A 144,179-nucleotide genomic window follows, 5' to 3' on the forward strand; every position below is an offset into this window, starting at 1 on the left:
CTTATTGTTTTTGAGATTTTGGGCTCCCTTAAAATTTTTTCTCCACTGATTTTAGCCTCTTGGCCATAGTGGTCTGATATTGCTGTGTTAACCACCTCAACTGCGACACTTGGTAAGTTGGTGATCACATTGTCAATTGCTGACTGTGATGTTGCTGTCACGCGAGTGTGTGTTGTGACTGACAGCATGAGGCCAAAAGACCTCAACAAATCAGACAAACGTTTTGTGGATGGGTGGCATCTGTCCAAGGCGTCAATATTGAAGTCACCCATAATGACAAATTCCTGTTTGCGATTTGTTAGGTCAGTCAGCATGACCTCGAATTTGGAAAAAAAGTTCTCTACATTTCACACTGGGTGACCTATAAATTCCGATGACAAGCCAATTTGGATTTTGTCGTGTGAAGTTTGATTCCGACTGCTTCAAAATCTTTTTCAATCGTTTCTTTGATGCAAACAGTGTCAAAAGTGAAATCCGTTTTCGCAAAAATTGCGACACTCTCCTCCTCCTTTGGAGAGTTGTCGACAGTACGAATTTGCCAGCTTGAATTTTTGAGATTTGACAACGGTCAATGTTTTTGTGGTTTGAAACCATTTTCAGTAACTACAAGTACGTCAGTCTGTAAGTCCTCGCACATGAGCTGGATTTCATCCAATTTGTTTGTCGCTAATTGCGCGTTTTTGATGAAGCAGTCGTATTGAATCGTGATTTTGAAATTTTGAGCGCTTCTGTTGTTGATTTATTTCGTTTGTCAATTTTAGTCCAGCGCTGGATGTCCGGGGTCCCTAAAAAAACAGCATTATTTTATTTACAACCATAGACAGTTTTTGTTGTTGGAAGGGTGGACGCTCCCGCAGGTCTTTGAGTTACAGCCTCCGCGTAGGTGTTGTGGCCTTGGGCGCTAGTTGGCGGTGGCGGTGGCGTCGGCGGCGGCAGTAGGGCGGGTCTCGGGGGCTGATTCTGCCGCGTTCTGTTGAAGGTTTCTGGGCGGGCTGTTCAACCCCTTCACAATGAGGTCAGCCAGTATAGCCTTTCCTGCAGTGGTAAGGTGAAGGCCGTGAGCCGTGAAGTGATGACGACTCAGGTCACTAATGTCCAGGAAAAGCAGCACCCTTGTAGCGCTCGCATAGTTCGCTCATGTAGTTGTTGGCGAGCGCTAACCTTCTTGTGGACGGGACTGTCACGAGGCAGGTCATGTCTGGGTAGCAGCGGTGACACCAGTACCTTCGAGTTTGCTGGAATATTGCTGAATGATTTCCTCCATGTGTTGGTATATTATGTCTTGTCTCCCGGTAGCCAAGTCATTCGTCCCGGCAATTAGGACGAAGCAGTGGTCTTCTGGTGGTGGGGGTAGTGGTTTTGATTTGGAGAAGCCCCCGCGCCTGGCTTGCAGACTCCAACGATGTTTGAAGCAGAGGTCCTCCTCCTCAAAATAGCTGATAGGTTTACGAACGTGGCTGTCCCCAATCACAGTCACGTTGCGGAAGGGGAACCGATGTCTTTGTGTGCGCGGTTTTTTCTTTTGTTTTTATCGTACAGATATTTTTTTTTTAGAGAATTTAGGGTTTTTCATGCTGTATTTTTGTGCCTTTGTTTTTCTTTTTTGATGTTACTGTAGTAAACCCTGTGGTGTCCTGGTCGTTCAGGGTCTCCAGAGCCTCGTATCTATTTTTCAGGGTTAACGAGTGAGAAGGTAACCGGTAATGTATGTTTCTGCTTCAGCGATTCTACATCAATTTCAAGAGTTCTAATAGTTTCAATTAATTTTAAGATTTCTTCTTTGTATATATGGCAGTTTGTGCAATTCTGGCTTTGTGGAAGTTTATCGGGAAAATGCGTTTTCTGTCTGAGTATGTTGGTGGGAATGCACTGAACTTTTTTGACTATTGGCTAAAGATGGGTGTTTGGTGGTAAAAATTTCGGTCGTGTATTCGAGCAAACGTTGATCCGATTCTATGGAATGGTTTAGTACCGTTGCAGTTTTGTGTTGAGCTCATCAATTTTTTTTTTTTTTTCGATCAAACGATCAACCTGGGCCACCTTGTTCGCAACTTCCGGCCCACAGAGACCGTTTTAACAAGGTCAACAAATTTATTCTTCTTTTGTAATATATATTCTAAATATTTAAGTATTGATCACGTGAACCTTGTATATTAACACGGATGGCTTTAACTGGAGGTATATATTACGTAATTTACAACCACTGGAAATATCCAGTCTTTAAAATTTATGGTCTTTGGAAGCATTTAAATATCGGCCTCTTCGGCTCTTAAGCATTTGAAAACAATTGCTCGCTGTAAAAGATACGTCTCTTACCTGGAATGTTCGATATGTTTTAGTAAACACTATATGTATTAAAAACCACGGGCACACTCCTGATAATACATATAAAGCCATTTATTTTTTTAAAATCTGTTTGGCCTCTAAAATTTTCACTTCTAGCAGCCTAAAACCTTGATCTAGTAGCTAATTATAGTTTATACCAAACCATATGCTGTAATAAACGTTGTAATTTGGAATAAATAATATAAAATGTTCTTCAATTCTAATATCAGTTACGGATTAATAAGATCGTGAAACTTTTACATCTAGTAAAAAGCACACCATATTTAAAGAAATCGATTTAAAATCACAATATGTTTTTTTTTTTAAGTTTACTAACTTTTTACAAGTAAAAATAAAATCATTTTATACTTTTGATACAAAAACTCCTACCTAAAACAAATCAGTCTTATGACGAAGAATTATCCATATATTTTTCTACTTGACCTATTAACCCAGATATTTATTTCAGTAGTTTTCTTATTCTGAGTGTAATAATAGTGAAAGGGATGACAAATGTCGCAGCGCAACTTGACAAACAAGACTGGACAGCGGAGTTATGAATCAAGTCCGCTGAAAGCATTCCATTAGTGTCAGAGCCGGGCTTGTCCGGCTGTTGTTCGAGATTACTCAGAAAATTCCTGCTTCCAGGATTCAAGATTGTCAGCTATTCTGATTTAAGATAGTACTAAGCACTCACTTAAGTATAATCCTAAATTCAATTAGTCAAACAGTATTACTTTAACTGTTGTATTGTTTAAGAACTTCCTATTCCTTACAAGAGTATCAATGGATCCTATAAATAACACAAGACAGTTTTAAATATTTCTCAGAACTTTAATTATTTTACATACCAATATCAGCCAACATAAAAATGCATGAGTATATAAATAACAAGTTTAAATTTTTATACATGAATAAAACCAACTGAATAAAAATCTATTGTTTACTAGTACACTCTTTGCAAACTTTTTGTATATCGAGAAAATTAGGAAGGATAGCTCTTATGATGGGCTCTATATCTGTTATGTGACCGTGGAAGAATAGGAGGCAAACTTTGTTTGAACCCCTCCACACAAAGCGGGTAGGGCTATCACGCTCTAATGTCCAAGGTAACAATTAATTTAACACTTAGGGTGTCCCACCAACTCCAGCAGTCATCCTGAAAGTAATCTAGACCTACCAACCCTGCACCCCAAAATTCAACGTTTGCAGTTTCGTGACGTGCCGCTTCTGTACATTCTTAAGGTTGCCCAGATTTAAGTGACACATCGGTTTTGTTGTACTAAGGGTTCAATTAATTGGAAGGTGTAAACCAGCCAGAAGTCAACCCTGCTGGGGTTTAAAAGCTATTATAATTTATAAACTGCATAAGCTAATAATATGTACAATTGGTTTCCAAAAATCTTCTAAACAAAGCAAAGTATCCAATTAGGTGGCTGATAATGATCCTATTTGCAAACATTTTACGTACTAACCAAATTCACAAACACGTAAATACGTTAGACACCTACTAAACCATAGTGTTTTCTATTAACTACCGGCACAGTAAAGTTGGAAAGACCCCAATGCACCCTCTTCTCCAACGTATCAATGTAAAAAAAAAATAGATTATTAGCAAATTCCCCTCGGGGAAATGTGCTATTACCGTAGCCGTTGTACTAACATCAAAGGCCGAGAAATTGAATGGTGAGTAATCTATATACATGCCGCATTTTAAACGGTGTTCTTCATATATGGTTCAAGCTTTCCTTTATAAACTATTTGGAATCTTCTGAATGGGTCTAACATCTAAATCCGACTTGGAAAGTGGAAGTTATGTTGAGGGAGAAATTATTTCTAAAAACATTAATTGCAGTTTTGTTTTCTATTTCAATTATTTAAATTGTTTTCTTTTAACATCCTATGTTTTTATTCTACTTTTCTGTGATTCCGTAAGGCTATCACATCACATTATTAAAAGTGGCGAGCCTGCAATATATTATTGTATAGCTGACTTCTCTAACGACCTAACATGGTTAAAATTATTATTGATAAATTATTGAGGGCAGAAGAACTAAGTTTATACTGTTTTACATACTACGCCGTTGATCACTTTACAATAAATAAGTTATGCATTGGTAATTTAAACATAAATTAACTTTTTATTGCAAGTAAATCGTAATTTTTCAAGTAAGTCTGTATGAGAGAAAATTATACGTACAGACTAAAGCCTATGTCAGACCACTAGGTCACAGGTTTTCTTTTTTTTATTTAAGGTGTGAAATACATCTAAATTAATTTACCAAATTTGAAAAGATTATAGAAACTTGATGTAGATTAGTTTAACTTGTCTTTATAATTTGTTTTGCAATACGTTTTCTCTGTTATAATGAAAATCTTAATTAAATGCATTTCACTTAGGTTTAGTATTGTGAGATACCATTTATATCTAACCGCTTGCTCACCACTTTAAAAGAAAATTAATACATTTTTCTTATTGTAATAACCGTTTTAATACCGCAATAAATTGACGAGTTTGAGATTGTTAAATTAACCAGTCTTTTTAGTTCATTTTGTATATTTTCTCAAGATTATTACACCACCATGTAACTTTCAACGCTTTTCCGATCTTGAGTTCTACAAAACATCCCACCTCGTAAGCAAAGCGTTCTATTTCAGAATAACTAACTAACTTCTGTAATCGAGTTTAAATTATGGATAATTATTTAGAGAGTAAAAATTAGTCTTGAATTTTCAAAGAGTATAATAATAAAACTGTATATATCAGATATGATTTACGCAATGACTGACAAATAATTACGTTTACTTCATGTATTTACATGTAAACTGAAACATATGTGAAGCTAGTAAATAAATAAAAATTATGTTAATTATTGTTATTCCGATTGGGTAACACATATTTAGATTAGGTTTCGGATGGAATACGAGTTTAAAGAGATGAGAATGAAATGCATGCCAAACAAAACACAATGCAAGAATCTGATTAAGTACCATGACTGAAATTTTCCTCGGAGACAGTTACAAAAAGAGCCATTTATTACTCTCACGTATTCAAAGCGCATTCAGCCAAAATTTATGTTCCGTGTTATATTTATGCGACATTAAGTTCATTGAAAATTCTTCTTTCTGCTGTCCTCATCAATTGTTAGCTACTAAAAAATACTAGTGTTGTTGTCTATTAATATAAAGCAATTTTAATATTTCAAAAAATTGGAAAACTATTAGTATTTAATGTACGCTGTTATAAACATTTCTATGTCACGGGTATCATGTTATCACATAAGTAGTATCACATTGATACCATTTTAAATATTATCGAAGTAGACAATGGTACATTATTTACGAACATTATTCAACGTTTAAATGAGTACTAAACATGTTTTTCCATTCCCAAACCACCAGAGGTTTTAGAATGGTATAGAGATGTAGATGTTATTTTGATTTAGATGGTTTCTTTTGTGATATAAAAATAAACTGTTTTTAAACACTATATGTGGAATAATAAAAAGTCTTTATTCTTATAATTTAATGAATATTGATTGCTATACTGTTGTTGATACTTTTTCAAAATTTCATAAAAACTCTAACGATTATGACAAAGTTCGTAGAACGTGAAAATAAATAATACTTTTGTATTAACTAATATTACAGGCCAGAAATACACAGCTACTTTGTATATATCCAAAAGGAGAATTAATTGAAAAATCAACATCTGAACATTTTTATGTTTTTTAATGTTTATCTAATATATTTAAATGTTTTTGATTGAAAACAAAATTATGTTGTTTAGTAATTTATAAAAATAAACAGAGAAAAACTATTTATCTACCATTTATTGTACGTTAATTATTGATTTGAGATTTATTATGGAAAATACTACTGGTAGGTTTTTTCAATAAATATGCACTAGTACTAAAATTGATTAAATGTGTCATATACACTGTTGTACGCCATTTGAAGCGACCAGGTTACAAGATCTGCATGTTCCAGTTTATTTTTTTTTTTTTTTTTTTTTTTTTTTTTTTTTTTTTTTTTTTTTTTTTTTTTTATTTTTTTTTTTTTTTTTTTTTTTTTTTTTTTTTTTTTTTTTTTTTTGATTTTTTTTTTTTTTTTTTTTTTTTTTTTTTTTTTTTTTTTGTTTTTTTTTTTTTTTGTTTTTTTTTTTTTTTTTTTTTATTATTTATTTTTTTTTTATTTTTTTTTTATTTTTTTTTTTTTTTTTTTTTTTTTTTTTTTTTTTTATTTTTTTTTTTTTTTGTTTTTTTTTATTTTATTTTTTTATTTTTTTTTTTATTTTTTTTTTTTTTTTTTTTTTTTTTTTTTTTTTTTTTTAATTGTTTTTGATTTGAAAACAAAATTATGTTGTTTATTATTTATATAAATAAACAAGAAAAACTAATTTAGTCTACCATTTATTGTAAGTTAATAATTGATTTGAGATTTATTATGGAAAATACTACTGGTAGGTTTTTTCAATAAATATGGCACTAGTACTAAAATTGATTTAATGTTATATACAGATGTTGTAGCCATTTGAAGCGACAAGGTTTACAAGATCTGGCATGTTCCAGTTAGATAGGGTGTATGATTCATTCCTAAGCGAGAATGAGAATTAAGGAATGACCAGGTCAATCACGCTAAATAACCATTATAATAATTAGGTGGTTCGGAGCCCTCTTTAAACTGAAGATTTCTCGATAAATCAAACAATATATTACTGAACAATAAGTTATACGTATTTATTATTGGTTTTATTAAATTACAATTAAAATAAACTAAATTTGTTTAGTAATATATTATTTAATTAAAGTATTATATTGTGGTAGTATATTATATTATACAAGTCTACTAAGGTCCCTTAATAAACAGTTAGTATAAAGTGAACAGAATCAATCTTATATAAAAACAAGTCTATGAAATTTACTATAAAAGATCTAATTTCACTGTTGTGTACCATTAAAACAACACTTTCAAATGTACTTGAACAATATAGAACTGTAATATAGTATTTTTCACTAAAAAATGTTAAAAACTCACAAATTACTAAAGGAATAAACATAAAATAATTGTTTTCCTGTACTTTTATATGTCAGGAAATTGTCGCTGGTGGGCCTGTGGGGAAACGGATGGTGGTGTTTGTGGGTTGTGTGTGAGTTAAAATATTTATTATACGTATGATATGTCAATATTTTGCGTTCTATAATCTATTTTTCGTAAAATTCTTGCATATAACGTGAGACTGAGTGGTACAATGAACTTGAAAACACTAACTATGACTCTGTAATAATCGTATTCTTTATCACATTTAGTTTCTCTTATAGCACAAAATTTGACCGTAAATAATTCATTACATTACCGTAATATCATAAGTTTAATATTTCAGTATTAGGCGAACTATCCTGGAGTGAATGATAAAATATTCCTTTAATGTATAACAAGTATTATAGTTAAATTTTATTATTGTTAGATTTTGAAAGAATCGTCTTATAAGCATTACCAGAAAATTACCAAAAATACCACAGCTTTGAGAGCTAAAGAGACCTTCATTAAAACTTTACTTTCAACATTTTCAAAGGGCGAACACTAAACAGGAACAAACACGTCCGCGCAAGCTTTCAATGTATCGGCATAAGGCTACGGGGTCGGTGAAAAATGGACTCATTCCAAGCGCCCTTTCATCTTGGTTCAAGTATTCAAAACTGCCGACCGCGACAGATTACTAGGTCTCCTTGTTCCTACTGCACATTCCAATCTGGTGAATTAAAATTTATCCCCTTAAAATATTTTCATCTGGATGTATTGTTTTTTAAATCGTTTACAATCAAAGTGATTCATCAAAGGTCATACATGCATTCATTTTAAATAAAAGGGTTATTAAAGGAGGAAACACTTTGATGTTCTTATAATCTGCTGAAATGTTTCTACCACAGGTCATAAAGAGAGAAGGTATTTCGGCACGAACGTTTACCACTCTTTTGATGTAAAATGCTTAAAAATTCAACAGGTCTATAGATTATGTCAGATATTAAAATTTTATTCCGTGCCGAAGTCTTATCACCTTTTGCTGCATTTAATAGACCCATAACATATATTATTTAGTAAAATTTTAAAGCATAATTATTACTTTAACTCTTTGTGAACAAAAAATAAGTTACATATAGTTTTAATATATTACATAAAGTGGTTCAATTGTATTTATAATGACCTATACAACTGTCATTATACAGTTTTCTGCGGTTTCGCATGCAATTACGTAGTTTTGCACATGTATGAGTACTTCTGACTGAATTGAATTATATTTCCCATGCTAATGTTGAGCTTGCCTTCCTCCCACGATCAAGAAAATATGTTAAAAATTGTATATTTTATTTATGGTCTCTGCAGTTTACTTCCATGTTAGTATTTATGTTCCATTGCTGATTCTACCTTTTGATAAACAAGAAAATAAAATATATACACGCACACACAAAACTCAAAAGAACAGTCCAGCGAACTTTCAGCTAGCTTATTTCTGGTCGACTGTTATGGAGCCTTCGGTGTCAAATTCTGACCATAATTTATTTTGGGGCACTTTTTAAGATAGATAGTACGTACTTAAGCTGAAATCTAAAACGGTATTAAATATTTGTGCTAAGTATAAATTTAAACAAATTTAAAATAATAAACAATGTTGACACAGAACAGTTGATAACATCACAAATGCTACTGCAATTAATATTTCATAACATTAGATTCCAAGGTGGCATTTTGTTGCCAGGGGGGTATAAACCGAAGAAATTTTCAAAATAAGAATAGGCCTATATTTATCCCACGAAGCTTAAGATGCCTATGTCAAATTTCTGCAATCAGTTTAATAGCTTATGCGTGAAAGCAAACCAAACGAAGACATTTCGCGTTATATTATTAGGATAGGACAAATAAACAAAAATAAAGTCATCTGTTCCGACTTTATGTTGCTGACTAATTTGCCAGATATAATGTAAAATCAAGTTAATTTTACAATCACGCAAAATTAATGTAACGTTTAATAAATAATAAAAATTATTTCATAATGGTCATCGTAGCTCACATTTATAAATTAAATTTTGGACGATTAAAAACTTTTTTTAGGTTAAGGTGTCTTGCGCACCAAAACAAAATTATAATAAGACGCATTATACAAGTTCGTGTGATTTATTAAAAAGTGGTCTGAAGCGTTAAGTTTAACTAGAAATTTATTATTTTATTATTTTAAAGACTAATATACATAATAACTAAGCGCCTTCAAATAATGTTTGGCTATTAATATACGCAATTGTACCGAAATTGCAGTTTATAGAGTGCACGCGCTGTGAACATTTATTTACATCGGTCTAGCTGTTTAGGAGTAGTTCAGTGACATACACACTTACACAATTAATATATATATATATATATATATATATATATATATATATATATATATATATATATATATATATATATATATAATATAGATCAGTTATACAATGTTATATATAATTAAGATTCGTAATATATATATATATATATATATATATATATATATATATATATATAACTGCAATATATAACTCAATATATATTTTATTGAGTAGCCTATTTTTAAGATTTCTAATATTTATATTCTGATATTCATAATTATATTCAAATTTATATAAATATTATAAATCTTATGTGTCTATTTCTATTTTAACATTTTATAATATTTAATAAATTCCGATAATGATGTAAACTTTTGTAAAAGTTAGTAGGTTTACCATAAAACCTGTCCTTTTTTGTCAATTACGTAATGGTTGTCATTTATCACTGGTAATGTAATAGGTTACGTTACATCTACACTACGCGTCAACCAGCTAATCAATGAGAACGCTATACAGTATTAATTTATTAAACATTTAATGCATTAATGTCTCATCATTTAATGTCTCTACAACATAATTTAAGATATGTTTTAATTATGTTATAATTTAATTATGGAATTATAGTACTTAATTCCATAATTTCCTGCACTAATACGCTTGTTTTTTCTTTTGTTTTAATAACTAAAATGTGTTACGTGTTAACGGTTTAATCAAATTAGAAATATATTTTTAGTTTAAAACAATTTTATTCAATAAAAATAGTTAATTTTATTATCTCCTGTATCATCACGTTTGTATTTTTATTTTAATAAACCTAATGTGTTGCGTGTTCCCGTATTACTTAAGTTAGAGATATTTTTTTAGTTTTATACATATTTTAAAATAATAACAAAAAATAAGTTAAAAAATTGTGCTTTTCATTATCTGTTAAATCCCAACCCAAAGGATAAGAGGCACACAAACTAAGTACTATTGAACAATAAAGATGCACAGCTGCAGCACATTGGACGCACCTCAGTATCCGGTCAGTGCAATCAACCAAACTAGGTTATACATTGGTACTTCGTTTGTGTATCTTCCTTCCTTAATGTTGTATTTTTTTTCTATATTTGTATTTAAAGAATTTATTTACCAAATACAACGTGGTTATTTTATTTGTAACATTTCTTTGCTAGATTAGAAAGTTCTAGGATCAATTAAAGAGGAGACCAGATTCATTTACTTGACATTTCATATAGCTGATTTTGTTATATGTAACGGTAGACATATTAACATTTCTGGTATTGTGTTTCATTATCAATAATGAAAAAAACTCTAGAAATAGTAAGAATATTGTGGATTTTTCGTTGAAACAATTTATAATTACAATCAATGCTGAGATGAGTTTGTTAGAAGCCCTGAAAAACGAGTTTCAATAGATACTTCTCACAACTTTTGGCTTTTATCCCATCAATATATGTTTAAAATGCAGACATATTTAAAGGGATACTAAACGAAGAGCACACAGTATTTAATATAAAAATACCTGAAAGATGATGACCTTCGTCTCCTCAGCTCGATTTTTGATGGTACACGTCTTCTAAATCACCTGAAAAAAATAACTTAGTGTAAAACAATAATCATATAATGTACATAAATCCTTAGCATGTTGGTAATATAATATGTATTCAATTAAGGTAGGAATACACAACATCTATGTACGACTTTGCTGTTGTTGATTGCAAAATTTCAAATCTCTAGCCAGCTAATTTCATTACTGACAGATAATCCGGAGTTCAATTTTATCTACGTACCAATAAAGTTTCATGCAGAGTTTCAAGTCCACAGATGAAATCTTTCTAGAGATATCTTGAAACATGATATATTCACATTTTTCTCATCAAATCCAGTTAAATAATAGCCTTTAAATAAAAGCCTACACACCAAGTCACAATAAAATTACGTCGTATTGTGTTGGGATAGTTAGGCTACATGTTATAACTTGATACATATTAACTATTACTCATATTAAAATATATGTTATTAGTAAACTGAGTATTTTTGCAAATTTATTTTTCGTTGCTATCATGTGTGCCCGTAAGACTATTGTAAAACTATTTTCTAACGTTCTTCGAAATCCCATGGAGTGGATTATGTAATTCAGTTTTCCTCTTATGAATCTCCACGCATAATGTCAGTAAGTGCAAAAGTCACTTAATTTTGTATAAATCACTCAGACATACAGTCAGTTAGAAATGGATTTTTCCAGTACCTAGAGTCATACGCTTCACTAAAGCTCAACCAATAATGTTCACATTATAGTACTATATATACCCCTTTTCTGTCCATAGTAAAAAATAACTCAAAAAATGAAAACACTGTACACACAAGTAACTATTTTGAGCACATTACTAATTAATTAATTAATTTTTATTAATTGTATTATTACCTGGCATCAGATGCGTGAATTGGAATTATATTTACTTGTTTAGCATCCTAAACATGTTACCGCCTATTGTTATAAAAAGTATACGAAATAACCGAGGTATTTATGAAGTTCATGCATTGATATTGCATTGCTATTAAAATAAATTGGTGTCCAGGACCTTCTAGGTTAGATCGAGAATAAGGTGTTATATTCTTCAATATTTAAAAATCTAGTTAATCTAGCGAAAAGTTTCGGAAACATAGAAGAACTAAGAGAAGATTTTATGAGGATATATTTTGCATGTGTCAGCCATGGTGGTAAATCAGTTTTATCGCGTATTAGCATAGATATAGATTTTGTAAATCAATATGGAGTGGCTATCCAAAAACGCATCACATAGGGAGCGCAATTGGCAATTAATCGTTAATGGTGTGCTCACGCTAAGTGACAGTTGATATACGGTAGTGTCTAAATATTTTAATGATACTGTTTTATGTTTATATTAGCTTCCTATTTAGTCATTAAAAGCATCACACGAATTATCTTCTCGTCATCTTATTATGTTAAATTTTAAAATGTAACTCTAACATAAACTGTAAAAATTTTAAAATATTTGTTTTTGAGTGTTATTACAAAATATGGTTTTAATGTATTAATGCCTGAATATAAAAATTCATTATTGGGTTTTTTTTAATTGCAAAACATTTATTTGTGTATTTTATTATTGATTTCTTGCCCAATTCCTTAAGAAACATACCTAAGTAACATTGAGAAACTTTAATGTTAATTAGTATTGGTAAATTAGTAGAAAAAGGTGCTAAAGATACGTCAATTTAACACAGGTATAGAAACGTTGAACTCCTATGTATCAAGATGTAATATAAGTGAAATAAAAAAAATGATTCTCAAATAATTAAATGTTATATTCCAAATTACGTTCTCTTAAGACTAACAAAACCCATAATCTATAAAGGCATCTTCAAATCGTTTAATAAACATCATATATACAAATCCATTTTAACACATATACATTACAGTTTAGGTACATTATGTAATAATAATAGTTTTAATACTTATAATAATTCAAATTAATTATATCTTTGAATGTAATATAAAAGTAGAGAAATTTTAAAAATCTAAAATACGATATTCATTTAAGCATGACAATCTGTATTTTAGTGAATTATATATAATTTTCCACCACAAAGACGAAATTAATAAAGGCAGTAGCTAAGAATCTTATATTAAATTCAAACCAATGTAAACAGCATCTTGTTATGAAACCTAATATCTTTAATTATTTCAATCTGGACAAAATTACACCCTACTGTTACTACGTTACTGATATTATTGACCTTAAATTAGTGATATGCACTTTTACAATATTTTATTTTTATCTTCATTATTTTATTTCTCCCAACTATCTTGGAAATCTCAGGGTATACAGAGATTTTTAACCCCTAAAGTTTTAAAATTATTAAAAATTATGCACATTTTTACTGTTGTCACATTATTTAAATGTAATTTAAGAACATTAGCTGTCTCCTTAAATTACATTAAAAGGAACAGGTTTTGTAATCGATCCTGTAAACCAATTTTATTTTTACGTACATGATCTTTTAGCACATCTTAAGTATTTTAAATGATATTTTAAATTATCTTTTAGCACATATTAAGTATTTAATATTCCGGTATGGTCTACCACTTTTATTCTCTCATCAATCAAAAAAGACTTATTTTCCCCAACATCTGTTTGGCTCAGTCTCAAAACCACGTTCAAAATATTTTGATTTGTACAACGATTATAAATTTTAACACAATACATTAAAATAACAAAATTAAGTATGAATGAGTTGAAAGTAAATAGATTTGCTAATAAATTTTCAGTGCAATTGATAATACCAGTTCACATTCAGATTAATTTGACCTTGTGAGTCTTGGCTTACATATTAGACCTACAAATAGACAGGAAAGAGTTTTAGATGCAAAAAAAGTTTTTGGAATCTACTAGTAACGAAATAAAACAAAAAGTAAACATAAAATTACTATGGAAAGACAAGACACATGAAAGACGTGATGAGTATTAAATTCCTAGTTGGCCTCAGTGCGATTGGTATTATATTTTTAAATTGCTATAGACGTTACGAAAACTTATATTTCTTGAAAAAGGCACAAATTTTTAAGAAATTATTAATTTTTTCAGAATGACTTTTCAGCAATGGACTTCTGAATACCTTTATAATTTGAATTATTAATAACACATTAAAAATATAATATAATCTTGATTGAAATATGGTACACTTATGTGTGTTTGTAAATTAGACAATTTTGAAAATTATAAAAACCTCAATCAAACCTCACCCCTTACAATACAAATATTAAGACACGACTTATATTTATTCCAGTATAATATGTGGTACAAATTCCTAAGGCATGAACATAAAAAAATAAAAGATTTACATTGTCTGTCTATTTACTGTTGAACAGTTCTGCCCATTGAAACAATAGACACGCAGCAATGCATAAAAATAAACATAGAATCATTTTGTAAGTTTTATTTTAAAAAATTATGGATAATTCCGTTGTGTGGGTTATATATCAAAATAGTTTGCGAATATTTGATTGAAATATGGTATGAAGTAAATTTAAACTATTTATAGCGCGACGTCTGATGTATTGGAAACTCACCACGTCTGCTACAACTACAAGCATCCGATATATCGGAAGTTGTTTTACAAAGGGCTAACATTTTGGTATACCTACTAACATCTTAAGCATGGCCCAACCACATAACCAATAAATGAAATGTTGAAATTTGTATATTATTCAGTCTTCCACTAACATTTAAGTGATAAAAAATTTTTGTAAACTTAAAAACATCTAATTGTTATTTATTCAATATAGAATGATACAAGCAATACAATATGTTAGTCTATAAGAGAAGACTTTAAGCGTGATGACGCAATTAATTATCCGGATTGAAAAAGGTCTGCTATAAATTCCATATCGAATATTCATAAATATAAGCCAGAGACACATTTGTATGTATTTATTTCCATAAATAGTCAATATCGCTTGGCAAAGATGGAGATGGGGCTCTACAGATTTGAGTGTAAGAACTTACATCTATATTTGGTTACTTAATTTCGAATAATTCTATAAGTCTGTGAGGGATTTTAAAAATGCATCCTTCTAGAATGCGATATAAGACACTGGAAGATGGTTTTCTGTAACATAATTTCTAGGATGTATAATCGATATGTTGACCTCTCTTAATAATAAAATGTCTTTACTCTTAAGTAAACACTGGTACTTAAGGGGAGGCGGTACCCCTATCTTTGTAATGTTAACATAGGTACCATTATCTCAGAAAACTAATGGACCAATCAACCTAAATTTTTTTATACAACATATATATAGGTATTTAAGCAACTACTGAGTTTTTTTGGTGCTTGTATCTTAAAAAATAAATTTTTTATGATTTTTTTTTCAAACCCATATTGAAATATCAAACTTGGAATTTAGAATATTTTTTTTAGGTACCTAATTATAATAGGAGGCATCTCAAAAAAAACTCAGTAGGTGCCAAAATACCTATATAAATGTGTGTAAAAGTTTCAAGTTGATTGTCCAAGTAGTTTCTGAGAAACGTGTACCTTTGTGTGCAAAAACTGTAAAAAAGTAAATTTGCGGGAAATCGCAAAAAACGAATATAATGACCTATTTAGCTATGTTATATAATATTTTTACCTATATATGATATGTAATTGGTTTTTATAATTAAATGTGATCTTTATATTAATAGAATAGGCTATATATGCTTTTAATATTTAGAATTATCTATATTGGAAAATTTGTAATATCAAAAGTAACGCGATGCGGGTTAGGCCTATAGTCATAACGGAGTGAAAGATAATACAAAAAAAATTAATTAGGCTATATTATTTCAAACATTTTTGAGTTTAGAATACATTTATAAGAGAAATAACAGAGAAAATTATGAAATAGAACTTATACCCAGCCACAAAATAGAGTAAACAATAACAAAATTATAGAAAAAAACATGCAATTTATTTACCGTAGCATTAGTGCATTCCTGGATCATATGCAGGCTCCTCTTCAAAATCCTCCTCAATCCTTCTTTTTAAATTCCTGGTTTGTCTCCTTGCTTGTCTTTGAAAGTCACTTATCGCACAATTTGCTCGTCGCACTCGCTCGTAGTCAAAAACTTTTCATTGCGTCAATTGTCCTCTTGCAAGGTTCAATGCCTACTGCTCTAAGCATTTTGCATTTTGCTATGTTGCCATCATTAAAAGTAGAAATAGCATCATAAGCACCAAACTCAAGTGTGTTCAATGTCACAAAATCTTTTTTGGCACTCTAGACCAGATGACATTATTGATGCTTTCATTGACATTCTGGCGTCTTACCGTGTAAACATTTTCGAAGAAAGGTCAGGATTTGCTAAAGCCAGAAAGATTGGTTTCAAGGCTAACATTATAGCTGAAGGAATGCTGTTCTTATGAGAATATGGCTCTTTAGTGTGCTTTGCCTTGTTGTATTTACACCATGTATTTTCTCCTGACGGGCAAAGGCCATGCTGAGGATTGTCGTCCGTCGAAAGTTTATGAAAAATATATGGCCCAAACCGCTGCCTTCATGTTCTGTTAGTTATCAGTATTTTTCCTAATAGCATTTCCATAATAGGTTTGCAATTGATCAATTATGCCATCTGTTAGTCTATTCTTTCCACCTAGTTTGCCGCCATCAGAAAGTGTTACGCCTTTTGAGTCTCTTTTTAGTTTCCTTAGCCTAGACCCCATTCTCTTTTTGAATATGGCCTATACACTCCAGTTTCTGTATTTCCACTTCACTATAAGGTTTACTGTCTGCAATAGTTTTTGAAACTATTTGTATCTCCATCACCTAAATACTCTAAGTACCTAACTTATACTTATTTACTGATCGGTGAAAAATAGCTTAAGGCTCCAGCTGACTCCATACCTCCGCTCGAGCCTTGATAATTTGCCGAACAAAAATAGCCTCATGTTGTTGTTTGTCCAAAACAATTACAAAATTTAGATAACACTTCTATGTCCATAACTTTTCCTGTGTCAACACTTGTACAAGTAACAATTCCGTTTAGAGAGCTAAAAGCCACGCCCGTTGCCAAGTGCCATCAATACCTACTTTTAAGTCGCGTTCGTTCTTACCTAAGGTTTTATTTTCCTCAACAGCCTCATCCACAGCAGTTTCATGGATTCATCCATTACCTGTTTAGCCTTGTCTTTTAAAAATTTATTATATCGAAACGGTTTTGTTGGAGGTTGCGAAGATTCATTACGCCACATAACATTTTGCCTGCAGCCATACCTTTCCCGATAGACCTCAGTCCATACACTAGTCTAATATTTACATCAAATAGAGTCTTTTTTTCTAAATTAATATTCCTAGAACTATTAAATTTATGTACATATTTACAATGGCAACAATAAATCTCCATCTCAAAAGCCAGGCCAAAATGTTGAGCAGCACGCACTTGTAAACCACTTTTCTTGCAATTTTTACAAAGTGATGAACTAAAAAAGTTGATCTGATAAAATTTGCATGTTAATAATTTCATTGTCATAGTTTTCATCACAATTAAACAATCTCATACTTATCTATGTTTATTTTCTTTGAAGAGCTTGACTGAGATTGTGTTGACATTTCAGGCCTAGGGGTTAGACTCATCTTTGACATCTCATTAGGGTTAGGACTGGCTGGTTTTCTTTTCCTACCACCAACTCCTTTACGGGGTTTAGCATAACTACTTTTAACACGAGGCATAATTTTTACATAAACAATCTTGTTAGCAATAATAAATATAAATTACTAACTAACACTCACTATATCACTTCACAAAGCACCAAAACACTAAGCAAAACAATAAACAAACAGTTATAAAGTCAGAAGCAGAACTCAAAGCTGATGAAATAGAAGTTAGTTCAAGGCCTGCCAACACAACAAAAGCAAATTATAGCACACAAAAATAAAAGGTCATATGTATAATAGTACATGTGTGAATAAAACGCAAGCGCTGTCACAAATTTCTTCCTGAAACATGATGTAAGCATATTTTAAAACTTTTTTTCTGTAGGTTTACAATTTTCAAATATACATGTATTATATATCATTGTGTGCAGAAAAAGCCGCTTAACATTTAAAAAAAAATAAAAAAAAAATGTGAAAAAAATATTTTTCTGGGGTACCGCCTCCCCTTAATATTCCTGCGGTGTGAATTTAATATCTATTAACATATTAAATTTCGACAGGATGAGCTATGGAAGACACAGAGGTAACGTGGTGCAGTTACTGGAAAAAAAACAGTAATAGCTGAGAGGCCTAAGAAGTATTTCAGACGCAGAGAAAGCAACAGACGGCCAAGAGAAACCTATAGGATGGTTATGAAGAGCAATAAAACCCAAATAATCTTTAATATTTTATTGAGGTTAAAAAAACTCTTTGTATTGATACTAAAAAGTATCAGGCACCAAGAGATATTGAACATATAATATATACCATTCTTAAATATGGCCTTAGGCTTTACAAAATTAAAATTTTTTGTGTAATGGGAACGAAATTACTAACTTAATTCCGCCTATCCAATGTAGTTTCGGATATAATAAACAAAACAAAACATCCACGTACACAACGTAATAATAAAAATGATCAAAACCTGAAGACTAATATCGTTCCAAATTTAGCCTCCAATAAAAGAATGACTCCAATAACTCACTTTCCTTAAGAAATACGCTATTAAAGAATCTTTTGCAAACAGAATGTCACAGAAAACTTACCAATAGGCGCAATTTTAATATTGCGGACTTGATGATACGGACTAGTAAAATATAAATTGTGGGTCTTATCGTTTTATATTTAGAGTGCGATTAGTTTTCAAATTTTATTAGTTTTTTAGTTCACACTCTTTCTCTTAAGACCCCATTGAACACAATAGAAAAAGTAAAGAAACACAGAAAAGTTTTATTGTAATACTCCTGTTACGTATCCATACATTTTTAAATTCTAGGAGTATAACCAAGTTCGAAACCAAGGAACCACCTTTGTCAGCGATTAGATTCGCCAGGTTAGGAGGGCCAGATCCGATAATGAACCGTTCAATAAATGGCAACGACACGGCAGTTTTGTTACTATAACTGTCACATGTTACTAAGCGATAATACGATCCCAGTAGGGGATTCCCTCTTTAGCTTTGTTACTTTTAATGGAACTGAGCTTATGGAAGTAATCGTGAACGGCTTCCTCCACATTAAACATATACTTCTATTATAAGTATTTTAGTACTAGACACTAGTACTATGGCAATTTGGTGTTGTACTGAATACGAAAGGGGAAATGGTTCAGTAGGCAAAACTACTAAAAACATTTTAACCAATTAACATAACAACACGAATTATTGCGGTTACTGTATTACCTTCATCCATTACAACTAGACTCTAATTGTACAGTACTTTAACTACATATGTTATAGCTAGACAGGTAAGTAGATTAAGCTTGCTCTATAGCCAGTACTGTAGTTAAGCTTGTACTGTGGGCAGGTGAAATAAGCAGGCTGTGTCGTAAAAACTATTCAATATATTAAGGTATAATTCATTATATCAGAACTAAAGATTTCACACATAGCCACCGTTCTGTATATGTAAAAATAACTCTTATTTCAAGACAAACTAATTACCCACATCAATATATTTTCCAATCACAATACATTTACAACTTTAATGTTAAATTTCACACTCTGTTTGAAATTTTTTTAAATTTTACGTGAGAACTAACAATGTTTTATAAATTAAAATCCCGATAAAATAAAAATTTTTTAAGTGGGTTTATGAAAAAAATTTACATTATCCCAAAGGTTGTGGGTAGTTTAGCATAAAATATAGCAATAGCCCCTAAAGCATTTAAGATAGGTGATGAAAGCTTTCTCGATATAAACGTTATCTTGTATAATAACAAAAGGGGGAATAACAAAGCACTTTTGCAGCCTTGCACAATTGAATTTATTCTCATTCAGATTTGCTGAATATTATGGAACACCCACTATATCTGCGAAACTAGTTTTGAATAATTTATAAAAAACATACAATTAAATAGTATCATAAAAAACTAGGCAATGATATAACGACTTTAACATTACGATTATAAGTATGCCATCCTATGAAAGTAATTTATTGAACTCTAATATTATGTGTTATTAGTAACGTTACTCTATTCTATACAACACCGAGTAACCGCTACGTCAAGTGCCATCACCTCTCGCGCTAATTATATCACTTGCAATGTTTCTATCTCTGGTATACACGGAAGCAAGTTTCCTTACTCAAAAACATCTAGAATATTATTTGAAATATATATATATATATATATATATATATATATATATATAAAGTATTTATATACAAAAATGGATCCTATCCTGCAATCAGTACCTTATCGGTGTTGACTTTGTATGCAAAAGATTTATAAATTTAGCACCTAATTTCTTACATTTACGCTTATGATTGTCAGTATCTTCTAATTGTGTCTTGATAACATTGGAGAGTCACTGTATTACTATGTATATAAGAGTTATAATGTAATGTTATAACTCTTTAATTATCTGCAAAACAATTCACTTCGATTGATCCAGTTGAAATAATCGGGTTGAATTTAGATTGAATAATACATTCAAATAACCATCGTCAATAAAGACATTATTTATCAATAAAATCCCGTAATAAATGTAAAAACTATTGTTTGATCACTTTTTGATTGGACGATGTAGAGTTTCCAAGTCTACGTTGTTTCAAATACCAACTTTACTAAGGGTACGTAGAGGGTTTTCCATTTGAAAAATCACCACGAATTATTCACTACTGAAAGGTTACGAAATTAGTCTTCAGTAAAGTACTAAAATACAATATTACCATTTAATACTGCAATATGCACTTGGGAATGAATTTCAAGTACGAATCATACGTAATGGCAACTAATCTTGTATCTCAAGGAGTAAATTATGAAGTCAATCACCTTTTAGCTCTATTAAAGAGAATAGGATAATGTGTAGGAAATTCTCTAAGCTCACATCTAGTTTAATATAGTGAGTTTTGTTCCTTTGGCCACTATTTGTGTTATAGAAATATAACCAAGATTGAATTGAAGGGATATCCCGCAGGCAGACGTCTGGTAACCAACAGGTAAATAAAATCGAAGCCTGACCTAAACCACAGTCTGGTTCAGGTCCCAGAGCACGTTGCTCTCTTGATTAGGTCAGCCGCAAACCTTACATTATCCCCAGGGATGGTAGGTTACTTGGGGAAGTTGAATCGCTTGTGTACTCCAACTTGGGTTTACTTCTGTATATTAAAACTTTTGTCTTATTCATTAGTCAATTCAATACTCAAAAAGTAGAAAATACATCGAAATATTGCTAAATATAAAATATAAATATGCTAATCAATTTAATGCTAATAAGAATAATTCCTGTTACCAAATATTGGCAATTTGAAGTTTAAACATGGAATATCTTGAAAACATTTCACAGTACACAAAATGTCGGTGAGTAGTAATTTTTTTATACATAATTGCAAATTACAAAAGTTCTTGTTTCTATTACTTTATTGAAATATGAGAGATATGACTATTTTTGTTGTTAAGCGTTTGTAAAAGTTAATTTTATTATGATTTTTCCATAAGTGTACTGTTTAAGTTTAAAACAGCAGTTAATCAAGTAGCAATAATCCATAGCGTCGATAAAAATATGGCGTGTACTTAGTAATTTTAAAAAATTTCTTCATATCATGTTTGCGGACTCAAAAATATCATATTAGCTTTAAGGGGAGACCTAAATATGTTAAAGGGTCTACACAGTTACTTTTCTGAACAAAGTAACAAAATTTGATAATTGACCAATAGCAATAATTCGCTTGTCCAGTTGTTTTTATGTAAGCCTTACAAATGTATTTTCGATCACATTTTCTCTAGATTTCACAAAAATGTTCCCAAGGTAGAAAGACGAATTTAGTTTGTTCTGTACTGTTTGATCCAAGGAGAAAGAGTCCTACTATAATCATAATTCTATTCAACTATTATGATAGGATCCTGGTTATTGAAAGATCACATAAAGTTGACATTATAGTTTTATAAAATACTCCTGAGGTGCTGAGGAATAATACTGCCCAAGGACGGAAGTGTTGAAATAAACGAGTAATCCTGTTACTGTACAGTTCTTATCCAAATATGCATAAATATTGTGTCGTAACCAAACGTTATAAGGTAAGGGGCCTGAGTCCTAGAGTGAAAACGGTTTTCATCAACAACGTTAAATGGGTTTTATTAGTAAATGATCCTATACCAAACTTTCCATCCTGTACTGATTTTACGAGTTGATGACTTTAATCCGATTTCTGTTAAGCTTGGCCAAGGTGACGGACCCTTAATCAGCCTTTTACCCAATTCACCAAGCGTAACCTAGTGTAAATAAATGTAGTAATGTATTACATTATGTGGCTAAATAAACGAGTCAACATTATCATATATCTTTACGACATTTAATCAGTGTATAATGTATTTTAGAACTTGCTGTGTTTTACTAATAATTTGGAAACACATCAATACGCTTTCAATATAGATTTTTATTAGAAATAACATTTACTGTATAGTAGAAACTTAATAAATAACCACGAATTATACTTTTTTATACATGAATGCAGGGTAATTTATACATTTAAATATTTCTTTAAAGAACATATTGTAAACGAAACGTAATAGAATCAACTACACACTGAATAGCACCTGTATTATAAAACCGCACCAGTACTACCAACTCCGGTAAAAATATTGCCTACTCGTTTATGAAGGAGCATATCAATATGTCATAATAGAAGTTAGAATATTTGTGTCAGAATCATGAAACACTACTTAAATATTCTACAATTTTATCACTTCAGTACTAATACATTGTGATGGAACTAGGCTAAATTCAATATTAATTTATATTTTACAGACGAAAGGTGAATAGATATTATTTGGAGCTTTATGTATTAGATTTCATATCTAAATTTCATATATATTTGGACTGGAGATAAATATTTAGGACATTGTATTGATAAACGATTTCCTAGTATCGTTCCTAACAAGGTCTCTGTACAGATCAAATCAGTATTTGCATTCGTCATTCGTACTTTCACGCAGGTTCTGGGTATTGCAACGAGTTAATTGGCTGGGCGCTACTGAAGCCTTTTCACCGAGGCTTGAAAAATTCATTTCTGCCTATCTGTGTGTATATCTGTCTGTTTCTCTGTACGATATTTCTAAAATAATCTCATCTATATAATTGAAATTGTGCATTAAGCTTCATTTCCATAGAAAAAATGGGTTAGATGATAATGCGTGTCGCTCCATGGGATTTGGCTGAGAGCGTTCCCTAATATCTTTACATTGATATTATAGGTATTCATGATGGCAATAAGAAAATAAAAAGATAAATATATTAATAAAGAAGCTAAATACACAAACACACACACACAAGGTTCAAACATGTGACATATAAAACATGTGGCCTAACTGTCCTAAAACACAAAACATCATGATGACAAAACGTCATTATAGTGACTTGGTGGGTACTTTTACTATTTTAACACTGATGCGAATGCAATTTAATGAACAAAAACCAAAATGTATCGTGTGACAAGATATGTAAAGAAAGAATTGAATATGTTTGAAAATTAATTTCTACAATAATAAATTCGATTTGTGCAATTTTCCTGTCTATTTAGTTTTCGTATGATTGTATGTTTATATGTCTGTTCTGTTTATATGAAATAAGCTATAGATTTGAAGTTTTACATAAAACTTTAGCGAAACTTATTATGAGTATTTCTAACTTGTTCATCATTGTTCAATTAATAAATATTTTAAGGAATAAACCTAACAAGTCAGGATTATCCTATACTACTTCTCGCGTAACGGGCTATGCTGAGGTTGCGCCCACGAATTTCAAATTTATAGATCTATAGGTTCTCAGACTGATACTCATACAGAAAATAAATTCGCAAAAAATTCTTCATTAGCACTGAGCCAAATTCCATGCACCGTCGTAGAACACAACTTGTCTATGAAGAAATTAAGCGTCATGCAAAGTTTAAAGTCAGAGAATAAAATCTTTCTCGGAATATCTTGCTACTCTCACTTTCCTACTACTGGGCAAGATGCACTATTTACGAATCGAAAATTGATTTCACCACATTAGTAAGAGAACAATATTACAGGATAAGATGTACAACAATAATTACAGATATAGCGCTAGAGCCACAATCCTAATACTTTGTGTCAAACATGCGATTTGTGTTATTTAGCCTTAAGCAGTAACACGTATTACAAGGAATAGTTTGTTGATCTGGGGTAGTATTCATTGACATTAAAAACATTTTAGAATTTCCCTTATAATAAGATTATATTTGTATAACTAAACCTATAGATAAAACTAGTTATAACTATTCTTCCCTATTCTTCCTAAGATTCTCATCCTTCTCGCAATATGTAATCCCACTGAAATGTATAGAGAAGTCATTCTGTTTTTATGAATTACTAGCGTTATTTTAATATAGAAGTATTCTCGGGTCTTGGTTATTACTCTTACTCGTAGTAAGGCTCCCTCTTCCCAAATTAGGTAAATATTTTAAGCTTTCAGACTTGAGTAAGCATCCTTTTGATGTTTAACTTTTCCTGCTCAAAGTCCAACACAAACAATTAATTGACTTTACTTCTCCGGTCCCTGCAAACCGTATCTTAGATTTATTACCTAACCTGTATTTAACCCAACTTTACTCACAAAAGCTCAATTTCTCTGGCAATTCCATTTCCCCTTATAGTGGGAAAAAACTATTCTCGGAATGGTAATTCTTGAAAATTAATTTTTAACTGAAACTCTTTAGTGTTACTTTGTGTCTGTCATACAAATGCTATAAAATGTCGGTTACTGTTTCTCTTCACAAATAAACAGTTTAGCCATATCCATTGCCCTACTGATGACAATTACATAGCGAATTAGTGTCTAGTACAATAAAGTTGTTTGCGTCTTGGCTGTCAATAAAGTTTTGTTAATATGTGTTTAGATATGAAAATCGCAGGTAATGTACAATTTTTACAACCGTAAAACAGCAAATTACGACACATCAAACAGTTGAATAACAATTTTACGTGGACTATGTTATTTACTTATTCAGTCGTTTTTACGCGTTGGCAACTGGTACTGATACAATATTCGGTTTATTGAATAACACCAGTATTGTTTAGTGACGCTTTTAACTGTACAGCAGTTTCTGTTTGGTATTCCCTTTTAAAATGAAATAAAATGTTTATTAATGGGAGTGGATGTATCTATGATGTAACTATGTTATGCCAGAGGATTAATTTTTACATTTAAGATTTGATTACATTTTTACTAGCAGTTATAAACGGCTTTGCACGTTCTATTGATTAATAAGTACGTCGAAGGCATATCCTTTATAATGACATAATAAACATTCCTGAAAATGTATGATTGTTACTGAAAGATATTCCAATCTTCTGATCAATTTCAGCATAACTAAAATTTAAGTTTAAAGAGTAAAATTTTAAAGTCTGAAATACGAAATTGAAAAATTTTATGAATAGAAATAAAATACACAAATTTCTCTGCAACATTCCATAATATTTAAATGAATAGCTCCAATTAGTTCGCATTACGCTTGAGATATTTTAGGCTAGAGTGGAGGAATAATAGGTTCGTAGTAATATAAGAGAATATACATATGATATAATATTATGGAGGCCTATAATCATTTTGAATCGGAAGTATATATGTTTATGGTACGTATCTTGTCATTGTTCATTTTTGAAAGGTTTAAAAGGCAAAACAAGTTCTACTGTGCCTTATTTCAGGTTTAGCGTGTCAAAAGGTTTCTTTTTTTCCACGATCAAAAAATATATTTACCTTTTCGGTTAGATAATCCTAATTTAGTCAAATGTTGACAGTAGGAATGTTATTAACAACTTTCACTTGCTATCAAGTATGTAAAAGCTAATGACTTAAGAAGAATACACTCTCGGAAATCCCGCTGTGATCGTTGTTGCCAACAAACTTAGCAGTTATGTTAAGCTAATTAAAGGAAAATTAAAAAAAAACCTATTATCACTTAACATTTGAAAATGGCGGTATTTAAATTTTTTCCAGCTTTGATATCCGAAAAACTGTTAATCCAACTTACAAATTGTGAGAATAACTATTTATTTCAAATGTAATGACAAAACTAACAATAACAAGTTTGTTAAAATTGGTTAAAAAATATAATAATAAAATCAATTTAAGTTCTTGTTTGTTTATGCTTTCTTATATGTAGAAATTATTTTCTTAACTAAAACACCAAAGTGTTTGTTATTTCTCGGTACAATTCTTAATTGTTTGTTATTTATCGATCTTAGCATTACAACAGTTGTGTTTAAATCAAATGAAACATGTATATGGAAGATATATGTATATCTTCATGTATATAAGAAGTTAAATTTTTAAATATAATTTACATTAAAATTTAAAGTTACAAATGTTGCTAAATGTGATGCCCTATTTCAACAATGCATGCCTCAGTTCGGCGGTTTAGGGAATTTCTTGGTCTTTCGAAGATCCCAGTAGTCGCCTTGATGCTGTTACATCCTCTTTGCTCATGGAGCAATTTTTGTACATCAGGAATCTCTCTTTTCCCTATCTCTGTTTGTAATTGAGTGTACTTATTAACTAAGTTAGCATGAATGTTTTAAATAATATTTTAGAAATGACTTTTGAAATACAATTTTTGTAATTGTTTACAGCAATAAATAATTATTATTACAACTACTATAGACTTCCGGTGACCTCATTGCTGTACATATACAACTTTTAAATAGTTACTGTAATTAAATAAATAGTGCCAGTAAACGCCGATCAAAACCAAATTTAAAAGTATACTTACCGGTACAACAGTCGTAGCCTTGAAATGAAACCATATTTAATACTATCGTTAAGGAAGTAATATTTTGTTATTATTAGTTAGAAAACAGTTGTTAACAATGCGAAGACCTAGGATAAATAACAAACAATTAGGACTTGTACTTAAAAATGCACTTTCTACATGTAAGAAAGCACAAAGACTCACCAAGTAAAATTAATGTAACTATGTGATTTCTCAACCGATTTTAACAAATTTTACATCGCTAGTTTTTTCATGGAATTTTTAATGAATTGTTTCGCCACTTTTTACGTAGAACTAACAGTTTTTGCGATATCAAAGTTAGAACATTTTTAAATGCCGCCATTTTGAAATGGCAAATAATGTTATTTGCTACAACGGCTTCTGAGATACATTTTTTTAAATAAAAAAGACATAAGGACAGACACGAAGTGAGCTAGGATAAATGTTCACGTGCACTTTTTTGCTTATTGTTTTGTCTACTATCACATTCTGAAGTTGTGGGAACCCCTCGCAAAACACCCAGTATAGTCTATATATTTTTTAAGTTTTGTATACAACTTTAGTGAAGCCTGTTACGAAACACGTAGTGTGGCCAAAAGCTATATTTTTCTTATTGTTTTCATATTTAGAAGAACTTTTATTTTAAACAATTTGTTATTTTTTTTAATAAAACAAGTGAACATGCATAAGCTTCTGAAGCCATAGTGGGACTAACGTAGTCACAAAAAGTGTACAATATAATTTTGTTTGTTACAGACAAATTTTTATTTGGATCTTATGTGATTAAAACTTGAAAAATGTAACTTCAAAAACATATTGCATTGAGAATATTTTTTTATAAATAATATCGTGAATGATATCTTTAACACTATATTAATTTTAAATACCTTTAGGAACTCTTATTGTAGAAATATTGCGTTATTATTTTTTTATAATACGGTATACCTAAAGAGGTGAATATTTCCCTTTCCCATAGCTTAGAGGTAAGGCTTTGAATCTTTACCTGAGAGTTCACGGGTTCAAGTTCCGGGGAGAAAAACACAAATTTGACAGTTTTATATTCAAAACTAAGGGAATCAACCCATTCCACTGGAATAAACCCTTAATAGAAAACTGTCTTATAAAAACATAGAGTTCAAGTAAATGTAAAGATTTTACATCTGTAGTACTATAATAAAGGGAGGGTGAAGGGTGTGATGACAGCAAAGGGCCGCTAGAGTGCGGTCTACAAGTTACTGTGTTTGGAGAAACCCCCAGAGCATGTTTGGTATTTTATTACCCACAGCTCCTCCAAAGCCACCCTCTTTCAGTGACATCTAGTACAGCAGCCTCGCATGATTCAACTATTATATTGCTCTCAACTTCTTATTGAGTCTATTTCCTCTAAAGTGGAAGCGCAAATATCTCTAAAGTTGAATCTCTAGAAAGTGAAAGACACTCGGTGCAAATTACTTAAGAACTTGTTTATTTTAGTCCGATTTACTACGGACTTTTGCATAAAATATGACTATTTTTATTTATTGTGCATATCATAACGTACCTGGTCGTACAATCGTATTAAAAACCGCTTACGCGCTCCGGTATAAGATGCCTTTATCAGAGAGTACAACCACAATACGCTCATCGACGTTATCTCCGTTAAAGATATTACTCAGTTACATAGCACATAACAGATACCTTGATTGTATATAAATATAAATATATATATATATATATATGAGATAAAAAAAATATTTATATATGAGCTAAAAAAAAAATATATATATGAGATAAAAAAAAAATATATATGAGATAAAAAATATATATATATATATATATAATTTCAATAAACATTGAATCACAAAAAGTACTTGCTCCGCCGGGAGTCGAACCCGGATCTCTCACTTGCCGGGTGAATGTGCTACCATTACACCACAGAGCGCTTACTTTTTCCGATTCAATTATTTTGTATTTGGCCGTATCTGTCACATATGTGTTTAAATAAGCAAACTAACATATGATCGGAAGAGCAAATACCTGTCAAACGAATTTTATTTACATCAAATTGTATAAATGGCAATAGCCTTATTTAATTTCAATAAACATTGAATCACAAAAAGTACTTGCTCCGCCGGGAGTCGAACCCGGATCTCTCACTTGCCGGGTGAACGTGCTACCATTACACCACAGAGCGCTTACTTTTTTCCGATTCAATTATTTTGTATTTGGCCGTATCTGTCACATATGTGTTTAAATAAGCAAACTAACATATGATCGGAAGACCAAAATACCTGTCAAACGACTTTTATTTACATTGTATATATATATATATATATATATATATATATATATATATATATATATATATATATATATATATATATATATGATAACTATGTTTTCATCCTAATAGAAATGATTGAAAAGCTGTTTGTATTATTATTATGGTCAGTAATAAATTTACTTAGTTATTTATTTTAGTTTATTTACTAATATACATATACATATTTCTTTTCTATACATGTATGATAAAATACTAAGGTCTGTTTTTTATGAGCAATGATTAGAAATTAACAAAAAGTTATTAACATGCAATATATATTTATTGCATGTTATTTATTGTGCTGTATGAACATTCGATGAAGTATGATAAGCGCAAAATGTTTGAAGATTTCTTTGTTGGAAAACATTTTTTTCTCATGTGTGGCTCGAAATTTTCTTAGTTATAAATTCGCGTTTCTCAAATTGCTCCTTGACCCAGTTGAGTTTTCTGTGCTAAATGTTATTATTTTCTTCATAACTCAGTATACATTTAAAAAGTAATATTTGTACTGTGTATTAAATAGGTTCAATCGTATACAAATAATTGATGGAAATTTGTATGTATACAGTTCAATACAGATGTTATTTTGCATATTGAAGAATTTAATTATATCTAACTTTATTTATATATAAGTTATAATTCAAAACCTCGACCTATTTATATTTTGGATTTTAACATCGTTTGGAACACAAAAAATCACATAATTCATGTAGATACTAATAATCAAATATTGTAATAAAATTCCATTCTTATCTATCCATCACATTAATAATCAAAACATTTTTACTAGTTATGTAAATAATATACGTATTTATTTTTAAATGAACTATTACAATTTAATGATTAGTAAAGCATGGGTAATACTTTTTACGTAAAAATATGAAAAGTTACTTCAGTACCTAAAAGTTAAAATTTACTACTTTTATTTAAATATTTTATCAATATATAAATTTAAATGGTGTTTTAATGTTGCGTTTGAATAGAAGAAAATATTATATTTAAAAAAAATTCATACACGAAGTTTTAACTACATACGTACTAACGATGAACTACTTTTGTATTAAAATACTTTATGAACTACTTTGGCACATCACCTCGCCCTGAATTCCACTGTACCATTTCTCAGCATAATAAATAAGCTGAATATTTTTTGCTCAGAGCAAGTTTAAGGTGGCTCAATGAATAAATAATGTAATTCTTGGAAGGGCTCATCGTTCAAAAGTTCCCGACAAAACGTGCTGAGGCTGGAGTTGGTTAATTTACACAATCTCACGTTTCTGTAAATAGAAGTTCGACGTTACGACAAGCTATGACGACAGATATTACAATTCTGGAACATTATAATCTAACCAAATATTTTACAGTTTTATTCGACTCATTTTATAAAATGAACACATGTATACTCTTTCATAAACACAATGTTTTAAATATTGACATAAAGCATACTTAAATTTCTTAATTCTTCAAATAAACTCTGTAGTTTAAACTAAATCATTTGTTAATTTACGAGTAGTTGTATTTATGTCGTATGTTGTTGTTATCAACGAGTTAGCTTTAAATAATAGTTTGAGATCTTTCATGAACATCCGTTTGTGACAATCATCTTTATGACATAATGTTAGCAAATTCATGACCTTCATATCCCAAGACTACCCCTTGTTCCGGAATTTATGCAAGTACGCAACCGCGCCCGAATGTGTGTGAAGGATATGCAATATAAAACCAACATAACGACCATAACACTATAATTAATTTATAACATTCCAACAAAATATTTCCCAATTTGGGATTGGTTATTTAGTGTACCTCATTAAATACAAAACTATGGCAGTCGTTAGTGTTTATTTATTTATTTTGTTTCGGTTACTGCACAGTATTCTCCAACCATATACTTTTTTTTGACACGAGAGGAAGTTTAATAATTTGTTTCTAAGTTTAAGAAATGTATATTACTTGCTCCAACTAGGCAAATGAAGGTGATCACTACTTGCCTATAACCTGTCAAAAAATTTAGGAATAACATTTATATATAGGTATTTATATTTAGTTCTCAAAAAATTACTGTGATAAAAATACTTTAAGCCCTTGTAATCTATTTTCATTCTAAGATATTTCCAGTGCCCTATTTGAGTTTTCATTATTATCCAGGCAAATTTATTTATAGTTCGTCACTGGCGCAATATGGAATAAAATTTATAGTTAAACTTTGACTTTGGCTATTATCTGCATTACACTGCTGATCAAGCACTGTTTACTTAATTCTTTATAAAATTAAAGTGTACAATTCTCAATATGTTTCATATGAATTCTCTTCGAGGAACTTCAACTGAAACGTCAAATAAATTTGAAAAGTGTCAAAACCTGTTTAGTGTCAGTTAAACTTTTTAAATTGGTCCAGTAGTTCCAGAAATTAATGCTTAGCAATAAATTTTTATTTATAAGACTAGCAGTTACCCATTTCTGCACACTTTTAGTCTGCCTCCAATATAAGGCATTTCAGTGCCATCTTAAGACTTAAAGTTTCCATCTTTGTAACAATGAAGAAAATATATCGTAAGACTAAAATGTTACCGAAATCAAACAGTTCATTTATCTTATTTAAATATTTTGTGTTATCTAAATTAAATTAGTTACAAAAAGACTTGACGTTACTTGTATTTAGGAAAAAAGCGATCTCTTAACATTTAGAGTACTCTATTTAATATAACATAGCTATGGTGGGAATGTTTGATTCAATGTGAATATAAAGTTCAACTTCACTAAGATGAAAGTAAACTGAAGCTAAAGTCAACTTTTACGTTAAATCAACTCTTTCCACCATAGCTACGTTATGTGTAGAAAGCTCGGTTACTCCACCGTGTTTAAGGATCGTGTCTAAGATATTGCAATTGTACACCCAGCGAGATAATGAGAATACCTCTTCATCTAAATTACACTATATATTGTAGTCTAATTGTCTCTGATGTCTAAGCGATTCCAAATTCTCTGATTCGAAACAGACTTATGACGTTGTCAGATTCTAGACTCTGACTGCACTAAGAGGTACCCCTAATCTTGACATTAACAATTTATGGTACCTACAGTTTAAAAATAATATCATAATTAATAAAATAAAAATTCATGTCATTAGCTCAGTTGTGGTGTTGCTGTCTGAACAATATAATTGTTCTTCTAACAGTTACCAGCACCTTTTACAGAACCTCTACGCGGTTGCCTCCGTGTTAAGGAGGAACATAAATTGATAATCAAATCACAACTTACCTAAAGGTAAAGATATTGGTTACTCTTAAATATCCACATTTTCAGAAGAACAATCTAGTTTCAAAAGGTGAATGAATGATATGGTCCGTATTTTCAGAGACGGAATGGACTAATGAGTCCTCTCTATTATTCAAATTAAACACAACGACAGTTACAAAACAAATCCATAACACATTACTAAGTAAATTCTTACGAAACAAATTAAATACTGAAATCAATCTAATAAAATAAAATGCTAAACTTACTAGTATTAATTCTTATTTTACATATGTTACTAACTCATACTCAACACTACAAAGGACACCCATCACAAACCGGACCTTATACCTAGCTCTAAACACGCAGATTTTACAGCTGTGGATGGTATTAAGAAGTTAGTTCCACAGCCTGCAGGCAGAAATGTGTAAGAGTTTTTGAACATATCGTGTTCGATAGACAGAAAAACGAGTCGAGAAGATCCATGCCCAGTATTTTTCATAAAAACAGAGAAGCAGACATGAAAAGTTGTTTTCACGAAGCTCTTCGTTATGAAACTAACAAGAGTAAGCAAACATTTTCTTGTAATCCAGTTAGGTACCAAGTAAAGATCGCTATTTTTTACTGAAAAATAGGAGTTGAATTACTTGTTAGAGGATGTTTTTGCATTAAAAACTAAAACTAATTATTTATAAAACTCCTATAGCATTATAAAACTTAGCTTATTAGGTAACTGTAATTTTGATATAAAAGTATATATTCTCTTCTAGATGTTATAATTTACAAATTAGTATTTACTTAATTGTAGCATTCGAAAATCACATATCTCATGTGGTTTATCAATGTCTCATTTATTTTAGCCAACATTAAAAACTAATTGGCTGACGAAACTATGATAAGCGACAAATTATCCTATTTTTAATCATGAAACGAAATATTTAAAATGTAATTAATATGTAAAGTACTTTTATGATATTAGATTTCTACTGAAAATATTGTAATATTATAGCTTACAAGTAATGATATACATTTTATAACAAATAAGGTATACAAATAAGGTAACAAATAAGGTATAACAAATAAACTACCAAATATAGGACATCTGTAGCAAAAGATATTATCTGTCTAGCTAAATGTACAGAACGATAAATAAATAGAAGGAGAAACTTATTTCACAGAATCTACGCCATCACGTGAACTTCAGCCATCTGTCTCCCAATTATTATATAACAGCATGAGGTGTCTTTCATTATATTCGCTAGTTTCATTTCGGAACTTTCATCTCTCTCTTTGATACAACTGAAAAAAGTTTAAGGTATGTTATTTGTCAATAATCTGATTCTTATTTATTTAAAATTTGGAAGATATTTTGTACCTAAAATGTGTTATAGTTTCTTATAAACCTTATATTTTAGTAACAACAGATTTACCAAACATTTATCTAACAATTGTTTAGGTTTTAATTTTTTATGAAATAATTCATTATTGAAGAATGCTTACTAATCAAAGCTGTAAGAATAAGCTGTAATCAAAGCAACAACAGTTTAACTATTAATTAATTTACGTTCAACCTGGCTACACTAGACATACTAATGAAACTAAATGTACGTATATATATATATATATATATATATATATATATATATATGTGTACGTATATATATATATATATATATATATATATATATATATATATATATATATATATACGTACATGATGAAACGTAAACGATGAGAAACGTTTAACTTATCCTATCTTATTGTAAAAGGTATCAGTGCAGTGTTATATAAATATATTTGTTATCAGTAAAGTTTGCATGATTAATGGGAAATAGGGTTAAATGAAGCTTCTTGAACGTTTCCTCAGATCAAAACGTGCTAACATGAACTAGAAGACCAATATATTATGTTGCAAGTTTTAGTAAAAGATGAAGCAAACATCCAGGAAAGAAGAGATGTCAGTGTGTGTACGGTACTAGTATACAATGTGGTACTAGAATATACTGGCTAGCTGGAATGTACACACAAGCGAGTCACGATCAGGACCCAGCCCGAGGATATTAGTCAGTGGAAAGGCCAAATGGTCAAGGTCGCTCGTACTTTCTCGTAACTATTATACAAGCTAGGAGTACGATAGTTAAGCTACAATGTGCTATATTACTCGTATGTCACATTTTTAATTCTTATGGATGTATTGGGTTTGTTTATAAATTTATTTATTCTGCTATTCTGCTATTCTCCATAAGATCATATGCTAACCCTCACCCAAATCCCATGGAGTGACATGTTCCATCATAGAACTCAGGGTTCCTCATATATAAATGAAACTTTAAGAAACATTTCAAGCCCATAAGTCAGTTTCTAAAAATATTCCGACTAACAGAAATAAGATTTTTCCTATCTCAGGATTGATAGAGAGCCTTCGCTAAAGCCCAGTCAACCAGTTTTCAGTACTTCCTCTTCATAATCTATACAATGAAAACTGAGAAAAAAGAGTGGTTTCTTGATAATAGAACAACTTTTAAAGCAAACGGTAGTTTAAAAATCGGAAATGATTAATATATTGTGATTATAATGAGCGCGTAATTAACCACGTCGTTCATAACGCAGACGTATAAGATTAGCTTTAGGAATAATATGTTTAATATACATAGCATTTGCAATAGTCACTAATAATTTGTTTTTAAAGAGTTTTGATCCCCATTTTTAGCCTTCATTGGCCCGTAGTCATGTCGCATGTGAGAATCTTGGAATATTAATTTTGAATTCGCTCTATAACAGCACATCGTAGACATAAAGTCAGGACAGAGTAATCCAAGCTCCATAGTACATCATTGCACATAAATATTTTGACAATAATTAATTATATGAGAATTTTATAAAGAATATTGTTTTATTGGAAATCTGGAGCACTGTGATTACAAATCCATCGGAATATAGTGGTTTATTACATTTTCGATGAATAAAAGAGGTCTATTTTAGTTGTGGGGTTTATTTATAAAACAAAATTTTCTGCAGATGTTCTATTTGAATAATTAAACACAGCTGATGGCTGAAGCAATAACTTAAAGAAAATAAGATCTTCGATATGAAATTCCAGGTTTGAGTCGCAATTTATATATTTCAACATTTGAATTTGCAAGATCCAATTTAAAATTTTAAAAATTGAGTTATTTCATTTTGAAAATATTAAATACTGCCATTTTGGAATAAAAATGCTATTATATATATATATATATATATATATATATATATATATATATATATATATATATAATGTATATATAGTTAATTTCTTTTAGTTAGCAAAACATATAAAGTTTTAAATCGTTCACTTAGTGTTGTCTAAGATGTAAGTTTTTTGTTACAAAACATATACCCACTTGCAGACACTATATGAAGAGAAATAGAACATAGTTTCTAACAACTTTTTCGCTTAGTTTTAAGTATTTATCATTTCCTGAAGTTTAGCCAACATCTCAGGAAACACCCTAAATATTCAAATTGATTAGGAACAAGGTATAGATTTATTTATTTACACACTAGGGCAAAATAAACCTACTTGCCTTAAATATTTACAAAACTTTTTATTGGAGCAGTATGGGCAGCATTAAATGTGATGGTTGCCAATGGAATTCGAATTTGAAATCAAAGCTACATCTACTCTAAAAGGTTATGCCAACAATTTGGTGGTAGTTAATTTATATTTCTCAGGCAAATCCGTCGTACTGTTATAAATCTCTATTTGACAGAGAGTAGCAAAGCCTGTGACTTTGATAGTTACAATGATCTCGTCAATCAGTTAAGAAATAACGTTTAAATTCAGTAAGAATCTTAGTTTTTGTATATAAATTCAATTGTTTTCGTCTCACATGAAGAGGTAACAGGATTTTATGAAATTTAAATGTAAGCACACACTAAAATTCAGTGGTTTTATAAGCGTAAAATAAAATTTTCTGGTAAAAAAATTAAATATAGACCACCATAACAGGCAACTTGTCTACGTTCTTAAAGTGCAATTTAAAAATAAAAAAAATTGATTTTTAAACAAGATTATATCATTAGAGTATCTCGGATTAGATTAAATATATTCTTTATATTATATTGTTAAAGTAAATTTCCAATGGGGAATCAACAATATTCTCTTAGCCTAATCATTACTATTTTATACCTCTTTACAAAAAATACCACCATAATAAACAGTTTGTAATGCTAGCAGCATATCTTTAAGAGCCTGCTGCAATGGCTCTTAATATTAATTTTATAGCTTTAAGAGCAATGTTAATCCTTGAAGAGTTTTAGGTTCTTATTTATGAACGTAGAGTTATGGAAAATATATCACGAATAATATACATACTGTCCCTTGGTTTATATACATTTTTCATATAGTATAATTAAAAAATAAATGTTTGTATTTGTTAATCTGATAAAAACTTCACATGTCATTATACTTCATCATTTAAATTTTCAAAAAGTTACTTTGAAATGCATTAACTATAAAAACGCATTTCTTTTAAGGGCTACAACCCAACGTCGTTTCACCACAGCTCTTAAAATTATAAAATTATCTAAGATAATGAGGAAAACCGAAGCATAAGCATATATAATTCGACTATAAAAAATTACAATATAATACAAACAAGATAATAAAACGATATTGGTTGAAATGTCAGTATCCAAACGGAAGAAACAGCCATATCGAAACTTACAATTAGGACGACGAACCAAGTTTTAACAGTTTTAATCTTATCTTACAAATTTATAATAGGTTATAGCCCTAAATAAAAGAAAAAAAGACAGAACGTTCAATCTTTTGAACAATCATCTTACACATAACTAAACATTAGTAAGTAGAATATAGATTTTTTTTATTTGACATTATGGTCTAAATTACATTGCTAACTATCCCCGTTAGCTATTCTCACAAATAAATGGCTAAGCAAAGAATATCATGGTTAAAATTATAACAACACAATTAACATAACAAATTTTGTGCAATGAAACTAAAGACATAACACGTTATGGAAACACGAACCATTCAGGTTGAAGGAAAACGTCAAGTTGTAGACAAAGGCTGCATAAGTGGTGAAATCTATTTATGTAAGAGTTAGCTTCAAAGTTTGAAAATTATTAAAAGCCTTTCACCGTACTGGCGAATATAGGTACTATCCCAGGTGTGTTTCAGGCGACAGAGTAATTGAACGGTATAATATCTAATAGTATTTTACTGTTTTAGGTGGGATGAAGTTTTATTACAGACCGCGTAGGGAGTAATATTTACTCAAACTATAGTTTAAGTAATATACTATAGTAATATATTACAGTGGTTCTGTACTAGTCTCTGATCTCATTATCAGTAGTCTACAGGTGGTCATAATTTTATGTAATAATCGTAAAACGTACAGCAACTGTAAGCTACTTACAGTTTCAATGAAATCCGGATTAAGAGCGTTATTAGGTCGTATTAAACTTAACATACAAACATTTCAAACCAGTTACCTTGGTAATAATTAACTTTAAACACTTTTTTCGTCCGGGTATTGTTCTATATAACTATTTTATTAGACCCCACAATTGGATGATGTTCAAATAAATCACATAATAGAACACTTTGTGATTATAACTAGACCCAGGAGTAATTTAAATTCACTGTTTTCGGCAGGAAAATACTATGAATCACATATTCTTGATTCATGTATAAACGTCATGTTGAGAAGTGTTGGTAAAACTATCCTAAAGAAAATTTTTTTAAACTAAATAAACAGTAATTACCCGTGAATCCTTGTTTCGTACTGCTTTGATAAATTGCAAAAATACTAAAACTTGATACTTTTCCTTCACTTTTGACACATTTTAAGTCAAAATAGACAAAGCCAGTAGTGCATATCTACTTAGAAGTTGAGTGAAGAGGGTTGAGCTGAGTCGTAATTGGCTGAAGGATCAATCTGGTTTGTTATTATTCACTGACTTTCATCTATCTTATGCTGATTTAGCTGTTGAAGTGATTGTTTCGTTTGATTTTAAGAAATACAATACTATAAAAATCTCAGAAAAGCCCAAACAAGAAAATACATTCAACAATAAGTCAACTCCGGTTAGCTGGCAGGCTGCGATGGAGAAGGCATACTTTATCACTGATTGGTTGAGCCTTAATCAATCAAGATAAACCTCCACTCCCTACACTTACCTTTATAAATGAATGTACATTACTGATTATCAGTTTCGGTTTTAACAGCCGTTGACCGAAGGCTCTACAATGAGGCCGAAATATCTTAAGATTTAAATTGTTTTAGCAACGTTGTTTTTCATTATCTTCAAAACTAAGACATCAAGATTTGTATTTCAACATGATAAGATATTCTTGATGTGTATATATTTTTTTTTACAAATGTGAAGATCCGACTCCTGACTACCATTCATCTTCTCGTCCCCATGGACCACCTTTACGAGACAAACACTAAGGCAAACTTGTTTACTGAAAATGAATTTAAAATATTTGAGACATATTACACTTTAGATAAATATCTCTTTACAAATATAATGCGGGGCTTAACTATGTAAGAGTTTCTCAGAAGATCTATCCAAATTAATTTTTTTTAAATCTAATATGTAAAGGAGAAAGGTTCAACTCTTCGATTCTAATAATTAGACATCGGTCTATTAATACGCTAAATAACACTGATTAATTATACTAATTGTGAATTTTCCGTAGGAAGACAGTTAGCTGGTATTTTTCAACATTTTAATTGAAATTAAAAATTATATATAATATGTTAAGAATATAAAACCATCTGGATGCACACACTACAGAGCATTATTAGTGGTTGTAAATATAACTGTAAGGTAGCAAGTATGTCACAGCAAAACCATGTAAATGATTCATATTGCTGTTACGTAGTTACTTAGGCTGTTATGTCCAAGAAATGCTAAACCAACGTAGTTTAACTGTGTAAGGGATACTCGACTAACACGACCACTTAACCTGTTTAGTGGTCCGACTTTACCCTTAACTAGAGTGCTTTGAAATCGCATTAAGGCTTAAATGTCTTCACTTTGGAATTATCAAGTCCATCTAGTGTTTCTTCCTTAAGATACAATATCCCTATATCATTACTCCTAAGAATAGTTGAAAGCAACTTTGCTTTATGTAAAAATATTCCGTTAGATACGCTAGATTACATTTTTTTAAGCAATGTACTGAAAACAATAACGTTATTGCATTATAATTTGAATTAGTAGACAGCTAAACCATCGTGGAAAAGGCGTTGTACAATAATTATTTTCGATTTACAATTTATATATTATGTAGTTTCTAAAATTGAATTAGAACAAATTAATAACATGTGGATATTTTTAGGTTTGTGCCAAATCCATACAAAACGCTTCAAAACATTTTCATCCCACTTTAAATTTGACATTTTATTGAAAAGAATAAAATCTAAGTGTGTTTTCTTAAAATATTAATATAGGCCATTCAAAAATGTATTAAAATTTGAAATTCATGAAATATAAACTGAACATGAACAGTGTACGTACTATTATAGGGAAAATTAAGTTCTTGAATTGTATTAATAGCTTATTGGTGATTGTGCCAATAGTTTCTTAAAGCCCATAAGGTTTCTCACATACTTTTCGTTGCAAACAAGATTTCCTTGAGTCTTATAAAAATTGGTTGTCAGTTGCAGTCACAGTGACATGGAACAACCTAGGAAAAAATAGTATAATGCGTTGTGGCTTATCAGAAACATATCTTCGTATACCATATTTTTGTTGGAGACACTTCCCCCGTTTGGCATCTGATATATCGTTATATTCTCACCATATCATTGTGGGTCTAATCACGACACAAGATCACCTGAGGAAGCATCTTCATAGACTCGACAGTTCGAAATTGCTAAGAGCACTGCGCCATTTTTGGTAGTCTATAAAAAGGTAGTGAATTTTTTTCCCAGTAGGACCTAACGGTTTATGATGGTTTGTAGAGCTGCTGAAACTGAAAACTGGTGTCCTCACGGTATACTTATTTAACTCTCATCGTAAGTTTTAAAGATGCTGCTTGCGGCCCACTTCTACCGACAACTGAACCTTAACTGTGAAACTAAATATTTTTAATCCATTTATTTTTAATAATACGTAGATTTGTCATGTCCAATTTATATTTCAATATAAACGACTTAACATAATGTTGTCTTGAATAATAACCGTGTACATCCCATGTAGTTCTGTGTAATATTAGTTCAGAATTCTGAAAGTCATTCAACATAAGGTTTGTAAATTTAGTGAACATAAAAAATCAACACACAATACACTACTTGTTCGATTATTTTGTAAATTATAAGGAGACGGTATATGTAGAACGAATGTGATTTAATCTCTGTAAATTTTTACTATAAAGGAAATTTCTAGTTATGAGATATTTTCCTCATACCCTGAGAAAAAAGAAAGACATTTCTTTTATGGTGACCTATGAAAATAAAAAGATTTATACAAAATGTTTGATTTTTCTGTTTATTAATTTTATAATCTCAAGGCCTCGAAACATAATTCTGAAAAAATCACAATTATTTATGAAAAACACTACTAGTTTGTCTTTAAAAGCAATAACTACTGACAACACACCGTAAGTTTTAAGTTAATAGGTACAGTGTAGTGGTTTAGAGTCAAAAGGATCAAGCCATTTTCTATAATGTGAATGTTTTACAAAACAAACTGTAACGAAGAATAATTATCTGATGAACTAACACACAGAAATGAATTACCAAAAGAGTGAATTTCCTGGCTAAAATTGATTTTTGCTAGGTTTGATATTTTTTAAGATATGGGAAATTCTAGAAACCATCATAAGGAAAAGGTTTATCCATAAACGAATACATTGTCTCTAAAATATGCTAGTTTATATTTCGACCTGTGTCGAAGTATATTTGGGAGTGCCGATGGGCGAGCGGTCTAAGTCGTTTGATTTTACGTCTGAGTTAGAGATAACACAGGTTCAAATCCTGTCTGTGACCATTGCACTTTTTATCAGTACCATTGACCTTGTACTGTATCGACTCTCCCCCTTATTATATTTGATAAGATACTCGCACAGGCCAGTGGCCCATGAGGGCAGACAGAATAAGGCTTGTAAATTGTAAGATTCTAGGACCATTCATAGGTCTCAAGGTTCTGAAGACGAAACATTTCCAGTAGAAGGAATCTTTTAGCGGTGGAAACTTTTCTGAAGTTAGTTCTACGTTTACAGGATACAGGATTATCGGAAAGGGAACGCGAAGAACACTTGAAATGTATATATCCAAAGAATGGCCTCTTGTATAGAGACCCCTGACAGGTTAGGGTCTCGTACAGTCCAAAAGATTGAGCAATCTATTTTCCACATTGATCAAATGTGGAGTCTAGAGAATAAGAGGTGGTGGATACTAAAAACGTGCGTCTCTGAGAGGATCTCGAGATTTAATCTCATAAAAACCGAGACCTTCCAGAAACTAAATTTTCTAGATTAGAGAGTTTTAGAATGTAGTCCTAGAGGGTCCAAGAAGCTTTAGTTTGCCATGACCACCTAGAAGATGGGAATTCTCAGGTATTAGACCTTTGGAAATGTGGTACTTCCAGTGGCCAATATTAGAAATAATAACTATAAATTAAAAGTAATTTAACGTTACATATTTGAAATTTAAAAAAATAATTTTTAAGGAGATAAAGTGAATGACAATATATAAATAATATTTAATTGTCTATGAGACACAAGTTGATTTAGCCTATTTGGCCAGTTATTCTTAACGTCTATAGTGCGTTTGTACTGGTTACAATATATAAATAGTTGAAGCTATCTTCTATAGTTTTAAGACCAAGTGGGTGGCCAGAGAAGACAACAGGATAACGTTGTCTTACACTGCAGCGTACACGATGAGCATTCAGTAACCTGCAGCGCTTGTTAAATTATCGCTTTTTATACATATAACATAACATTATTTGATATTAGCTAATTTTGTTATGCGTGTTTTGATTTACAAGTTGTTATGTTACTGGTATGAATCGTTCCTAAAGAAAGACTTCACCTTTACCTATATCAATAAAAATGTTTACAAAATCTTCTGCAAAGTTCTAAAATATTTTTCAGAAAAGAGTTTTTTAGGTGTACGACTTTCCCAGGGTATCAATGAGAGTTTCACCGAGATATTAAAATAAGATTTGTTTATTATTTTTAGTAGCATTCAAAAGAGAAGCATCTAAAATCTTTCAATCCATCTTATTAATACCTCTTATTGCCTTTGTATGGTAAGGAGATTATTTAGCGACTACGGAGGCCACCATGACTCGACTGCGGAGTTGTCGATGAATGGTCAATCAGCAATCTTGGGTGACCTTGGCTCGAACCGTCGTCGTCAGCTGACCGCTCATAATTCATTACACCATTGACAGCTCCGGTAAAATTGCAAGCACAACCTTAGACTGTATCATAATATGATTTACCTACTAGCATAATTCTGAATACTTAAGTTAACTGCAAGCCCCAAACGTATTAGGAAACTAATGTACAATATGAACTACATAATAATCCTACATTTTATAGAAACAACCAATACTACTAAATGGCACCCCCTTAGACATTTAACACCTATTTTTCATTGTCCACTTTACTTTTATCCATTCATATTGTATACCCGTTGATATTATTGAAAATATAAATAAGTAAACAACTGTAGTCGTCAGTACTGCAGCACTTTAATTTCAAAGAATTACTAGAAAATTCTTAGTTTCACTAGTTAAATATTGTTGTCCACTCAAAATTAAAAATAAATTTTCCTTTGAATAGACTACACAGCCATTGTTATCCACATCATAAATGTGTAGCAAGTCATTGCTCTATATATGAAGCGTATTATTACAAGTTTGGATTGGTAATCGTTTAATGATATGTAACATGATTGACTATCTCAGCGTTTAGATAAATCCTATTCTGAAAGTTATATGATTTTTCTTTCAAATAAATCCTCTTTTTGCGATTGTTTAAATATTGTGCTGTATAACATGACTAATTAGTTTGCTCAATGTCTGGTTGAGAAGTAGCGTTAAATTTTAGTCTATCGCAAAGACCCCTTCGGAGGGATAGACATCATTTCCCCGAACTGTTCACTCACTTATCCAAATATTACAATATTTTATTAAGAAAATCCAATAATATCATACGTTGAACGGAAATCACGAATAGGAATGTTGGAAATTATGTGCGTTTCGATGAATTTATTCGCTTTATAACGTAGTGGTGGACCAACGGAATTAAAATTGGAAGAAGATATTTAAATTTACAAAAATAAATAGGGCGATACTTAAAAAGATGTATAACAAGTAAATTGTAAAGTAAACCTTTGAAAATATTTGAAAAAAATTTAACCCTGATACCAATCATGTCAGAAACTTCGTAATATTGAGATCAAAAGGCTTTAAAATAATAAGCCAAAGCAAACCGTACGTATCTGTGAGAAAGCCACATTTGTGTTAAAAACTCATTTAAACTCTTGGGTAAACATTTCTCCTGAGGTTTAACCTGAGTGAGTTCTGATAACCAATCACTAATGGGTGGATACTTCAGATTTACCAGGAAAACCTGACACCTTCACGACCAGTTACGGAGATAAACCTTGCATGCATTTACACTTTAACTAACTTTAATGTAATTATCCTTATTAAGGTTAATACAAAACATTACTAAAATGTTTCTACTTAGGCAGGCTTAAATAAATCAACTCTCAGTATTTTACAATGCATTTTAACTTGATGACATGTGTTGTAGGGGATATAATATTACACATTTAACTAAGAGGAAATGGCATGTTATTAAGTAAATGATACATTCTTCACAAAATATAGAAAGGTTAAATTTACAATGTGCACAAGCACATTGTAACTCTCCGTGCTAATGTACGGTTTGCCACAAAGTCAAACTCAGCAGTATGCATTTGTTTGCGTTTTAATGTTTCACTTTAAGACCCTTATTTTTGTTCACCTATTCTATTTTTTCAGAGGTCTTTAAATTATAAAAGTCTTTCAGTAATTGATGTTAAGACGCTTAGACTCCTCAAAAATATGTTTATCTTTGTGTCTTTTCAATGGAAAATATTTCTGTAAATAGATGTTTCCTTCCGTAGAAACACATCATATTGGAAAATACTTATTATTCACTATTACTCTGAAAACCAGATGTTTTTATTTAAAGAGACGTGCTAGTTGGACGTGTTTTGAAACGAGTTTCGTATTCTACAAACAAGCATCGAACGTAAGGGTTAAAGTGAAGTTCAGGAGGTCAATCTTAAGAGATGTTCGTCTTCCATTAGTTTCACAGCCAGCGAAAGAAGTTAACAAAGTTTTCGGTTCTGGAAGTTCCTTTAACACTGAAAGAGGTGTCACTAACTCAGAGCACCCTGGAATATTTATTCGAAAAGACCGTCTTCAGTAGTACACGTATAAAGAAGGCTCACCAACTCGCAGTGCTTCTTGTATTGGACTTTAAGAGATTAATAACCCAGAAGTGAATTCTCTAAGAACAAGAAATCCCCCGGAATTTATACCATCTATAACAGAAAAGACTTGAAGGAAGATCTGGATCATACCAGCCCTTATTTTGAATGACCAATCTAGTACTGTTTACTAGTCTCGTGGAATCCTCGTCAATAATAAGTAGAGTAAAATCAGTCTTCAATACTAATGCACTCCGTTATTTTTCATTCAACCATAATATAAAATGTCTTTTAAAACTATATTTGTTATGTTTTGAATTTCTTTCCCATTCCTATCGGTTTTTATGCCATTTGCTTTAAATGTTTAAAAATACGTCCTTTTTAAACTGTAAATAATAATATTTTTCTTTTTTCCTAAATTTAGATCGTAGCAAGAAATAAAAACGTGCTAAATTACAACACTAACATACGTAAGTTGGTAAATACTTTGGCTATAGAAAGATACAGTCATTTTAGATAATCTTGTCAAAATAGCATTCTTCCACTCTTAAATTGTTTTTTTAGAACGCAATTTGCTAGTGCTTCATTTAACAAATGGTTCTTTTGTTTTATAACTTAAAGATTGTAACTTATTTATAAGATAAATATACTTTAAGGAAACAATTATATAACACGTTTATTATAAGATCATTAGAATATTGAAAATGTTATAAATATGAGGCAAATGTTTTCAGGGCACACAGTATTATTAGTTTGATTTTTTGAAACGGTAGAAAATTCACAGTATGTGTTTATGTGTAAAAGTGTATGCAAGTATATACTTTAATCATAAATTAAAATTTGTTAGATTTTAATGTGTGTTGTTGATGTATTTATGGATTGACAGGTGATTTTAGTGCTGTACCTATGGAAATGTAAACTAAATATGTTTTTTTAATTTATTCAGTACAAGTGATAAGAAATAATAAATAAAGGAGTTAATTATGCCGTAGTCAAAAACATGAAATTGTTGGTAGGAACGTTTATGCAGAATATACTGCAATATGCAGCTGGATAAGACACTGAAAGTTACCTGGTGGAAAACTTGGAGAGCGGCCCCATGTTTACCATGAGTTCTTCACTTCAGCATACCTCAGAAATTCCTTGAAATATAACTGAAGAAGTGTCCTTTACATCGGAGAAACAAAACAGAATAAAAAACTGCTTTTTCCAATAACAGTCATAGAATAAATCATACATGTACACAAATCTGTTTAAGAAAATACAGGAAATATTAGAAGGTTCAAGTTCATAAAAATTTTTTGGTACATAGTAAACTGGATTAAAACATGCATAGAATGTTAAAATGTGTTTACCATTGGAAATTGATGAAGTAAACAGATGATCATTGGTGATGTAAACTCAATGTGTGTCTTATATCAAGCATTGAGATACTCCCAACGAACTAAGTCGTTGGATACTCCAGATTTGACGAACTTAAAACTGTTCAGTTTGCACTCTTTTGAGTGAATAAAATTTGGTAGTGAGACATGACTGAAATGAACGTAAGATTGTTTCTAAGGAACACAGAATGGTGAACCCAAACTTCACATTGTTTGAAGAATTTTGAGTATGATAAAAAGTCAATTATTTCCTGAATTTAATGAGATTTGAGTACATGTAAACTTTAAACCCCTAGGCATAATGGCATTACAGGGAAACACCTAGCAGTAGCAGTAAGAAAGTTCGGTGTATAAATTGTAAACTTAAAATGTATGTTCTAGAATCATCAGATACCTTCTATTCTCAATGGTATTAACCTTTTGTAACTTAAACAGGTTTTAAAAGTGTGCACACATGAGTACATTATTAAATTAAAGGCTTTCTAGACGTTATAATCCTCCTTTATAATTGCAATGTCTTTAAATCATAGATCTGGGATAAAATCTATAAAGTTTATGAACTGTCACGAGCTACCCTCACCGTTTCTATACAGTTCAGCAAAATACAGAAATATTTCAGAAGAGGACTCTGTTTTCTAGCCGGTTGTTATCAGATACACGGAAAATTCTCTTAGCTAAGTCTCTCGACGAATGAATGAATTGATTTTTTTCAAATAATTTACAACTATACATAAACATAAAAAAATACACGTTATAACTTTAATGATAGTAAAGGAACAAATGCCAATAACCAAACACGGTTATTGTAGTAAATTATTGTTTTATCTGTCTGAGTGGAAGGTTGCTCTAAGGAAATAGGTCTACGTAGCCTGTGCGAAGACCCGAGTTGCTCAAGGTAAAAACAATAATTGCAACATTTATTTCCAAGAGGATGATATTTAACTATTATTGATTTGAATTTTGAATTTTCAAGTTTACATAGTTAGCCTCTGATACAGTAAAGTTAAACATTATGTTATTTATAAATTGTTTTACATAAACATTGGTGCGAATACAAATTTAAAAAAGGTGCAGGATGAAAATATTAGTAGTTTGTAGATTTCAAGAAATGGTACGTTGCCTTTATACATATGAAATACTTTTAACAGTGTCAATTTCAAAAGTGTGTGGAAAAAGGCAAGTAGTCAATCTGAGATTTCTTAACTGTAAAAAAGGCTGTAAATAATATGTATGTGTCCTTTAAGCTTAAGAACCGAGACACCGTCACTGCACGGAGCGGATCCGCCGCTCATTTTAGTCACATAGCGTACGAGATCGTAACAGTGTGAAAAACGTATTCAGTGAACAAGACGCGCACCAGTGGCATCCTACCGGCACCAATAGCACTCGCTAAATTATGGCCTACCGCAGCAAAAAAGTGTCAAATTCGTTAGCCCCACGTTTATACAAATTAAATCAAAAGTGAAAAGAATGTCCGAAAAATGTTTATCCATAGGTGAAAGGTTTGTATTATTTACCTTCCCAGATAATTCTCTTATTATTTTCAAAACAAATGTAAATAATGATGCACAAGCTATTAAATTAAATAATTTATATAGAGCCTCGGATGACAGTATTGTAGGAAATAAGTTTTACCTTGAAGTAACTAAAAAAATATTATATTGTACCTCATATACATGAGGCTAAACATTTTGGTGGTATAATTTTAAAATATTACATCTCTGAATAACGTTAGTGTATTATTTTAAAGAAAATCAGTAAAGTATCACTAGATTTTTTCAAACTATTGATACATAATTATTATTATATAACTTTGCTCTATTCATTTCATAACCGTTATCAGGGGCTATCAGTAAAAAGGTTGAACAATATTGTCTCCTTGACCGCATGATACTACGACAAAGAACTAATCTATAAAATTAAAATTTGAATTTAGCTATATTTTATACATAAGTAATATCGAGATAAGAGAAAACTTATCACACGGAAACTATCAGTAAAATAAAAAAACTACTTGTATAATGTAGGTTCATTACACATGTCATGGGTTTAGGTTATCAGACAATTTAAATGATAAAGTTATTCGTCAAGTAGACATACATTTCTCTGACACGAACTTATTACTTTCCTGGCGTGAAACTGCGGCTCCCTGGCCACTTTCTCCAGGCCCTCGCCGCAGGCCAGATCCCCTCTCTTCCCGCCGACAACTGTTGATATAATTACATTGCGAGGGGCCTCAGTCATAGTGGAGTGCGCGACACTCGGTGCGCGTGTGTCTGTCGTTCTAGCGGTCTCGACGTGTTGGTGGTGTTAATGAATTAAATTAATATAAAGTGCTATTCTAATTCAACGAATTAACGGTTGGCTTTAATGTTACATTATTAGTTAGACAGCTTTAGAGCACACTAAATAATGGTCATGTTTTTCCCACCTAAGATTAGGTTTTAGAAGGTAAAGAAAGGTACAATAGTTTTGGCAAACCTTCTAAAAATGTATGTGCATAGGAATTTAAAATGTTTATTTAATTGAATGTTTTATTAATTAGATATTGAAACAAAATTTTATTGTAGTATATCAAAAAATTCTGCTTAATATAAAATAATAAGTTAAAAATAAATGTTTGTTTTAGAAGTGCACGTTAAGAGTTTTGTTTTGGTGATCAGATGCAGAATGCAGATGATTTAAAATAAAATCATACGATATCTGGCTGGATTTTTACACTACAAATACAGACTCATCTAATAAAGCTTATTTATTAAAAGTACAAATTTATAACTTTGGATTGTTAAATTACACCTGCAGAGTTTTATTTCGTAGCTATGTGGGTTAATAATCTAACCCAACGTTTTAGTCTCATAACTGGTCATCTTTCATTTAACAGAAATTCATTTTTTTGTGACAATTAACTTATTTGCATTTATTGTATTAGAGCATTTAAAATGTATTTTTACTACGACAATTGTTTAGCACATTTAAGCTCTTAATGGAACTATAGTGATGTATTTGAAATTATAGATCTCTTTGTAGTTGAACGTTTGTTGAGGGAATGCATGTTTTAATATATTTATATTGCAGTCTGTTAAAGATATTTTGGAGAGGTAAAACATTAATTCAAACTCTACTGGTTAATGTGATCGTGATTACATTACCTATCATACGGATGTATTATATTTGTATACACTTATAAGAAAGCAATTTCATTATTGGCACCATAAAGTCACTTATTAAATATTTTACTTAATTCAATGTGGTTTAAATCGCGTGACATGTGGAATATTTTTAACATGAAATTGAAATTTAGAATGATTAAGTTTTTAAAATGTTATAATATATAAACTATATACTTTCTTTTTGAAAAATACTTTACGAACCTATGTTAATTTCTCAATGAAATTTAAAGAATTAATAAGATTTAGCTTAAAAGTGCGTAGAAATGAAGATTAATAACTTAAAAGTTGGATGTTAACCACGTCTACAAATTAAGAGGAAAATTGTTTTTTGATTTATACACATGGAAGGGGGAAAACCTATTTGCTTAACCATGTATATTTGTACTTGTTTATTTAGAATATATAACTTTTATGGCTTATTGCAAATAAACAACGACTTGTTATGTTGTAATCTTGTAATAAATCATTGTTTATTTGCAATAAACTGTTAAATTGATATATTCTAAAACTTCACCACCGAATCAAAATGTCTAAAATACGAGTAAAAGTTTTAGGAACTGGTATACACCAGGTTACTTTATTAAACACGCTTTTAAACAGGAAAGTGACAATAAAACAATCAGACCACTTTTACGAATCCCCTAGCAATATTAAACACGTGCTCATAGCGGTTTGATTTTATAAATAATTGTAGTTTACTTATAGCAAATTAAATAATCATTAATGAGTCACCAGAGTATTCCTCAACACTTGAACAAAGAGTTTGTCTGTGAGTTATACTCACAGTACAATCACTACCGTCTCGGTTATCGGCATTACTCAAAGACACCTTTGTACATTGAGTAATGCATTGTAACTATTGATAATTCGTTACTCTATACGCTGATATGGAGCCAATTTTGGCTTCCGCTCTGAAATCTGTATCTGGGTGATAGCTTAATGTAAAAGGGTCAAGGTAGGCCAGTCATATTCGCTTGACCCGGGAGCGAACCAGTTTGAATGAATAGAATTGATTGTGTGCTAAACATAATACATTTCTTATCTGTAAAACTTTAAATTTGTTAAGAAAACACGTCTTCCTCTACTAAATAGACTTGTGTGACGAACCATGTTGTAACCGTAACCAATACGACAGGATATCACATATGCAAATTATCAAAATTTCATCAATTTAATAAATATTAAGTTATGAATAGTTAATTAAAAATCATTTTCAAAGGCATTTTAAACAATTCAGTTAGAAATATAGATTTTACTTACGTTATGAAGAGCCAGCAGATAAAATTCACGCCACACCTAAAAATATAATGTTATTATTTAAATTAAAATATCTATATGCAGGGTGTTCAGAAAAACGTGTAAAAAGTTTCTGTGGCTAATAATACCCATAGTTTCAAAACAAAATTTTCCTTTAAGTGAAGGTCAAGTGATGAGGTTTTTAGCCACTAGCCGCCATTGTATTTAAAAAATTATACAAAAGAACTAATGCTGCCACAAACAAAATATCTTTGGACAAAGGGTTTAATATATATGAGAAAATAATAAAAAATAAAGTTGTCATTTGTTTTAATATAGAAATAATTAAATTGGCCCCTGCTAACATATTTAATTTTTGATCAGAGCAACAAACGTTTGATCAGTTGAAAGGCATCAGCTGTTTTGACATGAGTGTCGGTTCCAGCTTGTGCACACATACCTTTACAGTGGTTGCTTATGAGTTGACGTACTTAGTTGAAAAAGGAACCGTCAAAATTGTAATAAAAAATTTCAAAATACTTTTTATCTTGTAAATTTTTTATAAGAATACAAATATTTTGTTATTTGACTTTCAAAATGCACCATTTTGTTAATATTAAAATGAATAACCTTATTTTACAATATTTTCTCTTATTTATTAAAATCTATGTGTAAAGTTTGGTATCTATAGTTTTACTAGTTCAAGGAATACTGTAGTAATTCGTTATAAAAATACAGTTCATATGTGATTTCATTAAAATTATCATAACGAATACCAAAGTTTAATCCAGTAAAATATTGCTTTACAAATGATACTTTCATTTGGCTATAAAGTAACATTTTGAAATATTTAAAACTCAGATTAGAATTATTTTTTGTTTGAATCTATGAATCGTACTTGCATATAACATGAACGTTATTCTTGAATATTGTGCATAACTTGTTTGTTATAAATAAAAATGTGTTTTTTGCATAACAATACTCCTATATTATACACACAATATGCTTTTAATTCACAAAATTAAATTAAGATCGCTTAAAAATGAGAATATAGAACTCCAATTGTAAAATTATGTACAGTTAAAACAATTTTAAATTTGTGTTCATTTAGCTACATCTATTTTAAAAAGTAATGTTCAATTTTTTCATTAATTAATTATCCAATTTTGTAAATAAGTGCCGACTCGTTAGTATAAATACATCTGTTTCAAATATTTTGAATTTGATGTTTTTCTATCAGATTTTGTGAAATTCTGGACAAGGAATATAATCGAGCAATCAATTTTAAATGAATCAACGTCTTAATTCAGTAATTAATACTTAATTTGAAACGAGACAATTATTTATGAAAACGATTGGGTACTGCGTGTTTATAAAACCTAACTAATAAACAAATATAAACATAAAAAGTGCAAATACAAACATAAGTACCCAAAACCTGCAGTACTTTTTTAACGGAACAGATTAAAAAATCTGTCGTCCCGTTTGTCTCAGGATCGTCCCGAGTCAAAGAGCAATTTTAACAAAACAGTTCTAGAATGTTCCGGGACCCCATGTATAATACAACACTGCTGTACACTTTAGGCTTGCTTAAATCGCTGATCAAAAGAACTAAAGCTCCACAAAAGGGACCTTTGTAATTGATTAATTAAATTAGCTAATTAAATGACACTGTGAGTTCAAAGAGTACGGCACAGAGGATGTAGACTTTCCTCTTAAAACAAGAGAAAACTGCTCATTATCATTTTAAAAATATTTGTGTTTGATTTATACGGATATCTCATACTTTATATCGGAATTTCACGGTGTTTACTGTAGTAAGGAAGGTCGCTGTTCACAATTATTATCACTGCAAACTAATTAGTATTCGTTGAGTACATTAACCAATAGAAGATATTGTATTCGTAATGAATGGCTAGATAAATGTTTTTGTAAAAATATATATTTTTCCACAATCTATGATTCTCTATTTTCATTGGTATTTTGGTTCAAATTGGTGCAATAAGTGAAAGTTTCGTAAATAGACCTGAAGGAACCACCGATCTACCTCTGTAAAATATCTTCTAATATATCCATTTATGCTTTTAGGTAAACACATTTTAAAGTAGGGTTGAACTTCAAAGGTGTGAACTAATTACCGTTATATTTGCCTCAAACATATATTAAAGTGTGATTAATATACATTTATAGACTATATAATAATATGTGTCGCTGTGAGAAATTTCTACAAGTGCAATTTATATTGGTTATAATACTCAATTTGGTGCTATGTGACTTCAAACTTCTCCTATTGCATACGAACGATATGCACTCGAGGTTTGAAGAGACAAATGCCCACTCGGGCCAGTGCCTCAAGGGGAAGTGTTACGGTGGTTTTGCGCGACTTAAGACGGCTGTGGATAAGATGAGAACCGAGGCCCGTGACCGAGGCATGAGCAGTATCTTTCTTAACGCAGGTGACACCTACCAGGGTTCTATTTATTACACCATGTTCAAATGGAAAGTCGTATCAGAGCTTCTCAACATGATGAACCTTGATGTCATGGTAAGATTTTGTAAGAATCTGTTTGATATATTTTTTATTTTAGTTCTAGTCATGGTAAAGCTATTGAGGATAGGGTTGATTCAGTGCGAATGTTGGATTTAGCTACAATTCACCTTCTGCTTAGTGCATTGTCTGAATCTGACACGCAGACTTGACTCCTGTCAATATGGACTCTACGTTGGCCTGAAGGGATACAGCAAAACCGACCCATAACTTGCTCGTGCAACTGGAAAGGTAATGAAAACACCACATCAACTAGATGACACTAAACTTCTGCTGAGAAACCAGACGGAGCGGTTGGTTAGTGGCTTGGGGTCTCAGATTGTGAAACGTTGCAACATAAAAACATCTAAGAACTCGCCGTTAGTATGTTTTGAATATTGAAGGCATGGTAAGTACTAAATAGTATTATCAAGGTACTTTGCTGTTTCCACCTCAATTGACACATCCAGACAGACATGAACTGCAGATTTGAGACCCTGCGCTAATCTTAATGTGAAATAGACCTAAACTCAACATCTGCATTAAACTGTGTTGTCTAATTGAATAAATACAAGTTAAATCAAAACTGTTCATATAAAATAAGGAATTGGTAAAATAACAGCGGAGTATATCATTACAGTAATTTCCATGAATCATGTGATATATGATATCACATGATACATGGAAATTTATTATTTGTTATAAACTAATACCTTTTTAATAATGTATAACACTTTTTTATGAAAAAGCGAAGTGATTGGTATTAACAATTCAAGAAACTAAAAAGATTAAAGGTGATACTAGCAATATTTTTAGTTTAATTATAAACTTTTATTCTCCTTTAGTCTTACACATTCGATTATTCTCAAACTGTAATTTCATAACTTAAAATGTGTTTACATTTTTAGGAAATATTAACTAAAGTACTCGGGAGGGAAGTTATATTTATAATTTAGCAGCAGAGTAAGCCTACACGTGCAGAGCATTTGTCTGAAGAATCTGGATTTGACATGACAATGGATCACTTGATTCCCAGCCACTTCGGTGTATTCTTAATACGGTACTTACATGAATTGTTAATAGAAATACGATCTGATATTAGAACTAATAACGAATAATGTAGGAAAATGTTGTTGTCATGACAGTAATTTTAATTAACGTCCATAATAATGTGCAGGCAAAGATGAGTGAATTACAATTCTCTGGCTGACTGGCTATAAAACAATAGACTGTAAACAGTATCTATAGCGTAACATGCGTCATGCAACACTGATATGACACTAAAACTAGTAATAGTTCTTATCAAAGTTAGACCGAAATAGTTTCTTCAACTCTGAAAACAGGTATGAGATTAAAATATGATTATAGTTCTCATCGAAGTTGGGCCAAAATAGTTCCTTTGGATTTCCTACGTCAGTACACCACAAAGTACATTTAAAGTGAGTTCCGTATCATTATTGTGTTGGAATAATTAAAACCTATAACCTTCCACAAAATGAACATGCATTTTTTTAAACTGTAGTAAATCAGTGATTAGTTTCATGCATAGTAATCAAAGCACTATACATCAATAAATATTGTTTGGAGCAAATGTGGTAGAAACTGTTAACGAGATTCTTGTTTACTTTCCTTTGATCTTGCTAGGCAATGTTTAGAAAGCATCTGCGTGTTTATATTATATCTACTACTGCTATTCATATCTGAATAAGATTCATAAACTTTATTACCAGTTGATTTCTTTTATCACTGCAATTGTTTTAATCCATGCCGATGAAAATTTACAAGAAGAATTGGTGCTTCTAGGATAGACTATCGCGGGTTGAATCCATCACTGCAAGTATTGTCAAACAATATCGTTGTTAAGAAGTTATATTTAAAACATGTTACAATAAACTTCTTTGACCAACAATACGTCTAGGACCTAATTAAATTTTATTCTTTTAATCCATCAATTGCTGGTCTCAATTATAAATTTGTAAAAACTCCATATAAAGTACATCTGTTCTCACATAAAAGTTAATCATTCCATACAGCAAGGTTGGGAGTTAGTAAATATTATAGGTTATACTAGAACATGTACAAGTACTTCCTTTTTTTTAAACAGCAGATTAAGTATATCGTGCTTGTATTTAGTAATCAATGCTACACTTGGCATTATTTTGAAAATAATAAAACTTTTCTTAACATCCGAGGCTATTAGATATATTTTACAAATGTTGTGGTAAAGTATCTTGTACTGCCTACTGATCTATTGTATAGTGATAAACAATAAGGACTTTTTAATACGGCTTATTACGAAAAGCATATTTTTTATTATTTCCCTCTTCTGCATTTCATTCATGTTTGCTTGTGTGTCCTTCAAGGCATGAAATGTGACAATTGACTAATACTGTAGTGAATGATTTGTAAACCAAGATTGTAGAACAACATGCTGTAATACTCCTCAATATCAGAAAAAAGTATTATTGGACACTCCACAAGGTATACTCAATTTATAAAGCCATGCAAAATTTATCATTCAAGGGTATTTCAAACTCTTAAGCTATTTAAAGCTTACTTAAAGCTATTTATTCAATTATGTAGTACTGTGATAACAGCTAATTTGGGAATATCTATATTCTGTGGTAAGAAATAGAATAAAATTTTATAATAAGTGTTCCGGAAATCATAGATTAAGAAGTACTCTGGTAACATGTTCTATATCCTGGACTTACATCGAAAGTCCGGTGTATTAAACCGTCTTTCCCAAAATAGACTAGAAAGCTCTGCTGCAAGAATTTGCCACTTCTAGGAATGACTGAAACAGTTCAATAATTGGATTTCCAGATCCATGCGGATTATTTACAGTGTTACGTCACACATTCTAACTTTGTCTTCGAGTTTGTATATTTAATGATAGAAATCGTGTGAAATTATCTTGCAATGACCTTGTAGGGATCTAAAAAACTTTTCTTGGTGAAGTAAATTGAGCTTACAAAATAGTTAAAACCTTTATTGCATTTTTAATTTTTTGGGGTAAATAAATTCACAAAACTTTATCTACAAAACAGTTTATATTTACAAAAATATGTCTCATAAATGGTTTTGACGAGTCGTTTGTGTCCCTTACATATATTATTAAGCTATTGTTTATTCCGTGTGAAGGTATTTGTTTTTGTGCACTTCAAAATGATAACATGCTTTTAGTTTAAAATCCTTTGGGCTATAATCATTCATTCTGGAACTATTAGGGTTTCATGAGAGAAGTAACATTACTCGCATATTTTAATATTCTAAAATTTACATATTTATTAAGCTGTTACTGCATGATGATAAAATTTGAAATCTACGATTTTTACATTTGTGTGTATCAAGATTGTCACAAAAAAATCATAATGGTTCGGTGTATTTTCTTATTTTAATACGACTGGCTATTATAGTATTTTAATAATTTTTTTATTTAAATGGATTTGATACCCGTCATTACTTTTAACAAATACTTCCAAAAGTTCTTCATTCTCAAGAAAATAGGCATATTAGAACCAGACACTATAATGCAGCACCTTATTCTACTGACAGGCCACATGTAAATATCATAAACTAATATCGAAGACTGAAAGGAAGACGTAGATGAGTACAAGGTATTCACAATATTAAATATTCTGCTGTATTGGCTCATTCAATATTTTAACCCCATATATACAGTTTTAAACCCATCTACGCTCTTATATTTGGTCGTACAAATATGACAAATGTCTCACTTTAAAAATATTAATAAGCGTTTTGCGATTTTTCAATATACTTATTGGTTATGTAGAAAAACAATTTGCATTTTATAATTTGATCTTTTATTGCGTTACAAGAAAGTTGAAAAATGGTTTGGATGCGTAGCAATCATATCTTTATAAAGAGATAATATGTGGTATTACTGGTATGGTATTGTTTAAATAATGCCAGATCTTACCACTTTTTGACGAATAATATGATATACGAGAGTTTACACGTGTATTGAGATAGAGTTCTCACAGTGCGTACCAATTACAAACTTGAGACTCCGTCGACAGTGAAGGATGGGAGACATGGTTGTAACAGATGAATGGAGGGCGTGTCTGTTGCCAGTTACGATCAGCTGTTCCTAAGTAAAAGCCGCTAATTAATCTGTCTAACTCCACATGTTAAATCGTCATATACTATCAGACTGCTAATGGCCTCTGTTAAAGCACGCAATGCTATAATTAGTTCATTAGCTACGAATGACAGCGTGGAACAGCTGATAGTATTATTATCAATGACCGAAATGGGCTCTATATACAGCCCATAGTTATATAGAGTCCCATAACGGTGGTTCCCATGAAAACAAAAACCCAAAATTAACTAATGTCCAAAACTGGTCTGTATTCCCCCATTATTGATTGTTTTGTTTCTAAGTGTTCATAAAAAACTTTCAATCTTTCAAGGATGGATTGAGTAAGTTCTTAACCTTTCTTGTAAATAATATTTGTGCTCTATTGGACAAAAAGACGCTTCAATGTTCTCTACATCTGTGTAGAACGGTAAGATAAACAATTAGAGCATGTTTTGTATCAAACATATATTTTTTATCTAAAAATGCTTATTCTGTTGTTGTTTTATTTTTGTATTTAAAAAGCAAAAAAATTGTTTATATATATATATATATATATATATATTGTATATTATCTTCTAAAAATATTGTTTTTATTTGTGGAGGTAAGATGATTTAAAATTTTAGAATTCTTCCCCTTTGTGTAGAAAAGTTTTTAAAGTACCCCTTGTTTTTTTCTAAAACGTATAAAATATTTCACAATTTATTTTTAAATCTTCTATTTGTATTAAAGGTAATAGCTCAGTCAATTAGAGACAAACGTTTATAAATTTGGTTTTCATTTTGTTATTACATTACAAATGTATACTTTCGAGTGCATTGGTAAAGACTAAGTTTTCCTAAACTTTAGTATTGGCAGTTGAACATTTTGGCCATTTTCAAAGTTTAAATGACTAAAAATGGTAATTACTACAATTAAACTTATAAACGATTAACTGAACAATTTTCATAACAAAAATATTTATCTGTAAAATGCATTACCTATTTAGGACATTTGTTCCATTCTGTCTTTTTATTTTAACACTTGAATCTAGCCTTATGTCTGAAATATTGGTTATATTTATGGAACTCTTTGCACGTGTGAAGGTACAATATAAGTAAAAAATCGACACGTGGAAAGTTTAAGTGTCTCACAAAGCTATTTGTTAGTTAATCATCAGGCTATTAACATTTACACTATTACATTTCCCAATACAAATCAATCTATTCAAAACACAAAAATAACATGCTTTTTATAACAAAATTTGCAGCGTTTAGTACGATTTAATTATATATGAAGATCAGAAAAGGAATTTTGATAATAGAAGAGCAAATATATACCTGGATCTGATGTAAAGTGGATAACTATTGATAAAGCAACTTATATACTACAAGATACGAGCAAATAATAATCAAGCTGTTAATTTAATGTCAACTACTGTCTAATGGGTTGACAAAAGTAACTTTTATGATTTAAAATATTCTTAAAATGGACTTGGTCAAACTTGCACCTACCACGTTATTTAAGGTGGTTGCATAATTCCCTATCACACTCATGATAAATTAAATTATGAACTTTAGTGTACTTTTTTCACAAATTATTTTATAGAAGTTTTGAAATACGTTTTATTTTAGCAGCAGGTTAAATTTTTCCCCCTAGATTTTGTCTTTCCAAATCATAAAATTATTTTCAAACATCGAAAATAATTTTTTTAAATAAATTTGTAAACCTTAATTTTTAATACAAAACCTAGGCCATAAAAACTTAATTGGCCATGAGCTAATATACACCAAAGCTATTAACAATTTTAAAACCCTACATCATACAATTTATGAGAAAATGTTCATTATGTATTACAAAAGTAAACTTTCGGAAAAAGAGGGATTTTTAAAACAAATTACCTATATTCAATATTGTTCTTTTTCAATATAAAAGAAATTTAGATTAATAAATCAATAGGAAACTAAACTTGTACGCAACTGTTAAGATATCTATTATTGTAACTGGGTGGTATAGAACTCGGATTTGAAGTTTTCCACAGACCAGACCTTTCGTGCTCTAAACAGGATATTATGATATGATAATGATAATGATGATGATAATAATGATAATGATAATAATATTTATTCCACATCTAAATATAAAACAACAAATTAAAATCAATTAGGAAGTTACGTTGCAACGTATTTACAAGTATAGCAGTGAGATTAGATAATAATAACATTCTAATTGAGTCCAATCTTTATCTCAATGTAAAGTCAATTGTTATCTGTGTTATCCTGGGTTATTTTATCATCTCATAAAATTAAAAACGTTTTAATAAAATATATGTAAATTTTTTCGTAATAAGCGTTCCAGTTTTATTTTATGATTGGTTAAGCATGACTTCCAAATTTTTGTGAAGATAATTTTAAAATTCGAATTACATAACAAATTAATCGTATTAATTTTTATCTAATTTACTTGTTTTTCGTAAAACTTTGCCTAAAATGGGAGTTACATTTTTAGACTATCTCAAAAAGTAGACACAATCAAACTAGAAACATCCCCCTAGTTTAACTTTTGTCCGACACTAGGCAAAATATTTTTAGGTCGTGTAGAAAAAAATATTCAAAACCTTTCTTACTTAGGCTCATACAGTTTCAGCCTGTTTTAAATATGCAACTGATAATTAATAAAATACTAATATTTTTTATATATTAAGGACGAAAAAGCATCCCTGAGAAAGAAAAAAACTCAATTTTTATGACAAGTGACCATTAGGTTACGGATTTAGTAGCATTCACGTTGGATTCAGTTCAATCGAACTACAAAAACTAATAAAACATGGATCATTGGAATCGTAAAACTTTTCCTTTTAAGTGAAGTTGATTGTTATTATAACTAAAATTAATAATATAACTCACAGATTCTAGTCATGAGAGTTTTTAAGATAAACTATTGTTCTCCAATAAGTTGCGGTTAACTGACAATAATGTAGGTTGCAGTAATGTTTCAGAAGTGGATGTTTGTGATGTCTGTGACAACAAAGCCCTGCAGGATGTAGTCATGGGACCTTTGTACTGTCACGGGCAGCACTTTGATAAACATCTGAGGTGTTTGTGTGGCAGGTGTGTTTTATTGTATTATATGTGTAGTTTTACAGAAACTTCTGTTTAAATGCAGTTAGTAACAGTTATATTATCTAAAGGTACACTTAACAAATTAAACACAAACATTTTCAAGTAGGATTTTCTGAAAGTTATTTGTGAAAAAGAAAAACTAAAGTTTAAAACTGAGTTATAAATAGGAGCTTGTTTAAAATCCAGTATTTTACAGTAGGCTATATAAACAGGTTTTAGTGTCTTAACAATGATTAATTGTAAAAAATACGATTATCTGTTAATATTAATTGGTTCAAATTTTAATTGCAAATCATCAGATTTTACAGAAGATTGCTTGTTTACAATTTTATAGCATTTTGAATTTAAAATCTAAGCTTACTTAGTGAAAAAATTTTGGATTTGAGATGAATTTTTATTATATTGTTTCTATTTATTATTATTTTATTTATATATTTATTTTTGTTTAGTTGTGTGGCCAGCAGTTAACTGGCGATCTCTCAAAACAAACATTACAGACCTAAACTTTACAAGTACTCAAACATGCAATTAACGTAGAAATATGAGTAGATAGATCTATGTTAATTTATTTTATATACATGATCAAAAAGAATAAAATAGTAATATTTCATTGTATTTATAAGAAATAAAATTGCTTAAGTACAACCTTATTCCTAAGTCATATTAATAATATCGCCCCTAAATACAAAGTTTATAACTTACTAGAATTATTGTATCTTTTGTAACATGTTAAGTAAAATAAAAATACGAGTTTTGTAATCGTACATAGCCCATATGAACATAAGATATAAATTTACATGCACGTTTATGTGTATTTTTTATGTTTAATTGCTCCATGAATTGAATTTTTGGTTACTAACACTATATTGCATAATTTTTCAAACTGTTCTGTATAAATTGAAAAGCTCTGATTTTTGTTAATGCGGAATAAGTGTCGAAGGTAATAACAAAATAGTTCTTACGGCTCTATTGAATAATTACAGTATTGCAATATTTTAACCGATTAATGAACTTCCATTTTTTTCTAACTAAAACCGATTAGACTAAAACGGAAAGTTCGAAATTGTTTTTATTGTGGTTTTTAAAAACTATATTAGCTTTAGTAACATCAAAACAAATTAGGGTAATTTCTATGGTTACGTTTTTAGTTGTGGAAGCCGTTTTGTTCATTTTACTCAACTGAGAGTTTGATATTTCACTGTGCTTTTGTATATTTTGTTACCTTTAATTGTTACCTTTATGGTAACTTAGAAAACATATTTCTCTTGAGCGTCCATTTTGAGGAAATTTCATATGGGGATTAAGTTCAGTCAAAAGTGCGCGGTACAGACACACTTAATGATGTATAAATTTGCATAGCATAATTAAATAATTATGATGAGTCACAAAAACGTACTTGCAACATTGGACTTGAGTCTTGATCGCTCACTTGGTATGCTTAATAAAAACACGCGAGCTTCCGTAGTTACTAACACTTTCCCGCGGCTTCGCCCGTAATTCCTCTGCATTGCATTACACCCAACATTCCATGTATTTTATAGCAAAGTCCAAACGATTTTAGTAACGCCGAACTATTTCAGATCAATCTGAAGAAGACCCAAAGAGTTCTTAGCTTTCTTAGTGAAAAGATCTATATAATATGATGAAGTCAAAAATGGACGCAATGTCCTTCGACGATTTGATGTAACTCAAATATTGCTGTATTGCATAGTGCTTCCACTTGCAGTTAACCGCGGCTTCGCACGCTATTTCGTAGGATTTTCACGTCTCATATACGAGGTAGTGATGGCATTTCAGTTTCGAGTGAGTTATATTTCAGTCAAAAAGTTCAGAAAGTCAGTCAAAAATATATTTTTATGACCATTGAAATGTTTTGTCAAGATTTATGAATTACTCCGGTCTTAGTTTTTTTGCCCCATAGTTGAGTTTTTCTTGCTGTCGGAACACACATATACTTATTTTGACTATAGAGAATATTTAGTTACATTTAGCAGAGTCTATCAATTAAAATTTCGCAACTTTAGAGACAAAGATTTTCGCAACGTTACATACCAGTGGGGCGTAGTCTGGAGCAATTTTCGAAATAATAAGAGGCCTTTATTCATATAAAGGACCCCTAAGAATGTTAAAAATTTCATTACAGTAGGTTGAATAGTTTAATCCCGAAATCAAAACAAACAAGCAAAGTGACTTTAGCATTTATAACATTATTAGGATACACATACGTATATATATATTTTTAGTTAATTTTTATCTGCTTAAAAACTTACAGGATGTATGTTAAGGACTGAGATATGGTTTGGAGTGCAATAGAAAATTTTACATAATCTTATCTATTAACCAAACAAACATAATTCGAATTTCAAATGTTTATTTACGTAAGTATTTGTAGATTGATATTGAAAGTTTCATAATATATAGTGCTCCCAACTCGTAGAGGATTAAAAAACACATTTTTTCTAAAGTAGGAAGAAGTAGGCTGCCGTGTACAAATACAAATGTCTGAATATAGGACATCGTGACCAAAAGACCATTACCATGATTTAACCTTGAGTTGCGTTATGAAACTGCATAACTCATGATATCTTAGCATATGGGTTTAGTACTACACGGTCGGTTAACAATCACATTCATAAACTAATGAGTTTGTTGATGAGTTGACACTTTCAGCTAGACACATGTCGAAAATTTTGTATCCAAAATAATCGCAATGATTGAGGTCACAGATTTATTTTTAAACATGTATGGTTTTTACGGTCAGCCCTGTACAAACGCTGCTTACAATCAGACCTAAAGTCGGATGATCTTGGAATCCGAAAGGATAAAAGGTTTACGCGTATTGGCAAGGAACCTCAAATTATTTCCAATGAAGAGAATCTTGGATGATATCGCGTAACCCGCTTGCTTGTACGATGTAAAGTATATGATCTCACTAAATATAGTGCCAGTTTAGTACGGAATTATTATATTAAGTTTCAGTTGTACATTGATTGGCCACTGTAAAAAAGTATAGATTATTATTAAAAAAAAGTACATACGTAATTTTATAGAGCCTTTGTAACTTATAATATTTAAATTTCTTAAATAACAAACATCCACAGGGTTTAAAATGAACTTTCAATCTCTACGCTCTACATTTTATGAAATAACTGGACGTGGAGACCGTTAAAAGATTGCTAACACAAAAAAATTTAATAACTAATAAGTTGCTTATCACGGCTTGTTTTGTTGAAATTTTCGTTGAAGTTTTTGTTGAAGTTTGAAGCGGTTTCGGTTTCTGTTAGAGAGGAAAGTAACGCTTCTCTTACCTCTCACTTTTGTCTATGTAAGGAAGTAACAGTAACAATATTGATAAATACTAACATGGGGATAAGTTTAAACTACATTATAAATACAGTAGTAAATTGTCTCAGATCCATAAATGTGGTACTATATAAACTTAGTTGTAAATGTCTAAATGCAAATTAATTCTTAAAAATACGATTATCTCTTAACACTAATTGTTTCCAATTTATGTTCAAAATATAATTTCTTATTACGGAAAAATGTATACATAATCATGTTTCCTGTATATATAATTTTGGATCGCCAATTATATATGTTAAGAGATGTTCATTTAAGGCGTTTTAAGTTCTTATCTTGAATAGACTCTACTCCTTAAAAGGACGTAGTCTTAAATATTGCATATAACAATAGTTCTTCCACCTCTTCGGAGGAAGTAGAAAGATGTTGTGACAGGTGAAAAACTACTAATTTATTCTCTAGGTATTTACATATACTTAATATCTCTAAACCTGTTCTAGTTACAAAAACTTTACACAATTAAGCATTACGCAACAATTTTAATTTTTATATAGGGCCATAAATAATGGAATGGTCAATTGTTTTAAATTCAAACGGCCACCATTATGGGAATAAATGGCACACAAAGCTGTCCAATGAAATTGTTAAGGTATTTACATGTTACATTTCTGAGAAATATTTTTACGAGATTTACAATCAAGCAATCTCTAAAACACCGTTCGAGATATTTATAAGCATTCCAGAGCACTTGTATTTTCTCTAAGTTCATAAATAATAGAGTTGTGACATTATAAACGGGCTCCATATTGGGAAGAAATTGCATATAAGGCCATGTATGTAAAGCAACTTTTAAGGTGGTATAGGTTTTTAGACAACTAGGCCAAAGTAAACAAATCGTACCAACGTTTTGTGACAGGCAAAATCATAACAAATATGTTATGTGTAAACTCCATGCACATATAATACGTTAGTAATACATTTCAAATAACAACAGTAAAACGTGATCTAAAGCACACAGCTTGCAATAATATAACGTTGACTGACCAATAGCCAGTAAACGGCGATTGATACGTTAGAAACAATTTGTTAGCAAACCATGAAAGGGAGATAGATCTTTAATGTTAGTTTATTCTAGATGAAGTTCTTAAAATTATAATTTTCTGAACATTTATTTATTTGCACCCTCTACTCTCGGATCGATTTTAGTACAGGTAACTAATGCGACCTAATTTCAAACTTTCAAATACAAAACTCTTGAAAATGAGTAATTTCTTTAGGTAACATGGATTTTAAATGCATTATAGAATATACAGTGTGTTTTAACATTACAGTAAGAGTTGAAAATATGAATTCATAAGTGTAACCTGAAGTTGACATCGACAAACGACTACTAATAAATTCCAACAAACACAGAACTATGGTGTTTTCCACTATAACGAGCACTGTTGTATATCAAATAACGAGTACATGGTCACTGCTAATTGTGTAGGGATAGGGATGAGTAGGGATAGGGATGTGTAGGATAGGGATTTGTAGGGATAGGGCTGTGTAGGTGGCAGGCTGCTGTGATTGATGAGAGTTGCTAATGGAATGGAAACTGTAAAAGGGACCGAGCTAGTAAAATTTTTTATCGATGTTGGATGGACCAGTACCGAACATTAAACATTCATGTACAAATTCGAATAAAAACGTTCCAATCTATCACCCGCGTAACACAGAGATTTCCCAAGCACGAATAAGATATTTGAGTATTAGATTTATAATTTTTAACATTTATGAAAGTTTATTGGTTACTGATATAATTAATAATTAAATCACAATTTTTCAAAAAATGTTCATAATTATATACTCTTATATTATCACAGTTAATTTTTAAATTTATACTTTAGTCGAGATAATATGTAAAGAATGTGATTATTCAGAGATTCAGGTCGGAGTCTTGCAGCAAGTGATCTACCAGATCTCTAAAAATCTCTGGCCTCTGAGATTCTAAAAAATTCTAGAATACCACTTTTAGCTTGGTGCCAAGGTCTTTTTGAATGTATATAATTCAGAAAATATCTTTATATTGATCCATCAGACTACTATTGACCAAGAAAATTATCTCCTTCAAGCTTTCAGATAAAATCAGTAGTTGATCCCTCCCTCTAGAAGCTCCTGCAATCTCTTGATCAATGAACATTTTCGCTCTCAGAGACACCTTCTAGGTACTAGTCTCTACTATATACTACTCTCAGACTCTGTAGTTTATGGTTGTGGCTTCTAGAAGTTGTTCATCTTTATAAACGTCCATCCACTAGTATTCCTGGTCTCTAAGTTCTTTCCATTTCTCAAAATGTTCGATCTTTGCGATTATTCCGTTTGTCAGATTTCTTTGTCAATAAGAGTGTTCTAACCGTGAGAAATCCTAAACACTAGCGGTTAGAACTTTCCTACACTATCCAGTCTCTCTTAGATATTTTATTCCCTGAATTATTCCAGTTACAGGAAATCCCCGGATATAGGAAGTAAGTCACTTACCCATTGACTAATTACCAAGACTACCATGTTTAAACTAAACCATGCTTAGAGAGATATTTTTCTCTTTTTCAAATTATGTATTTCAGTTATGTATGCCAAAAGTTAATGCTGTTATATAAAAATCGCTTTGTCTCTGTGACGCCAATGTGTTGTTCTTAAAGCCTCTCCCAACATTTCCTCAGTCAACATTTATTCGGCAGTGCATATCTAAGACTTCCATAGAATTTGGCTTAAAATCATTGAAATGCGCTTAGTAGATCTACAAACTCCGTTTTTTTGCTCTGGTGCTCCACCTAAGACTTTTTGCACAAACTCAATGCAACTAGTATATTAAAAATCCACTTAGATATATGTACAATAATATAACTATACACTTCTGTATAACATTCCTGAACATGTATTTTAGGTTCAAGAATAGGTAAAATTTAAACAATATAGACTAATAGATTATATTAAAATAACATTACATCAGAGATAACAACAGTGATGACAAGTAATATAGTTTCAGTCCTCATATTACAATAGGAACAATGCTGGAATAGACATTCAGAGTATGGTACAGCATGTGATGCTGTATCAAATGATAAGTACTAGTTTATCGCAAGCGCTGTCTATGAGCCACAAAGCACAGGTTATCTCTTGTCAGTACCACCTGTTATCAGTATGTACACAGTTATAATCCAGTATCACACCGTTAACCTCGAGTTTTCATTTTATCTGTTTGCATTTATAATTGCAGTTTATTTTTACTTTTCCATAAAATTGTACAACGCAATGTGGAACAATTGAGGATAAACGATTTGTGTGCTACCTTAAAATGTGAAGACATTGGTTATCGATTGGACATTTATTGGTGTTTATAGTTTCCTTAGTATAGGCCTTTAACATACCTTCTATAATTTCTTTATGCTTGGATAGCTGTTACGCACGGCTTTGCAAGCAATTTTAAAATCGAATCCCTTTTAGGCATACTGCTTACCACAAACACTTATGGTGTAGTATTTTGAAGCCCTGTAACATATTTCAAACATAAGTAACCATATTCTTTATAAGGTACATATTCTTTAAGTCGGAGTATAACTTGACCAGACGAATCAGAGTGCACGTATAGGAGCTTAAAGAGGAATACAGGAAGCATTCAACCAACGAATCTAATCGGTTGAACATTTTCCATCTGATACATCTTACATGATAACTGTCGTTCCCACAAATTCGGCAATATAAGACTTCTTTTTTAAGCAACGCACTCTTTAGAATAATGAGTTATATAAAGTATGGAGATAAATTATTCGTTGGAAGCAAATTAAAATCCATGACTGGTATTACATTGTAATCAATAATTTTCATCCTGTTCTATTTTAACCGCAAATACTCGCATGTTGGGCCGACATTATCAAGTGCAGAACGCGTTAGAAAGCTCGGCCTTGGCACGTTGCACGGAGATGCAAGGTGATACCTGTCCACGGATGTACACTTTGCATAGACAGGACAGAGGACAATGTCACAGACCAGCTCGTTCTGCAGATCAATCACGATACACAGAGCTTACGTCTGATGCAAGCAAATTACACACGCTTCCTTTTCCAAGAGTTTCGTGTGTCCCCCGCATTACGTCGCACATTCTCATTAAATTTAACAAATTCTTATAGCCTAGCGCCTCTTTAAACCTCATGAAAAATCAACAAACACATATTAAATGTTTACATTTTTTGTGTTTCGGAAATGCTTTTGAGCCAATTTGTACTGCTGTGTTTTTTCATAATGAAAAGAAATTTAAATATCATACATGTCAATCTTTTTCTTAGCAGGGTATAACTTTATTGAACGAAAATGTTTCGACGTAAAACAATCGTATTTCATTACGTAATATATTGTTTGATTGGTAATGTTTCACAAAAAAGAATGCGTGTGAATAATTTAAATTTTAAATAAAGATATGTACTGATTCAGTTTACACTGCCTTATACTGGAGCGTAAAAAATTCTTGCTACTAGAATATTTCTCGAACACTTTTTGTAGAATACATACGAAATTTTCAATATTTTTATTTGTGTAATTCCAGCATGTAGAAGTATCAAAAGAATTAGCTTAAAATGCCCGACCTCTTCCAGCTCTAGCCTTCTAAATGATTCAATTTCTAAAAGCTTTAGCCATAGGGGAAATTTTGATCACTAAAATTTACAACGTTTAGGAACACCATGTCTTAAAGATTTCCTGTATTTACCTGTATAAGCTCTCGACCTGTGTTAGTTGCTTGCGTCTAAATGATCTAGCCTCTAGGTACTTCTGGACTCTCAGTCCCATAGAGCTTTCGAAGATTTTGAAGCATCCAATCTCATGGAATCTTCTGGCCTCTGTGAGATTCTTGAGTTTATAAGCCCAAAGAGGTTGACAGTTTCTGTTTTCTAGGAATACTCATTGGAAGCCCCAATTTTTCGGAGAATCTGTCAACTGGTCATAGTCTGTTCAATTACAAAATTTGTGGCTTCATTAATTAAAAAAACACCTGTGAGTGGTTTTATATAGATGGCACTATATAACAGTTTATTTCAAACATCCTTCCCCATACTCTTTTGATAATTTTTTTAAACATCCCTAGTGAATCAATGCTAAGAAGTAAACACTGAATTATCACAGAATATAACACTTTTTGTCACAAATTTGAGTTCACCATATGACATTTTCCCGCAAATAATCGTTGACAGATAAATATGGAATGAAAAGTATCATTTAGAATTAAAATCAATTAAAGAACATTAATTTATTGTTAAATACTGATCTGCAATGATTTTGTAAGGATATGTAAAGAAATTAATAAAATGTTATTCAGTGAAATTCGCACTTTAACCTTCACACTTATAATTAAAAAAGTATTGAAACTGCGGCAACCGAATATAGGCGATAAGACAACCACGAGATGAGATAACTTCGTTGAGCAGTATTGTCCATACGCTCTTACAGTACTTCATTACAACTGAAGTGTGACGTATAACATCCTTGAGTAGAGTGAAAGAAGTATCATCAATTCACATTGAGGTAAATAGTGATATACAGTAAATACACGTACAGCTCCTTATTTGAGCTTATACGCGTAGTGGACTGAACCCCACGTTGATTTTAATTTACACTTACGTTTCACCGTATAAATAAAATGGTAAACTTTCAAAAAGATTATGATTATTTTGTTTATTTGTAATAAAATTAGACTAATTACATTAAAAAAATAAATAAAATAAAAACAGGAACATGTTTGCGTCAATTGTTTAGAGGACATATGAAGTGTTCATACGTTTTACTTGTAATTGTAAATCAGCAATGGATTTTCTGATTATAAATACTATTTACTTTGATATAAAATTCGTTAAAATTATTTTAGAAAACTAAGGAAATTAACGTTATGAATTTTCAGATAAACGGTTTTTATGGAGTTTCTTTCTAGTGCCACGAGTTTAATAGTTACGTGAAAGATCCAAACCCGTTTGCAGATATTCATTCACCTCCCTGAGTATTTTACCTGAATCGCCTAAAGTGCAGCAGCTTAAGGGATTTTATCAATTGTATTGAAAACATTTAACACCTGCACTTTAAAACATGATTACTAATTAGTTTTATAATCTATATCATTTAAATTGAGAATAAAATTAAAAACCCTTTGTTTATAATGTAATTAAAAATGACAGCATATACTAGTTTTGTGTTAAAAATCTATTCATAACTATTAAAAGTGTAAATATTTTATTATATTTGCGAAGTGACAAACAAACCTATAGTGACTGGTCTGCAGGTATTAAACCATTGTTGGTTCCTTTCTACAAACAATAGATGAATTAAACCGACTAGATTACAGGTGAAACACTCGTAAAATCGTTTGTTCACCACGTGCATTGTATTTATGTCTTGTTTGGTTGCGTAAACAGAAATAGCCACATCACAAACGCTGTACAGAACAAAAGTCCTGTTTGTGAAAACAATCACGTATTTATCATAATTATCGTTGTAATAATATTCCAGAAATTATCATTTAACAATTGTAGTCCTATTACATTATTTTGTTTTGTTAATTCGAACACCGTCCTTGCACTTCGACAATTAAATGTTGCTTGCAAATGTATATTTTACAATATCGTCTCAGCCAGTCATACACAGAGTATTAAATATAGTGTAGACAAAAATTCAATACACAAATCTGTTTCAATGGAAAAATAAAATATTTTACATATACTTTATAAAATCGTCAATTGCAGGAGCATCAACCAGATGAACTAATTGCTAGGCATAATTATGACCAGATCGTGAAAGATTGTTGCAGAGGTCGAGAGAGCTGGGAAGCAAGGTTGATGACGTAATATAATTACCATGACATCACAATTTACTGGTTTTCTCTGATAATTGGGTTGGCGCTGACCTCAGGCTTTAGTCAGTGCCAAGAAGCGAGTCCTTCCTCTTCTCTCTCAATGGAGAAAACGCAACTGAGAAAATCAAATATTGGAAGATTTATTTTGGGATCTTACGTATCATAAATATAACTAAGGATGATATTTTTTGTAAAATCGGTCGAGGCATGTTGTGTAGAAAACCTACATATTTAATTTCATCAAATGAATTTGTAAAGAATATTCTTGATTCTAACTAATAAACTGAATTATTGGTTTATATGTTTTATTTCCTTCTATAAAATTACATTAAAACGTCAAAACATGTTTAAAAATAAATATGTGTTAGCGATATTTAGAGTTAAAATTGTACGTTCCCCCCATATTTTACCATAATTAGCGTGTTTTTATACAAAGTGGCTGAGGTGTGGTTTTGGGTTTTAGTAAAAACATTCTTCGTAATTAATTGTTAAGATTGGATATCATATCTCACTGAAATATGTAAATTATATATTGTTTAAACAGTTAATCACCACCATCGAAGGGGCTAACAAGGAATTCAAAACAACGAGAATATTAATATAACTAATAAATGTTACCTCTATTCCTTAGTGTGGGATTTATTTATGAAATCTAGAAACATATTTTGATACATTTATCACAAATCATATTGTGTTTTTTAAGATATCATAGATTTTTGGATATGATGGATCATACCTTGTTATACATATTTAAACAAACAACTTTCTAAAATATTTTTTGTATGTCCACTAAAACCAAAGATTTCGCTTCCAGTAATTTGTCTTGGGGTGAAAGCACCGAGTTGTTTAACAAGCAAGCAAGGTTAGAATACAGAGCAAACATTATTATTTCACTGAAATTACCATAAATAATATTAATATTACACTGGAACTTTCATTTAAAATAGCATTAAGAGTTGTTTTATGATGTTATGCAAACATGTCAAAATAAACAGTAATTAACACTGCGCTTGTAAAATGTCAGTTGTGTTGTTTGTGCAGACTATGATTGTGTTAGCAATAATTACAAACAAACGAAATATCAGAGATAACCTCAGGCACGACACTACCACGTAACGTTAGCTACGTATCAGTACCCTTCGGCCTTATCAACTAGGCTTTGATCTACATTTGTGTTACCGTCAGTATTTTACATCACAGGGCTCTTTCTTTATTATTTAGTAAAAACATAAACAGCGGACCATATTGATTATTAATAGGATTTTATACAGTATACAGGTTTAAAATCAAAACGTATTCAGTCAAAGAGGTTGATTCTGTCTGTGTTTATAGTTTTTATACAAAATTGTAAAATAAGTTTTCGCTAATTATTTGAGCCATTTTAATATGTATTCTAACATTTTATTTTAGATTATTATGGTTACATTTTAATCTGAGGTGTTAGCGAGACAATGACTCAAGTGGTACTCAGCAGCATGAGATAGATTAACCTTAAATGAGATAGATTGTCATTTCAGAGTTGATCTAATACTACGCCACACCACGTGACGCATAACATACTTCGATGAGGTTTGTATAGCCTACAGTTCATATCATTCTAGCGATGTCCTTCGGGCAGGTAGACAGAATGACAATCCTACAAGAAATAAATATCTAAATCTCCTGGCAGTTACGAAATACTTTCAGCCTAATTCCATGTATATGAACATGAACCATCACAGAACTAATCGTTGTGGAGGTATAAATGAAATGAAATATAATTTGCTTATATTAGGTAATTTCTGTTGATAACATGTTACATGATAAATCTTATATGGTAGTTTAAACATTTATTCAGCTATTTTCTCCTTGTCATTACGGACACTCATGAGGCCAATGTAAATCTATCCACTAACGCTGAGCCAAATTCCCTTGCAGTAACATGCATCACCTTTGATCTCAGTATTGACTATATAGAAATGAAGCAACATGCACAATTTCAAATCTATAGGTCAAATCTTTTTCGAGATATTGCGCGGTGAAACAGACAGATAGAAAGACAGACAGAATTGAAATGTTTCCAGCCCTTCCAGTGAACACCCGGTATATAATCTTATTAATATTTATGAAAGCTAAAAACTGAAACTTACCAATGATTTTTCCAAAGATGTATGGAATATTTGGTAATAATTTGAATAATACACTTTGAGTGGTTCTCTAGAACTATTAACATTGCTTCACCCCAAAAAAACTTACTTTTTGTGGAATGGTAATTGAATGAAAAATTGGATATAAATGTTTAAAATAGAAGAAAAACTGCTCGGTAAATAAAGTTATTAATGAGTTTATACATATAAATACAAATAAATAGCGGGTTATATTTAGTATATATATGCCTCTTTATTTGTATTTTGAAAGTGCTTTACAAAGGTTAATGTGTTATAGCACGAGATTTCAGCTCATTAGAATGCCCCTCTGCAAATTTATTCATTTTTCTAAAAAGAATTATAAAAATATTTGTAGTCAAAGCTGCAGAAGAAACATGTGGACGAACTTCAGGTAAAAAGAAGGATAAAGAGACCCCTTGGTGGAATGAAAAGAATTGCTGAAGCAGTTTAAAAACAAAAATAGAGCTTGGCGAGAATGGTTTAAGGATAGGTCAAATGAAAAGAGGGATAAATGGAAGAGACTTGCAAGGGCATCAGCAAAGATGATGAAGGAGGCAAAGGAGAGGACATGGAAGGATTTTGAAGAAAAACTGAAATCAAACTTCAAAGGAAATAAGAAGATTTTTTATGGGGTGATAAGGAACAAGACGAAACCTAAAGAAATGTTGACTAAGGTGGTGGATGTTTTCAGGGGAAATCAAATGGGAGGAGAAAGAGGTTTTGAAGACGTGGAAAGAGTATTTTAAGGAACTACTGGAAGGAACAGAAAATGAAGAGGAAAGAAGAGATATGACAGAGGAGACAGAAGATGAAGAGGATTTTAGTATGTGCGAATTGGAAAAAAAGCGGTTAAAGAGAATGAAAGAGGGGAAATCTGCGGGAATAGACGAGCTGACGGCTGAGATGAATAAAGGCGGCGGGCCCATTGGGAATTCAATGGTTGTACAGAGTGATGAGAGTGATTTGGAAGGAAAAGAAGATACCAGAAGACTGGAAAATGGGAATAATAGTGCCGATTTTTAAGAAAGGCAATAAGCAAAAATGCGAGAATTACAGGGGAATAACTTTGTTGTGCCATACACAAAAAATTTATGAAAAAAATACTGTTGCAGAAAATTAGACCAGTACTGGAAGAAACAGGAAGGAAGAGAGGTAAAGCAATGTGGTTTTAGAAAGGTAGGTCAACGGTGGATGCTATTTTTTGTGATGAGACAAGTGTTTAGAAAAGAGGTGGGAATACGGAAAAGATACAATGGTAGCGTTTATAGACCTACAGAAGGCATATGATAAGGTACTGAGAGAAAGGATATGGGGGAGAGTATGAGAAAGAGAGGATTTGCGTGAGGGAATAGTAGAAAGAATAAAGAACCTGTACGGCATATGTAAAAAACAGGGTAAGAATTGAAGAAAAATATACAGATACTTTTAAAACAGAGAGAGGAGTAAGGCAGGGAAGCATATTGTCACCTTTCCTTTTCAATATTATAATGGATGAAATTATTCTAGAAGTACAAGGAAACAGAGGAGCAGAAAACTTAAGACAATAGCATAGGCGGATGACATAATGATATGGGAAAAATAGGGAAGAAGAGTTAGAACGAGAGTTAAACAAATGGGCAAAAGTGGCGAAGAAATATGGTTTAGAGATGAACATACAAAAATGTAAAGTAAATGAAAGTAGAGAGAAGGGATGGAAATAACAAAGACGTGTTAGTTGAAGGAAAAAGACTTGAAAAGGTGAAGGAAATTCTGTTATTTAGGAAGTATCATAACAGATAGGGGCACAATAAGAGAAGAGATAGGAAACAGAATATGGAAGAGTGGAAAGTTTTTCAATATGGTAAAGAAGATTGTGTGGAGTTGGAACATTGGAAAGAATCAAAAGTATTGATGTATAAATCTTATTTCCAACCAATTTTATTATATGGAGCAGAGACGTGGACGGTGGACTAAAAATGATTTAAGCAGATTGCAAGCTGCAGAAATGAGATTTTTAAGAGGGATAGAGAAGACTACAAGAAGAGATAGAATAAGGAACGAAATAACTAGAGAAAGATTGAAGGTAGTAGTTTCACTGCAAGAGACAATGGAAGGAAGAAGAATACAGTGGATGGGGCATGTGAAGAGGATGGGAGATAATAGAATGCCTAGAATAGCACTGGAGAAGGAGGAAGGAGGAAGAAGACCAAGAGGAAGACCGAGAGGAAAGATGGGAGGACCAAGTGTGGAAAGACATAGAGAGAAGGGGACTACAGAAAATACAGGTGGATGAAGAGGAGACCTGGAACGATAGACTAAAGTGGAGGAGGCTGTGTACGACGACCCGTGAGAACGGAAACGTCTGACGATGATGATGATGATGATGATTTGTAGACTATCCATAACCAGATTACCACAAATGCTTTTATATAATGATCGAACAATGTACAGTATTAATATAATATAAAAGCCGTCAAATCTGCCGTCTTCATATTTATTTCAAACAAATATAAAGAGAAATATTACAAATCTTTTAAAAATCAGACGTTCCTGATATAAGCGTTTAGCTAATTATTAGACATCTTCCGAAAACTTTGGAATGGTTTCTTTAGTAACGTATATTATGATAACATTAATTCAATAGGATTTAGTCGAGTAGTTCCTTGGATTTCAAGTTGAAGGTGAATTTGAAGGAGAAAGCCTTAATTATATGCACATATATGAAGCAGCATTAGTAAAAATACGACATACAAATAATACGCAAAAAATACATTGCACACTGCATATTTTGCTCATATTGTGTTGAGCTGAAGTTTTATAAGCTACATACAACAAAGGAGATCAATGACTAATTTTATTGGAAGTCCACAATAATAAATTAACTTAAGTTCTATTTGGTTGCAACTTCTATAGTGTTACAACGTCTATATGGTTACAACTTATTTTACATAATAAATAATGGAAATAGCAGATTTGTGATTCTAAATTTCTTGGCCAATCCATTGTATCACACTTAATGTTTTACTACCTAACTATTCCAACAAAAGTCTAATGTACAGTTGCAGCAGGATCCAATTTTGGTATTTTAGTGGCCAAGAATAAAAGACTTTACTTAGCGAACATTTTTAAGTTATATAATCTTACGGTTGACTGTGTGATATAAGCATGTTTGTCGTAGTACCAAAGTTTATATTGATTGTGTGGCTTCATTATAGTTTCAAACTATTTTCATTCGTATTTAGAAAATAAAATATAACGAAAAATAATTTAAACAAAATGTGTCTTGATGAAAAGAGGATAGAAACATAAAATCATTGCAAACGTTCGTTGTGTACATTAAGTGACGTTTGAACTTGGAAACTGCATTATTTATAAAGAATATATTGTATTCTGCTGCTGTTAGGGAACCGTTTAAAACGTAAAGCATAATATTTAACTATCTCTGTTTCTGCTAAAACATCGTCAGCATCGTTAACGTCCCGGCTACAATTCAATTACATTTGGCTCCTTCAAACACCTGTCAAGCCTTTCACAGAAGGCGGGCGGGTCTCAGCGTTTGCCTTTTATAGAGCTTTAACTAGAGAACTAGTTCATTGATGCAGGTTGCAGTATCATTAGAGTGGAATTCCTACCATGTTTCGAGTAATTTACCTTCATTTAAATATTTATCCTTTACATAATTAGCATTGATACGTAAGTCGATGATGCCTGTATAATTGTAGTCCAAATGAAGCTCTGCAATATAAACGTGCTTTTCTGTATCTAAAAGAATTTAGAAATGCTAAGTAAAATAAACTGACTTAAACAAGCATCAAAGGATCCAACTAAAACGTAGTCTTATCTACCAATCTAACAAAGTATCTTACGATTGTTCTTATTTTGTTAGCAAATGTGCATATACTACGACTTATTTATTTTATGGAAATATATTTAACACTTTTATTTCACATGATATTTCTTCTGTGTGTTGACGTACATGAAGCTGATTACCGGCGGAGCATGTACTTTTTGCGATTCAATGTTTATTGAAATTAAATTAAGGCTATTGACATTTATACAATTTAATGTAAATAAAAGTCGTTTGACAGGTATTTGGTCTTCCGATCATGTGTTAGTTTGCTTATTTAAAAACGCATATGTGACAGATACGGCCAAATACAAAATAATTGAATCGGAAAAAGTAAGCGCTCTGTGGTGTAATGGTAGCACATTCACCCGGCAAGTGAGAGATCCGGGTTCGAGTCCCGGCGGAGCAAGTACTGTTTGCGACTCAATGTTTATTGAAATTAAATAAGGCTATTGCTATTTATACAATTTAATGTAAATAAAAGTCGTTTGACAGGTATTTGGTCTTCCGATCATATGTTAGTTTGCTTATTTAAAAACGCATATGTGACAGATACGGCCAAATACAAAATAATTGAATCGGAAAAAGTAAGCGCTCTGTGGTGTAATGGTAGCACATTCACTCGGCAAGTGAGAGATCCGGGTTCCAGTCCCGGCGGAGCAAGTACTTTTTGCGATTCAATGTTTATTGATTTTATATACATATATATATATATATATATATATATATATATATATATATATATATAATGAATATGAACATATATATATATATATATATATATATATATTACATTATATGAATATTATATATATTATATGCTATATATAACAAACTCATGTATATATGGGTTCGTTATCTAGTCTAAAACTTTGATACGGCTGAAGCCCAAAATAGACCTAAAACTGCAAATTTTAAAATATTCGAAGTGATTATAAACAACGATTACACTTTTTTCTATGCCCCTTAACCCCTTAAATTTTAAAGATATTGGAAATTGAAAGATTGGATAAGGATTCTTTTATATAGGTTATTATACATTCTATCACAAATATGTATTTTAGAAGTCTCTACTTTATTTACAATAAGGTTTGTTAATGCGTCTTTTATATATATCTCATTAGATTTATAGACAGCGAACGTAAAGATTTGTAATTAGTATTCAATGGTGCGGAAATAATTTTTAACACGATAACTACTGTAGTTCTTATTATAGGCAGATTAAAGGTTGTACAAAGCCAGCATTTACAGAAAGCTTGGTTGAGGACGTTGACGTATCAAGGTGGCAGTCATTCACATATGGGAAACATTCTTATGTCAGGTATTTCATAATAAAAATCAAAATTTACATTAATCTTTAAATTTCCAAGCAATTTGAAGTGAAATTTATTCTTACTTTATTTCTCCAAACGTTTTAGGATGATGGCCGTTTAACGTTATAGAAATATACAATTTAACCGTTATAAGTGAATACGCTTTCATACCTAATTACGGGTTAATTGTAATTAAACCAAGCTCACGTTTTCACAAAGAAATGTATATACTTATAAATATTTTGTCTTATGGACGTACATGGTTTCACGATTGCAGGGTTTCTGTACGTATGGAAATGTTACGATTACATTAACTTGTCAACATTGAGAGTTATTGTTCCACCAATGTTGAGCAAATCGAACCGTTAAACTAATGACGAATCTTCACAATGATATTTCGAGTTGACGGCCTTATGTGAATTTGACCTTTCTTCCGACTAAGCCGAAAAGGATATTGTAATTGTAGTTTTAAAATCGAACTAGACAAATAGATGACTAATACTCATTAAATATAGTTTAAAATTGACATTATATTTGTTTAGAAAACGAGGAAAGAAAGTTCTTTTACAAGACTAAATGACTGTCTGCCTGACTATATTGTGATTGAGTGTGATTTGTCTCAGCCGTGGGAATGACCCAAGAGACTGTAACTCTTCATTACACTATGCTTATGGTCATTGGGAATTTCCGGTTTGTTGGTTGTTTTACACGAAGTAACTTCTTCTTAAGATTAGGTTCCTCATTTGTACATGCCCTGAATTTTAATTTGCGTAGCAATATATTTAGATCCGATAAAACATAACTATCCGACAACTTTCAGTTATACTGAACTAAAATATCATATTAAAACGTTTCTGTTCGACGTTTTATTATATCCTTTCACTCTTAATAGAAAATAGGTTGCTAGCTTTGAAAGAAATTTACATTCATAAACTGATAATACAATAGGAGAATAAATATTTTGTTCCCAAATAGCTGAGAAAATAATGTATTTTTATATCGTCGTGACACAACCGTTGTATATTGAGGGAAGAATGTCTTAATCTTGCCTCAGCGTATCAAATTAAGTTTGAGGTAACAGGTTTTGTCAACGCTTTAGTGAAAATGTGCCGGAAGAAGCCTTTCCGCAACAAAGACGTGAACGTTGATCCTTGCTCTTATTTTGTTGAACACAGTTTATATTTACAGCTGCAATTACATCTTAATCTAGATTATAAAGTGATAAAATGAATGAATTTATACTCACTTGATACTTATCTTTATATCTGAGAAGCTATCTTTACTTAAACGTAGGAATCAAGTTGTATTTTGAATTATCATTAAAATGTTGAACAAGAAATTTAAAACCAAGATAATTAATTCCATTCCTACGTTTAAACTAAACTATCTATGAATTTCTATGTTGATAGCAATTATCTAAATAAAAAAGTTATCTAAATGTTTTTAAACACGATTAAACTATTAATTCAAGAAGTGGTGATTAAGTTATTGTTTGTTTGTGTGCTTTTACGGAACAGGTTAGATTGGAGTGGAAAGTTGTATACATAAATACCTTTAAATTACAGTAACTTCTTGAATATCAGAGTTTGAAATAGATGATAATTTAGGGGATACTATTAACCCAAGTGGCTTTTTAAATGAGTATACTAACAATTTTCAACAAAACTGTCCAATTTCTTTTCCAAATCTTTATCGATAATCCCAGGAATTGAATCATTGTTCTCTCGGGTAGAACCGTAGCTTTATTACCAGCCTACGACGGTATTTTCATTATTATATATAAGGTTTATGTCATATAGGAAGTTTACGGCAAACTCATGAAGTTGCATAAAATCACTTATGAAGGTCTTAATTTTAAGCAGTAATCTTTACTACTTCGCCAAGTGTAAAACATGAGAAGATTTACACAGTTGATGATATAAAAACTAAAAATTTGGGGACTTTTATCACCTAAATGTTAAAGTTAAATTTTTGCTTGTACAATTTCCAATTTTAAGTAAAAGTTGAAGACAAAAACAATTGTCAATTTTTACACCCACGCTCAGTTGCACAACTGAGCAAAGTGTATTGGTCTGTAAATACAAGAACTATAATAATTTAATTAGATTTATTTCAGATTTATTTCTATTTTCAGAAAATGGGTTCGTTTCATCATACTTCCGGTTTCCTATGTTAACATTTCCGAGGTTACAAACTACATGTTGTGGTCAATTTAATAATTTGTACGTACTTTCATCTTAAAGCTATAATTGTAAGCATTAACTGGCTGTACTTTCCCTTACACCTTGCGTGTAAAGAATCAAAGAATACATTTGAATATACTATCGGCAAGCCTCCAAACTTTAAATAATTCAATCTTTACTTAATCTCTGCATTTTAGAACTACGTGATTTAAAAATGTTACATTTTGGTACTTCATCAAAGAACAGGAAAAAGTAAACTTCAAGATAAATCTGTTTAATAACAACTTATACTGACTATTGCTCAACAAATGTAGTACAATTTTACACTATATGAAACTCATAATAAGAACAGTTTGACCGTTTGCCTTGATTTCAACAGGCTTACTAAAATCTAATTATAATCTTATCTGACGTCTAATTGAAATATATTTGAGACTTTTATAATTACTAAATCATCAAAGGCTTACAAAATATTGAATATGGTACAATGTGAATAAGATAGGGATAATTAATATTTCGTATTATTAGTTTGCGTGTAATATGAAAGAGAACGTATACGATAGAAAATTAAATGGATAGTTTTTTGAATACTTTCAGATGGAATTCGTTCCTTTCACCGATGTTTGGAGATAATACTGCCCTCCCCCTCTCCCACTAGATTGTGAATAATCCAGCTAGTTGGTTATATGTAACGAAGAAACAACATATCCTCGGTTTTATTTTCGCAATAATTAATGGATTGGAGGAGGGAGGTTAAGAGGTTATGATCATCCCATACCCCCATTAAATTTTAACAGGATAGTGGCTACATATATTTTTTGAATTAAACTACATATTATAACGAAAGCTTTCATCAAATATATTTTTACCTAATCACCCACAAATATGCAACTAAGAACCAATAGCAGGTAATTTGTAATATTTATGTTCTTTATAATATTTAATGATTTGATCTTAATAATATCCTTAATTTGTAATAAGGACAATCAGTCATAAATTATTGATAGCCATAATTTAAAGCATAAACGATCACTAATTTTTAAATTCTATTGAGGTGGGTCTCATAACGGTTGCCAAGTTTTGATTTAAAAGTCACAGTTTGTATGCAAAATCCCTACAAGTTTACCTGTTTCATCCTAACGTAGTTTTATGTGCAAGATGTGTAACTAAATATGGTTAAAACCTACTCTGACGAAATTATTGATACACCATTGAGTTGCTTTTGAGCTTGGGTGTAACAATGAACATCAACTGAATAGGGATGTTCAATAGTAAAACATAGTTCATTAGTATTACATTCTAAAGAATGACACTGCCATTCGTGCATATCCAGACTTTTCTCAATGATGTAAACAAGCAAAGTGATTTGCATCCGGCAAAGAATTTCGGATAAAGAGGTGGATTGTGTTATAATCCCTTATCTTATAAGTTAGCCCCATAATTAAATTGCTGCTATTAACATTTTATTTGGTTTCTGTTTGGATTCTTTATGACCTGTACAAAATGTCCATCCACTAAGTACTCTTAAATCTACCGAAATTTAATCAATGAGTTTATGTAGACATAAAGAAGAGAATATAATGTATCTAAAAAAATTACATTTCTCGTAGAACAAGGCAAGTTACAAAACCTAATAAATAGTAAGAATATCCAATTGAACAGTGTTTTGGACTTGCAGGTAAGTCCTCCATTATATTACAAGCAGGTTCCTATACCGTCAAAATAACTAGTAATAGATATGTTATTTCCCATATTTTATTCAAAAGGATTTGTTTTTAATCACAGGAAAGATCCACAGTTTTATTAAATAAGTAATAACCAAACTGGTCCAAAATCTTATTTCCGTTTCTCACGGTAACCAAGCACGGGCTGAATTTCAATACTTTTTTACGTAATCTTCTAATAGAACTATGAAATACAGTTAGAAGCCAAAATCAACCAACCAATAAACTCCTGGCTTCATCCTGTAGTTACTATATACAGAGTGTGTCAAATTTATAAAATATTTTAACATTTTAAAATCGTGCCAGATAAATCCAGAAACCTTGCATGATGCTATACGGCCATCTTAACCCCCTGTTTGAACAGCAACCATCACATGTGTAATTGGGGGGATGGCCGGTGAGGAGCATCATGCACATCTTAAATGAAAGTTTAGGCCAAAACTAATATTATTTCAAAGGCCTTTATCATCAGAACAACATTATGCATACATATATCATAAGTTGTACTCACAAAGTAGTGGCTGTATGAATAGTCAATATTAACGTTAAAACGGTAATATAAAAATAGTGCAGTTTTAATTATAAAATATGCTATAAAAGGTAAAAAAAATGTCTACAAACATTAAAAACAAAAGCACCATCTGTCATTATTTTTCTTTGAAAGGGCCACATAAAATTACTTATAAACGGTTTGTTAAAGATGAAAGATAAACAAGGAAGTAAGCCGAAAATTGTTTACGTAAAATGTACTATTTTCTCGGTGATATTTATTTGTCCGGTATTTACAACGCATATATTCAGTTTTTTTTGCTACAAGCAACGTGTAAACCGATACGTAAACAGTTTTGCCTACCAAGCGCGTAGAAGCTGAATTAATGGTTGTTTTATTTCATTCATTGTTTATGAAGGTTCTCCTGTTATTGTAAAACACGCAATGTTTGTTTTACAGTGCGGCTATATTAAAGTAACATATGAATGAATTAAGTGAGATATATTTTTACTTTCTCTCTCTACGAATATTTTTACATTAGTTATTAAAAAACATAACATATACAGATTTTTCATAAAATTTTTAATCTGGGATTTTTTATTTAATTTAGTTTTTAAATACAAATATTATTATAACATTGACATTATGAATGACTTCATCAATCAACCATGACTATTAACATGTATTTAATGACGAAACCTATGAATTGAATGTATGTTTAAATACAGACAAATTGAACTAAATACCCTCCCTTACTAAACAAAACAGTACTATTATGTAGTATATTTACAATGTATTTAATACTAATCCATAATTTTATCACGAAACATGATTTCTTCAATACCATAAAAAGATAACCAATATGTTTTGTAGAAAAAACCATTATTAACCATAATAATAGGTTAGAAATAAATTAAATATTTATTATGTTAAACACGATTAAAAAAATGTTTTCATTGTAAGTACAAAAATATATATATGAAGTGGTATTTACTTTTAAGCTAATACCTTTTGAGTTTCCAATAAGCAACTTTGTTTGTTAACTTAAGGAGTTCAAGAACTGTCGAAAATAAACAATATATTTGGCTGAGCTTTAGCGAAGCGTATCATTAAGTGGGCTGGTAAAATTTCCGTTCTGTCTGCCTATTTACACTATATCTGGAGAATGAGTTGAGCTGTAGATTTGAAATTCATTTATGTAGCATCCGTATCTATGCAGTATTTTAACGCTTGTTAAACCACACGTGGTATATTGTTTGCTGAGGGCTAGCAAATCTCTAGCTAGGAGTAGAAAACAATTATCTGTCTGTTTGTTTGGTATCCTGATAACAAAATTTCCTATATACTTGAAATTTTGCATGAAGCTTTATTTCTACTGATGGTAGTACATGTTACTCCATGGAATTAGGCTCACCTTTTAGCGAAAATGTTTACTTTCATCATATAGTTAACCACGATGGAAAAAATCGCAGAATAAATACATTTCTAAGCAAACCCAGTGCAATCACATTAAATTTTAAGACACTTTTAACCTAATACAGTAAGCTATAGATATTTTTGCGACACGTCCTGTGGCGTACTCCAGCACTGTAAATAAACACAAACAAGTTTCATTAAAACAAGTACTATAATAAAGTTTTACCCTCTTCACAAAATCTCTCTGTAATTATTATGTACACAAAAATGTTGAACGTGAAGAATGATTGTCACTCTGTCTGAAACAGCACAAAGCGATGAGACTGATATAGCTAGAAATAATGTTCATCAATGAATAAGCCATGGTTTAAATCTATTTCATCATTGACCACATCCAACTAGACATTTCTCGGTTTTGTAATCTCGTGGTTTGTGATTGGAAGTCTCCTTTAAATATTTCCTGTCGTTTCATACTTAACAGAATTGTGTAAAACGTATGAGTCAAACATTACCATTGTGCTGGCAAACACTGTAGTTAAAAATTAATCGGAGAGAGATTCTACAACGTATATGGACTGTAGGGAACTTCCGAGAGTTGGAAACACAGTGTTTGTTCAGTCCAGTTGCCACATCGATACGCGACCTATATGACGGTAGCCTGCAACAGTGACCCTGTTGAATGAAGTGCACTAATCGACACTGCACACGCCGGGAGCGGCCACCTCTGAGCGGACGGTGGCGCGACTCATACAGGTATTAATTATAGAGGGTGAGGGTTAGAGAGTTTGAGTTGGGAACTTTATTTTTCACAAACACCGTCGTGAATTCAACAACTGTTGAAAATAATTCCTTTAAAACATATTATTAGAGAGGTGACAGTTAATTAAAATCGTCTTCACTATCTTTTGATATGCAAATAACTGTACTTATCTATGTAATATACTGTCAATATTCGTTTAATAATGTCAGAAACTATTTTCATGTCTCTACATAAATACAAATTATTTGTAATGGCTTGGAATAAAAGTGTAAATAAATTGTAAAATATATTCGGTTAAATGTCAAGTAAATGGGGTGTTTAATTACCCCTCTGACCGCGTGCATTAAAAAAATGTATGTTTCTTAATAATCTTGCTTTCCCTTTATTAATCACATTACTAAGAATGTTATACGTATGGGTTAAGTGAGATGTGACTAAAAACTTAAACGTTCAGTTGCTTTGCAAAACGTCGGACAGTCATTTATGGACACTCATAAGCATTGTACGCTATATATATATATATATATATATATATATAATATATTCTAGCAGATAATATGTTACGTTAGGCATGATTGCAATTAAATATATTAATGTCGCACAAATAAAACGATGCCAGTTAAATATTTAGGTAGATAAGATTGTTTATATTAATTATTTGTACTCATTAATTATTGACAGACTGAAGGTATCATCTTTTCAGTGTTGCAATAAGTTGAGTACCTCTCTAAATTTTGAGCCTGTTAACTATTTAGACATCATTAATGCGGAAGCTGAAGCTTTCCGTGTGCTTAGAAGGTCATTTACAAAAAGAAATAAAAACACGGGACTCAATACTAATCCCTGAGGCACTCCGAATTTACTGATTTTCTTACCACTCTTGCATTATTTTATGTATTGGTGATCGTTTTATTTACATACGACGTTCTTTCCTATCCCCTTTCAATCATACAAGAACAAGGCATTCATATGTTTTGCATATCATATTTTAGTATTTGACATTATTTTAAAAAAACTGTTGTTTAAAAACAATAAAAGTTAAATAAATGAAATACAGAATATCACCCGTGCTACTTGATCCATCTAAATTACTGAATTGAAAATTGTTAGTTGAGTTTTACTAGATCACTAATTAAAACTTAATACCTAATGAACTGGAGGTATCTTCTAAGGTTAAGGTTTTAAAATACTTGTTGTAGACCGCCAACGAGAATAGTAGTTTTTATATATTGTTCTTAAATTATTGTATTGGATTTTATATAGCTTCACAAGAACTTGAACACAAATGACAAACATATTTGTTTTGATTATATCAAATAATCAATACAGTATAAGAAATATATTTGTTACTTTAACAGATAATGTTGAAACATGAACTGCAAAACTTAAAAAAATTAGTTTGAAAACTGAATATAATTGGTTAAAGCTATTTAACTGAACAAAATACACATAAAATAACGATAAATATTGGATCGCATAAGTAAACTTAGTTTATTAAAATTTTAATAAGAACATTGTTATTTATAACGGGACGAATTAAAAACTTCACCTGGAAGGTAACAACATATAATATGTATTAAACAAATATAACCATAGATAAAACATATAATTTCTTAACTATGTTTCAGTTAAAAATTATAAATAAATAACTCATTATATTTGCAGAAAAATACCGCCGTGTGTGTATTTGAAGCAGCAGGCGAACAGTCAAGATGAGCGTGTAGTATTACAAAGAACGAAGGCGGCTGGTTTGTCAGAGAAAAGTACGCGCGCTAAACATTGAATACTTTACCATCATATAAACCACGCAAACATGTGTGGGCTCCAATCTATAACGACTGTACATTTATTAGAGGTATTAATGACACGAAGTTGTTTAGTACAAAGTTCTTTACGTTTATAAACGATATTGTTCAGTTACAGTTTGAATCTATTACTGCAACAAATACCGAGTAATCTGGAATTATGATGAAAACAATTATTTCGACTACTTTGTAAAAACAGACATAACCTATTTCCATACATTTTATTTGACTTATCCTTTCAATAATTTGAGTTAAAGCTGGTTTCTACCTCTAAAAGAATAAATGGATAAATACTGGTGTTTCATTCTTAAATCTTGTGATAGTGAAATCAAATATACGCATTAGGAATCTTTTTTCGCTCATTTTAAAACAAAGAATTTTAGGAACAGTTAGTTGGTATTGTTATGAGGTATATACTCGTAACTAGAATGTATAGTTTATTCACAAACCTCTTTGTAGTATTAAGTTTCGTGGAATGTAAAAACTATTGCGGATTAAATAAACAAATTAAAATGCAGATTGATGTAAATTTTTAAGTATTTTTCCTCTACAGACAAACGTCACCTATAGCCCGTACCTATTCTGCTCACGGCGCAGCGGCAGCTCACACCTGCTTTGTAATTGCTGCCATCTATATTCTTGAATCCTCCTAATGACTTTGGCAAAGAAATACTAACAAAACATAATTCTGCTTTTTAAATTATTCAAAATTACACAAAAACGGAATATGATCCTTGTACTATCTCAGATATATATTAGCAGTATTTACTATACATGTATATACTAATTGTGATAAATAAACATGAATTTTTATGAAATTTTAAACGATAAGGCCTTTTTTATTTTAGAGTTTTTTTTAATCTCTAGGATAAGAAATTATACGAGACGCCTAACACTTTAAAATTTTTAAAATGTCTCTTGTAAGTATCTTTTATTGCCGACTTAAATTTTTGCTAACGTTTATGATATATTTATTTTAATTTCAAAGTTATTACGAAGTGCTTATACAAAATTGCCTTTCGTGCACATTGTTGTGTCTCGTATTTTTGTTGTCTTTATATTCATTTATGTCAGAAATACATTATAGGATAGGAAAAGTTACTCACGATAAGTTAAATTTTCGTAATAAATTTACCCTTTTCATAACATTCGGCTTTTGTCATTCCTGTTATTTTCTGACATATTTTTCATGCAAATGAGAGTACCTCATACATTATGGCCTATTATACCATATATACACACAGATTTATTCTTACATCTTAATGTTTCGTCGATTATTTAAGATTATAACAATCTCTAAGATCCAAAAAATAGCATACACTAGCCACTAGCAACATCTGAAGTCAAATTCAGCTTATTCACACGTTATTGGTATCTGAAATTCACTACAGCTTATGATATACCTGCATTAAATTGAACTTGGCTAAGAATTGTATAATTAATATTTTTATACGATATTAAGATATTGTTACTACAATCTCTGGTTCTTATTAGTTTTTGTCTCTGTAAGTAACGATAATATCAGGAAATATGAATAATGTTACATTATATACAAGGTAAAAATTTAAAAACTGCACAATGTCATACGGTTATGTTAAATACTGTATATGAAATAAGGTTCTCACGCGTAAATTGGGAGTATATCTCGTGAGGAGTGTGATGAAAATCTTCAATCTAAGCCTATGTCAATGTATATAATGTTAACGGGATTTACTATTAGAAAATAATATTAAATTCCATAATTCATAAGCATTATTCATAAAAAAGGGTCAACTGTTTAAATAAGTTATATTGATATATTGAACCTTTAAACCTTCTGCATTCTGTATAGAATAAACTTTTAAGCTCTTTAAGTAAGAGTAACTGTTAAAAAATATCAATCTTTCTCACTGAATTTTAAAACTGAAATTTTCCTAAATACATTCTTATAACCACACGCACAAGTCAGGATGGTTACTTCTGGCAGTTGAATCCACACTGTGCACAGCAAAATCCGATGTGTCACACAAATCTGGGGAACCTTATGGATGTCTAGGAGCGGTACATTACTAAAAGCAAAGGTTGAGAATCTGGGATGCAAGGGTAATTCGACAGGTCTAGTCTATTTCGGGAGATGACTGTTGGGGGTGGTGGGGTTCGTTTCCTAATAGCCAAAGGTTCTTGCTAGCCTAGACGTAAGGGTGTGCCACCCCTACATACTTTGACTGGAGAGGCTGGTTCAGAGCTGGTTTCTCCTTGTTCCGAGAGGACATGATTTGAGATTAGTGCTCTAAATTCTACTTCATGGATCTCAACAGGTGTATTATAATATTATATAATTATGGGTGTATAAATAATAGTTGTAGGACAATTAACCAATGATAATCTAATTATCCATTGGTAATTATTGATGTTAATTGCTATCCAGTGATAGTTTTATATGAAAAGGAATTAATTACTTTTAACCAAGAGTCAACAGAGTTGATAACTGTATCAGCCGACCATTACAATGCCTTTACACAAGGCCACAACCTCTATTAACGAAACTTTCCTGGAGTAATTGCTGGAAGGAGATTGGCCCACGCAGATTCCGTGACTAATTACACCTGGATAAAGCTGTTTCTACAGGCTAGACTATGCTAATCCTTGTCATTTGGCCGAGCAATAGACTTTATTCGTCTTTTAAAGTATTTAATAGCTTTCTTTTCACAATCCTTTCTATGTAACTTATAACGTCTTGACTTATTGTTTCAGTCCCTGGGTAACCATGAGTTTGATGGCGGACCCGAAGGTCTTTCCCCTTTCATCGCTAACTCTTCTGTTCCCATCGTCTGCTCTAATATAGATCACTCAGCACGGCCAGAGTTCCAGAACTTGACCCAATTAGTGCCCTCGAAGGTTCTGGATGTCGATGGTGTCAAGGTTGGAGTCATCGGTTACCTCACGCCGGAGACTAAGGTATTCTGACTTGTTAAAAGTAGTAGTTTACTAGCGTAAATGAACTGTGGATTACACTACTGATACGCTTTTTAGCTAGTTTTAGCAGCTCTCCACGAGTATTAGGTATATAAGCGCCTGCTGTACTTAAAGCCATCTTGATATTAGCTTCATAAGAACTGTGTTGAGGGTTTAAGATAATTGTGTCTCGTCCATGTTAATCTGGCCACTTTTTAATATACATGTTTTAAAACATTAAATATATAAAGTATTATTTATAGGTTATTTAAATCATTTCAAATTTAATGAAATGTTTAGAGAGATGTTTGTTATTTCATGAACTATATGTGTTTTTAGTAGATAAATGTGCATCCGAAAATACAAATAGTGAATGATATAAATACCTATTCTTCATATGTTGTAAAAATCTCGGTTCAGTTTTAAGGTAACATGTAACCTAAAATAACCAAGAATAGGCTAATATCTTTTGTAGATCGTACAAAAATACTACCTAAAGTTAAAATTTAAAAACTTTACGAAACGCTAAAAAACCAAACTATATTCAACTATAGTAAATAACTTTGATAAATTGCCCTTTAGTAAATGTGTGGCCATGTTATTGTCTGTCTGAGTCTTCTGCGTTTTCAATCAAGTACTGTAATCTTTTCTAACCTAGGGTTTTAGCCAGACGAAACATTTTTAAACGTTGGTGTTATATGCAGGCATATAGCCTTCTCTGTAATTAGGGCACCAGTATAGGTTCAATGTTTACAATATGGTAAGGTATGCATATAAAAATTTTAGGCTTCTTTTAAATGTTTTATTTGGTGTCCTGAGCATAACTAATAACCGAATATACTATTACACAAAAAGCACAACTAGTAAACAACAAAACCATACACACTGAAAACGGAAACACCAAACACGCTAACCTGTTAAGCAACAGCGAATGTTGTTTACATTTACATTATTTTCATAGCAGACAGCAACTTAAGTATTGGTGCTCGTTGTATCACAAGAAATACATTCCGTGTTTTCAGTCAGCACTACTACAACAAAATTTTCCCACAAAACTATTGATCAACCCTAATAATAACGTTTATACATCCCCTTACAATAATATTAATATTTTCTAAACTACTCAACTCAGATAAATGATTTTTAGAATTAATTAATTTTATAATTAATTATTAAAAAAGCATAAAGCAAAAAATAGAGAGTTTTTAACTAATTCACTATTCACTCCTCCCCACAAAACACCTTTCACCCCTATTTGTGGCCGTATTTCTCAATGACATATCTTATTTTAAAAAGAGTGCGTAATGTACTTCCATAGAGTTTTTAGTCTTTTATATTTTTCATGGTTTATTTAGAAAATAAATTCAAAATTGTTTGTACTTTGCAGTAAAGGCGTTCCATGTTTTTGAGGTTTCTCGTATTTCTTAAGGGGTAAAACGCAACGGCTTCTCACTATATCTGGATAATAAAGTAACAGAAAATTGACACCAAAATTGGGATATGAATGTTAAAGTCTTGCTAGAATCCAAATGAGTCTTTATAACTAATACTTGGAAAAAAGTAATATCTTAATTCAAACTTGATTGATTCTCACCAGAAAGGTGAGTGGGCTTGATTATATATAATAAAAACTAATAACAACAATAGTACTCAAAATTAAAAAAAAAATGTTGAATTTAAAATTTTATTCAAGTCTCAGACAAAACATGAAACTTCCATCTCGAGTTTTGTTTTACAACACAAATGATGTCGACGCAGCGGTGTAATTCAATACGGGCAAGAGTATTAGCCTTAGAGAAGGTTTTTATATTCGATTTTCATCGCGTAACCCATCTATATCCTGTTATACTATTGAATTCATAAACTAGAAATCATGGTTTCATTTCGCCTCGCTTTTAAGATTTTCGAATCACTTATAAATAAATATAAATTACTGAATCTGAAATGAAAATTGTATACGTTTAAAATTGTAAATATGTTAGTGATATTTTGCTTTTATAAAAAATAAAAATGTATATCTGAATAAATAATGTATAAAAATTAAACAGATTTCATGATCCATTGAAATCCTAATAATTTTACAAAGGGATTACTAAAAAAAAGAGGCAAGGATTAACATTTTTATATATATATATATATATATATATATATATATATATATATATATATATGAATAGTATTAATAACATACCTTATTGACTCTACAAGATATTTTGACTTTACAAGAGAAACGTCTGAAGAGTGGGCATATATTTTCAAACATTATTTAGTCAAGTTAATACATTGTTTGAAGTAAGTTAAAATAAATGTTAAAATACTCAAGTACGTATATAACAAAATATTGAGATTGAAACAGGTTTTACATGTGTCATATCTTTAATGTATCTCTTATCATTGAAGGAAGCAATTTTACCATACAATATATTTTTACTATAGAAATTTAGGTTTTCTTACGACTTAAATAGTTCTACAATTTATATTTTAATAAATTTAAGTTAATCTTTGATAATTATGAAGTTTTAAAGAAAACAGCGTTTTATCCCAGAAATAAATGTTTTATCTCGCACAGACATAATATATGAATGTATTAGATATATATCGGATAAGCCATTAGTTTACCAGAAACTCAACATTAACCAACGAGTGTAACAGTATTGATATATTTTCCAGTTCATTTCCTTACTAGGCGATGATATCAAACTGAAGGACGAGATAACCGAGATAAAGAAGGAAGTTGAACGTCTCAAACGAGAGGGAGTGGAGATACTGATAGCGCTAGGTCACTCAGGTTTCTCCACTGATAAGCTGATAGCAGAACATGTCCCGGATCTGGACGTGGTGGTGGGGGGACACACCAACACTTTTCTTTTTACAGGTTTGACACTGTATATCTCTTTTTTCTAATAGATAAGGGGATCTAAAATACTATAATAAATCTTGGGACAAGCCAATTATGTCTTTTTATATTTTGTTGTGATTTATTTGCTTTTATAATAAGTTGTTTGTCAGGATAGTTTCCACACCAAACACATTGTAACTGACAAAACAAAAATTAGTTCCAACTCATTACACAAATTTTAAAATGAAAAATATATGACAATAGTTCTCTAAATTAGCGTATACTGGTAAGTCCTGGTTTACTGTATCCTGCAGAATAATCAAATTAAAGCGTTACACCTTACAACGTTCTATCTCCAGCAAATAAAAAATGCTTTTGTCTGTGACAAACACTTTACTTTAACTATACTAAAAACAGTAACTTGTAGTTTATTTATTACAAACTTATGTTAAAACAATATTATCAGACATATATGTACAAAAACTAGAGTTAATTTGTAATAACTTTGTCAAATGATGTCTGATAACATAATAAACAACGCATTTAAAACTAATTATATCCCTTTAAATATATAAATGAAATGCATTAATATAACAATACTTACGTATTATTGAATTTTGTAATATCTACTATGGTTTCCTGAAATCTTAATAGATTTTTAACACGATATAAATATCTTTCACGTAATAACTGTACAAATATTCCTCTTACCTTTTCGTGGAGGAAGACTAGTTCATGACCTGTAACAACGAGTTACTATTAAAATATACTGATTGCTAATGTAAAATAATTTATGCATAACTATACATTAGTTAAGCAGTAAAATGTAATAAAGTACATTAATGCTCGTGACCTAATTTATGGAATAAAACCCACACAAATAGAATCCTTGTAATTCTCCATCCTAATGCGCAAACAACCAATACTAATCTCACCGTGTTTATCTCACAACTAATATTCATTTAAAAATTAATTTTAATGTTAATAGTGTATTAAAATAATGTGAAAATAGTGAAGAGTAAAGTAAAAATATCTTATGTAGTGTAAAACTATACGTAAGATAGCTCAAGAGCACTATACTAATCCGCCATACTTTTGTACTTTGAATTGTATTGTGATAAGATAATTTATTATATTATTATTCATCCTGGGTTAAAAAATACAAGTAATAGAATACTTAAAAACTAGACAACAACGACCACAATATTCACGCGTCAATACCAATTACTGCGGAAAATAGCCCGTGGGTGAGTGACGGTGTTTCCAGAATAAAAGTGTAAACAAGATGGGGAGGAGATAGTGGGAAGTAATTACCATTATACATTATCTCTACTTACTTTTTTATCGATTAGTTTACCAATCAAAAGTAATTGTTTCTAAGTCATTGTTTTATGTTGTCAGTTGCAACTGGTTTATTGGTCAGTGATATGTAATACTGATAGACAGAGTAGTGTATATAAATAATTCGTATATAATAACACACATTACCTATTAGGGTTACGTTAATCTTTGGATTATAATTCTTTTATGTACTGAAAAAATATTAAATCAATGTTTCTGCTCTTTAAGATTCATATTATTTCAAATAACTTTTGTATCGATCCAGTCACGTAATAGATCACTTTATAGTGTTATGAAACAATAAGCTACCATTTGAACCCAAGTCTCATAATTTTAATCTGATTTAAGAATAAAATATTTAGTTTTCTTGTCTTATTTACATTATGAATAGTTTACATTGTCATACTACAGGTCATCCTTCGAGTCAATTTTACATCTTTCCGCTTTGTGTTTAAACACAGTTTAAATTAATTTGAGCCCAAGCTACTTTATGTGATCATTTATTTCGGTAATAAAAAACAACAATTAGGCTCTTCTGAAATATGCATGGTCTTTAACTTTCTTTATATAATTTCACGTAACCTTTAATTAGATTCAGTCACGGAATGAACCCCTGTAATGAGCCTTACAATCAAAACATGATGAGCTGATTAATGATATCTTACGAGGTAAAAACTGGAATTTAATTTTAGAGGCTATAAAAGATCAATATCTATATGATCAATACCTATTAATCAGAAGGAAGAATCAAACAATGCATTGGCAATAATGGAATGAACTGTTGTATCCGTTTATAATTGTATTGTTAATTATTTTACCATTGCTTATACACATGTTACTATCTTCCATTCCGATACGGATAGCTATTTGTTGTTGCTGCAGGACATGACCCCGACATAGAGAAATCCGAGGGATCCTATCCCACCGTAGTGACACAACCTTCAGGACGCAAGGTCTTGGTTGTACAAGCGTACGCGTTCACCAAGTACTTGGGTCGACTAGAACTGACCTTCGATGATGAGGGTGAGGTAATCCACAGCACTGGAAACCCCATTCTGCTAGACGACTCCTTCAGGAAAGGTGAGGAATAAGTACCCTTACATTGATAAGTATGTTGTAAACGCACCTCCATACTTTGCATTACAATATTTTGAATATTGGGTCATTTAATATTTATTTGTTATAATCCTAAATGGGATCTTTTAGTCATAAACATCATTAATTTTTTTTCATTTGCTACTGAAGATACAAGATTTGAAAGATTAACAGAAATGAGGGCACCTGCCATTGTTATGCATACAAAAATAAACACCACATTTCAAGAATTTGAATGCGCCCTCTTCTTCAGGTCAATTTCTTCTCCCTAGTCTCTCGCCTTCTCTGATGCGTATGGTATGTGCAGTGTGGTTCACCCAGTACTGTACAGTGGCTTAGTTTATCTTATTTTATCTTAATAGTGTGTGTATGCTTGTTTTTTGTCGTGCAACACTTTCTATTATATTTTTATTCCGGTTCATCTTGATTAGTTTTTAATATTTGTGAATACTTAATTGTATTATTAATTATCGAAACCTGAGAAAGATATATTCCAGTGCGTTAATTTATACATAGATTTCTGCATTGGTAAATAAAAAAAGCAAATGTCTATAATTCTTCAATCAAAGTGAACCTCAACAAACATAACACAAGCTTTATATACTATTAAAAAGAACATATTTAAAGTTGGCATAACGTTGATTGCAAAGTTATATATATCTCAAAGACATATTTTACGGCTTTTAACTTACAGAGAAAAAGTTACATTTGCTGTTCAAATATTAGGCAATTTAAATGTATATACTATATATATATATATATGTGAATATATATATATATATATATATATATATATATATATATACATATATATATATATATGTGAATATATACACACACACACATATATATATATATATATATATATATATATATACATATGTATATATATATATATATATATTAAAATTAAAATGTTGAGCCATGATATGCTTTTTAGTATAAAACAATGAAATTTTATACACGTTTAGCAGTTGTGGGACCTAATTGTATACTCTCTAAAGTCAACAAAAAATAGTTCTCTCCGTCGAGTGATATCTTTTGTAAATTAAACATTTATAACTACCTTGAGAAGATTTAAGCTTCATATATTTAAAAGCTTAAAACTTTTATTTAACGTTTTTTAAAACTTTTCAGATATGTTTACTTACAGTGGAATAAATCCTCACCTCTGTAAGTAAGCATGAACTGTAAAAACATTACGGTTGTTATCGAGTTGACAGATAACAGTAAGTTATTTAAAATAAAACTTCTTATGAAAACAAAAATGTTCTTATTAATTACCCAACTTCGCAACCTATAATCTAATTAAAATAGATTGGAGTGTTTTTACAATTGGGTTGTTATATTTTGGTTTGTTAGATATGTATTTTATTTCTTACATTGTTTTCTCCATTGGAATTTTTCAAATAAAATACTAAGTTCAAATATCATGAATGTAATATTTTTTAAACTTCGCAGTTCCCGTTAATTAATAATTCGTAATTAAAATATATTGCATTATGATCGCTAGCTGCATCATAATGTGGATGGTAAATCCAGTATTCGAAAATTCTGTTTTAACAACTATAACCAGCAACTTCTTAAAATTTGCAGATGGTGCCGTCGAAAGAGCTGTTTTAAAATATGGAAACGAACTAAAACATTTGACTGGAAGGAAAATTGGGTTTTCTAAAGCATATTTAGATGGCAACCAAAACTGCAGACTCGGAGAGTGTAACATTGGCAACTTGGTTACCGACGCTTTAGTCGATGACGTAAGTAAATATAACAAATTTTTATCCCTTAAACTGATTTGTTTTCTGTTATATTTTTCAGAAACAGAGAGAGTCTACATAACGTAATTTTATGAGTACCAAACGTTTATAACTTGCACATAGTTTAGATTTAATAGCATCAACACTGCAAATCAATACCAAAAACTCCAGACTGTGTGAGGTACGAATAAAGCATTTAGTTAGAGAGTAATAAGTAATGTTAGTAACATACCAATACATCCATGTTAAATTCCAATTTCATAACTACCGCGAAATACATAAAAATTAGTAAAATTAATATAAACATTGTTTTACAAAGGTATATTAGATATGGCATCTAACAGAATTAAGTTCTTATTCTTGTTCATTTATAACAATACGTGTAATATTTTTAGGTTTTTTATCAAAGAAGGTTTTAACCAAGCTTTTAAGATCTCTTTTAAGAAAAAAAGTATAAATTTAAAATCTTATGTTGTATTTTAGAAATTTAAAGTAGATTTTGGAGGTCATGTAATCAAGCACACATTAAATTGGCTGAAAATAAGAATATGCAATTTTTTCAGTGTTTATATTACAGATAAATGTTATAAATTATTTAGCTTTTATTTATAAAGTTATAATTTTATTTAGTATTGTTTTATGGAAGTATTAAATTTACTCAAATTATATTTAATTAATCATGCTAATTCATTTACAACTCACTGGGCAATATGCCTTATCCTGAAGTCGTAATTCATAACATATTGTAAGATTGCCACATTCTTATGTTGATAGGTTTCCTTGATCCTGAAGAAAACAGTGTCCAAAATCCCTACTTTAAGCTGCTATAGTTATTTCTCGTGGAATAATAGAAAAAACAAATATTTACATTTCTTCATCTTCAAGAAAGTGATCATGGTTGCAATTGTGGTGGTTTCAAATTTTGAACATTACCCAATGATAATTCTGATACAATTTCTTTAATTTTAGATTATACCATCATAATTAAATACACTGCAGTATACCACCAGAAGTGTTTATTTATAAATATAAAGATAAAGCATATCGCACGTTATTACGGTATACAAGAAACATCATTATCATCTTAAAAACGACACCAATGCGACTGAAGATATACGTAGAAAGGAAGTGGATCTCATTCATTGTATAAATTCATACTTCAATCATGAAATATATTAGTTTGGATGCATTAGATTGGAGATTATAAATAAAGTTCTAAAAGCGTATGTTGAGAAAAGAGATGCAATTGACTGTTTTCTGAGTTATGTTCTGAAATAAATCCGTAATCTATGAACGAACGGTCTATTCAATTAAGCCTTTTGTTGTAATTCTGTTTCCAATCTTTGTTTATAATACACTGAGTCCTCTGTTTTAGAACGCTAAGGATTTCTACGGCAGTGGTTGGACGGACGCTCCTGTTGCAATGGTTCAGGGAGGTGGTCTTAGGTCTTCTATTGACACCAAAGAAACAGGAGGTAAATCATAATTCATCAAAAATTTCCACAATATTTGTCTGCACATTTTCAATTTTTAAATACTTTGTTTACTGATAATACTTTATTTGAGCCCCAGTTATATTTATTTGTTGTAAGAAACGAAAAAAAATATTCTGTTATATTGTTAAGGTATCTCAATATTGTACCCTAGATTTGGATAATTCCAACCTTACTTTCAACTCCATAATTATGAATGGTGCCTTTTTCATTTGAGCAAACATTTTATTTTTTATATTAAAAAACGTAGAATAAATGTAGATCTTTTTTGGACTCTAATCAATTAAATTTTATTTCAAGCTAAATACGAATGATGAATCATTTTTAGACATATCTTTAGGTTCCACGTGGTTTTAATTCAAATTTTTGGAATTAAATAGCCTCAGCTATGCAACTTGGTAAATCAGAATAACCTTTGGCATTAAGCATCGTAGAGTAAAAATGAATATGGCGTTCACATGACCTTAATACTCTTTACTACCAAGACCGTTCCTATAAACGTTTTAATATTTTAAATTGTTAAATGTGGTGGCAGTAAATTCAAATTCATTTATTTTGCATTTTAACAGTAACTCATTGTTTTTCAACTTTAGGATTTGAAAGTTAAAATTTTAATCTAAGAGTTAAGCCTATTCATAATTACAATCATCACACACACTCATTCAATTTGGTAGACCACATCCGAAATTTGGCTGACTTTAGACCAATACAAATTAGTTATCCCAGCGACTCTCCATGAACTCATCAACCGAATAAAACGCATTTATCATCAGATGGCACTACAATCGAGCTCGAATGTGATTTCGAGTTTCTGTTTGTTTAATGCATTTGGTAGTTTATTAATCAGCCTAATACCAACTTGGGTCGGCAAATGCGCAAATCTTGCTGTCACGCGTCAAAGTTGTAAGACGTATTTAATAACACAGATGCAATGAGAGGTCATACGATAGATACCGTAAATGTTCCTGATTGACATAATACTTGAATTGGCTTTGTCCAGGAGGAGTATCTAGGTACTAGCTCTAAAAATCTTTCAATAAGTAGTTTGGATAACCTTACTTCAACGTATTTTAAAATGAAGGCTGTTTGTGCTTATGAGAAGCTTTTAACTTTGTTATTTCAGATGATAATCAAAGATTAAATGTTTATTAAGAAAGAAATTTATACTTATACTCATTATTTTGTAGATTTAAGATAGAAAATTTTAAGTTTTAGAAAAATATAAGTCCATCACAGCTATTAAGCACGATAAAATACTAAACATGTTTTAAGATCAAGACGTAGTTTCGCGACTCTTACGTTTTTAAATATCTCGTGAGGTTTCGAAATAGTGAGCGCACAAAAGTTTGAGAGGAATGCGATAACACACGCGTAACAGTAGTACGTGTGAAAACGGTATATTAATCATCACCGTAAGTATTTGAGACAACCAAACCTAGCACGATCGTAATTAAAATGGCCGGAGCGAGTTTGTCAGCCGTATCTATTCAGTTAAAAGCTTCAGTGGGGCACTGTGCGGCATGGCGCAACGGCTGATTATGATAATTTGTGAAGCATATTTCCTCCGTTATTTTACAATGTACAATCTTCAATTTAGTGCTCTAAAGGGATAATTTAACCATTGTCATAAATATGATCTAAGATATTCTTCGTAGAGAAAAATAATATTAAAAAATATTTGTTGTGGTAGCTACTTGTATGCTTTAAAACTTTAACATTGATGCGCTCTCCAAGTTTGAAAATAATAAATTGTATTCCTGTTTTTAAAGAATTATCGTAATAAAAACATGGTTTAAATTTACTTCTATAACTATTCATAAATTACCAGTTTAAAACTTCCATATGATAGCCACAATGAATAACCTCTTTATTCAGCTTCTGTAATGGATGTTTTAATGTTTAACTTCTTTCTAATGGAGAATTTCTTGGGATTTACAAGACATGTAATCTATAATGTTTCATGGATACACGTTATGCTCTTAGTAGTGATGTTTCTAAAAATACTTTCTATCGTGTTTTCCAGGCATTCTGTCTTGTAATTACTTCTTTAAATATTTTAATGAACTGCTAACTGTAGCTAATGTATCAAAATTACCAAAGCACTATTTATATTCTTTATTCCATATTTGTTATTAATGTATGCAATACATTAATGTTTTGTAATATGTTTAAACAAATCAAATATTTAAATCTTACGAGATCCTCCTGTGTTTCCCCTCTATTTATGGGTCGAATTATGTGTTCCTTATACATCTCTTACTTGCTGCTATCCACTGCCTGATAAAAACCCCTGACTTTTCAACTTCTGGGTGACGGTTTAAATCTAAATGTTTAGTTAATAGGATGTACGTTCCAGAGAATAAAATTGTATACATTTTAATATCTGACTTGTAAAACTTTCGTTAACATTTTTCCCCGCATGATGGTAAAATCCTCCTATTCATCGGTTTTATAATAACGTCCATCATTACACTTGTGTTGTAATGCAGCAGTGAAGTGCGATAAAATACATGCTTAAAGTATGTGTGATATTCGAGATAACAATCGCATTCTATTGATCATAGGGTAAAGATTTTACATGTGTTATATACAAGTTCGAAGGTGACATTTTATAATACAAGGAAGAAGTACCCCACCACCAAGTGATGCATCAAAGGGCGTCAACTAGATTGGATGAAAAATGTTGAGTGTACATGTGTTATATACAAGTTCGAAGATGACATTTTATAATACAAGGAAGAAGTACCCCACCACCAAGTGATGCATCAAAGGGCGTCAACTAGATTGGATGAAAAATGTTGAGTGTACATGTGTTATATACAAGTTCGAAGATGACATTTTATAATACAAGGAAGAAGTACCCCCACCACCAAGTGATGCATCAAAGGGCGTCAACTAGATTGGATGAAAAATGTTGAGTGTACATGTGTTTGTACAGTGATTACACACATTTATTCTGTGATTTTCTCGTAGTTACAATGGTAACCCATAAGACCAATGCAAAATTTCTCACTTACGCAACACCCTGACACACTACGTACTGACCAATTGAATTCAACTTGAGGTAAAATTTGAATTCCATAGGCTAATCCTTCTCGAGATATCTTGCGGACATGCTGTCAGACAGACAAACATAAGGACAGGCAAACAGAAATAACATGTTTCCAGTCCCTCGAATGACAGGCTTCACCGAATGTCAGTCTGTAATGTGATGTAAATTCGGAGTAACCATTGAGCAACACATAAGTTCAGTATTTTAATATTTAATAAAGAAGCTAATAAAAAGTATAATTTAGCATCTTGGTCTTTGATAATTATCTTAAAAATTACTAAACTTTTACACACTACTCTGGTTATTATGTAACTATTCCTCTGTACTGTAATAAATAAAAAAATTTATTATTCACTAACTATAATCTGTAATATTTTACAGGTGTAATAGCGTACTCCGATCTTCTAGAAGTATTACCGTTCCAAAACTCAGTGGAGCGTTTAACACTGACGGGGAGTGTTCTGATGCGTGTCCTGGAGCACAGTGTGTCCAGATACAGCAAGGAGGAGCGTGTGGGGGGCTTCATGCAATACTCCGGTGGGTGTTATACACTTTCCAAGAACATTTGTCAATTCCAGTAAAACAGCTTTCGACTTACCATACTAAAAAATGCCACGCAGAGCATTATTGTATCATCTAATATAATTTTAAAAATATTAAAATTCTTGCAATATTAATATTCGTTTATAATCTACTGTACATTTCAAACAAATGTGATATATTGATCTTGCAGGTATTCAGGTAGAATATGACCTATCTAAGCCACCACAGAAAAGGGTTGTTTCTGCCCTTGTCCGTTGTGGTGACTGCAAAGTTCCAAACTACCTTCCCCTAGATGTCAACAAGGTGTACAGTGTTCTTACGTCCACCTTCCTGGCAGAAGGCGGAGATGGTTACTCCATGTTCGAGTACGCTAAAGAAAGAAAAACATTATGTGAGTAGATCTGTATATTTTATCACTGCTTGATTATAATTTTTTATCTTGATATTATCTTACTGTGTACTCAACAGTAATTGCAAAAAACTAAAATGAGAAATGTTGTTACTAACAAGCTTACTTTATTTGCTATGACTATAAATGTAAATAAATTGAAAATAACGGTTTAATTAACTAAACATATGGTTGTCCTACCATAAAACAATGTTTACACAGAACAGTTGATTACATTTAACAAGCTCTTTCAGTTAATATTTTTCTGCCGCTAAACAACTTCGAAATTTGAGATACAAACGGGTCGTATCCTAGAGGGATTTTTGAGATAACAATAGGCCTATATTAACGAGGGACCCAAAGAATGACCATGTAAAATCTCAGTACAATCGGTCAAGTAGTTTTTACGTGATTGAGTAACACACACACGAACTTACAGACTGACACCATTAGATTTGTATATAATAGTAAAGATTGAAATTTTTCAATGGAATTTCCATTTTCAGGCAAACATTCATACAAGCTCAATACTCTCTTCCGACTGTAAGTGAAATCATAATTAACGAGACAGTGGACGCGTTACTCAGTGTTAATATTTTTGAGACTCTTGAAGACATTGGTCAAGTTATCAACTGAGCTCATTTCCAACGGATTTCTCCAACACCAACACATGTGTTGAAGCATTTGTGTTACAGGTACCGACTTCACCTCTCGCTCACTCCCTGTCAATGGGGAACGCGCATGCGCCGAACCCACTATATCGACCTGTCATTTAAATGGCGGGTTTCAACTCTCCATTCATAAGAACTTGACTGTTTCGCTCTTAGGGTGGGTGGATAAGGGTGCTACACAGAGTGGATGCAGTAAGCGACGTGCCGCCAGTTTTGGTCCTAAATCTAGAAAATATATACAAAATATAAAACTGATCACCATGTCGAAGTCAGCATATTATCCTAGATTTTCTACATAAATTGAACTATATAAATATATAATTATATAAATTGAATTATATTGATATTATAAACGAAAAAGTAATTTAGGAAATTACAATTATACACAAATGTTAACAATGCTTGTTATGCATACGCCACATAATCAATAATCTGGATATCTTCCTTTTAGGTTATTTGCAGGTAATAATTTACTTTTCCAGAATATTGAATTTCCTTTTTATGGGTAGACCTACTTACGTCTCTCACGATTCCCCATGAGTAAAATATGACATTCATTAAGTTTCCATCAGCCTTAGCACTTACAACTATTCTGTTACATTGAAACAATAAATTGCTTATTAACAGATCCAATTCCATTCCACACAGTTTATTTGCTGCTTGTACACTTCTTGAAAGTTATATAGTCGACCTTTAGACCTCAATACTTTCGTTCGATTTTCTACTGTAAGCAAAAATGAATATTGTAATGGTGTTAGAGTGAAACTCTTTCACAAATCTTTTAAAATGTTTTTGGTAATTGGTAAGTAAATTTCAGTAAATTTTGTCGTGTAGTTTTAGATTAAACTATCATATGCAGTTCTGAATACCTTAATTCTGTCAAACAAAGATCTAATAAGATGAGTTCTATAACGATATTTCTATCTGTAGCAAAATTAACATGTAATTTTGTTTTTGAAATTTATATATATATATATATATATATATATATATATATATATATATATATATATATTATATATATATTATTCGTCATTAATATATAATGAGATTGTTTTATACTTCAGCCCTCTTTTACCATAAATATATTTGTTTGTTTTAGTTTATAAGAATACAGTAAAAATATCGGAAATTCATAAACAGTTTTCAATTATATTTTGATATTTTCTAAAATATGTTGTATTTACTTAAATAATGGACTTACAATCTCTGCATTTCCAATTAACTGATACAGAAAACAGGGGAGGTTGAATCAAGGCGCACCAACTTACCAATCAGTATACATTAAATTGGTTAGTGGATTAAGAATAACTGCGTGAGCATGTGTGTTTTAGTTTTCCGCTGTATTAAACTAAAGCAACATACTATCATAAGGATTAACATTGGAAATTTGGAAAACCAAGGAGTAGAACACTGTATTGGAATGTATTTCAAGCACACACAAAAGGAGTGTAGTAGATTTCATATAATGTACGAGTATATAAAATATTGTTAAATACCTAAAACTGCTGTTCAACAATAAAAATATATTTTATAGTTAATTATCCATTTATATAATACAACTTTAATTCTTTACAGAATGAAAATAAAAGACAATTCTAATTGAGATCTGTAACTACGCCGGTCAAAATAGTTTAAAGTGTTTCGTTTCAGTAAGTTATGTAAATGGTAGTTCGTGGCCACATATTTGCGCTGCAAACAAATTGTTCAGTGGAACTTCTGTGTTTTTATTTCTATTTGATAATAAAAACTTTCCTAGTTTTTTACACGTTAAAGTGCTTTTAAAACACTATATTCTGATTGTTGGATTAATATTTGTTTTTCAAGCATGCAAATGACTCTCTACAGAAAATCTATACACAATAACTATGTTTATGGAATTTTCTCAAACATAGGCCTACCAATGAGAAGAATGTTGAACTAGTTTATAATGTATAGATATTTAAAAAAGTTAATGGGTTATTTTTAATGATAAAATCAAAACTATAAACAAGAAAACTATTACGCACACGTTGTATATCGATATAAATAAGCAAACTTGTATTTTAAACAATGAGATAAATTTAATAAAGCTTAAAGAAGCAACATGAAATTCGCTGTATATCACTGTTGTTTTACTTCGGAACTGTGAAAATACTCATTGACAGATAAATAAAGAAGGGTAATGCGACGAGTAAACCTGGTGTTTGTTCGCAAGGGGCTGAGTTATGATCCCAGAGAGTCCGTCACAGTGAAATATAACTGTTTGACTGCTGTATTTGTTTTATTCCTTAACTTGCCTCATATTTCAAACAGGGGAAATTCAGAGATCGTTTATTTGTTCTTGATTTATAGACTAATCTCCGGTTTTGTGATCCAAGCGACGCAAAATATCCCGTGACAAAATGGACAATACTCGAATGAGTCCTGGTACTTTCTAGAATTACAAGGAATCCAGCTTCCATTGAAATCGCTTAAATTTGTGGAGTGGATGTTTTTGAGGCAGTGTTTTGTACAGTATTTTTTAAATGTTTATGACAAATTTAGAATGTACTTCTAGTAGGATGAGCCTGCTTAGTGGTAATTTAGGAGTTTATCTGGTTAATTTGTTTATGGTTAATTAAAATGTCCTAATATAATTCTTGAGTCTCAATACTCACAACAGTAGCAAAGAATTTAGTTCAACGACACTTTGGGTAATACTAAAATTTCAAATTAGCTCTGACTCAACATGTTTAGCTCTATTGCACAATGTGTTATGTGCACTTTGTGGTGAGTTATTTATGTTTTTATAGCTATACCGTTTAATAGAATATGGTGAGAAAATTTTTTCAAATTTGATGGATCAGGAATTATGTAACTAAACGATTTTAATACACCTCACTCCCACTCGGATATAATTTAATGTGCCACTTCAACTTGTGCAAACTCTACAATTGTGGTCCCTTTCCTACGTGTGTCACTAAAGTGTAAAGCTCTTGGACACTCAACTTGTCTTTCTTAGAACACTTGACTCTCCTGCTGCAAATTACCCTGGGTCGTAATATCCCAGTTACTAAAACTCAATGACTCAGAGTAACTCGTTTTACATACTCCTATGGTTTTGGAATATCAGGATCTAATATCTGGATAATTAGTAATTATTTACTATTCCCTAGATGAGGGTTCTCTATTCTATATTTACAGCTAGTTTTGAGACTAGTAGTTAAGGATAAAATGAAATAAATATCATAATAAAAGCAATGGCATTCAGTAAGCACAATCTTACCAATAAATTTGGGCACAATTAAAATAATATAAAAATAAACTATCCCAGCGAATCGAAATAATACATCGTAGGAGTAAGCCACACCACCTGTCACATAACAAGCTTCGTGGAGGTAGCAAGCAAAATTTCAAAACCGTAGCACATTTCACTATCGAGATGTCCTGCCAAAGTTTGTGCCGACAGGAAAGAAATGTTTTCATCCATTCGAATTACATAAGAGAAATCGTGTGAGCCTAATGAACGGAAAATGTTCAATGACGCTCCGCCAATGCCTTGATCGAACTCTTCCTTTCTAATTATCAATGAACTTTCATGCAAAATTTAAAGTCTACAGATGAAATCTCCCTTGATATATTTTGTCACATGATACATTTAAGTGTTTACTTTGGTGCTTACATAATAAAAGTTCCTTTTAGAATACTAGTGTTCAAGATTGGTCTAAAATCAAATCTGTTCACCGAGTTTTAACATTGGCTTTGCGGTGGTGTTACACTATGAATGAAAGGAAATGTTGTGGTAGATGAGCCATATGTTCTTATATGCCACTCGTTAAAATCTCATATGATTGAGTCAATTCACAATATCGATATTTAAAGACTTATATATTCTGTCGTGTTTTCGTTGCTATCTTAGTTACACATAAAACAAATGTAAAAGTTTTTACTAACGTTCACCGAAACCTTTTGGAATGGCTTACACCATCATCAAACTCTGTATTGTCCCTTAGAAAATTGTCATGTAAAATTAGTTGCAGTATGAAAGTCCACAGTTCATTTGATTTTTTTTTCGTGCAGATGACGGGTATATAGACAGACAGATAAGAATGTATGAACAATTTCCGGTCGTTACAGAGCTAGGCTATGCTAACGCTCTGCAATTGTATTATTTTATAGAAGTATCAGATTCAACGACGTCACTAGTGTTTGGAATGTCCGCATGAGCTTCCTACATCAAGTATGGCTCACCAATACCTACCCCGGCATTCCAAGTTGCTTGAACCGACATCCCTTACATTCTTTTGTAAAAACTTATTGTCCGCAAATGCTGGAAAATGTTGTTTACATTTGTATAGCAAACTTTTTAACCGACTAATGCAATAAATGACGGATTAAGCAGCAGAGAATGTTTCAAATCAATTTTTTTCAAGTACAAGTTTTAGATTTGTACTCCTCAATCATCAAAACTTGTGAACTGTTTTAGACTAAGTAATGTTACTCCTTTTACTATGTTTTACAAAGTTACGTGTATATTTAGGTAGTTTCCTAATATTATCTTAATAGGATATTTTTTTTAAACAGAGTCTGTGATAGTAACTATGTTTCAGCCTTCTCCGATGTTGATGCGGTGGAGAATTACCTGAAGCGCGTATCTCCCGTGTATCCTGAGGTGAGTGGAAGGATACGGTTTGTGGACCACAAACAGATTTCACGGAGCAGCGCTTCCAGCAGTTACAGCACGAACTACTTATTACTCCTCGCTGTGTTTATTGTCACCTGTCTTCCGAAAGCGTGATCTTTTGTTGTAGTCAATAAAAATACTCATTGAGAAAAGTGGGGAATGCAACAGTCTCTACTAGTTACCATACACGGTAACTCTCTTACCACAGTGATTTCTATTTCAAGAATGTGGGTTAAAGGTACAAACTTACTATTTGAATTATATTAATTTTATATCACATTGTGTTTGGATAATTTTTAGTTTTGTCACCCATCAATATTTCCATTTTCTACGCCTTAAACAACCGATCACAGCAAAAACTATTTTTGCAACAAAAAATGTGTTGTCCTTCTCAAATAAAAGAAGAAAATATCTCTTTCTTAATCAACAATAACCCGCCTATCATGAGTATAGCATACTTACTTAAAACGTTCAGCCCCAAATTCCCATTCTGAAAATACACTAAATAACGTGGAAAGCGTTAATAAGTTACAAAGCATGTTTCATAAAGGTAGGATGTTTAAGATTATTTATCAAAATAAGCAAAAAGATTATTTCAATACTTACTTGAGTCCAAAATAAGCTTAAACACCAGCTTAACATAGGTGTAAAATGTTTTGCTATAATGACATACACGTCTTGCTATCGACATACATGTATGTAGTAAAAACCAATTGGCGTCCTAAACCTTATGAAGTGAAAAAATACGTCGGAAAGAAAAATTATGTCTATTGTACATAAATTTCCTCATGTAGGCTATTTTACCATCGACGTTAGGTTTTCCAATACAATCAGCAATCGAGTTCATAATGTTGACCCTTTTATCACGAGAAACCATAGAGTTGGAGAGAGGTATTACTAAAAATCACATCACTGATTACTGAAATTACTAGAGACATCTTTTTAGCCACGTTAAGATGTCCAGGCAGTGATGCTTCTTTTCCATAGGTTCTGGGTCTGATGCAGCTAGATAGGATGGAGGCAGAACTGAAGACTTCTCCATTAAATCATAGCTAAGTTTCATAGCGCCTAGGGGAATCTCACCATTCACATATATGTGCTTGATTGTAGCAGGTACAGGAAAAATTATATGCTAAAGTAAAGCATTCCAAAATATGCATAACTGTCCTTGATTGGAGACGCGTTATTGTCTTTTTCTGTCAAAGTGTATCCAATGGAAACGAATTTTTACACCATTTAATTTGCAATGGTAATTAGATATGTGATAGAAACATGAGGTAAATATTTTTCTCAGATGTAATTGCTAAAACCACGTTTCCTTCAGGGGATTTTGGAGTGCAAGTAGTATTTATTCATGACGGAACTATTTTTAAAGAATGATATTTGAGGTGAAAATCGGACTGTAGTCATGATTCAAAACAACCTAATTTTAGAGAAAACGTTTTTAAAAAGAATCCTCTATATTAGAGGAATTTTGCTAAGAATAGCGAAATCAAAATCTCTGATACTTAGGCAATTTAGGAGTTGCCCATGCTGTTTATTTACTTTGATTCCCTTGTAAAAGTTACCAAAATATCCGTTATATACTTTTAAGAACAAAAGTAAACAATTTTATTTTAGTAAAATAACCCACAAACATTAAAAAGCACAATAAAAGTGCTCAGCAAAGAAGCAAAAAAGGAAAGGTTACAACTGAGCGACGCTTGTCTAATTACAATCTGGTGTTGTCGTTCATTAATTCTTCTTTGTTCATTCTCTCCTTGTCCTCAGCGTCTCAAGCATTTGTAAGCTTTAGTTATGTTTCATTCTGTATTCTCGTGGACATTGTTTCTATTTCAGTAAGGCAGCTAGAAACTGCAACATATTAAGTAGAGCGTTGTGACTCTAACAAATCGTCAACCTGTTAATGGTAAAAGTATCATACAACACGAACTAGAAGCTCATGAAACAAACAAAGTACGTTTACTGATTTGGTAAACTATGTGTAAAAATAGTTGACCGAAATAAAATATATATTGCAATCAACATGAAGAACTGATCAAAGCAAGCCTTTCTTCTTTATATGTAAGTCACAAAATGGAAACTTAGGTAGTATATTAAGAAAGCATAATATCAAAACTGTATTCAAGTCCTCTCAAACGTTTTTAGAACTGTTTGAGATCGCTGAAGGACATGATTCTTCAACGTACGCTTTGAGTTTACAAAAATGCATGTTGTTATGACTCAGTATAGATTGGGAAACCAATGAGTTTAATACGTACATGCCGTCATGTACAAATTAGGCACAAAACATATGTGAGGTCGGTAAAGTGAGGTATAGCAAAATAATGTTATAAAGAAGTCAATAGATTTTGACAAACAAGATCCACACAAATAACAAAAGAAAATGAAAAATCTTTTTAAAAATCAAGAACGAAAATAATATTAACAAACGAGGCAGAATAAAATTGTTAGAGATGTAGCCTCGAAAAGTGTTTTATAATAAATAACATGATAGGAATAAACTTTTAACACTTTTAAACTTTTATTTTTCTTAGACGATGTACATTTCATATTTTGTACCTTATTTTGTACCTGAAGATGGAATCAATGATTCCGAAATGTACATCGTCTAAGAAAAATAAAAGTTTAAAAGTGTTAAAAGTTTATTCCTATCATGTTATTTAGAATAAAATTATCAGAAAAATGGCATTCTGTTACAAAGAAGCCATAGTGACCGTTGATAGTTCCACCTACTTTACTCACCTGTGGGTGTGCATTACTGCTCCTATCAGATACGTGTTAAAATAAACAATGTTAATCTATAGGGAGGGAATTCCGACAGCCAAGCGGTGTAAGACGTCAGTCTTTGGATCTGAGGTTTAAATCTTGTCTTTGACCGTAGCACTTTTTATCAGTATCATTAACCTTATACTGAATCGATTCCTCCCCGCCCCCATTCTGTTTTACAAGATCCTCGCAAGGATTTTTCTGTAGTGATCTGTAAAAAGGGACGAACAGAAAAATACATAAAATGGGATCGGCTTCTGAATTTAAAAAATCTTACAATATCTCAAGATCTTAAGAAGAATCACGCAGTGAACTGTGTTGGCAATTTTTATGCGATGGAACCAGATAGCTTGTATAATATTAAAGATATTTTACCTATATACAAAGATTGAAGGTTAAAGAAATAAATGCATAATCTTTCCCAAAATCGTAAAATATTACATACGCTATTGATGTCGTGATAATGAAGGATTAAAAAAAAAACACAAACTAAATATTTATATTGCATTTACTGAACACATATACAGTTAAGTCTAAAAGCGAAGGTACAAGAAATTGAGCAAGTTGGTGCCTAATGAACGTTCTCCCACAAGTGCTCAGGATAAGCTTATAATGAATCGATCGCTACGGAGTGGCTCACTAACTCGATTAGCGAGAAACTCTTTGTTTCAACTTCCTCTGCCAGTAATAAATGCTTCCAGGTAACAATTACTTTTACAGTTAACGTCTTGTGTGTCGAACTGTCAAAGTTTACTTGAAACTATTCTGGCTTTTGATGAGGACATAAAATAATATTACACGGTGTTAGTTAAAAGCAATTTAATTCTGAAAATGTTTCATTTTCATTTATTTACCATCAAGTGTTTTTAGACATTATACGAAACACTTTATTATACGCTTTTGGCGTTATGGGACGCTGTTACACCCTGTAATTTGTTCAACTGTACTGAAATCTTAGACGAAGTTTCTTCTCCTAACCGTAAACATTACTCATAGAAAATGTAACCTGTGCTTATGGAATGATATCGTTTGAATGTTTTTTTCGCTATTGTAAATCTTTCATGCCAATTCATATTTCTGCTGTAGACCCAAGTGAATTCTGCACCACATCATTACATCTCTAAAATCTCCGTTATATGATATGTGATTAAATGAGGTATATTTTATATATTACTAGCGGGCCCGGCGCGCTTTGCTGCGCATTTCAATAATTGTTTGCAAAAGTTGCCCGCGGCTTCGCACGCAATTTCCCGTTGAAAACAGTACACTATATTCACTTATTCTTTTTCTATCACATTCTAAACATTGCTGAGATAATTGATAGTCGTTCCATCGTGAGCCTCTTGGGCGTATTATGAAGGTATGTACCATATTCCTGCCTCTATCTAGCTGTTACCCACGGCTTCGCACGCAAATCTTAAGAACCGAAGTCCTTATATTACTTAGTAAATTTTTTTTTTTACTATAATAAATTTTAGATTAAATTAGTTATATCTCCGATGCCACGATTGAGCTTGCTTTGTTGTCTCGATCGAGAGAATATGTACACACGGAGTTTTGAGAACCATACTTCTGTCAAAAAAAACAACTAAGGTTGATTTTATAACATTCTTTATATTTGTAGCCAACGTAAGATAGTAATTATGATATCTGCATTACTCTTCTGATCAAGCATGAGCATGGTTTATATTAAATAAATATTGCAGTTAAAGGTGAATTTTTACGTCAAATTTGAATTGTATTATCTGGATAGTAAAGTCTATGTTTAACAGTGATTGCAAAAACAGTTTAAACAAAATTTGTCGTTTCTCTTAAGCTTACTCTATGCTTTAAAACTATAAGTGTAATATATGTTTACAAAGAACAGCTGATTAAAAATTTGAAAAGACGTTAACATATGTTTGCTGCAATGCATTTCTTATGGGTATTTCTGTAACCAGTGGGGCGGAATCCTGAATCGGGAAAGGGATGGGCATAGCTTATAAACCTTCTCCGTGGAAAAATACATATACGTACAAATTTTCATCATGATCGGTCCAATAGTTCACGATTCCATAAAGGACAAACATACAAACATTCATTTTTATATATATAGATTTATAATTATAAAACTCCCTGTGAGTCCTTCATGCACATCCAGCTGACTAGCACAGGCTATTTCTCAATAACATACTGAAGGACCAATGACGGCATGATTCATTTTTTCTTATATGTATCAAGTTCCCAAAATTCATTAATTTTTTTATATCACAAAGCGTATTCCCTTTGTTTATCTAAGATTCACTGAGAATGAGGCATGAAACTGATATGATACCAAAAGCGTAATTTGTCACATACTATCAGGCTGTCATCACCAAAATTATTTGTTGACGATTTTCTTTAAAAAAGTATTCTCGTGCAGGTAAGCTTTATCCCGTGGTTAAAAAATCAATTATTTGTGGGGAGATGCTATTGAATATTAAATTTCCAAAATGTTTTTCATATTATCAAATATTACACAGCAATTAAACGAGTTAAAATGATTTTGACCCCTTATCTGAAGTAATTTATTCTAAATGGTGTAAGTTATTTTATACTACTGTATCTTTATTTTTATCCTTACTTACTTACTGCCGGGGCGTAACAAATCTCAGTCGATTCTTTGCCTCGTCTATGAGCCTCTTCCACGCCACCCTGTCTTCCGCCAGATCCACAGACCCTCCACACCGGGTCACATCTTCGACCACTTGATTGCACCATTTTATCTTTGGCCTACCCAAAGGGCGCCTTCCTGCCGGTACCGCCTGGTAGACCTCTTTTAACCTTGTGCCCTCCTGTCTCCGATGTACATGTCCTAGCCAGCTAATTCTCTTTGCCTTCACCAAAGCCACAATATCAGGATCTTGGTATACACTGCGTAATTCTCTATTTTTTTCTTATTCGCCACACCCCTTCATCACATATTGGTCCAAATATTTTTCGGAGAACTTATTCTCAAAAACAATTAACCGCCCCTCATTTTTCTTCGTTAATGTCCATGTTTCACTTCCATACATTAGGACTGGTTGAATGATTGTTTTATAAATTCTTATTTTGGAGCATTGTGACAACAATCTTGACGTAAAGAGTTTAGTACACGCCCCAAGACACCTATTTGCATTAGCTAATTTGCTATCTATCTATATCCTCCACTTTTTTGCTGTTTATTGTTACACCCAAATATTTAAAACTTTCTACACAGCCAATCGAGTAGTTGTCAATGCTTAAGTTTGTTCTCACATTTCCAGCATGTCTTCCAAAATGAATAATTTTAGTTTTATCTTCATTTAGCTCTAAGCCTACTGTTTGACATTCTTTAATAAAACTTGATTTTTATCCTTGGGTGTGGATAATACACTAACTCAAATAGAATGTAATATGTTGGTCATTTTAAAAAGACTTATTTGCAGCAAAACATTTTATTTCACGTTAAGATTATAACAGTATTCTTGATAAGTTTTATCTTGTGATAAAAATAATTAATTGTGGTAAAAAGATATGGAAAATTAAATATCCTAAATATGGGTTTCATATTATAAAATTTTACAAAGCAATCTAGCAATTTTAAAATGTATTTGACCTCTTATCTCAAGTATTTTATCTTAAATAGAGTAAGTTATTTTCTACCATCTTGATTTATATGCTTGTGTGTACACAGTACAATAACGTAAATGGAATTGCAATATTATAACCAATTTTATAAACCAATATTTTATAACCAATAATTAAATAAAATATTTTATCTCAAATCAATTATATTGTAAAACAATACGTTGTAGTGATATTATATTGTATTTGTATTATACTTGATACTAAACTAGTACATTGTTAAGTCAAAGAGATGTTTCTACATCATTATAACTTCACAGTAACAAAACTGTAGTACCGGCCAGCCTAAAGTACAAAGAGCGAACAATGACGATGTATTATGCCAGGAATTCATCACTGGGAGAGGGAGAGAGAGCTGCATTGTGTGCTAGGGTAGAAGCCTTGTATTGTTGTAGTTGGGAGTTCGTCTCCGGGTAGATCGTGCCGGAGCTAACATTGACAACAGATTATTCATCCGTTGTAGAAACAAAAATGTATATTTTTATTCCAATAACAGTGCATTATAAAATAGTATGTTATACAAAAAGTTGCCTCTTTTACTGGATGGAGCCTTAGTAACTAGACCTTCAAGGTGCGTGTCCATGAGGTAAGTTGGGAACAACATAAATATTACATCTTTTATTTGCTTTTTGCGTTAAAAAACTCGAAAATATTGTTTGACAGTTATTTTGGCTCTCACAAGAACATTTAATAATAAAAAGTGACATATTCTGGTCACACATGTATTTTTAAAATAAATATTTGTTTGCAAAACGTGTGCTATTGTAAATTAACAACAGAAGACTACTATAGGTTTATTGGTTTGTTATACTATTTTTTCTCAATGTATTGTTGTACTAGTATTATTTACACCATTCTTATTGTCACCACTACTATCCATATAATGTAATTTTTTTAGCTTAAACCATCATAAACCTTGATGAGTTTGATATTTGTGTAATTAGTTTTTTGTGCTGTTATTGAATGTAAACATATTTAAGCACCTATTGTTGATTTTGTATAATATTTATTTTTGTTAGCATCGTGGTATGTGATTCTGTGCACTTTGTCAACTTTGTGTATACTTCGCCCTTACAAATGTACTGATTTTGAATATTCTGTTTGTCGTTAATAAATATATAAAATATATTAAGGCATCCCATCGCAAGGTAAGAGCAGAAGCGGAGGGTCTCCAAGCTATTCAAGAGCTCCCCAAGCTTTTTAATATAAATATTGTTTCTAACTAATAATTAATATTGATACAAAACATTGAAAATATTGTTGGATGAGTCTTAGCAAAGCCTATCGCTCAAGAGGCAGCAACCTTCATTTATGTCTGCCTTTTGGCACAATATTTTGAAGCGAAAGTGTTTATAAACCTGACATTTTTCATGACGCTTCATTTATATAAAGGCAACATGGAGTTCAATGATGGCGCATGTCACTTCAAGGATTTTGCTGAGCGTGACCGTTTTAAAACAGTATTGCAATGTTCTTAAAAGTAAACATGATGGCAACCAGGAACCCCTGAATTATAAACAAATTGTTAAAGATACTGAGAACAATCATATGTCTTAGTAATGCATGTGTCCTAACTATAGATTGAGTAATATACTTTAAACTTTTCATGCAAGCTATGAGATGTTTGTTACGCGACACGGTGTGGCATACTCCTACCTTTTTCATGGTTATGTTTTTAAATAATTTAAAATAGAAACACGTTATTGGGAGTATTATTATATATAAATTAGTTACTTCTTAGCAACTCCAGGACTTTAGGCTAGGGAAAAAATAACACGTATCTTTGATTATCACTTTGGCAGATTCGCACAATGTATGACAAATGCATAACTAATATAAAAACATTTAATGATTGAAAAAGTTATCAATTTAAAGATAAAGAATAAACATTTGCATTTATAACTCTTTAGAAGTACTATTTATTATTTTAGAAACAAGACAGCAACAAGGACAATGCTTCCAAGTAAAAAAACGCCCAATTATATATCGTGCCAAATAAGTCTTTACTACGGACCATGTCTCAACTGCAAACAGTTATGACATATAGTCTCACGACTAACTTACAGTCTCACATATTCATTGACCACATTATAAGAACTGTGTACCTTAAAATCTTTAATTTATATAGGATACCTTAAACATTATGATCCTCCACTAAACACTAGATATAGTATAGGGCATTAATAAACATAAGAAGTATGTTTTATGTTTACTCAAAAGATTTCATATTTCATGGTAAAAAGTAAAAAGACAACAAACTTGTACAAGTTAGAAGTACTACAATGTAGGAGTATGCTACACCACCTATCGCGTTCTATACTTTACTGAGGTTGCACGTAACATTTCAAGTTTATAGCTCAATCTTATAAAATACTTGTGTTACTATATCGCATGTAAAGATTTTATATGATTCTCCTCAATTTGTCTACTAATTTATTTGCCATACGATTTTTCGTTGCCATCGTGGTTACTTATATACCAATATAAAATTGACAAGCAACATTATCCAAAGCAATTTTAGCGTTATAGAAATGAAGTACAAAACTGAATGATCAGTTTATTTTGAGATATCGTGCGGACAGAAATGAAATTTTTCCAAACCTTGAAAGTAATAGGATTCGCTCAGCCAGTTGAAAAACAGCGTAGTCGTAAAATGTCATATGCAATTCAAATTTTCTATTAGTACGATGCAAGATCGACAAACGCATAAAAATCTCAACTTTTTCTCGACAGCGTTATTCTAATAGTTATAGCAATGAATAAAAATTGAATGACGATTTGTCTCTTAACGCATTAATTTCCACTTGTATTTAATTATATATTCATTAAATTACAAGCCACTTCCTTTAATTTAACAAATGTTGTCAAATAAGAAGGTTCCTAAAGAAACAGGTTTGCTTCTCAGCAGTTGGTAGTAAATTACTGTAACAGATAAAAACGTCCAAACAAGTGAAATGACACTACAGTGACAACACAAATTGTTAAAACTTGCTCAACTGTCCGCTAAATGTGGCACTCCCCCTCTCTCTCACCCTTGGACAGCTTTCCGATGCCAGCTGACGCAATCAAATTATAATTGTGAAAACCTGTGTCAGGCTTGATGATGCAAGTTCACCCTCACCCCGTGACTGGAATTATGAAGTGTTGCTTCCTTGAAAGCATCGGTTTTATTGGGTTATGTAAGATGTTCATGCAGTTGTGTTCAATTACGGAAGTTTTTGAAATGGCGGAAGTGGTATAATAATATGCCACGTATCCGTAATAACTCACGAACTTCGCTGTTCGTATAGTTAGTTCCTAAAAATACCAACGACCTCTTCTTTAAATAACAAATCTACAAAGGATCACATTTCTGGCATAGTGCATTTACTATTTGTGTGTCTCGTTACTGTGAAAAATTACTTTCATTGGGAACAGTATCATTTAATCTTTGTGGTGTTTAATGTATTATTTGGATTATCGACTAAAACTTAATATTATTCATTGCAGTCCGTTTGTAAGTGATCGTGTAGTTAATACAGAAAATATATTTAGTACTCGTATACAATGTTATACACAAGAAAAAAATATAACAACATTATTTTGGCATTCTCAATACTCAAGTGGTATTGAGTAAGCCAATGGCCACGCAGTCTAAGACGTCACTCTTTGGACTTGAGTTAGATATAGCGCGTGTTCAAAACCTGTCTGTTACCGTGGCATTTTTGGGTCAGTACCATTAACCTAATACTGTATCGATTCTCCCCCTCATTCTGTTTGATTAAGATTCTCGCACATACCTGTGGGCTATGAGAATGAGCAGTATGGCTTAAAAGGAATCGGACTCTCCTTAAAAAATCCAATCATTTTAATTCAAGGAAAAGTGTTCTGCATTAAGTTAAATCGGGCCTGACAACCATAATTCATTTATTATTACTTAATTTTTTAAGTAATTTATATTAATTTTTATTAATATTTATTAGTATTGGTAGGCTCTCTAAAAATACAAGTAGAAGAAAATAGTGTAATTGTAATATATATTTGAGTAAAAAGTCATTAAAAGGTTTTTTAGAGGGTTTTCATATTATTTAAGGTAAAACTTTAGATTTTTATAGGAATTATAATAATATACCTTTCAAACCCATAATTATCTAAATATGGCGTAACTTACGTTTAAAAATCACTGTTAATTTACCTCCAGAAAAGATTTTATTGCTTTTGCAGGTTTTCCAAAACAGCGTTTTATTAGGCAACAAAATAGTTTAGTGCCCTGTAATTCTTAGAGTTATTAAAAGGTCATTTCAGTTCTTTATCGATTATAGCTCATAACAAGTTGTTTTATTGTACTTGATTTATTAGCAAAGTCTGAGTTTATCAGATGCGTATCACAGAATGTCTCACTCGCAGCGATGTTCGATAAAATAATTCAGAATAGTAGAAGATGGAAAACATGATAATAGTTTAAAAACACTCTTGTTTCAAAAATTTTAAAAAATCTACAAGATAATGCAAAATTGCGTAATCAAAGCATATACGTATTATTAATTATGGTAAAACATGGTAAGTATCATTTGAAGAAGTGTTTTATGAAAAAAAAAACAAATAGAGGATATAATAAAAAAAAACATAAAATAAATTTAAAAGACACCCATACGTGTACCAGTTCTAATTGAATTATTTAAATAAATATTTATAAATATAAGAAATATTGACACGCATTAAAAAATGCCATATATTTCATGCAGAGGAACTTAACAGCCTAGTAAAAGAGAATAGGTCCAACGTCTGTGTTACTGGCACTGGCCGATATCAAGTCCACTTTATTTTTTATTTATAAAATATCGTTCTGCTCCAAAAAATAAATGTATTTACCCATTCACCAAATGACCTCACAAGCTACTACTATATTAATTTACATTTGAAAGATTCCGATTTACTAGATAAATAATAATAGTACTTAACTTACATCTCTCAATTTATCCTGAAACTCTTAGTTCCCTGTTACACTAGAGCTATGAAATTATTATCATTGTATAAAAATCTAAGTATCATATAATATGTAATGGATTGAAATCCGGACATATGGGATCTTAATTTGAAATTAAAAACCAAACAACAAGGACAGTTCGTTTATCAATACAGCTCCAGATAATCGATTGTTGCTTTTAAGAATACTTATTTATATTTCTTCAAATAACTGGTTTAGTAGGTATAATAATTGAGCATATATTATGCCGTTATCTATGGTGGGAAATAGAACTGCCATAAAACATCTAATTGAATGTTTATCAGTAGAAGTTGTCTATGTACTAGACTAGACTATTAAACAATCTGTATGTCGTACAATCGTAGGTGGTATACTATTTTTATCGCGTATTGTGTTTTGCTTATAAAAACAATTATAAACTGTTGACGGCGATGTTATATAATTTTTTACACCTATGTTTCTAATAAGAAACAAACATTTCCACTAGTAGCTGTTTACAAACTCTCAGATGTAATATTTGACGTAATGTAGAATACCAGTACTAATATTAATATATATTATTATATTAATATAATATATTAATATTAATACGTACCAGTATTAATATTACTTTATGGTATATCCAATTAATTCTCCCGTAAATCTCTTGAATTTTAGGATCAATTAAAAATGTCAATAAGTTCCTGGTAAACCTTTTTAAGCAGAAGTATAATTTATATGAAATTTCATAGATTTATAAGTTATGGGTGGTGCTCTGATTAAGCTCTCTTTGGCTTCATGGCTATAAAGTTGTTAAAGAAACGTTTCCTGTCAAAATTTACTTCATAGAAAAACTACGCTGTTTTTTGTAAAATCCAAACAGACTCTTTAGCTCATTACTTTCGGTCCTTATTTACTATTGATTTTAGAACATTCTTGCTGACTTCGAGATGTTGTTAATATAATTACGATGACCCAGTTATCATTTTAAAAAATGCTGTGAAATAAAAATCAATCAATGATAGACAAGCAAAGAATTTTTCTAGTATAATTGTAATCGTATTTACTCAAAAACATTTCTCCATGAGGATTCGAGTGTCTGCAAGTGCACCAGTATACTCCGAATACCAATAAAATACAAAAATATGCAAGATGAAAGGAAGCTCCGCTGATGCATAGTTCGTAGAGACTGGTGTTGAATTGGCCCAAAGAAAAAACCCGAGGTACTTCGAAAGATGTACAATGTAGCTTCATAAATATAAAACGTGAATATCACAAACAATGATATTTGTAGTACTCAATAAACTGTTCACTGATGAAAAAACGACAACGATATAATTCAGTTTCAATAAATGGAAGGATTCCAAATCATTCCTGGAATATTTCGTTTGCATGGAATGCAGTATCACTCGTCTCTTTTCTGCTTCATTATATTTCACAGACAAGGCATGTTGAAAATATCTTGTCTGAGCATTTTTTGAGAGATTCGAGGTATATTTTCTTCCCAAGAGATATTTTAATTGACTTTATTGAACAATTATAATGGGAAATAATACCAGGCCATCGTGCAACTCAACCTTCTTAGAAATCAAAATTCCGATATTTTGGTTAAACAATGCAGTCTGTGGCTTTCATTTCATTAGGGCTATAGCGATGGCAAATATAATTTTTATATAGAATAGAAAGTTTGATTTGTAACGTCCATGTAATAACAGGTTATTGCAAATAACTTATATAAAATAAATGAGCATATAAATTAATGCTGAAATACTACATGTAATTAAAGAATATTGTTTTTCCATCATATGCAATAGGTTTCACAACGTAGTGAATCTAACAAACAAACTGAAGGACATACTTTATGTTCGTGACGACAGAGTTACATGTGCGATTGTTGGTCACGTGACCTCTATTGCTCAGTGGAGATTTGATGTTTTATCACGACTGTGACATGAACGAAATTCTAAACACTCGAGAGGAAACGATATCGCATACTGTTATCTTTTATATCTATATTTTTTTGAAAGCACGTCGCAAAATTTGGTGCAAGTTCTACAATCAGTACAGGTTCTACACTCAATCAATAGATTGTTTAATGCCGTGTATCTGTTTTTATTAAACAATGGTGTTAAAGTGGTTTTTGTTGCCTGAAATTTACGGAAATTATAAAATTTGGCATATAAAATGTTCCAAAATCGAGTATGCGACTGGTGTTAAATTTTTATTAATTATGTTGGCTTAAAATTATTTTCTCTTTAGATGAAGTAACCTTCTTTTAAGCCTTATTCTCCCGTCTTCTTGAGCCACTGGCCTGTGTCAGAATCTTACGAAATTACTAGCCTGCGGTCACAGTCAATAGCTTTTATGGATATCGAAATAGGAGGGTTACGAAAGGGCTAAAAAGTGAAACGTTAGTGTTTCTCAAATTATATTTTTCTTATCTATAAAATGTTAAAAACCAATAATCAGACACGGAAATACATTTTACAATTTATCTAAGTCATCTACGATATAAAGATCGTTGTGTGCCAGATGTTCGGTGTTAATTGTATCAAGATATAAAAATTATAACATGTGAATAACTATCATGTTTCATTTTAACCCTTTCGTAAACCTCCTATTCGATTTCCAGAAAAACTAGCAGGGCTTATTTCTTACTTACGAAAAATTCCTGAATCGATAAAAAAACTCCTTGTTGTGTAATTATACAGTGCAAAATGGCTCTTGGATCTTGTATTATTAGGCTTAAATCTATCTAACAGTTTTTTTATTTGGAAATAAAAAAAATTAAATTATCTGTTTTGAATTTATTTTTTGTACATTCATTTTAAATATAAACTATTCAATTTGTATCATTTTTATGTGATATACTTGTTAAAATATCACTATGTTATAAAAATACACGTAGAAGTTGCCTAGCAGAACGTTTTTCTCAAGCATTTTTTAAATTTTGTATAAAATGCACCTACATTTTGTTTTTGTTGACTTGATTAAATGATGTTATAAAAATTTTGAAGTGGTCTGGTAGACCTATTTTCTAAGGCGTCTTTTTATTTTGTGGAAAATGCCTAAAATTTTCTTTCTGATGACTGAAGTTGGTAATAGATATAATTGTATACAGGTTAAGCTAGCAAGTATACCATGATACTAATCTGGTTCACAGCGAATTAATAGCTCTAGTGTAATGGCTGTAAAAATCATTTAAAAGTATAGAATGCAATATGAAAAATTATTTTAAATAAAACCCATTGTTTGAAACACAATAGTACTACAGATTTACTCGCCAACGACCATCTAAAACTAGATAGAAGTACGGAATCATTCCAAATATAAATTAGTTTATTGACTTGTTTGTGTTCAGTAATGGAGCCGAACCCTGAGCACTCAAACCTAATCACTCTGCAAATCTAACTATTTATATATTTACGGATTTTGTTGAACGTCGTGGGCAAAAACTAATTGAAACTAGTAACCAAAAAAAGTTGTTTTTCAATAGTATATAGGCTACATATTTATAGGATTAGCAGTAGTTTCTGTAGTATATAAAGAGGTACAGCAACCGTTACAAATGTAATTCCTCTAAGTTGGCAATTATCAGTGGCAAATGTAACTTGTTACCGGTGTCGGCAGTTCCGCCGCTCCCCGCCGCGCTGCGTTGCCAACAGTTGGACAGTTTTCCAATGGCAGATGACGCAATTAGTTGGAAATTTTGAAAACTTGTCACAAACTGTGTAAAGTAAAGGCCTTCTGTCACATTACGTGACTGTGCTGACAATGTGCGCGTTGTTTGATTCCAGTTTCAAACTTTCGTTCCAAATGTAGAAAGTTTGGGGGAACCCATTAAAATTATAAATTGTCACAATTGAGAATATATCGCACCAACTGGAGTTTACAGCGGATTGTCATGCACAAGCACTTTAGATACCAGAGCCGCTGCATGAGATGACGTTGAGTTTTCATCCCCGAATGGTTGATTTGGAGCAGCAAACTATTTTAATAATTATTGGAGAATAGTCGCACGGTCTATATTTCAGTAGCTTTTATTCTAGTTCTTTTATAAATAAATTTCATTTATGATGTGTTAATACCAACAATTTAAATACAGAATTGTACAGTTAGTTGCACATAGCGATATAATTGAACTTAATAATTGATATTAATCGCTAAGAATAGATGAAAGTACAACATTGCAGGTATTTGTATATTTGTCAATATCATTAAAAGTTAACTAATCAAAAGCACTCTTAAGTTGTAGATAAAGCCATCCAAATTAAACAATGTTTTAATAGAAACATACTAGAAGCGCAGCATATTAAGATAGTGTATCATGATTCTGAAAAAGCTATACACAAATTTAATCATTTGCTACTGGGCATTGAAACGCACGCGCGCGCTCACACACACACACACACACACACACACACACACACACACACACACACACACACACAAACACACACACACACACACACACACACACACACACACACATTAACTTCAACTCCGGTACTGTACTGCTAAATAAAAGGCTGCTCGTACAAACTCAGAGAAGTATATTCAAAAGGCCTGATCATACGAAGGTCGTATACCAACTGCTGACATCAGTTGCTCACTAGCACCAGCTGCTATGACCAGCTTGGCTCATTAGCAAAACTAGGTCTGGCAATATCAAAAATTTGTTGTCGCCAGCATGCTGGTAATCACCATTAAAGCTGTCTTAGCCAACCGCTATCAAACCGTTCTCACAAAATGGTTCTCCAGAGCTGTAAAAAGTGTACCAGCTTTTAGGATAAAGCTGATTTAAGAATCTGTAAAATTAAAAAGTTTTGGTAGTAGGTAACTACCAACTGGTAGGTAACTACCACTGTTTGATGTGATGAAGAATGCCAAAGTACTAGAAATTACGTTGGGCTTTTTTTTTAGAACAAAAGTTTCAGATATTGCATTTTTCCAAATTTACACTGCTTTAAACGTCTTTCCAACGTTAATAAGAGGTAAGGCGTATAAACTGCTAAATAAACACATGTACCGCTGCTGCAACGCAGAACAACGTAACTACCATCTCAAGTCATGTCTGCACAATAGAACAGTTGTATAAACATAGCACATGTTATGAGTCCCATAACAAACACACTTGTTTTTAAGAACATTGGACACTATCTTACAAATTCTTAAGCGTGCATGCCAATAAGTGTTTGGATTAATTTCTTAATTTACTTAAAAAGGTAATGACAATCAAATGCAGCTTTTGTATTTAATAAAATAAATTAACACTGCATGGTATTGAAAGATCAACAGATCTAACAAAAGGCTTTAACGAAAGGACTGTAACCATTTTTTCATAATTGATCAAATTGCAGAAATAATCCGGGTTCTGGCTGTGAAAGGAACATACAACGTTATGAGGCCCACTGTAATTGATAGTTTCCATATCCTTACTTTAACTTTGATTTTCTTTGAACTTTTGGAGACGGTCTACTGCACAAAAGTATCCTGTGTTTCTGAACTCTCCCATATACTCTCTCAATGTTAACTCCAACTAGAAACATTCTTCTCCCGAATGTATGTCTTGGTAGATAACTTTGCAAACCGATAATAATGTTTTAAGCTGTTTAACACCAGTGGCATTTGTAATTAACTATACCCAATTTCTTTAATGCAAACTGTTCAATCATTTTTGATGACCTCTCTTGGAATCCAACTCATCACCTTTCAATTAGAGAGCCGCATTAGTAATAGACAACGGTGTAGGTCAACCGTTAAGTTTAACAGTGCCGAAGCATCTAAATCTCGACCGAGGTGACTCATCTCATGTGCATTCTATAATATTCTGCAAAACAATTTGTTATTTAATTCAATACTACTTCGTTTAAAGCTCATTTTTAACGATGGAAGTTTCGTAAACGTGCGATCGTAAATATATTTATAAAGTGTTACTTTTTGAATTACGGAAGGATGGTAAAAGTTCAGAAAATTACCTGTTACCTTTTACATGATTTTTCTCTTTTTTATCTTTTGGTGAAATTGTATCTCAATTAATTAAAAATGTTATTAGAAGCATAGTATTTCTCAGTGATATTAGAAAAATTGTGTTCAAAAATTTTACAATTCACCAGGGAATTTATCTCCAATTGACACTTGGTATATTGATGGGCCACAAAGAATTTAACACACGTCAGATAAGTGTCACATGCCAGCCAGGCCTATGAGAAAGTACTCTACACTCGTCTTTATCGTAAAAAGCCTAGAAAGTTCAGTCTATAATACTTATCCATTATTAGAAATTTTTAATAATTTTCCCAATAGCTGTGGTGACGGTTGAAATTCATACCATAGAGGGGGACATTTGCATGCAAAAAATAATGTGGTCACTGGAAAATTAGTGGATTGTAAATTTATCAAAACATTTAACACTCTATTGGATTAAACTAAAAGTCTTAACATTTTAACAATTAAAGTTTGAAGAACGTTGATTAATTTGGTCTGGCATAGTAAGTTGACAAATAAGAACTTGGGAAGAGTGGGTTAAATAGCTTCTAACTGCCAAAACAGTAAAATTGGTGCCAATTTACTGCCGGGAAACATTGCTTCAATGCGAGAACTGACCAGTCCAGTTTTCTACCGCAGCCTGTAATTTAACACGTAATATCTAATACTGATCGCAATTACCTCAACATTAAACAAGCGCCTAGCTCTCACAATACAATAACCTTTGATGTGGGAAGTTTCCTACCATTGTCCCTAACTCACATCTCTGATTTTAGCTGTATTTGGACAACATATAATTTTCTAGTCAAGGTGATGAAATGCTGAAAAATGATACAACTGTGTTTTCAAAGAATGTGTTGATAGGTGAATATCATTCTAAAAGGAGCGGAGTTATTGGGAGTTGGTTGTTTATTTCAAAATTATAAAATTGTGTGAAGGTCCCTAAAAAGAACGTGTGGGTTAAGGCTAAAGTCGTAAAATAACACTAGCAAAAATCTTATAAACTGGATTTACTGTAAAATAGATACATGACCATTCCTAATACTATGAGGTACCTTTTGTAAGTTGGTTATGGGTACAAGGAACGCCATACTATGTGTCGTGTACTAAACTTTGTAAAGTTGCGTGTAAACGTTCAGTTGCATAGCTACACGTGTTACTATGTCACATTGGAAAATAATAATTTACTCTGATAGTTTAAAAATGTATTTATTCTGCAATTTCCTCGTTGCCACCACAATTACCCTTAGTACTATATTAAAACTCTTTACTGACGCTCAGCCTAACCCCATACAGTGACATGCACCATCATTGAACTATATATAATTAAAGCTTCATAGAACATTTAAAGATGTATAGATAAGTTCGTTTTCTAAATACAGAAAAGCAAACAGAAATGAAAATGTTTAGCCCCTCGAATCCCAGGTTTCGCTAATGCACAGCTATAGAAGATACACTTTAATTCTTAAATATTAACCATATTAATCTACTGTATTATTAAAGTTTTCATTTCCACTAGGATAAAGTCAATTAAAAGTAACTGAAATATTTTAAATTTTAATTCACAAATTAGGTAACACAATTGTGGATATGTATAATTTTATTACCCGATACACAATTATTTGATTTAAAGCTGTCATTGTATATCTTAAACAGCATATGTCAGGGTTCTGACCATAGTATTAAAAGACACACGATATGTTAAGTGATACTTTACTGCTTAGCATAGCTGCTTAAGGGGGGTATTCGACCAAATTAAGCTGCAAAAATGATATTACACTATAAACTAGTTTACTTGTTTTGAAATATGTTATGGAAAGATTGAAGGGACAATAAAAAAATATATTCTGTATTAGTTTGAGGCTCTTTAGAGTTAGTTGGTAGTTCACACTCATTGACAATGTGCTGCTATTTAAATAGTTGTAAATTAAAGTATTTTCAAACATTAAATTATCTAACATTAAATGCAACATTCTGTATTAATTGGTTAGTTCTAATGAAATCTACCCAATACTATATGTATTTACTAATCGGCGAATACATGCTTTTTACATTTGTGTATTTTAAATGATTAAAAAGGAGCACAAAAGGGAAACGTGCGAAAATCTGTTTTTTATTTTGCTTCACAAGTAGAATGTAATTATTGCTGTATCAATTAGTAGAGTAATGAAAGTTTCCTTAATAAGCAAATTTCATAATATAAAAAATCATAACCTCTTTCATCTTCCACAATTAATATAATTCCTAAAAATACCTCTTATTATAAATAAATACACTTTATAGTACAGCAAATTAAAAGTATGCTGCTTTCGCAAAGTTCTTAACAAATGTATGGTTATTATGACCTGTTTTCCCGGTTTACCTCGCTTATCTGAGTTAACCTTCCGTCGAATTCCATTTTAAGCAATCCGAAAAATATTTATCGCACCCATTCAAATAATTGTTTTGATAAACGAGGTTTTGGCCGTATAGATTTATCATACACCCCACTGTGCGTCGTTGAACGGTGCGGTGGCGCACACCTAGCCCTTAACTGCTCTGCTGGTACATTCCTCTTCACATGCGCATGGAAAGTAATTTCCATTTAAACAATAATAACTTTTTTGTTCGTTACTTTATATTTATTTGAAACATGTTTTACTTCTTGTCTTACTTCTTCTAACTATCTCCTGTCCTTTTAAAAGAAAATAACTTAATATTCTCAGCACAAAGAATATTGTGTCGCGAACATGGGAGCGATAACATGTTTTGAGATGAAATACGAAATATTTAAATAGTCACTACACTTGTTTTAGGATATGAACCCAAAAAATGACAATTGTGTTGGAGGATTTTCAGATTATGAAGGAAGTTACGAACTCGCTCATTTCAAACAAATGATTTTCTCCATTATATGATTAATAACAAACATTGGACCTTACATTGTGAAAAAATATCATATCTAGTGGGGTTTCACAAATCCTTTAGTTTTAGCCATAAAGTTTTCAGCTGAAAATCTGACTCTAATGCTGATGGTAGTACTATGAGTTCTGATTGTTTATAATCACACGTGTAACTCATATAATTATGAATGTTTACTGTTTTGCAGTTATTTATTGAAAAAAGGTTAATTTATTCATGTTCGAGATCAGTTAGTTAGTGAAAGAATCATCATTATTGGTGACTTTTCCTTAAACATTAAACTTGTCATATTTTTATTGTTCTCTCACACATTTTTATGAAAGCTATGAAGTTTGTTACTCATACTATGCTAATATAAACCGTTATGATAAATCACGACATTTTTATAAATCCAGATTATTTTTACCTCGTAAAGTCCTTCCTATGAAGCCTCAGTTACAAAAACTGATTGGAGTTTTCCTTAAGTGGAGTGAGAGACACATTCGAAGAAGAAAGAAAGAGAGATATTACGTTAAAAGGTCAGAAGTTAAAGGCGTATAGAGGATGTAAGCCAAGTCGAAAACGTATCGTGTTATACGGAGTAACTTATAGATGAGTGCTTTGAAATTAGAAAACCCCAGTAGGATAAGTGTTACACATTAAAACTTCTAAACAGTTTTTATAAATTATATTTAAATAAGAAATATGTATACAGTATATTTATACGTACATGCATTACATTTAATACAGATTATATTGAATCTTATTCCATTTTGGAGGCTTGAAGGTTTTCCGACATCTAAGCAGTGTTTTCATTGTGCCACTATTGGGGTATGATAAATTATTAATCTGATAACAAATTTTAAGTGGAAGCAAAATCCTTAATTTCTAAAGCTTAAAACTGATTATTTGGTTTTACATATCTTTTTGCCATTTTGCAATATGGCGTTTGCTTTTTATTATAAAATTCAACATATTTTGAGTTATTTTGGAATAAAAACTGCTATTTTAATAAATATGTATTCTCGATTTATATATATATATATATATATATATATATATATATATATATATATATAGTAAATAAAACTGTTTTTATAAACTGTATTTATAAATACAATTTGTGTATGTTTTGTTTTACATTTTTAATATGCGTTTAGCTTTATACATAATCATTCACAATTAAAAGGGGCATAAATAATATATTTTTGTAAAATTTATAGCTAAACAGATAATAGGAAAGTAAACACTTAAAATAAGGTAAAAGCAAATATTAGTAACCTTTTCCTTATTTCACTTCAAAGACATACAAACATCAGAACAAAAAGCAATAAATAACAGAAATGAAAGGTAAAAAAAGATTTCTTTCCAAAATTAGCATAAATACATGGTGTTTCGTAAGATCACTCCATATTAGAAAATGAAAAAATTTAAATTAAAAATGTTTTAACTTATTGAAAATAAAAAATGTTTCTTATTTAAGTTTGATCTCAGATATATATTTCAAAAGATGCCAAATTACAAAATTCAATCTTTATATTATTTATCTTTTTTTAAACGTATAGTATTAATTAACCACACATAAATATTTAAAAAGATGCCAATGGGCGGATTACAAAATTCAATCTTTACATTATTTATCATTTTTAACTTTATGGCAGTAATTAAACATAAACTGAGCTATATATTAAAAACATATATCACTACACATGCGTGTGAGTGTGTTTCTAACTTCATCTTTTCTACTATCTAAATTAGTGCATTTTTTTATTGAGTGTATTTAATGTTCTTATAATGCCAATAGTAAGACCTAATTGACAAATCATATATCTCCAACACGTCTAAATGCAAACTTTCTTTGACTATTTTGCTTTACATTGGGTTTCAACCAATAATACTAAGGATGTAGGTATTTAATAAAATGGTTATGTTGATTTTCATAGAAGTGTGTTGTACACCATTTTGTAAGAAATAACTTAGTATGCACAACGAAATGTTTTTCCAAATTTATAATTATTTTACAAAACCTTTCCCTTATAATAAATATTAGCATTTTTTAAATATTTAATTAGATAGGGAATATGCTGTAAGTCTCTTATATCGGTCAATATTAATGCCATAAAACTTGCCCACTGATGCAGTGCTCATCATATGGAAATATTAAATTGAACAAACATAACGGTAAATTCATAGAACTTTGTTGATGTGGAAACATTTAATTAATGGCGTAAGGCATTTGGGTGTGTGTGTGTGTGTGTGTGTGTGTGTGTCCGTGCGTGCGTGCGTGCGTGCGTGCGTGTGTGTGCGTGTGCGTGTGTGTGTGTGTGTGTGTGTGTGTGTGTGTGTGTGTGTGTGTGTGTGTGTGTGTGTGTGTGTGTGTGTGTGTGTGTGTGTGTGTGTGTGTGTGTGTGTGTGTGTGTGTGTGTGTGTGTGTGTGTGTGTGTGTGTGTGTGTGTGTGTGTGTGTGTGTGTGTAAACGTAGATGCCATGTGTCACAGTACAGCAGTGAGCGATTGATTAGCTCAATACCAGCTGAGACGTAATGCAATGAATACTAAACAACGGCTTTGCACGTCGCTGTACCTTCAATCTATAGAATTTAATTAAGGTGGAGCAAACAGTGTTCATTTGGTATTTTTTCAGTCGAAATTATTTTACTCATAGCCTTTACTAAAACTTTTTTAAGGCAGGAAAAACGTAAAGTAAATATCGTCTACGTTTCACTAATAACTAAGATATTTCAGCTATGGTTGGATGCTTCTTGAAATCTGATCATCAGAAAATCTACCAATATATAGTTTTACAGTACTTGATTTTAAAATACCGAAAGGAATTGTACTGGGGTGAGGGGGATGCATGAGATTACTGGAAAAATTACATTTCAATCTTCAACTGCTATTCATACTAAGTTACCTACTCCAAGTGCAATAATTATTTTATTAATTTTCAATAGGTATAAAAACATAATTATAATTTTTTCTATACTAAGGGTTCTAACCATTTCATTAAAAAATATAACTCAAACAAAATTCAGACGAATTTATCCAGGAAAAAAGTGCTTTTTTGGTTAATGTTTGTATTGAAAAAAGTACCTTATTTAAAAGATGCCTTGTATTTTATCATTATATTACTTGTATAAAATATTTATAACTACTCACCCGCTTGTATAGGATTAAAAATTATATACCTAAATATTTTCAGCAGTTATTTTATTCTAGGAGGAGTTAATACATTTCCGAGGAAATATAAATTTCAAGCATTATAAATATATTTACAATTTCATATTTAAATTATTTTCATTTAAAAAAAACAGCGTTTGTTATAAAGGCTTGTAACAAGGGTCTGGCAGAGCAACTAGTTTATACAATATATTATTGCAAATTTTTATACAAATTTGGTCATTTTGATATAGTAAAATTTATATGTTTAAAAAACTGAAATGAAAGCAAAAGATTTTAAGAAATATTTCAATAATACCCTAAAAATATATCTACCCTCTGTATTACAATCTTGTCAAATATACAAAAACTGCTAATTTTATAGTTCCTTGCAATATTTTGTTCAGGGTTGCACAATATTTTCTGGACATTTGCCATTGTTCAGTGATACACATAAAATATTTTGCTTTCATTTCAGTTTTTTTAACATATAAATTTTACTATATCAAAATGACCAAATTTGTATATAAATTTGCAATTATATATAGTAACACAACTTTTTGAGATCTGCATTTTGATCTCTTTATCATGAAAATAACTAATCTAACACATATCTGCAATATAGGAGGGTTGTATTTAAATAATTTAAAAGTAAACAAAACTTTGTTTTTTTTTATGGTTTATTTTTACTTTACAAATTAAATATTAAATCTTTTCCTGTTTTGAAAAACGTTATATATACTTTTTGTCAGCATTTATTGCCGAACCATTTTAAACGGTCTCCATATTTAAAATAGCTTCAAGAATAGATATTCAATTTATCAACACACCCTTAATGTACAAAGCAAGGTGGGGAACCACCGTAATATAGCATAATTATTTGCCTGTGTGTGGTGTTTTAAATAAAACACATAAAACTATATTCAGTAAGTGAAAATATAAAAAAATCAAATGTTTTATCTATATTAAACAGTTCATAGAGAGTTATTAAAGAGGAAACTCTGGGTTTTGGCAGCTTTTCGCAACGTACATCATCTGCACGAGATAGTGTTAGCTCAACATTCCTTGTAATACTGCAGTATTATCAATTGAATTAATAATGGTCTGATTAATTTCGACTTACAAGACAGTATTGGAATCTGTTGTGTGGTCCTTTAAATATTTGGAATTTAAGACTTACACATGAATCTTTAAACACATTACAATGGCAGTTTTAGCAGCTTTGCCTCACGTTTAGAGTCAAGCGAGACGTCTCTCAAGTTAATATAGTATTTAATACTATATAATGAATCATCAGCTAAATGAATCATCCGTAACTGTTTAAAAACTATTTATGATATTCCAAATAACAGCAGTATGTGGTCATGGCTCAATAAAATCTTAAATATTTCAACTAGGAACATCACTTAGTATCTCATTTTCTTTTTTTCCTTTCAGTATTGTTTTTATGTCAGCTGATAATGAATTCAAGATCTCTAATATCCGATATTATAATAATGCGGTGTGATTTTATTGTTTTAAGGTTTTTGATATAACATTAATTCTGGAAGGAAATTTAAATTATAAGAAAATAATTTTATCAAATATGTGCTTTATATCTTTGTTTTAAAAAATTAATTGTTTGGAAATTATGATAAAATTGTATTTTAATTTTCTGAGTTTTGGTCAAATTTATAAACTGGTTTTTAACAATTTTATAAACGTTATTTCCATAAAAATAACTATATTTTCGTTGAGAGCTCTATATATTCTGTGTGTTTTTTCACGGGGATTTTTATATAATATTCAAGATTTATACTTGTGTAAGAAACACGTAGTGGCAAATCTGAGAATGTATTCTCTTAAACAAATTAAAAATGTACTATTGTAATACGAATATATTTACAGTACATGTTCTTACTCTTATAATCAGTATTAGACATCCAATGTATCGTTAAATGTAAATATATTATTTTAGTTTTAATATTGAAGTATTAGAAAATCTTAGTTTGGTCTATAATTTTCTTATTTTTTTAAATTATTCAAAATAAAATAAATTACATTGCAACATTCATTTTATTATATTTATTTTAAAAGTTATGATATTTAATTTTATAAAATAAATGAACAAATAGTCTGAAATGAAACTTTACCACTATAACATACAATATTTAATGTGTAAGTATTTAATAACAATTACTAGTAAAGTTCATTTTTAGTTTTATTGCTCTGGTTGAATCACGTTAGTATCAAATTAAGTAGCATAAACTAACTATTTCCAAAGAATTTAATGAAAGTTTAGAAGCAATGTACGAATATCTCTTAAAAATTTGAAAATCAGTGGTAAATTTATAGACTTCATATCTTATGTATATTTTAATTAATACATTGTGTTTTTCCCATTACATAACTTAAGAAAAATATTTAAATAAGTACTCAATATACTTGTACAGTCTCAACTCTATATATAAACTGTAGTAATACATTTTGATTAAGAATTACAAAGTTAAATTGAATTCAATTTATTTCATAAAAATTTGTTCTTCCATTTTCAACATTGTCTTAAAATAGTTCAATGCAATCAGATATCAAACAGAATATGTAATACATTATAGCCTATTATTACATTGAGTAATAGTAAATAATTACATTACATTACATAGATAAATAAAAGTACGTAAGAATTAAGTTACCATTTTTCGTATTTTCTTAAATAACTCAATTGTAATGTTAACATTATTGCTAAAAAATTATTATAGTTATTCAATCCCAGAAAACTAAAATAATCCATTTTATTTTTTTTTTATTCCCAAATGTACTCATTGTTGTTAGGGTTTATTATACACTGAAACTACATGCAAAATTAATCTACAAACTTAGTTAAATTGTTTCCAATAATTATTACGATTATTGTTTAACTTGTTGGTTTTATATATTTTAAAACTGATACTAAAATGTTTCACTATTATGACAAAAATGTATTTTTAAAATATTACTTTTCTATCTAAAGCATACACCCGACTTGCAATTGTATATTTTCAATACGTGTAGTTACAATATCATTACTTCAAAATATTATGTACTTCCAGCGTTGCTGAATGTACAGTTCCAATTATGTGAGTTACGAGTTTTTGACTTTACTGTATAGCAGAAAAACCGCGAACGAAGTATTAATGTATTACTATAGAATATTGATAAAAATCCTCCAAAACGTTACAAGATAAATATTTGTTTAGCTCTTAAAATACAACATACCTTTACAGAGCATTAGCGTAATTGCAATTTCGCATATTGATTGAGGGAGCGATGCCACCCCGTGACTCCGAGGTGAACGACAGGACGCGTGCTGTGCTGGAGCATGCAACAAGTATTTCTCTGCTAAATCCCTTTCGGATGGATATAACAATAAAATATTCAGTGGTATATTTTATGACAACAAATAAGTGAAGGGCTCACCTTTCTAAAGCATAACTGTAGTATACTGGTTGACACAGTCGACACTAGGCAGCACTGTGGCCCGCGCACTGGGGTAGCGGCTACCCTAATGTGGAGCGTCGGGTGGCTGCGAGGGGTGGGGTAACTAATGGGCATGACAGTGCAACAGATCCGGGCACACCCCCTCCTACCCTCCCCACACCACACCGCACACCTACCTGTTAGTGCTAACAGGTATCTGGCTAGTTGTAGTGACGCTAACTTTATTTTGGCGAGTTATATTTGGCATTCAATAAAGTTGAGGTGAAGAAAGAGTTTATTTTATTTGCATACATATAAGTATTTAAAAGTCTATATTTGTGTTGATGTAAAAAAAGAGATATATCTTTGTTGTTTATCTGGTCTATAAAACAGTATTGTTTATTGTGAGTTTATATTATTGTTATAAACATGCAAGGGACAAGCTGTATAGCTGTGGAAACTATAACAGTCCCAAAAAGGCCGAACGAGTTGAAACTTAATAAAAATACTGATATAAAAATCTCGGCTAGGGTTGTTGGTAAGTTTGGTACGCTATTTCGTATCAATATGGTGGGCGTTCGAACCTTAAAACAATTCACAAGTCCGTTATTTAGCAATTAATATAAAAATATAATATTCTGGATTGAAAAAAGTATTTCCAAATTATATTGTTACTAACGATTATATTGTATTAACCGTTTTCATTGTATTAGGTACACATAAATCTCATGAGAATAATTACAAATATTTCAGCTGTCACAATATCTAACAACTTATTCTGTCTGAGCCGGAAAGACAGTTTTAAATTAAAACCACAAAAAATTAAAAAGAACACAATTTATGTGATTAACCAATAAAAAGTGCAAAAATGAAAAATTCGCTGCCTAAAATTATATTTATAAAAATAGTTATTAGACTTAATTGTACGATTGTAGATAAGGATGTAAAAATGTTCTTGTTGTGTTAAAATGAGGATAGCCGCCAGTATAGCAAAAAAAAGGTTGGACAAAACATTTCTTTCATATAACTACATATGTATAAGTGATGGGCTAGATTACTTTTCATTTGAACAAATAGGATTAAGCTCAGGGAGAGTCGAATATTCTGGATAGCCTTTGCTCGACGTGGCATTCTGGGAAACGATCATTCAGTTTACTTACTTTATAATTTTCTTCCTTTATATTGGCTCAGGAAGGTGATGATTGTATGTGCTGTGCCGAACCGGTGATCATGTAAGTCAGGCTGCCACTCCAATACATGATGGTTTAAAGTTTCCAACAAAAGATGATCTCCTAAAGTCATAATATGTAGATAACAAGTCACTACTATTTACACCGATATGACTAGATCATGGGAAAGAGGTAAACATTTCAAAGACAAAAATACTTTCAAGTTTACTAAATTACGTGCCATACTTTAGTGCGTAAACAAAGTAACCAATTTATGTCTGCTTAATCATATATTAATTCTGACTTATTAATTTGATAAAGAAAAATAAATATATTTAAGCAAATTATACCAGTGTATTTTTATCTTTATTTATACTTACATATTCATTTAGATCTGTTTCATATGTATTTATATCTTTATTTACATATTCCTTTTTTCTTGGAAATACTTTACATGCCCATGTTAAAAAATAAATAATAAGATGTACTGCAAATATTGAACTTCGTTTCTAGCAAAGTTATATCCAATGGACGGAACAATCTTCCTTACGAACCAAGCTGAAGCTGCCACTATAACGTTAAATACATAAAGTAAGTCTTACGAGCTTAGTAGCTTTTTTAATGCCCATGTGGCCTATTTTTTTTACTAATTTGATAGCTTGAGTATTATCAAATATCGCATATAAACTCAAGTTATTGATGAGTTTTGAAATTTAGATGAATTCATGATTTAACATTTTCAGACGTCAAACTCATTTGTGTGCTTCAGCAACTGTACTTTCTTGCAATACAATACAGTGCTTCTAGAATGAGAAATGTTATGTAAATATAAACAGCTCCCCATCTCATTTACCCTCATACACTATTTCTACATTCATACACAATTTTACATAACTGAATAAAGGATAGCTTTTCTAGCAAACAAATTATTATGGTTATATTACCTGGTTTTGTCATAAACTGTAGTAATATTGTGGTATAGTTACATTTTTATGCTGTAGTAATTTTGTGATAAAGTAACATGTGTATCCGGTAGCAATATTGTGGTAAAGTAACATTAGTATGTTATTATACAGGGTGAGTCAGAAATATGGTAAAATATTTTAAGACGGGATTCTAGAGCTAAAAATAAGAAAAAAATTTTATATAAAGGTAGGTCCGGAAACGCTCCATTACTGAGTAATGGCTGGCGAAAGATTTTGCCTTGTTTTCAGTTCACCTGGTGAAAATTAAGTGATTCTGAAAGGTTTTTGTTCTTACTTTTTAACTCAAATAAGATGGTTGTATAAAAGAAAATCATCTGAAAAATCAAATAAAACCACTCTAGAGGTTGTAGTGTGAACAGTTTTTGAGAAAAAGTATGAAATTTGCCAAAAATCTAATAAACACAAATACCGTCTTAAATGTTTGATGTCGAATAACATTGTTAAATGACCAATAAACAAATTGTTTTTTCCTAATACATATTGTAGAGAATTTAATTTCTGAAAACAACCATAATAAACAAAGTTAACTAAATGTGTAAAAAAGTTATGATATTGACTCCTCACGTATCACACTACACAGCAAAACGTTTGCTGTTTTATAATAAGGAATGAGTATCTGATTGGTAACAGCTAGTAATAATTAATTGTTTAAAACAACAACTGTTTTTAAACATTTTTAAATAATAAATATTTAGCTGGCATTTATTATTAGATGACATAAATGTCACCTCATTGTGAACAAAACAACAAACTGTAAAGATACTATGTGCTTGTGTTAAGTATTTTAACTAGTTATTTCCATCCATTTTATTAGTGATGTTGTGTTGTGTGTTTCATTTATTAAAAATGGAAGGTAATATTCATGTGTATTCAAACTCTGATTTAGCAGATATGCATTTTAATGTATGGTTTGGAACGCTGCAATAGTACTTCAGCAAGACGTCTGTCTAGCAAAAGAACTTTCCTAACCGCAGGTGTCAAAGCGCTAGATTTTTGCCACTATTCATCAACGCCCTATCTGAAACAGGTTCTTTGAAGTCTTCGGAGCATAGTAATGCAGGCATCGTCCGATCATGTAAGGACTATTGAATTAGAAGAGTTGGTTCTTAATAAAATTTTATGATTATCATGAAAAGAGCACTAGAGAATTGTCACTACAGTTCAATATCAGCCAATCAAGTACTCGGAGAATACTACACGAGTACCAGTTACACCCATACCACTTCCAGCATGTCCAAGCTACTCCATGTTTCAGCAACTCTTTTGCCGCAAGACTACTACGCTCCCCATGTTGTTTTTGTCGATGGGCTTTAAATGTGCTGATCCAAACTTTTTGAATACAATTTTGTTTACCAATGAGGCTCACTTTACAAGAACAGCTATCAATAACTTCCATAACAACCACATTTGGGCAGACAGAAATCCGTCATGCTATCAAACCTAATCGCCCGCAACATCAGTTTTCAGTAAATGTTTTGGGATGGAATCTTAGCAGATCATTTTTTCGTATTCGTGCTTCCTCCCAGGCTTAATGGCGTGGTGTACTTGAACTTTTTAAGAGACGAGCTACCTAACCTGCTTGATGATGTACCTCTGCATATGCGCCAAAAACATGTGGTTTTATGCATGACGGGGCACCTACGCACTACTCTCTGGCTGTTCGTGGACACCTAAATGAGAGTTTTCACAAATCAATCGATAGGCCGAGGTGGACCAGTTTCATGGCCAGCAAGATCACCGGACTTAAATCCTTTGGACTTTTTTACCTTTGGGGACATTTAAAAACATTAGTTTACTCTTCCCCAATAGATACCACTAAAGAACTCCGATTAAACATTTATAATGGAATAGAAACCATTAAGCAGGCACCTGGAGTTTTTGAATGGGTCCGAAACTTGATGATAAGACGCCGAAACGCATGCATTTTGAACAATGGAGGTCATTTAGAGCATCCTTTTTAATCTTCCGGTGAGACTAAAAGCAATTGTAGATGTTTATTGTATTTAGAAATAAAATTTTGAATTAAAAATGTTTATTTTTTCACCAGCTGTTACCAATCAGATACTCATTCCTTATTATAAAACAGCAAACGTTTGCTGTGTAGTGTGATACGTGAGGAGTCAATATCATAACTTTTTTACACATTTAGTTAACTTTGTTTATTATGGTTGTTTTCAGAATTAAATTCTCTACAATATGTATTAGGAAAAACAATTTGTTTTATTGGTCATTTAACAATGTTATTCGACATCAAACATTTAAAGACGGTATTTTTGTTATTAGATTTTTGGCAAATTTCATACTTTTTCTCAAAAAACTGTTTACATTACAACCTCTAGAGTGGTTTTTATTTGATTTTTCAGGTGATTTTCTTTATACATCCATCTTATTTTAGTTAAAAAAGTAAGAACAAAACCTTTCAGAATCACTTAATTTCACCAGGTTGAACTGAAAACAAAGCAAAATCTTTTCGCCAGCCATTACTCAGTAATGGAGCGTTTCCGGACCTACCTTTATATATAACATTTTTTTCTTATTTTTAGCTCTAGAATCACGTCTTAAAATATTTTACCATATTTCTGACTCACCCTGTATATTAAGGAGCAAAACTTCCATATTATCTTACCCAATTGAAGTAATAGACTCATCAAATTTTATGGCACTGGGTAATGTACGTGCCGATAAATGACACGTAATAGACGAAGATCTGCGTAATTCACTGCTATAAAAATAGAGAATGTTAAAAAAATACTGGGATAAATATTTCTATAGAATATTTTTTTTTGGAAGGAAATTTGTAGTGCCCAATTATCATAAAAAGATTCAAAACTGATAATGGAGCTATATAAACTCTGAAAATGTCTCAAAAATATAGCACTAAGCATCAACTATTACTGTTAGATCTTAGCCCGTATAGAGCTATAATAATAGTTAAATTTGAACATCTAAGACGTACCGTTGAAGTACAGTTACAAAGTAATTTGTTTTCTGGTATGTTATGCTACGATCAGAGAAATATTACACTGAAAATTAAAAATAAAGGAAGAAACGGTTATACATGTACATATTTGCACTATTCGTGAATAATAAATATACTGCATTTCTGGAAAAAGTGTTAAAATGTTACTTTTAACGTATAAAAATTTGTTAATTATAATAGAGGCAGAATCTCGTCAAAGATTATGTTATTGACATAAAATACCTGCGTAGTAAAAATACCTTATGGAATGCATACATAAAATTCATGAAACAAAAATTATGGAATATGAAAAGTTTGGTCCTTTGTTCATTTAATTGTTTACTTGGTTTACTTGTTCATATCGGCTCTTCATGTCATGTACTGTGATATAAAAATTAATTATTCATAGGTCTTAATACTTAAAAGGTTATGCATATAAAAGAAATATTTTCTGTAATGTATGGTTTATTTAATATTGCATAAACTTTCTAAGTGCATGCTGAACAATTTAAGATAGAAATTATTCTAATTATTGAAGAGTAATAATTACGCCGTAATATCTAATATAGGTGTTTTTATTTAAAAACAAACAATATTAAAATAATTATTAAATAATTTTAATAAATAACACACAAGTTTATTGGGTGGATAGGAATTTGGCTTTTGGTGTAACAAAATTTAGTTTTATCTATGTAATTGTACCTTTTACATAGTATACGGTATATACAAATGTTTAATATATGTAATCAAATTATTTAGGCTGTCACATTTTCATGAAAAACTTACAAAGTATACAGATGAAGTCATTCTCGAAATATCAAGCCACATGGCACATTTAATTTTTTTTTCTCATTAAATTGCTTTCCATAGCAGTGTTCAAATAATAAAGATTCTACACACCATGTCATAAAATAATTATGTGTCATGTTGTCGGGGGATTGATTTACAAATGTATTTACTGTACTATTTTTTATACAATTTTCTAATGCAGTCATGGTTACACATACGACCAATGTAAAAGTATTTGTTAATTCTCAGCCAAATTCCGCAGAGTTAGCAAGAAGCTCATGCAAAATTTCAAATCTATAGGTCAGATAGACGGAGAAACAGACAAAAATGAAAATTCATCAGCTCTTTTAAGCATCGGGATAAGCTTCGCTGACGCTCAACCATAATTTGTAATCGGGTTTGTACATGAATTTCCAAAGATATAATTGTAATATAAGTTAAGTTTTTTCTGGCAAGATATTTGGTGGTTATCACAAGATAAGCAAGTAGGAAATATGAGTATTGCTGCCCTCATGTAGTTACCAATAACTATCCTGTCATTGCAAGAGTCTCCTTTAAGAGATTATCAATCTCTGGCTACCCAACTACTTCAAGCGTCAGACAAGGAAGGAAACCTTCCTTGTCCTTTCCTTGTCCTGCATGTTGGTAACCTTCAACATGCAGTTCCTCTTGCTCACTAGTTTACTTGCAGCTATATGTTTCGGGAAAAAATACCCATAGATACTTTTAGAACCCCCGGAGTCTAGAAGGTCTCAATTCTGAACACGTTTGTTTATTGCAAGAATCTAAAAGTACTGATATATGGAGCTCATAATTACTAGAATTCTCCACCTCCTGCATGGAACTTTTTGGATTGTATTGGTCCCTGCTTCTGAGGGTTCCAGTTCATTAGATTAGGCTTCACAGAAATCTCGACCTTTGGAAATTACCAGTATCACACTATTATTAGGTCTCTCATAATCTTGTGATCAACAGATTTACTTAAAAATATAAATATACACAATAGTTTTATGATCATATGTTTTATTAATTATCTATTTAATGTAATATGTAGATTTTTTTTTAATTAATACAAATTATAATGTGAAATACATGGTAAAGCTATTTATTTCTGTTCTTAGATGTCATTTGTAATCGCGAAATAATATTTAACGAAAATAGCATAAAAACTGTAAATTCAGTAATTTTTTGTTTTTAATTCCCAATAAAAACTCATGTTGAATGTGGTTGGAATGGAAAATTCCTTTAGTTTATCATCGATTTCAAAGTGTTCATACGTAAAATAATCCACCAAAGGACTGATATGGCACTTTATATACCCGGCCTTTGATCATTAAATGATTCAATATTGCTCTTTCTGGCTAGAGGTTTAATCTGCCTACAAACACTTAATTGGAGGCTGTCACAGAAGGTGCTACACGAGTTAATAACACTGGGCATACAGAGTACGGACACACAGGAATTCTTGTTTATAACTTATTTCGAGCTTTAATTTTAACTATAGAATGTGGACCATTTGGAGTAGAATAACTGATCCCAGAAACTTTATTTATGAGCTACGCATTAAACTGTCAAACTCTGAATTGTTCACAATTCACCTCATATGATCAACTGAATACACACACACACACACACACACACACACACACACACACACACACACACACACACACACACACACACACACACACACACACACACACACACACACACACACACACACACACACACACACATATGTATATAAACATATATATATATATATAATTAAATATATGTAAATGTTAATAAATAACCATAAAATCTTTATGTACTAGTCTTTGCACTAAAATAATTATGCATCTTTAAACAAATCAAAAAATAAACACTAAGTTAGTTTTGTAAAAAGCCATTACGAGAGTATTCATTTTTCAAGTACAATACGTTACTAAGCTAGGAAATATTTGATAATATCAAATTAAATGCCTTGTGTATACTAATAGATTGTAAAGTTAATTTGTACTTATATATTTATTTATTGAAACCGGGATAATTATGATTGCATACTTAGTTCTTCTGGCACTTTTTTATTGACTTTTTGTGAATAGGTGTCTTGGTATAAGACTAATTATTTGGTTTAGGGTCTGTGTTAGGTGAGTTTCTTGCTCTTTTATCATAACATTTAATCTTCAATTTCTTCTAGTTTTTTTACAAAAATATTTTTTTATTGGATTTTTAGTGCTGGAGATTTTTGTTATTTTAATTAGAGTTTGCTGTATCTTTGCCACTACCAATCACTTGTCACTTAATTTAGTACAGGAATGTATCCATTAATATAAGAATTAATAAATTTTAACATTCATTGAAAATATCCCATTTAAAGTATATTTTGGAAGATTTCAGTGATGGACTCTAATTAAGTAATTAAGTTGTATATACTGTATTACCTAGTAGAAATATTCGTGAAGGAATATATTCAATCTAAAATGCCACTGTGGTGCATTAAAAAGGCTAAATTTTACTTTAATTTTTAATTACGTAATTATCTGTAACTATGATGAAATATTTATTGTTAACTTAGTACAAATTATGGTGGGCTGTTTCTTAAAGCTTATGGATTGATAAAGCAGTGCAACTTCTTGCAGAAAAGAACTGTTTAAACTTGTAATTATGGTTCATGGAATATTTTTTTACTAGGATTAAACTATTTACTTGCCGTAAATAAATACCTTTGAATTTGACTCTTTTATTTTATTTTAAGTTATGTGTCATTACGTGTTCTAGATGGTCATAAGTAATTCAGTATATGGAAGATAATGTTACCTAAAGGTATAGATGGTATGTGGTGTTAGACAGTCCACCCATTTCTCCCACCTACTAGACAGTGTCAAGTAAAATAACCATGAGGCAGTACTGCGAATTCAAATTGCCTTCTTTGTATTGATTTACGATCTTTTCAGGTTATGTTGCAAGAATTAAGAAACCTTTAAGCACCAAAATAAGGCCCCTACAAACTTAAAAACATAATATGCTGAGCATTAGTGAAGCCTATCATTCCAGAAGCTGCAAAGATGTTCAATGGGTAGACATTATGACAACGAAAAATAGCAGAATAAATAAGTATTTAAAAAAAGTAAACAAACTCCGTAATAGCACAAATTGTTTCAATGTTCGAAATTTGTAGAGAAGATTCTTGATTTTTTGTAGATTCATAGAGAGAGTAAAAGAAAAAATAATAGAGTGGAAAGTCAATATTAACAGTAGGTAAAACGACGATTTTAGCATATTCTTGCATTGTTGTACTCTCCCTAGCTTACTGGAACTTTTACTAAATGTTAATGAGAAACCTAACTTAATGAAAAAATATTTAAATCTATCATGTGGCAAGATATCTCAATAATAATTTCAATTTGTGTCATTAATTATTGCATCAAACTTCATTTTTAGATTGCTAATGATGTGTTCTATGATGGTGAATGTCTATCCAAGGAGTTTGGTTCACCATAATGTTTGTTTTAATAATTTTTATGTATAATTTCATGTATGGCTATCTGAGCGCAAGACATCCCAAGATTTACAAGAGTTGTATATTAGAAATTTTCTGTACAGTTAGTGTTATACGTGTATTAGAAGATGAAAGTTCTATATTTGTAACAGTTTCCGAATATATAGCCAAATGAATCATAATGAACTTGAATCTTCGTTGCATTTTGGATCAAGACTATCTGTTCTAAATAATTATTATAATTAATTAATTAATTATTATTATTCTTCCTCTTGCAAGTCTCAATAATTTTGAGAAGAAGCAGTGATAATTGAAACTCTTTTGGTTGAACGTCTGTCATTTGTGATCTTTAATAAAACGCGTGTTTGTGAAAACGTAACTGCCATTATTTTAAATATATGAATGATGCTAGTATGTTATGGATACATTACTTAGCCTTGAACAGTTTCGGTAGCCAGCCTCGTTAAATTAAATATTTCAAAATGGAAGCCTATACATTATTTAAGAGTTCATGAAAACATGAAAAAATTAATTTTTGTTTCTCTAAAGGTACCAGGAATAATAAAGTCTCAAATAGTGAATAATTATATAACAGTCACTACATTTTGTTGAAAGTGTTAAAAAGTATTTTTGAATTAACATGTTATTTTAGCCCCGTACACGTTTGAAATTATTCTAATGTTTCAAGAAGTGCCCTACTTGTTTGGTGACGTGATAGCATGGCAGTAATGCGATTGAACATGTTCATGTCATAATTTATAG

At 31.0% G+C, this 144,179-nt stretch overlaps 1 protein-coding gene across 2 annotated transcripts; it reads left to right on the plus strand.

Annotated features, from left to right (window-relative positions):
* Positions 1-48,706: 48,706 nt before the first annotated feature.
* Positions 48,707-107,505, plus strand: LOC124357120 (snake venom 5'-nucleotidase-like). 2 transcript variants are annotated; one of them, XM_046808590.1, is made up of 11 exons: positions 48,707-48,852; positions 52,987-53,035; positions 53,094-53,443; positions 89,204-89,407; positions 92,075-92,279; positions 94,467-94,664; positions 96,276-96,436; positions 97,812-97,911; positions 101,363-101,518; positions 101,715-101,915; positions 107,155-107,505. In XM_046808590.1, exons 3-11 carry the CDS (start codon positions 53,102-53,104, stop codon positions 107,340-107,342), a joined length of 1,755 nt encoding a protein of 584 aa, XP_046664546.1. In that variant the 5' UTR covers positions 48,707-48,852; positions 52,987-53,035; positions 53,094-53,101; the 3' UTR covers positions 107,343-107,505. The 2 variants fall into 2 exon arrangements, with proteins under 2 accessions (XP_046664546.1, XP_046664547.1); XM_046808591.1 differs by lacking the exon at positions 48,707-48,852 and adding an exon at positions 48,925-48,943.
* Positions 107,506-144,179: the final 36,674 nt, after the last annotated feature.

Source organism: Homalodisca vitripennis, chromosome 3, assembly GCF_021130785.1.
Source record: "Homalodisca vitripennis isolate AUS2020 chromosome 3, UT_GWSS_2.1, whole genome shotgun sequence".
In the NCBI taxonomy this organism is placed as follows: Eukaryota; Metazoa; Arthropoda; class Insecta; order Hemiptera; family Cicadellidae; genus Homalodisca; species Homalodisca vitripennis.

Bases quoted from the DNA above. Each gene is read 5' to 3' on its own strand.
- LOC124357120 (XM_046808590.1), top strand. From the start codon at position 53,102: ATGTGTCGCTGTGAGAAATTTCTACAAGTGCAATTTATATTGGTTATA. The intron at 101,519-101,714 runs GTGGGTGTTATA...TTGATCTTGCAG, and splicing joins GGGCTTCATGCAATACTCCG to GTATTCAGGTAGAATATGAC. The intron at 101,916-107,154 runs GTGAGTAGATCT...ACTATGTTTCAG, and splicing joins TAAAGAAAGAAAAACATTAT to CCTTCTCCGATGTTGATGCG.